This window comes from Ischnura elegans, chromosome 2, assembly GCF_921293095.1.
Source record: "Ischnura elegans chromosome 2, ioIscEleg1.1, whole genome shotgun sequence".
NCBI lineage: Eukaryota > Metazoa > Arthropoda > Insecta > Odonata > Coenagrionidae > Ischnura > Ischnura elegans.
The window spans coordinates 130,771,881-130,916,059 of record NC_060247.1 but is presented as its reverse complement, the minus strand read 5'-3'; positions in this window follow the sequence as shown (position 1 = coordinate 130,916,059).

Sequence of the window (144,179 nt, the reverse complement as noted above, 5' to 3'; positions counted from 1 at the left end):
CGCATATTAAAAATTATATGTTCTCGGAGTATTTGATGGATCAACTGTGATACGAAACAGAACGAGAATTCTGGATCGATATCTAACCCGTGCAAGAGCTGATGGTTTCTTTGGGGCCTGCCTTTCTTTGCTAGATACTTTTTATTAATATGCTTTTGTGCTTTTGTCTTAGGCCATCCTCATTTTAAGACTGGATCTTATATAAATATTACTGTACTTATTTGTTTGTCTATACTCTGCCAATCTTTTTGGAATCAAAAATTTCCATTTAATATTTTTCTCTTCTGATCAACCTGTTGTTCTACAAAGGTAAAAAATACATTAATATTTGACATAATTCCCATAACTGTATCAATTAAAATAAAAATTTAAATGCAATTGTATCGCCAAAATGATGCATGGTTGTGTTGGATACTTAGGTCAGTCAGCGAAACCAATTTATCTTTTAATAAAAAACCTATGAATGCTTGACTTTGTTCATCTTCAGCTTTTATATCAAGATAACATTTTCTTTTGCATAATGCTCATTGCGTATTTCCTTTTTTTCTCAATTAATTTCTTCCTTTATGACTTTCTCCTGAAAATGGCTATTTATTTACTCACGGCTACATATGGTTATCTGAATTGTGTTTGAGGCTCAATACCTATACATCTATTTTCTTATTCGAATACTATTTTCTTTCGCTGGTGATTGATATTCATTTTCTTTTTTTTTTACCCTTATACCTCTGTCCCTAGGCTATAACTAGGTCCCACTTTGGCTTTGACCGCATTCGTAACTTTTTGTATTTTAATTGCTTCCGTAAAATAAAACGACTCCATGGCACCGTTATCGTTGAGAAATTGGAAGTCCTGAGAAAAATTAATTTCTCTAGTTAAACAAAAACCTGCATTTTAGTATCGTACTATTTACGGGGTGGCTTTGACCGGCTTGCCGTTACAGAATTGGATAAAATATCAAGCAGAGAAGAAACAATAGTATTGAGGACAAGAAATAAAATTGATGTAAATGAATAGCGTCGTTTGTAAATGAAACGAGTAAACAGGTTAGCCTAACACTAAGCGACTCATCCATAATTTTCCTCCTAACGCAGCTTTTTGCCATCGGTTATTAAATCAAAATAAAAATGAGATACATTTTTCGATATTACCTTTGAATCTCGCCTCAAATACAAAACAACATCCTCTAAACATTATTAATTCCTTTTTTATAGGATAAACTAAAATTTTGTCGAAGATATTATTATAATAGTTTATGTGATTCATCTTCTTCGTCTTCGTTGAAAGCAGTGTAAAATGTGAAGCAATTATAAATAAAAAAAACGATAAGGATGGAATTTTTTGTTTCAAACATGTTATGCTAGGGCTCTTTGTCTCATATTTTATTTTCTTCGTTTGGTTGATATTTTTTATTTAATGCCTAAATGCTAGACTTAAAAATGAATTTTCGCCTCGTGTCATGAATTTGGAGAATATTATCTCTGCCTAGAAGTCTCATCTGCTTAAGTGTTATTTCATGAAGCAGTTATGATTGGATAGTCGTTAATTACGATTTGATTATTCTTGTCACGATCAATCCATAATGTTTCTTTTGTTTTTTATCCTAGTTCTCCAGTTTCATTCATCTGTTTCGTTCTCTGGCCGTCCTTGTGGATTGAATCTATATCCTATACCCTTACCGTTGGTTCCAGCTAATACCAGGGATTCAGTGTCTCTTTCCCAATTCCCTTTCCTAAAAAAAACTTTAAACCCGTCTGAATTCCTCGGCCCTCATTCTCTCCGTATCACACCCTCGCATGCCCTAACCCACACCTTCCCATTTGCTATATCCTGACTTCTCCCTTCCCCCTTTAAGGTAATTGCAAACCTAAGCAATGCATTAAATAGATCTATTAGAGTCAGAAAACTATTCAAAGTTCCTCAATGTTGAACAACTGTATACCAGTTGTCCACCATTAAATGTATAAGGGTGTGGAATGATATTCCTGACTACATATCGAAAGCTAAAACTATAAATAAATTCAAAATAAAAATGCTTGCGTAACTGAGTAATGAATGTTATGGTGACTGAGCGTGTACCTCTACCGTTCCATCATTTAGTGATTTTTTTTCTTCCTTTCAAAGAACCTACGTTGATTTTATTAGAGGTTTTTGTATGTTTTTTTGTTTATTCTATTGAATTGGCTTGATATTTTCTTGGTTAATTCAGTCATTGTATTTCATTTTATATTATGTTTGTGTTTCAGTGATCCTGTTGTTATAGCAAAGTGACTGACATATATCTCTCGTAGTACCACAGAGCTTGTTCTTTTTCTTTATGCATTGGATGCATTTTCCATAGGCTTTGCCTCAAACAATACATTCGTTTTCTCTTCTATTTCTATTCTATTCCCCTTCACCTCCCCTACTTATTCATTTCACAAGCCTAATCCCCTTAACCCCCTGACCTGGGACCATGAGAAACGACATGTGACCGTACTCCATGGACTTGCTGGGCGTCCTGGTGTTCGGGCCGTGATGGGGTTGCCTAGTTCTCATGGAGGATCGAGGGCCTGATGTGGGAACGGCTTAATAGATTTTCACATCCGTCTCTCTTCTCGGGCAGGCATGGCAATATAAAAGTCATCATCATTTCGGAGATTCGTAGAGAACAATTTTGAGATTGGTTTTACGTACCTCTCCGCTACAGCCTACAATATTTTAGCCTTTTTATATTTTTGTATTTCTTCTCTTTTACATCACAAATAACCTAACTTATTTGAAACTGATTCGGGGCCGTCCTTTACCTTTTCCCATCGATTTTACTTTCGGCGATTATCTTCATCAGACCATCAAGAGTCACCTGTGCCATTCTGCAGCCAACTCTGCTTTCCCAATTTGATCTCACGGTTTGTAGAAGACATCTTTATTCGACGACTCTGCTAAGCATCCCTCATTTTATCTTCATCATTCTTTGATAGAACCACATTTCGAATTCTGTCAATTTTGAATTCTGTGCTACTCTCAATTATTTATATTTACGCATAAATTTCTTACAGAGAGTGAAAAAGACTAACTATTTTAATGCTGCTACTGAACAGTCTTCATGATCTCATTATACATAGTATGACTCTATGAATCCCGTTGCTCGAGGGTGATTCTATAGACCTCGTTTACATGTTCGCAAGAATAAACTTAGGAGACTCATTAAATTTTTATAAGATAGATTTATTATTGCAGTTGTGCACTGCTCTCTTTTTAGTAATTTTTTGGCTCTCGCAACTTCTGCCAAGTCATTTGATGGTCAAGATGGAGAATAGAGGCGAAGACGAGCTGCGGAGTTCTTGATGGAGAAGAAAGGAGTCATATGTTGCCGCGTAAGTTTTGAGATTAGACTGAACGCTTGTTAGGAACCGGTGATCAATACGCTTTGGATAATAATATGACCGAAATTTTACGCGTATAGTGTAGAACTCGTAAAAATAGAAACACTGAAAGAATATTGAAAAATAGGATCCTGTAGCCATAAATACTAGCTGTTTCAACCGGCCTCCATTGGAATATTCCTTCTGAAGAAGAATTCCCAACTGGAGACCCGGAAGGGGAAGTGAACGAAGTTATTTTAGATAAACTTTTATACACTCTTTTTGGGTATTTCTACCCTCAAATTGGTTAACACTAGGGACAAGTAAGACTGGGTGAAGAGAGGCAGACGGCCAGGTCCGTTTCTGTTTATGAGGATAAAGGATTTAAGGAAGTGAAAGTTAAAATTTGGGTTTCCGATAAGGGAGACTGAACTGCTGACGGACGTCGGTAGTGACCAAAAAGGACAATTGACGCATTGAAAACCATACCATTTATTTAGCGACATATTTCGTTTTCATTATGCTAAAAGTTAAATTCTTTGTTGGTTATTGACGTATATAATGAAATGAAACTGTACTGAAAATGGACAGTCAAATGATAGGTGCTCTTGAGCTAGCGGTATTGTGAGCAGAGTTATCGACGGTAGTCACCACAAGATAGTTCGTGCTTGGGGGTTGAGTCCCTGACTACATGCCTGCCTAGAGGTCGTCGATCTTGGTTTTAGAAATAGGGAAAATTTCAAGGATTTACTCCTTCCAGAATAAGAGGGAATGAGGAAGAACTTGGTCGTTTCATGTAATCTTATTTAGCATTCATAAATGTAAAGATCGCAAGGATTCTTAGTGCTAATGCACCAAGTCGTTTTCTTTCCCATTTTTTTTAGTCTGGGCGTCCTCTCGAAAATTGGCTTGAAGTAATTCCTGAGATGAGCTGAGCGAATGGCTTACATGGAGGGAGCGCAGTGTTTCGCGCTGGAAGTGCGCCATTCCTTAATAAAAATAAGCTTTACTCTAGGAGAAAATTTTGTATTAGCGTCCGTCTGAATCTGGATAGGGGTGTATTATTTAACCGAGCGACTTATAGAAGCAAGAAATGGCAAATTTCAAAGTACGTCTCCGAAAAGAGGTACTGCTCCTGATAAGTTTTTATTTGCTTCCCGAGGTTTATAATTTCAATAGACATTTGTAACAAGGGTTTTATAGTTAAATACGATATATTCTGAACCTTAACTATAATCATTAATGAAAGTTTTTTAAATCACACATTATAAATTCTGTTGACTTCAAATATTCTTCTGGCTAATAACAAAATACTTGGGGTGATATTGTTGTAATCAAAAAATAGTACATCGATTGATTAGAGTTTTCTATTTGTAAATGCTATAATGGCATAAAATGTATGCAAAATATTCACTCTTATGATACGAAAACTGTGCTTTGACTTATCTGCTCATTCTAATTGTATCCTAATGTCTTTTTAGGTAAGATGATGCCCTGGTAATAGACTTTTTTCTGCTGTGCAAAGGTGAGTTAATTTTTTTTAATCGTTTTAATGATTCATTAGTCATTCAGAAATAGATATTATGTGAGCTAATAAAATCATCGAAATAGTGCTCTTATTTTTGTCACAGTTTACCGTCAATGAAATGAGAGTCTGCGACACTCCAAGCTCGTGTTGTCATGTAAAGGGTACGATTTGTTACCCCTGTGGCCGACATTGCCTTTATCTGGAAATGAACAGGATATCCTATTTCATACAGCAGTTTGTTTTGCTTCAGCCGTAGCCAGTGTTTCCGCTTGATTAAATGTATTTTCTTGCTTTGACTTATCTTCGTTGTCAAACGATACTTGTTAGATGGCATGATGAAGTTCCATGAGGGTAATATCTCGTGATAATTTGAAGGAATGAAACTCCTCACTGTGAACCACGTGAATGTGCTTTGGAGTAAGTTTTAATGTTATTATCCTATTTTTTTGTAATTCTTAAGGTAGTATGCACACGTTCTATGCTAAAATTCGTATCCAAATAATGATTAGTTCCACAAATTAGGCATTCTAGATTCAATGTTTTTAGAAATTTACCTATTACTCATGTTTCATGAGAAAGGTAACCTTAGAATTGGGAAGGTACTATAGCATTTCAAAATGTAATAATTTGAGAGAATTTATAACATTTGTTTTTCTCTTTTAACAGATAGTTCTTTGTCTAACAAGGTCAAAATTATGGGGAAATAACCCCATACTTCTTATGTATCGTCGAAGTGGTTAATATCTATGATTGTAAAAATTTTCTACGCATATAAAACATTTGTGCATAGTATGAAATCTTTTTTAAGGCAAATAACTGACCTGTCCTAATCAAAGGTTTTGCAGCAATTTTCTTGCATATTTTTTTCATTAGTATCAAGGATTGAGTATTGAGAGGGCTTTCCGAATTAAGGGTGTTTTTTACAAGTACTTTATATTTATCCTCCCTGCGTGCTCATATGCCGAGGCGCTTTTCAACTGAATGCGTATATTTTGCTCTGAAGTTTTCGTTGGTGAGGCTTATGGCAGCCAAAAACGACCCCATTTCCCTTCAATTTCCCCCATCTCATCAGTCACGAATATCTCCAAAGGGCTGCCGGACTCCCGGGTGTGGTTAAAGTTCGTGTCACTCGCATGTGCCGCTGCGATGCCATTATCCTCTGTCCCCCGCCGCCCCTCTCCGCCAATCCCTCTCGTGATACCGTGTGCCACGTTATTGAGGAGAATAAATCCCCTGTCTTCCCCTCCAATCACCGCCTTAAAATTCTCCCGCTGCTTCATAATTCGAAGCCTTTTTGGTTGGCTGGTTTTAGCGGTAGGCAACCGACATCTGAGGGCATTTGCGCCGTACGTAAGGTATATTTGAGAGAAACCCGGCGTCGGCATTAGCCTGCATTTAAATATGTACAAGGAGACCCATCCCATCCGTTGGATGGAGTACTGTATTTGAAATGCCCTCTATAAAGCAACCGAGCAGGGACCAGGTGGTCTCTGAAAAATCACTGCCTCTGCCGGGATATCAACCCGGTCCCATAGGATGGAAAGCCAACACTCTTACCACCACAGAAACCCCAACTCCGCGAAGTAATTTCCTTCTCATTTATTTCATCTTTCGTTTTTCTCTCAATTTTATCCAGAAAACTATTTGATGAAGTAAAGAATCAATACGTTTTGCCTGACGTCATTTTGCATGCCTAATAACCGATTCCTACAATCCGGTGTGAAATCTCCGAGTATACTTTTTTAGAATTAACTTTGACATTCCATTGTACTCTTCATTCCATCTGTCATTACATCTTATTTCCCTGTTAGAGAATTGAGAAGAAAAAATAAAACCCAAGTGGCAGTGTTTTAAATTGGAGATAATCCTCCAACCGAGTCTGGATTAGCTTTTACTTCCCTCATATTTACTGCATAGTATCTTCTTCACTATCTCTTGGATGAATCTCAAAATATGAGCAAGTGATCTTCATCTATTGCCACTTTTTATTTTTACTCTTAATATAATTCCGCATATGTATGCATTAGCAATTTGCTTCACATCCCTGTCAGTACTCACCGAATTGCAAATCGTGACTATCTTTCTATTTTAGTAAAAGAACATACGTGTTTGTATTGTGCAGTTCGTGAACTTCCTAAAAATTACTTATCAAGAAGTTTTTTACTTTCAAAAAACTTTAATTTTCAATTTTCCTTAATTTTACTTTGGCTAAGACAGCAAGTTGGTCAATGAAATCAACAAGAATTAAATTCTTAACAATTTTATCTAAATTTTTGGCTGGCGAACGCATAAAAAAATGAATGATTTGATGTCTGTCGAGAAAGTTATGACTCTTAACTTCGTCAGATGTAATCCATTTAAAATTTTATTTTGTAGATGATCTATTGACCTATACAATCGCTATCTCTTCTTATGTTCTGCCTTTTTTTCAAGAATTGTATCATCAAGTTTCAATTAGGAAAAATTAGGTACCTATGTTTTGGAAGATGTTATTTCTTGAATTCCACCTTTTCAGAGGAACCAAATTATCATTTTATTGTCGATTCAAAGGTGTAAATTTTATTTTGTTTTGCACATTTGTGACAGCCGAGACTGAAATTAGTCATGAACTATATTTCAACCAATATCTATATTTCCTGATTGATTTACATTAGTTAATCGTTGATCACTGCAAATAAATCTCTCTCTAAGGTTCAATCATCTCGATTTGATGAACAACTAGCCGTATTTAGAGAATTTAAGGGTTAGCATCATCTTGAGCCAAAAATCAAGAAGTTTAATGCTAAGTGTAGCAAATAAAGATATTATTATATACCAGTTTCATTTTTGGGTACTACGTTACAAGGCAATTGTTTTTCTTTTCTATTTGCTAAGTGGAGGGAAGCTCTTTCGGTCCGTGCTGGGCTGCAATACCTCACAATAACCTTTTAATCAGCTTCTTCGTCACACGCATTGTTCATGAAAGTCCATAGCACTGTTTTTGATTTACTTTCAGCCCTTTCATTATCCCTCGTACTCGTGATTCATTGACACAGCCCTAGCCTTTTATGAGTTCCCATCGTTTTCGACATCTGAGATATTTCCTTTTGACCTATCTCTTCATTAATCGTCTTCCTCCCTTTCTATTCATCTTCCCATTCGTCAAGTGGACACGTACACTTTGTCACCCAGCTACTTCCCCCCAATCAGTCAGTGCTCTCATCCTCCGGACGCCTCTTATTACACCCTCTCCACCGCCAATTGACTTCTCCTCCCTCAATCTCATCTCTCCACTTTCATCCCCGATCTCTTAATCCTCTCCCTTCTCTTCTTCTTCCCCATCAGCAACGTTTCCAGTCGACAAGAATGATCACAATCTCTCCCGGCGCATTGTATCTTGGAAGGTTACTCAGGATTTTCACCGGGTCAGGTTCTCCATCATGGCCAACGTTTCGATGAGCGAGTCGTCCATCTTGCCCTGATGACGATTGACGACTCGTTCATCGAAACGTCGGCCATGAGGGATAACCTGACCCGGTGCAAATCCCGAGTAACCTTTCACGTTTCCAGTTGACATTTTGACAGCTTACTTCAACTATATCACCTCTTACTTCCTCCTTTACGCTCCGAAACTGGTTTGCTTTGCTTATGAAGGCTTTCGTGATCCCTGGAGCTAGGACGTAAGCATCTTCGGAGGCAAGTTGGGAGAAATATATTTTCTCATAACAAATATTTTATTTTGTTTTGGGAGGGAGTAAAGTTTAATCTGAACGTATAGCATTCCAGATAAAAATTTATTGTATTCTGTTACTAGAGTTTATCCATATTTACTTAAAAGTCGCAGAAATCGGCGTATTTTGAACTTTTAATCGGAAATAATAATGTGATTCTATGGAAAATAAACACATACCGTATACATACAATTTTTTTCCTATCAAAATTTGTTTTTTCTGATATCAACTCCTATTTCTAATTGACTCCGCTCCTGTATTTCCTTCGCACTCTCTTTGTTTGCCTTTAGGCTGTTTCTTACCTCGTCATTTCTCATTTCTCTCGTCCACGACTCTTTTACTGGGGCGGGCCTCCCTCCATCACTATCGGGGGTGTCTCGACCCAGGGATCAGTCGTAAAAGACTTTCTCAGTGCTCACTCAATGTGCCGTGGGGACATCGTATAAGGTGGATGGGAGGGGCAAGCGGACTGTTAGCTTTATTCGGATAAAATTGACACCACTAACCTCCCTATCCCCTATTCCTGTATCACACCCGTATGGCAGGCTGGAGAGAAAATGAAGCCATGAGACAGGGGCCTTCAGGCCGTCGGATGTGGGATTTTGGTGGAAACACTGGTATTTTATGCACTAGTAAATAACTTTTGTCTGCACTAGGACGTACCACATGTAGTGTCTCCAGGGTTATGAATGGAAACTGAGGACTACAATCTTGGATAGAATGAAGTCCCGATCTCTACAACTCAGCGTAACTTAACTTAATATCATCAAGACTCAGAAGTGAAGTATTCCATCAATCACAACTAAGACCCCGCATCAACTGTTAAGCCTATTAAGACACGTTTGATAGTTCAATTTACTACCTATAGACATTACGGCCTTTTCGAGTGCGGATAATTTTATGACTAGTTTGTATTTTTTCTCAACTAATGACAATTCCAATTCGTATAAAGCCATTTAAGTTATTTAGAACCAGTACAAGGTTTTCACGAGTTTTTAACTCCTTAGTTACGTCAAGTTAATTTAAGTTGCTTTAAGCGAGGGTAAGTGCTTGAAAGGTTGGTGTTGCGTTGAGGGGTGATTATCTCAGGGGAGAAAATCTAGATTGAGTGTACCGTCGCTCGATATGAAGTCTTCAGCAATTAAAAGGTGAGGTTCAGGGTGCATCTCACTATATACGAACTCCAGTGTGTGTATGGCGGCATAAGGGTTGATGAAGGGTCGTGTCAGCTGTGACTGATAAAAGCTAATAACGTCGCCTGGTCGACAGGCGTAGCAGACGATGATAATGGTAAGCGCAGGATATCACATGCGCACGAGAGGAGAGCACTGAAGAGTACTGTCCACTGCATTCGAGATTCTCTTATTTTTCTATCGAGTGTGTAAGCCATGAGGATTGCTCGAGGAAGGATATTAAGGTTGGTAAATATGCATATCATTAGAACGATACATGTTGTTGTTCGCAAAACCAGAGTCGACAATCATAATTGTTTAATTTTCATACAATTATAAAGAAACTGGCCTACTCAAGATGTTTTTGTTTATGCATACTTTATAGCATTTGCAGACAATACGTGACACTGTTGTGTTTTTAATGACGAGCTCATAGATCTTAAAAACTTGACTATTCTAGTTTTCTTTCAGAATGAAAAATTTAAATTTTTTATTTTCACTATTTATATCTTTACATAAACATCACATTTCTAGGGAAAAACAATACTCCGTTTCGGAGTCTGAACAATTTTCCAATGAAATGCTTCAATTCTACATTTTAAGAAAGGTTTGCTTCACGGTCTCTTTTTGTAATTGTCTGCAGCATTCGTGTCTCAGAAACGCTGCACAAACATCGCCATAATTGCGGTCTTTTATTTCCGAGTGAGAAAGCGGGGACGTGGAGTTAAATTCGCGTTTTATTGCAACGGCTTTGGAGCACGTGTTTCTCTTCGTTGCGCCACAGGAACGTGGAAGAAAGAATAAAGAACACATTTTCTTGGGATGAATGGAGGGGAGAGTGGTTTCTAAAATTCATGCGATCACGAAAGCTGCTGTAAGCAAATGTGCATAGAATTGGTGACCTCGACTTTTGGTCGGAAATAGGCGATCAAAATCAGACGGCATAGTAATGGCAATGATACATCATACTCCAGACTTTTTTCCGCCTTTTATCACCTTGAACTTTTCAGTTTGAACTCAATAAGCTGGCCTCGGTGGTGAAGGAGTAAGGTCCTTTCCTGCTGAACAGTAGGTCGCTGGTTTGAGTCCCGTCTGGGTTGCTTTCCCCTATCCAGGGCATGGTTGTTTGTACACGTGTAATTTTTAAATTTGTTGAACACCCCGATTTAAAATGGCGAATACCATGTGCTGTATTCGGTGGCACTGCGGTAAATAGAGATAATAAAGATATAGTGCATTTACTGAAGATTGTAAAGTTCTTGCTGACCATATTTCTCTTACAATTAGACTTTTATTTACTCTGATATACCATTGAAGTTAGATATTCAGTTTTAATACAACAGTAATTTCCACTTCTCTTGTATCGAAACTGAATTTTATTACTGCTGATAAATCTAATGATGGATTCATGAAAAATGTTTGCAGTAAGTTTTCGTATGCCCAGATGATGATGGTGATATATTTGAAATATTTTGGAGCCATTTACGGGGTTAAAACCATCTTAGGGAAGCAGTAGACCCACGTGCAGGCGTAGAGGACGATGAGTTGCTCCATAAAAGTGCTCATAGGAGTCGTGTTTTCCATTTGGATTTGCTAGCTGTTCCCATCCCATCGCCTCATCCCTTCAATTTAAAGAAGACCCCATTGCTTCCTCTCAATGCCTTCTCCTAAGGATTTTATTCGAATCCGAAGCGTCTCAACTTGGACGTACGCATTTGTGTTGGTGTGTTTTATGGGTTTGTTCTTCCGTAACTGTTCTTTGAATTGAAAAAGTCCTCCGGCTAATGTTTTGTTCACTCTGCCATTCCTCCATAAAACCTTAACGTGTCCTTTGATTCTCCTACTCTCTTGTCCTCATCGTATCAGTGATTTCTTTGCGAAATTGCTTATTGCTACAGTGCCTTACCCCATAACTCGTAGACGCACATACGATATCCTCCAAAGAGCACGTTCGCCGCGACCTATTCCTGGACGGACTCTTGGTTTACGATTTCCAACGCTTGTAAAGATATAAAGGTTGATAGAACGTGAATTGTTTCATCCACTTCTCATTCTCCACCCCTTACTCTCAGATTTTTCCTTCCCCCGTTTTTAGTGCATTTCTTCTTTCTCTCTTCTCCCACAACTCCTTACAAAAGAGACGAAGAAAGACCCCCATCTGCTCATACTAAGCCCCTACAATTCGCTGTGCAGATTGAGCCAATTAAACATTCATGGGAAGACCATAAGTCGTCTCCTATTCATTAATCCTCCGACAGTCGCGTCACAGTTTGGAACGCTATTAGTCGCGCGGCGTCTCACAGACATCATTTTGGAGTGGTTAAACAAAATGCATGAAATTAGAAATAACATTTTTAACTACAATGAATCATTAATTGAATATTTAATTTCTTGAATGGACAACGAATGTAAGCAAAATAAAGGTACGGATGTTTTTAACAGTAAAAGAGTGAATACTACTTATTTTGACGCTTCTTACAGTTTTTCATTCATCAAAATTATATCATATTGATTAAAATAAAAAATTCGTAGCAATAAGACGCATATCTAAAATTTAGTACCTTAAATTTTTGCGATCTAAGAAGATAAAAGATATATGAGTTTCCTAACTATGACAATACGATGCGGCCAAAGAAAAGGAAATGGCCTGGCATCTTGGTAGATGCCGCGCGACCAGCGAGGGTTAAAATTGCTACTAATTTTCACCGCCGATTTGATATCATTTCCAATTTAAATTGCGGTAGTTCTTTGCTCAAGATTACTATAAATCACGTTTACTGTTGATCAGTGGGGCACTAGAGGAGCTGTGCAATAATTTTCTGTCGACATCATCAGATCCAGTCAATTCGGTCAATTAAAATAAAATGCACTTTATTTACTCTTTAATTTGAACGAATGTTAATAGTTAAACTTAAATAGTTATTTTGCCTAACTTGGTGCGACGGAAAATTTTTATATTATGCTCACTAATCTGCGACGCTTATATTTTTATTGGAATTTGATTTCGTATTGCTATAGAAAGCGAGTATTATTGTGACAGTTAGCGCATTTATGCAGCTAATGGCTTTGCACCGGGGGCCATTTTGAGGAGAAAGTTTCCCATAAAGTTGCTTTCTTCCCAGTTTCTTCGATAAAGCCCCAAGAAAACCTTTTAACATAGCCTTTCATTGGAGATTTCTCCCTTCTCATATTTTTATATAATTTGCAGTTTGAGCCTCGAATTTAATTTCGCATTGGAATCGTGCTGTGAATGCGAATGTCGAAAATTATGCACTTCACTCCATGCGTTTTCCCTAGGATTCTCATAAAATGTATTTTTTTTAGTATCCCTTCCTCAAGAAAAAGTGGAACTCACAGGTACATACTTACGAAATTTGTAGCCTTCCAGTTCCTCTGAAAACGATTTTCTGAGGATAAAACTACTTACAATTTTCCGATCGAAGTACCTCTTTTTCCAACGTGATTCTTTAGGGGTTAACTATTGATCGTATATTACCACTTTCTCCAGAATTATTCTGCTCATACTAAGCCTAAGACATTCTTTTGCAATTTCCTGTTTTATTTATTGCACAGGTACTTCAAACATATCGGAATCTACAATTTCGCGACATCTCAAGGAGGAGAGTTTTATGGGTACATATCAGTTATACAACAGGTTATGTAAATGCATAGCGTAGAGCAAGGGTCTCCAAAATACGGCCCGCGGGCCGAATCCGGCAGGCGCACTCGTTTCAAGTAGCGCGCGATTCTCGCTCGTTTAACTCTGTTAGACGCCGCGAACGCGGGGCGATTCGGAACTTGGAATGTGGCCCTCGTGGCCTAGTAAATTGGAGACCCTTGGCGTAGAGAAATCCAGAGTTTATTGCTTAGAGGGTTTCAACCTGAAATGAATGGCCTCCTTCTTTTCTGGGAGCTCTATGTTCTTTCTATTTAGAATTGAGCTGATATGTGTGATATATTAGAATAATTAAAGTATCAGTTTTTTTTAATCAAAAGGAGTAAGCAAAAACTAAGAACTAATTGACTTCAAAGAAAATTGGAGGACTTTATTGTTAGCACGAATAGAATGTACAATCATAAGGCATATCTGCAACAATCTTCAATCCCTGGCAGCCAAACAAAACAAAACATAAACGAAAAGTTCGCCTGACTCAATGACAGCCAAATTAGTGCAATTTTGGTATCAGCATTCTTTAGTGAAAACTAATATAAATTTTAAATTTTTTTAATCGAATTCTCCACTTTGTTTCTTGAGAAAAAAAGGAAAGAGTATTGGAGAGGTGACGAGAAGAAGGGAAGAAGCAGGTGTGTTCGCTTCTTTCACTCAGCTGCAAACCCCTCCCTACTTCGAGAGGGGTTGAGGTACAGAAGGGAGTGGATCGAGGATAGAGCAGTCGCCGAAGAGATTCGACCAAGAAAGGGGTTGGATATGGTCCCACGGCCTGCCTCTCGTGATGGGAAGAGCGGAGGGTTTGGATTTCGCGAGGGCTTTCGTGGGGGTAGGGATGTGGATGGGATCTGCGCTCGTTTCAGGGCGACGCGTCGGAAGACATCAGTTGGGATTTAAGGCGCAAGGCGGCGGCACTAGTTTCTCCTCCGCTCGTCCTCCTATTCCCAATTCTCTTTCTATCTCACAGTCATTTTTATTAGTACCACTGTGACTCTTAACACACACTTTATTCTTATTTGCACCAATCTCGCAATTTTTCATCTCTTGCCCTTCTCATCCACCCCGAAGTTCCATCTGCTCATCTCCCCATATCCCTCGAAAATTTCCCATATTGGTTCGCGGCACCATTGCTCTTTTGCCACGCTCGCCTCATGTTTTTTCTCGTCTCTCTCTGCCCTCAGCGTACTCGTACTCATTCATTTTCATGGTTATATTTTCCCGTATCATCTAACCCTCTCACTTCCTTGCATGATCATCCCTTATTTCATTCACCAGCTGAACAAAATCTCCAATCCCTTCATTGTCTCCGTTTTTTCTGTATCCAATCACAGTAACAGAATGGGCATCTGAAAATTGGTGGATTTTATGAGAGAGCCCATTTGAATGGAAAGGACTGCACATGTACTGTGATAGTGGTTGGAGTGCCTCTCCTTGTGTATTATGCACTTGTTCGAGCGCTTCTTACAATCTTCGAAAATATTCTCAAACTCGATGAATGGGATAGCCTTTAGCTCTGTCAGCGATTTCTTTTAATGTCATCTAAACTTGTATAACGATGGTCCTTTAATGTCCTTCTTATTGTCAGAAATAGAAAAAAATCGTCTTTCTTTTCTGCATATTCTCTTCTTACGGGAAGTGGTAGGTTTTTTGTGATTGCGTTATCTCAGTAATGAGTGATGAATATTTAACTGAGCCCTTCGGTATGAATATTTCTACCTTCCAAATAAATTGGCATGAGTGAACACCCAGAATGAGAGTTGATTTTATGTAGCGCACATTCAGGATCGCAATTCTTCCTAAGTGGGAGAGCGGACTGATACCCGGCGTGCTCCTAAACTTCGTTGAAGCAAAAGTCGACAGAGAGCTGCACTCTGGATATTTTATCATGTAGCAGCATCCTAATGGCCTCTTGGGACGTCAGTTGGATTTCAATCCAATGAGAGGTAAGTACTCAGACATGTAGAGATAAAAAAAACTTTGAATCGTAAGTGATCTAACACTCACAATGAGCGTCAGTATTTCGACCACAATCTGAAGATGTATCTGAGGCTTAGGCGGAACAATTACGTCGCTACAACCCATGTATTCCCAAATAATTCAATTTTGATCAGCTATTCTTCCTGTATGGTTTCAAACTCGTACACCTCCATAAATAATTTCCATATTTTTTTACAGACTACACCTTCCTCTTGTGAATAAAATTTTTTTACTTGCACAGCATATTATATTTGATTTATTTTCATGTTAACAGTATTTTGCCTGATAAGGACAGAAAGCTTTCGATTTAGTCTAAAAATATATGGTTGCCCAAAACTTATTAATTCATATAGAGGCCCCAAGAGGAAGATACTTAATGCCACTGCAGAAAATCTTTTACCTACTCTCCTTATTCCATGTCTTCTTTATTTTCTCTCTTGCGGTGATCGCGCCCTTGGTACGTATGATGACACACTTGCCTTCATACAAACCGTGCCCTCTGTCGGCCTGCTTGTCCCACTGAGCCTAAATTAGCCTCTGGAAGCTCGAGTTTATTCCTTCCCTTACGCCGCTGTTCGTCATTGACCCAGTTTCGGTGGCTAAGCGGCGTGGGATGTTTGCCTATACGAATGCTGAGACGTGTACGTTACTTGTCCATTTGGGTGGAACCCGTTTCTTACCCCTTGCCGACGATTGCCGACGACCGACGATTTCTGAGCCTGAGATCCAAGTAGGACAGAAAACATTGTCGATGCGTGGTAACTTTGCTCCCAGTGCGAGGCTCATGCTGTTTCCCCGTCACCCGTTGCTCTCACTCCAACCTCCCTCGCGGTATATTTACAGTCCTTTCGACTCTATTTAGCTCCCGCATGAAATTCTCTAATTTTTAGACGCCTATTCTATTATTTCCCCTGCGGTCTTGAAGTTTTGCGAATTAGCATGATGCTCCTTCAAAAACTTTTTGCCTTTGTTTGTTACTTTCTCATTAAATACCTTTTCAATTGATTTCGTTACAAACATTCTCATAAATAGAATGTTCGGAGGAAAATATCATTATACTTCTATGCATATTTTCTCTTTCGATCAACTTACATTCACGCATATCCTCGTCAAGTCATTATTGTGTTCATGATGAAAGGTTCTCTTACATTCAAAATCAACGCTTGCACCTAAAAGAAGAAAGATCTAGCAATATTTATTGCTAATCGGAGAAGGAGGTTGCTATGGATTTTTAGATGCGTGCACGTGGCTTTGAGTATCAATATGAAAGGAAATAGGACATTTAGAAATTTTAGGGCATCAAAATTCCACAAAGAAGAACTCTGAATTATAACAAAAATTTAACAATGTAGAAGTTAAACCAAGTGAGTAATTCAGGCTTCAATTCTAGTGATTCTCTGTGCTACCAGGTTTGCCTATACGAATGCTGAGACGTGAACTTTACTTGTCTATTTGGTTCGGAACTCGTTTCTTACCCTTTGCGGCGACCGGCGATTTCTGAGCCTCAGATCCATGTAGGACGGAAAATATTGTCGAGGAGTGATAACTCATCTTCAAACTACTAAATGTCACTCGAAGCCTAGATAAAATCATTAACCTGATTGTTTTGTATTTAATGCGTGTGGAAAAGGAGAGATGGTTTTAGCTAATATCATGATCATCAGTTAGTAATACATAATTCTGCTATATTTCACCACCTGCTCCATGCACCTCATCCAAGGCCTTCCTCTACCATTCTTCACTTCTCATCTCTCCTATTCTTCTTAGACTCCGTCATCACTCTCACTGAATACTGAATACTGAGATTGAAAATAATTTAAGCTTGTAGAGTTGATTATTCAATGTGCATTTTACAGTCTCACTATGACCCTATATTTCTGGCCTATATACCTGACAACTACAAAGTGATGTTCTTGGCTCAGAACTTCATATATGATGCCAAAGCCTCTCAAATTAAATCAAGTGACATGGCTCGCTGCTTTGCCAAAACGATGATGATGTGTGTGTGTGAGGTGATGAGTGACAACGGTTAGACTTAGAAGTGCATGGACGGGAAGGGGTAGAATATGCAGGTCGTAGTTGGATGCTTGCTGGCGTGGTATTCGGGTGTGAAGGGGTGAGTTTGCAGTGAAGGCCTGGGGTTTACGAAATGAATATTGGGAATTCCTCTCTCCCCTCCTCTCCAACAGCTTCGGTGATCTTAGCACCATTCCGAAGCACCCCATTCCCCTCGCATACCCTCGTACCCTCCCATCTTACACCCTCAATCCCCAGTACTAGCCCAAAATTTATCCGTTCCAGGAATTCCAGCCGGCAAACTGCTCCGACTCTGTATCCCCCCCCTTCCCATTCCAACAATTTCCCTTCTCTTTACCTGTCATCCTGCCTTCTCAACCGACGACGCGTGCCGTACGAACACCCTATCACGGTCACGGATGCTGCGTGAACAGAACAGATACTTTGCATGCAATATATCGTGATTTCAGCCTCTCGCCTCTTTTCGTTATTTTTTATTATTGGGGAAAAGTATCCAAAGGTAGTTTCCGCAGCCGCCATCGATCTGCGAGAAATTCTGTTTCTTTTCTTTTGTCAAATTATTTTCAGCCTGAATACGGACGAGAGAAATAAATTTGACAGTACTCTTTTATCGGCCTGAGTGCTGAAAAATGGAAGACGATGCGGCACGTTTGAAATTCTCACGTCTTGAATTCCTTTAGCATAACGTGATATCAGAAAGTAAACTGATATATATGAGAAATAGTTATTTTACGATGATTTTCATTGTTCTTCCCCGCACTGTATTTAATCTTTTGAGACAATTCTCAAGTGTCAATATTGTGGTCAATTTCATTTAAAGCTGTGCAATTATGGACGTTCTAGTGTGAATTATGACCCTGCGTCTGGATGTTTATTTTATAATTCCTCGAAAAAGACCTGATGTGATTAAAGTCGGACAGCAAGGATAATGATGAAAATGGAAAGATGATTAATTGAAACCCAAGTCTTTTATTCCTACAAAGCTAACCCCTTTTTCAATCAAATGGAACGCTTAAATGGATTCTTATAGATTATCTGTAGTTTTGTTTATTATTTCGACCAGTATTACGTTTTGAAAACTTACAATACTATAATGATTATTCATTTGTTGTATTCCACAACAGTTATTTTCAAAAATACTTGTGGCATACGCATAAGATGCTTATTTCGTAGCTAGAACAGGGACGTACACCTGAGTGAAAATAAGCAGTGGCCTGGCATATAGTCTGAGGCCCTTGCCATTGACCCGCGCCTTCAGTGTTAAAGAGATTCATTAGAGTATTATATTGATCAAATGGTGGGTTATGAATGTCGGCGTAGAGCTCAAATGCTATACAATTAATACTAATACGTACTTAGGTTTCTTGTCTTATTATTTAGGCTTATTTTCTTGTCCCCTACTTCAAATTCATCAAAGGTGCGAACAGAATTATCGTATATACCTATATTATGAGGCATTCAACAAGAGTGGCTGCTATGAAATAATCTTCCCAAAAAAATTCACAGCAGTATGTTAAGCACTGATTTATATTTTGTAATTTATTTTTTATTCGTTTATATTGAAAACATTACGCTTATGTTTGATTATGCTCTTTAATTAATTCCAACCGCTGCGGGCGATTTGGTATTGAATTCAAATATGATTTCTCCCAGCCAGCGTATTTTTGCGGCAGATTTAATTTGAATTTCCTTGAAATTGGCATCACCAATATCCAATAGCATTTATCGGCATTTCTCATGCGAGGAAACCCATGGGGGGAAGAGAAACTCGTGAATATACGCAAGCGACTCCCCTCAAAGGAAAATTTAACCAATATATTGCGGTTGGACCAGAAATCATCACATCAGGTTGCCTTCTCCAATAATTTTAATCTAATTGAATAATTTCCCCATAGTTCCATCATTTATTTATGCCATAGATTCTAGAGGTTTTTGGGTCCTTACATATGTCTCACATATAATATCCCACCAACCCTCGCTGCATACCCTCACCTATTTCTTCGCTCATCCCACTCTACATTTTCAATCCCTTATCTTCGTCTTTATAACGCACTTAATCATCCTTTTGTCTTTCCTTTCTGCATTTCTTCATCACTCAACCTGTGGACGCTTTCTCAGGATGCTTTTTTCTTTAACCATCTTTATGATCTATATACACTTCCTTACGACCTTTATATACTTCCTTACATTTGACGCAGATACATTTTTTCTGTCAATAGTAGATAATTAAGGGTTTTGGTTATTTCTTTTGTTGAATTATGGCGTCAAATCTGCCGTGAGGGCATGCAGGACTTATTTTTATGACGTTACATTATATTTTCCTGTCCTCTACTTCAACTCCACCAAAGGTGAGAACAGAATTATCGTAGCTTCGTGCCTCATGTCATTCAAACTCAAGAACGCCCGACCCCCTCACCTCTCACCCAAATAAACCTCTTACCATCTTAAACTCTACTCCCTTCTTTTAAAGAAATTATCGAGGGAGTTATGGCGATCGGCGTCATATGCAGTTTTTTGTTGATATGTCCCTTTAATTCGCGGCTAATATGGACAAGCTTACCAGGAAATACTTGCAGCCTTCGAGACTTATTGATCATGGCTAGGGTTGGAGATAAATTGATAGACTGGGTGACCACGACGAGATGTACCGTAGAATAGGAGAAGAAATGAATGATGAATGCTCCATCGGAGAACCCGGTGGATGGACCATGTCGTAAGTCACAGGATTTACATGAGAAATATATTAGATGGAAGGAAGGGAGAAGTGTATTTTTAGGGTAAAGCGGAAATATGAACCAGTTCTCTGAAGGCATCATCAGTTTTTAAAGGTAGGAGAAATAATGTCATGGAATACGGTCTTCATCTTTAAATGCGTGTATATGAATGCTTCCATGGACCACATGTTAACTCATAGGTTAAAATATTTGTCTCTTTTATGTCCTTGTTTGATTGCATGATTCGGAAAATATTAGGATCTGCATTTTTTAAAATATCCTCTTGCATCCGTGACAACTAGATTTGTGAAAGTAGCTAAGAGATTGCAATGACCTTTAAGACTCTTCGATAAAATTAAATAATAGTGTACGAACCTTATACCCTATATATGTAAAAATACATTGGTCTAAGTCTTCGTTTACGTTTGTTAGCTCTTCGGCACTGATTAGACAAATGTCTTTCAAATGGGCTCCCTTTGTTTGACCGAGATCTGTTCGCATTTGGTACTCTCTTCATCACTCAGTTACCTGCTTCAGTCACTTACTATCCAAATAGCTGGATCTGATGCATTTTAAATCTCCCAAGAAGACTTCTTGAGAAGTTAAAAAAAACGCTGGTGTTCCCACTAGGGCTCCTCGTTTACAGTGCCAGTTCTGACCTTGTCATATGTGGTTTAATATCTACTTTTTTCATACATTCGCTTAAGTGTGATCGATCTTGCTTATCAAAAAGTGCGCTCTTTTTCCGAGATTTTACTCTTGAAATGGGAATGGAAAAATGTATACCGTGTCCTACACGTTTTATCATGTATTATAACGGACACAGCGTCCAAAGTATCGGAAGACGCTGTTGATATCTGAGGTTTTGGAGCGCACCTTTTCATGTTTTTTACCGCTCTTTCTCTCGCTCATACTTTTTTCCGCCATTTTTTGGAGGCGGGGATATGTTTGGGGAAATGATAATGAGATGAAACTAAATTCGTCCGCGTTCGGAGAGACCTTGGTGGGATTTCTCTTTGTAGTTTCTGCTCGGCGTATTTCCTTACATCCATTCCCTCAAGGTGAATAAAAAATATAACAAACACGTCAAGTTTGTTTTTATAAAAAAGAATAGGAGTGATGAAAATAGAGGTGTGCATCAGGGGGATGTTTTGGTCGCACTGAAAAAAAAACGAAAAAAGAACGGAATCCTTCGTTCAAGCGTCTACCCACCGGAGCAGTCAAGTGAACCAGAACTCTTCCTTTTATGATCCTCTTTTCGCTTCCTTGCAAGCCAGCTTCTCTATTCCATTTATCTTGTCTCTCTTTTGACCGCAGTCTCCATGTTTCTCAACAAGATAGGCGCACGCCCCCTCTCACTTAGCTACGCGAGAGAGGTAACATCTGAGGCGTAAAGCAGACGATGGGCATGAAAAAAAGGGGATCGCCTCTTTGCTCTTTTTCTGTTTTTTCCTCGTTTACCTCTCACGTTTCTTTTGTCTTCCTTTTTATACCTCCTTCTTGCTTTGGACAGCGTTGGAACATCAACCTCCCCTTCCCGCTTCAAAGCATTCGCCCCTTCGACTCCCGTAACACTCTCGTCTCATTTCCAAAACCTTCGAACGCTTACTTACTTAAAAAAAAGCTCTCGTCCGTTTTGTTTTCGTTCGCCACCAATGGCTTGCTTCAATTTCTTTCTTTATATCGTGCTTGCGCCTTTTATTCCTCCTTGGCTGCATCTCTTGTTTTCCGCCTCCTTCAACATCTCCCTCCATGTCTAACATGGTTCGGTAGTGTGAAGTATAATGAAAGGCACAGGGCCAAATCTTATAAAGTTCTTAACCGTTGGTGGAGAGAAATGCGCTATTTCTGATGATAGGTATACTGAATGCCTTTACGCCTATTCGCCCGTAAGTCTTTCGTCACTTCTCATCCACGCAGTCATAACATCTTAGGTTATGATTTAATATCTGCACTTTTCCTGGAAGTATGGTCGTATTTATGTGTCTATCTTTATGACTGGAAAGTTTCACCATGTTAATCCAATGATTTTTACAGCTTTCGATATAACTGTAAAAAATCACTATCTTTTGGATTGGTTGTTCTTTAGTATTTTAGCCTCCAAGATACGCTCACATATTGCTTCTCAAAGGAATTAAAATTCAAATTTCAGAGGCTAAGGGTATTGGAGAAGTAGAAGGGGGTGTGTTAGGCTAGGTCTTAATTCAATTTTGCTCGTTAGAAGAGGAACCTTAATATAAGGAAAGAAGAACCCCTCATCCACACTTCCTTACTCACCACTGCAAGCCTTGGTCGGCCGAGACCATAACAAATTTCCCCTTGGCCCTTTGTGTTGTAGGTATTCTAATTAATTTAAATGATTTTTTACTGAAGCAAACCTGGGACCTACAAAATAAAGGAGTGAATGTTCCCTAATTGAGTGAATTTACTCACATTTCTTCGTAAACGCATATTTTCCATTACTTTACAATTGCATCCCATATCCATCACTTCCCATTCGCTATTTTCATCCCCTTTTTACTTTCTGTTTAAGTTGCTTAAAAAACTATACGAGCCATTAAGAAAATTCATTGTGCATCGCAAGTAAAGAGGAAATAATAAGAAGAGTGGGAGAAAAGGGAAGTCTACTAAAAACGTTAGGGAGGCGACGGAACAACTTAATTGGCCTCATTATCACACATGATGGCCTGATGAAAACAATAGTAAAAGTACAGGTGGAAGGGAAGAAGGGCAAGGGAATTCCCCGAATGAGTTTCATAGAACAGGTTAGAAAGAATGTAAGAAAGAAGAAATACGTCAGTATGAAAAGGCTAGCGGATTGGAGATTGAAGATCTGCCTCAAACCAAGCATAGGATTGTTGACTAATGATGACGATGATTGCAAAATATATCCCGTGTTGAATAAACTAAAAAAAATATTTGGGAAGAGTTACAAAATTTTATCCTCATCTTCAAAGTATCTCATCCTTAGCATTGTATCGAACACAGACTAAGAGCCTCGAAGTCAGGTTGGTAAAGGAGACTAGGGCGCGTGAGGAGCTGTCGTTGCCTCGCCTTTTTATCCAGGCGGTGCCGCGATTAGAAAGAATACTCCCGAACCCTCTCATCTTTCCTACTGCACGTGCCGATTAATTTTCCCTAGGGGTTGGGAGTGCCGATGGCTTTGAAGTCACGAGGTGGGTTCAGTCGTTCATGGAGACGGCCAAGTGTCGAATTTTTTCTAATGGTAATCCTTGGTCTTACCGTATTGTACACGATAAATTGAATTTTCAATTTTTTTACCGCTTTGCTAAGTGAAATGCTGTTGTTGCAACTTGTTTAGTGCTTCCTGACAGATGACAGCATCATATAAAAGCTCATAAATTGCTAATTTTATTCGTTCTAGATCTAATTAACCAGAAAAAAATGAAATTCAGGCCAAAATTAACGGAATATGTCCCAGGAGTGTGGAGATTATGGGACCAACTCAGAGTTAGTTAAGGAAAACTTTATTCCATGAAAAGTTCTAAATGGAAAAAGACCAGTTTACGTGAAATCCTCGTTCAATACGATCTTATAGTGTGGGAGATTCATATCAGTGATTGGTTGATTCTGAAAATACTATTATTTGAAATAGAGCATTAATAACTTACATCGATTAAGTTTAAGATTTTTAATGAGGGAAAGGCTTTAAACAAATCTATTTCACACATGACTTTCATATGTTATCCAATATATTTACTGTTTCGACAATAAAAAGAAAGTTCGAGGTTTCACTATCATTGGCCAAGGTTTTGGCTAATTTTCGCCATTTCCCAACTGTAGCAATCATATTTAATTTGAGGAGATTACTCAGCGCAATGCAATTATTCACGGATCCATCATGTCAGCTGCGATGAGACCCACAGTCACCACCGCGTGTGTCGCCAGTCACGTGCCGTTACTACTCGTCACTGCCCCGCTAAAAACTTGTCATGATCACACCTGACACGAAGCACGCAGTAAATTTTCAGTAAGGAATTTTAAGAATTATGATTTTTTCCTAGCCTAGTTACCTACTATTGAGTCTTATAAATAACAGAGATGAGTAAATAAAAAATCCAGTGTGAACACTGTGATATCGAGTTTACGATGTTTTAAAATTTATTAAACTGCATTGGTTTTAAGGTTTCCTCAGCGGTTAGATGCACCATAACAATGTAACAGCTATTAAACTGTAATTTTTGCCGATATCACTGCCATTTTAGACTCCATCTTTACAAACACCATTTATTTTGTTGTTAGCGGGGAGAAGCATCATCATTTCGAATTATGATTGGGCTATAGCCGTGTTTTGGGGCACAAATTTTGTTTGCAAAAGAAAAAACAATTTCAACCCCAAGGGTCAGATAATTTTTCATTTACGGACACTTTTAAATAATTCAATTGTTTAGCTTACTATGCATGAAGTTTAAAGGGTTTTCTTTTAAAATTCATCACATATAGCTCATCTTTGATGCTTAACGTACGTGCATCGTATATCCTTCACCTTTAATATCATGAACCAGTCTTAAACCTTTCATCAGATTTTATACTTATCGGATTACTGCATTGACGCATGCGATATATTTTACATTTCGTCGAGCGACTTTGATGGCAAGCGGCATGTAGCAAATATTTCACTCCTGGCCCCCCCAAGTAGTGAGGTTTTGGGGAAGCGGGAATTCCTGACTGCAGGAATAATCTTTGCGGAGGAATGCGGAGAGGGATGAGCGCGTTAGCGGTGTCAGTTGGATTTACGGCGTCCATTGAGGCTAGAGGGGCGAGAGCGATGATCAAGAGAAATGCAACAAATCAATTTCGGGAGTAGAGGGGGGGAATTGACATCGACGGTCGTTCCTGGAGGAATTCAATGGAGGCAAAAGAAAAATATTTTCTTCTAAAATTGATGGCGTGTTTGTTGTCACAGATAATATTTTCTATTTTGTCGTTTGCGGGGAGAAACATCATCATTTCTAATTATTATTGTGCTATAGCCGTGTTTTGGGGCACAAATCGGCTAAAATTTTGTTTGCATAAGAAAAAAACAATTTCAACCCAAAGGGTCAGATAATTTTCCATTTGACGATAGCAATGCTTTAATTTGCCGACTTGAAATCACTATGCATAGGGAACGAGTGGGATACTACTTAGAATTTCACATTATTTCGTAATTGGTTACAGAAAATCCAATTAGGATCCATAGTTGTCGTTAAAAGAATTGATGAAGCCAAAACTTTGTTACTTGGCATTCGATCGAAAGAAATTGCTCTCATAGTAATTATTGAACTCAAAATTTGGAATAATGAGATTCGTAGAATCACTTTTGGATTTTTAATGCTAGGATTCGATTGGCCAATATATCATATGGTGCGTCAGTGCAACTGCTGACTGAACTTGATCATATTTTATTTTTTTCATGCTGATATATTGAGGTAGACACTAGGTAATCTCCTACTAAATAAATTGACTATAATGTACTCCAAAATGAGCGCCATGTATACAGTCGATGGTGCGCTATATTCAGTTTGTCATAGTTAGTTAATATTTTTCTTTTTATTGGTAGCTACTTTCTCCCGGGATGGCAATTTTCATCTTAGTAAATACTAATGTCAACCATTAAATTGACAAAAAAATATACAATGTTTCAATCATTTCTTTTAGATATGCATGAACTGGAAAGGTGGGGCCAACCCTAATTCAAAAATAGTGAAAGCAAACGTTTTTTGGGGCTTCTCTGGAACCAAATAATTTCCAATACTACAAACTGGAGAGGGTTGCCGAGCAGACACTGTATTGCTGCGATGGGAGATTGCTTTAAGGGTCGGAAGAGAACGCTTTTCACAGGGCAGCTGTGAAGCGAAAATGTTCGTTCACCCTCACGTGGGGAGATCGCATTCCGGGCGGTGGTCGTAATTCAAAGGGGGTGCGGACACCCATACCAGGGTTCGAACCACTGCAATCAAGGTCCTGCACCCCTGAAAGTCGTTCCGTTGTGTGGTTGGAAATGGCACGCTGTGCAGCCATGTGTCACCAAGCGGCGCCTAATTGCCGCACAGGGCGCCACCCGGCGTCATCTCCTCGCCTTATCACAATCCCTCTCATTTGGGCAGGAATGAGTGTTGGCATTCAGTCGGTGTTGGCATCTAATACTCGGCCATCTATCCTCGTTCTCTAACCCCGAATCCGCAGCTGTCTTCCCTGAATCACTCTTGGATAATTGCTACGATTTTCTGAAAGGGAAGACTTCTATCAACTTCAAAATTGGATAAAAATTCAAATATTTTTTTATTACTTCACTTAATGAAATTAATGATTACCCGTAAATTAGATCTTACCGCTGAGTCTGTAAAACCAATTTAAAGCCTGACCTCTGGCCCACCGTTGACGATAGTAATGTTTTATTTGACGACTTGAGGTCACTATTCAGATGAAATGAGTGAGCTAATATGTAGGCGCTTCAAATTTCGCTTGTTGTAATTGTTTACAGAAAATTGAGCCGGGTTCATTTTCCTAGTAAAAAGAATTGATCGAACCAAAACTAAGGTAAAATTATTACGGAGGCTTCCGCGGTTAGTTATTTGGTGATGGTTTTCCGGGTTTACACCGCGTTGATACATGTTTTGCGGACGACAGTTTCGGGCGCGTTCCAGCTCCCGTCTTCGGGTCCAAATGATTTGCAGATCTGTGATCCTTATTTATTTACAGCTAGTCAGACGGATGTTGATTTTTAATTCCATTGTTGGAAAAGCCGTTTGAAAGATGAGGATAAAGGATAGCCGTCTTCCCTATTGAAGTTCTTAGGGTGACTCGCTATTTCAATCGCCTCCCTTATCAGCCTAGGGAAATATTTATTTTCCCTGGCGATGATTTTCGATTCCTTGAATAGTATGACGTGCCCAGGTTCCGACCATGCATGCTCTGCAACCGCAGAAAGACGAAAATTTTTCTTTTCGGTTGCCTTCAGATGTTCATTTATTCTGCATTTGAGGGATCTAGATGTTTGCCCGATGTATGATAAACCACAGGAACACGTTACTTCATACACTCCTTCATAGATATCTGATGGATGACGATCTTTTTCACTCCGGAGGAGGTCAGAGGTCTTCTTCAAACTTATAAATCGCGTCAGAACGTCATGTTTGGCGAGAACTCTAGCAATTCTTTCCGACGTTCCAGCCACGTATGGCAAGAGAGCATGTGCCTTTGCCTTTTGCTGGTCTTCCTTTTCAATGTCCAAGGCCACATCTCTTTTCTCTTCTTCCCTACGCGCGATTTTTTGAATCAGTACCCGATCGTAGCCATTTTCTTGGAGCGTGGTAAGGAGGTGTTGTTTCTCTCCAGCGAGCGAATCTGTATCCGATATGGAATATGCCCTATGATATAGAGTTTTAATAACTGATGCTTTTTGCCTGGGATGATGGTGTGATTTGCCATTCAAATAGCGATCAGTATGCGTTTCCTTACGATAGACTGAATGTCCCAATGTGCCATCTGATTTCTTCTTGACGAGAACGTCCAAAAAGGGAAGTTGGTTATTTTCTTCCATTTCCATAGTGAACTGGATGGAATTATTTTGGCTATTAAGATGTTCAAGGAATCTTTTCAGTTTATCTTAATCTTTTTGAACATCTTAATAGCCAAAATAATTCCATCCAGTTCACTATGGAAATGGAAGAAAATAACCAACTTCCCTTTTTGGACGTTCTCGTCAAGAAGAAATCAGATGGCACATTGGGACATTCAGTCTATCGTAAGGAAACGCATACTGATCGCTATTTGAATGGCAAATCACACCATCATCCCAGGCAAAAAGCATCAGTTATTAAAACTCTATATCATAGGGCATATTCCATATCGGATACAGATTCGCTCGCTGGAGAGAAACAACACCTCCTTACCACGCTCCAAGAAAATGGCTACGATCGGGTACTGATTCAAAAAATCGCGCGTAGGGAAGAAGAGAAAAGAGATGTGGCCTTGGACATTGAAAAGGAAGACCAGCAAAAGGCAAAGGCACATGCTCTCTTGCCATACGTGGCTGGAACGTCGGAAAGAATTGCTAGAGTTCTCGCCAAACATGACGTTCTGACGCGATTTATAAGTTTGAAGAAGACCTCTGACCTCCTCCGGAGTGAAAAAGATCGTCATCCATCAGATATCTATGAAGGAGTGTATGAAGTAACGTGTTCCTGTGGTTTATCATACATCGGGCAAACATCTAGATCCCTCAAATGCAGAATAAATGAACATCTGAAGGCAACCGAAAAGAAAAATTTTCGTCTTTCTGCGGTTGCAGAGCATGCATGGTCGGAACCTGGGCACGTCATACTATTCAAGGAATCGAAAATCATCGCCAGGGAAAATAAATATTTCCCTAGGCTGATAAGGGAGGCGATTGAAATAGCGAGTCACCCTAAGAACTTCAATAGGGAAGACGGCTATCCTTTATCCTCATCTTTCAAACGGCTTTTCCAACAATGGAATTAAAAATCAACATCCGTCTGACTAGCTGTAAATAAATAAGGATCACAGATCTGCAAATCATTTGGACCCGAAGACGGGAGCTGGAACGCGCCCGAAACTGTCGTCCGCAAAACATGTATCAACGCGGTGTAAACCCGGAAAACCATCACCAAAACTAAGGTACTTGGCTTCATTTCGAAAAAATACTTTCGTAGTTATTATAATAAATTCATAGTATTTATTGGGCACAAAATTTGGAATAATGAGCTTCATAGCATCTCTTTTTGATTTTCAGTGCTGGGATTTGAATGACCAATAAACATGTCTTTCCGGCTAGAGAAGGTTACATCACTATTACAATACTAAGGTTCAGTAAAAATAAAGCAATAAATGCATCGTACAAGACAAATGTCCGACTTTTCGGACACAATTTTCAACTTATCAGGCAATTAGATAGTACCTAGTCATTTTAATGCAATTACATCGGATGCCCTTTTGGTATTAGAACGTTTTCGCAATTGAGGAGTTGCGATACATTGGTATAGACGTGAAAAATATTGCACTGTCTCCATAGGCGATTGACAATTGATCGTTACTATTATTGATTGATGATTTACTGTAATACGTTATCTCGGAAAATGATTTCGCTGCATGAATCATAGCCACTGACAATAGCCCCCTTTTTACTTCATAGGACATAATCACGTGATTTGGCAGGTTATCCGGAAAAAAATTTCGAGTTTTAATTAATTCCTCGCAAATTAATGATTTCCCAAGTTCTTCAGGGTACAATGCCCTCATTACAAATGGCATGTAGTTAATTTCATTGCGAAGAGATTTAATTACGGAAAATCCTCTTCAAACAAATTATCCATAATTTCGTTCATCAGATGAATTAATGTGAATTTTACCATCAAACAGCTTTGGTCCGGAGGAAATTGTCGAGTGAACAATTATAATTCCATAATTAACCCGGTAACGCCTGAATTAAAAAGTTTCTGCGATTTTTGTGGTAATCATATGTTTTAATACGAATGAAATTCTAAGTCATTCAGTGCAAATTTTATTCTTTTATCTCTAATAGTTACCGAGATACAGCCTGGTACCATATGGTACCGCTAGGCGTTTAAGGGTCAAAAAATTGAAATTTGAAAAACTATTCGGAAATCACATTTTTAAGCCAAAAACGTTAAATATTTATTATTTTCCGGAAAATACATTCATTTTCATCCAAAATTACGCTCAAATATCGATAATATTCGATTAATTATTAAATATTATTGTATATAAAATAGAAGTTATGTATAATTGACGTAGAAATCAAGAATAACATGATTTTAGTGTTTCACTCAGTCGTTGCCGCACATGGAAATGAACAAAGCAGTCACTGCATTGCATTTCATGCATTCTGTTCTTATTCTAGTGGTTCAGTTTTCAGTTGCACACCGTCCCCGCTTGGGCTTGGATTTTATTTGTTGGTTGGGCCCGTCGAACCTATCCGGGGCATTGGAAAGAAGATAGGCCTCTGTCAGTTGAATGCAATCTTTGAACCATGAATCAATTACAAATCTATTTCTTTTTGCCAAGTACCCCATTCCAGTCGCACTTCTGGTAAATTGAGCACGTTCTTGATATTTTAGGGGATCCTTGTATCCAGCTGTGATTATACTACTGGCCATCGGAACTCAAGCTGAGTTATGTTTTTTCACGATTTCCGCATCAGCATCCATGCGTTAGGCGTCATTGCATCCAGAATCCAAGTAACAATGGGCCACGAACATTTTCGAACGATCTCTTCATCATCAAAAACGCGTCCTTCCTCCCTATTTTTATACCTTTTGGGTGCTTTACGGCTCTGTCCAGTTTCACTACACTTTTGAAAATTCTCAGACATTTCTTGAGATAAACTCAGCTGACTGTCCACCTTTTCGAACAACAACTTCAAATTCGAGCAAAATTGGCGTCCACTCGTTATTCCATTTTCCTCAGTCAGAAGGAAGGTATTCATACTCTCTTTGCAGCAGCACATCCTATATTATAAGCAGTATGTGTAAGTTATTTCGGTTTTACTAGCACATGAAAGTGTGAAAAGTATCGGAGTGTGATTGAGATACGTTAGACAAAAATTAGGATTACGCTGCTCTTGTCGAAGTGATGCCTGTCGCGTGGTCGTCTCTCGCCGCCAGCCGTCATTGAATTTTCCCCTTAGCAAGCCCCCTTATTCCCCATCATACCCCCTTCCTAATTGAGTACACGGATACTCTTCCTATTCATGTTTTTCTAAATAGGATTCAGGTATGCAATTATACCTCCCACTCCTTGAGCCCTCGTGAGGGTACGAGATTCCGAAAAAATGCGGACAATTTAGGGCCTTATGTTACTTGGATGACGTCCTTATAACAAAAAATTAATTTATGTAAACATTTAATATGCGTTATAACATTTAAATAACGCAAAATTTATAGTATAAATGATGAAAAATAAATTGTTGTAAAATAAATAACTGTTAGAAAACGAAAAAAAAAACTGAAATATTCGTATTTACGCTTTCCGCCAAAACATGGTAGTGCAAGCGCCTAGCGGTACCATATGGTACCACCAAAATGTTTTGCATCACAACATCCCAAATATTTGGCTCACATACAAAAACCATGCTTAATATGAAATATAAATGTTATAACAATCATAATTACATAAAAATATCTTCGTATTATGAGTACATAAGACGCAAGTAAAGAAAATCGAAATGCTTGCACTAAAAATTCCGTTTTTTTCGCATAGCTGAAAATTCTCCATTTTCAAACGGCTCTAAATACGTTAATTTCAGCTATAAAAAAGCAAACTTTTCGGGAAAATGTAAATAAAAGCATTCTTATTATGTTTAAGCTCTCAAAAACCCAAATAAATTACAATAAGTGACAAAAAAGTTACGTTTAGCATTGCGCTACCGGCTGGTACCATATGGTACCGCTAGGCGTTAACGGGTTAAGTGGTCACGCCTATTAAGGTGTAAAAAATTGTTATATGATAACCAGACCGGAAATGAGGGTAATCAATCCCTAATTGGTCTTCGAATCATCACGCAGTCAAGGTAAAAAAATGTTTGTTTTCTATTGAGCATTTTGGGTTTTACTGATTTTCCAGTTACCTTTTTGCAAGTTTTGGTAAGCAAATACGTTTATCACTTATGATGTCATATACAACAATAAAACAATATATGTTGAGTGTTTGATCCTAAAATTATTCGCGGGATTTTATTTTTCAAATTATTTTTCTTTAAACACCCGCCCAATTTAAACAACTTTCAAGTGTCACCATACGGGGATGAGAGCAATAGAGAGCCCCGCAAGGCACGATATTTTAGAAGGATTTACTGAAAACCCGGCATTTAAGAATGAACACTGAGAATTTAAATCCGTTGCCTCCATTTATCTATATGCCTTTATTTTAGAAATTTAAGCGATGAACGTGAAAAAAATTTAATTTTCGTCGTTTCAGTGAAGGAAAATGTGTAAAAGTTGAAAAATTAAAAGCTCACTGAGCAATTACGTACAATATGAAATATTTTGTAAAGATCGTGGCCCGAACGGGTCCATCAGAGAATGTGTCGGTGAAAAACTAAAATTATGGACGAGATTTGTACCCTTTTGTTTTGGTGAGCACGGGTTACAGGATTCTTTGTAGCAATGGTAGGTAACGGGATGTCAGGTCATAGGGTTGAATATGCTGGCACATCTGAGTATGGTTTGGACGAGAAAAGATTAAGAAGAGGTGACCGAGAATGGTCAAACGTCTCGTTAACTATATATTCAGGGGACGAGATTTGACCAGTGATATTTTCTATCCATTCAGGTGTGCCGAGTCTTGGGCCATGCTTCCCTGGCATAATCAATTGTGATTCAAAGTAGCACGTGACTGATGGAAGTACAGATATTCATCCTTCCAGCTAACTCGCATTACCTTTCAATAATTATTAGATTTTGCCTTCTTTGGCCTGCTTTTTCAAAAAGGCCGAGGGAATATTCCTTCGATTGCCTCCTCTTTTCCACTTTCTTCACTCTTCCATTCATCTCCTGTCCTTCGTGGTTGCGCGTTTTATCAGCTTTCATTCAATATGCGTGCGCCGTGTAAGTATACTGCTACCGAGGAAGTTAAGTGATGCGTGCGTTCGGACGTTTAGGATAGATTATTGGGGTGGAGAAAAGGTTTTTTTTGCCATTGTACCCTCAACCCCTCTTGTCCTTTTTTGGCCAGTGGTTTTGTGAGTGCGTATGGTCGAGTTGTCTGTTTGGCTCTATCTACACCTGCAAGAGACAAGTGGGGGAATGGTGTCGTGAATTGGGAATTGCCCCGGGGTAAATGTGATGACTCATTGTTCATTGGTTGGAGTGAAATGGCCGTGAAGGGCGCGGAGTCGAAATCTATTTGCGCGCGTGCCATCGATCATGTCATGAAGTCCGCGAGAAAAATGGGAACTGGCATCATTCTTAAGGCTTTTAGTGGGTGGATGACTCGCTCGCGCAGCCTAGGTGGGGAAATAATGATATTAAACCGAATCTCTCTCTTAAGGGGACTTTCGTACCATAAGATCTATTAAGGAAAAAAATTAAAATTGAGATGCTACCAGAGATGCTTGCCTAAAGTTATCGTGTAGGTATTCGGTACAGAGGTGAAGGTGTGTGCATGTTGAAGTTTGTCCGGTGATGTACTTGGTTGTCAATAAAGCATATGGGAAGATGTCGACAGGAGTGCAGTTGGTTTTGTTACTATTTCATACACCGTGTCAAACTTGAAATTAGAATGCATATATTTGGATTATCTACTAGCCAAAAATGGAATAAAACGGTTTTTTTTACCGTCGACTTTTATTTGTCATGCATCACATTCGACATGGACTTTAAACAACTTTTTATCCATATGAAAATTTTTGCCTGAACTGTGAAATTAGCAGCGACCATGAAAATTAGCTCTCAAGGTCTGTGTAGCGATCAAGTGGACAAAATCTTTCACAGCTATCAGTTACATCCATAGCCCATGCATTAAAACCCCGTTATTTATCTTCGTTAAAAGGGAGAAAAGAGCGAGACACAGAAAAATGACCTCATAGTAGTGGCATAGTGGGGAGGGGACTGTCTTTGAAGTTAATGAATGTGAATCGTATTGAGTATCTCTATGCATCCGAGCCAAGTCGGAAGGAATTGCTCACTCTGAGGCTTCGGAGACTACTTTCGTTGAAATACACTCCCCCCACCCCTTTCCTGAATTATTTACGGTCCAGGAGTTAAATTTCAAATTTTTAACTTGACCACCTCAGCAGCATTTCTTTAGATAAATACACCAACGGATGAAGTTCGCCATGAAAAAATCTTTGACTTAGCCGGGATTCAAATCCGGATCTCCCGATTGCCGTTCAGGTGTGTTAGCCACTTACACCACCAAGCCATTTTCTCAGAGTGACCGTCGGGATGGGTTTTACCGAACAAGATGTTGACGTCACAAGTCCACACTGTGGCACATGTGGCGAGGGTCGTGCTTACTAAGCCACTGTCGGGGTGAATAACACTTATTTTGTCGCTGGTCTGCGACGACGAATTTCAAAGCACTGCAGGAACAAGTTACTTTTAACGCAGTCACGCACACGGGTGCAAAGTTAAATACACCAACGGATGAAGTTTGCCATGAAAAAATAATTGACTTAGCCGAGATTCGAACCCGGATCTCCCGATTGCCGGTCATGTATCAATATCTTGTTCGGTAAAACCCTTCCCGAAGGTTGCTCTGAGAAAATGACTTGGTGTGACTGGTTAACACACCTGCGTGCGCGTGACTGCGCACAAAGTCACTTGTTCCTGCAGTGCTTTGATTTCTTTAGATATTTTATTATCCTCTCTTTTGGCTTTTAAAGATTTTGTATTTTCGTTTAGACATTTTACTAACCCCTTTCAACGTTTTGGCAGAGGTACACAAACATTTTTTCGCCCGATTATGTTATCATTGTGAAATGATTAAACAACCTTGTTGACCAAGCCCACCATGCTTCCCTCCCTCGATACCAAGGGTCGCCGTTTTCCTCAATGAGGCTCCCCAAAACAAACACTACGTATCCATTCCCCTTATCAATCTCCCCTTTCCCTTTCCACTTCTCTTCATCCTGTTTAAAAAATTTTCTTACACCTTTATCGTTTTCCTTCTGACTAACGTTTTTTTACTCATTATTATGATCATTCCCTTCTCAAATGCGGAACCAAAGATATCACGTTATCCATCTCTCATGTAGTTAGTTAACTTTAAAATTTAGCTTGGAATTTACGTTAATACTACTAGCCTATAAAAAGCACTAGTACCTTTTAACCTTTTAGTTAAAAACATATTTGATATATCTTAAACTTCGTGAACTCGAAAATGCTTGCTATGTTGATATAAAAACTTCAGGCAAAAGTTTAGAGTAGGACGTATTGAAATTGACTTTGCCCTTTTTTACGATATTGATAAATTATATTCATACCAAGCGAAGTCAGTATCTCCCTAGATTGTCTTCGTAAATATCTTAAAATTGGATAATTTCAATTTAATTTAATACTGATGATATTAATATGGTGAGGAAGAAAGCGTTTGCCTGAACGTGTAGAACAATTAGATTTCCTGAATGAGAACTTGGAAGGATCAAATGTTACATGATTAAATTACGCATATAATAATTATTACAAATGTGTAAATGGATTTAATCGGGGCCATTTCTAGCAGTTTATATTTTTGTTATATTTTTTTATTTCTCACATATATTAGTTTAATTTTCATCATATCACTAGAGGTTAATTCATTTCTGTAATGCTTATAAAACTGTTTAAAACGCGTTAGTTTTCAATCATCTCCCAATTATGACACAATTACCATCAACTTTCCTTTTAATCTTTTCCTTCTTGCATCAGGCGTAGCATTCAGAATTGAAAATTCACGTGGGGATTGGAAAAATGAGAATATGTTGGAGCATGCGTTGTTCTAAAGCCTTTTTCCCACGAATAAGTGACCTGCAGGGGGCCACGAAGCGTCACGTCTCACAGTAGACTGAAATTTTTTTTAACACAAACAGACAAAAAGTAGATAGATCCGCCGAGTTCCACCAACTGACTTATACCTCGCCTTTCAATGAAGCTCCTACATCGTGAATCTAAAGTAATATTCTGCTCATAGTCGTGACCCCGTATTTTACTTCGTTTTTTCGATCGTGTGATCAACTCCGGTTATGGATGCGTCTGGTAAAATCTTCTTGTGCATCACGCATGGTGCACTCACATGAGTAATTTAACATAGTTCCCTTCTACTTGCGATACGAAATTCCTCTGTTTTCCGCTTTCGTGACATAAATGGAACTCAGTATTTCCTTCTCTGAATTACGAAAGAGTCTAGCAAGTGGAGGTAATTGGATTCGGCGAGAAAACGATATAGGTGATGTGTTGCCAACACTGATGGTGTAGATGTAATCAGCGCCCTTGCAGTCTCACCCAACACCCTTCTTCACTGGTTGCTCTCCTCCTCAATGGTTTGGCGATGATGGGAAATCATTTTTCTTCTTTCCTTCGGTAAGAATTCTTGATGGCTCTAGACAATAGCAGCACATGCTGAGAATGGAATCAGTAACGCCGAATGAATAAATGAAATGGACATCCTATTGCGAGAGGTTGATGAAATATTAACGTCATCGAATACATCTCAATATGTTCCCAGCCTTCTCTTCCGCAGTTTTTGTGCCTTCTAGACCGTCATTCTCCCTGAAGAAATCTTTATTTCTTTTATTATGGCACGCATTGACTCCTGACGCTTCTTTTGAGCGTTCTTGCCCACCGATCCATCACATTTCCGAGTTCCTTATCAATATTTCATTCTTTTCTTCGGCTGTTGACGCAATCGAATCTTTCATTCCAATGGACGTGCCTTCATTCTACTTGTTGAGATTTTCGTGTAGTCGAGCGTTGATATTTTTGTTTATCATCTATATTCATAGTGTTCTACTGTTAGAGGTAAGTGCGCATTGAGCATTATGCAAATTACCTCCGTATATCTCAGGGGAATTATTCCCACGACAGTTGAACAATGTCGAATCATGTTATCATTTTTTTCATTTTTCTTTAGGCTATTATACATTTTAGACTGTTTTATTTTTATTGACCACTTTTTTCTTCATTTTCCATTTTATTTTATGATATTTTTATCAATATTTACCATTTTTCTCACTATTGTCAAGGAAATATAGTCAATTATTCCTGATATATATTCTACTCAAATATTGAAATAATAAAATGAAGGGCAAGTTGATGGTTTTTTTGACTGCTACAAATTTGGAAATTTTAACTGCTACAAGTTGTTTGCCATGGTCATATTTACTGATTAAGCTTTGATATTTATGCAAAAGCATTTGTAATGTATTATATTTACGTCAATGTATAATTCCGACCATTTTAGCTTGATTGACATTTCCTGACCCTGCTTCTTCCATTCAACTTCTTTCCGTTCACTGCTCAATCATTCATCCGCGTCTTCTTAGCCTGCATTGCTATCCAAAAGAATTTATTCCCTCACGCATGGAAGCCTCATGCATTTGCCACAAGGAGCTAGCCATCTCTATTATTGAATTAGTTTTATGCTTTGTAATATTATCATTATTTTCCTTCGGCAATCCGTTCTGTCTTCAGAGAGTTACAAATCTTCCTTCATTGAATTATATTTCGTCTTTTGGACCTTTCCTATCTCCTCCCCCAGCCCTGTGTTTCGTTTTCTCGTTTTTTTCTCTCATCTGCTCATCTTGCCTTTAACCTTGCCTCTCATTTCAACCCCCGCAGTTTTGCCACATACCTCCGAGGATTCTCAAAAATGTGATAGCTTTTTCTCCCTCTCCTTCCACCTCTTTCTCCTCTCAATTACCTTTACGCGCAGGCAACCTTCGACATGGAAATGAGTTTTATTTTATTATTCTTTCCTTAGGGACTAAAGGTTTGTTATTTTTCAAGAAAATAAAAATCAGTCTTTTATACATTTTCTCTGGAAATATGTTTCTTAAATCCTTACCACACGAGGTAGTATCTCATATCGGTTTCAATTTTCAGAGCGTAGAGATCTCATCCTTTTCCTCTTAACAACTTCCTAAGTTTATTATCTGGAATATATAATGTGGAAAAAAATCCGATTTCCTCTTTTTCATATAATGCAACGATTGGATTTAATTCTTTTTTGCCTGCTGAAGATACCTTCTGTAGAAATATTTGCTTCTAAGAGTAAGAATACATACATGTAAATGAATTTTAGATTGAACATGCATGCAATGATTTTTTATCTTGCATTCCATATTTTTTATACATTTGAATTAGAAGCTAGATGCATTCGTAAAAATATATTATGTAAGACATTCTATATTATCTGAAAGCCATATCTATTTTGCTTTTATAGCTGTGCAAGAAGAATCTCGTCAAAATTTATTGCAGTCAAACTTCGTATTGTATTTTTTTCAATATGATTTATATTGATCTACAGCAGAATATTTTTTTGACTCGAAACATGTATGTAAAAGTTTTTGTTTCATATTGCTTTAAGTTTTCCATAACTATGAGGAGAGTGATTGTATTACACAATTTGTGTCATCAGGATAAAAATAGTCTGAGGAACTTCAGGGGATGGATAGTAAGGTGAAATTTCTTTTAAATCTACGGATGAAATACTTTGTCTTCACACGGAATTATCGAGGGCCCCTTTTAGAATTTTGCAACCGCCCACGAAGGTATCATCAGCTCACAACCATCTCTAAAACCAACGCAACCCCAAAAAGGCGTAAATTTACACTCTCCCGCAATTTATTTTATCGCTTCTCTTTTCCCCAATTTTTTCCCTTGTCCCTCTTCTTCTTTATCTTCCGTCACTTTCCTTTTCCCCTTTGCTTCACTTTCCATCTCCTCATTTCCGTTTCCTCTGCACGTTTTACGACACCGTCTCATGACGAACGCTTTCCTAGTCCCCTGCCTTTCACCATTTTTATTTTAATGAAACCTTATCTTCTTATATACGGGAAAGGGAATCTTATTTCCGAGCCCTGTTTACGAGCCTTCATTAAAGAAAGTTTAAGCATCATATTAAAGGCGAGGAGAGGTAGTATTTTTAAGCCCAATATAATGGAATCTGATTCATGAGCACAGGGAAGCAACGGCCATAACTTTTGGCTTCAATCATCACAGAGCTGCGTCGTATATTATGCGGTTCTTAAGCTGGGATTAGGATTTTATTTGCGTTGCATATACAATGTGCCTTAAGCCTAGGAAAATTCATGTCAGAGGCGAGAAAAAATAAAAAAAGGTAAGAAATATTTCAAGTATTGCCGCCTTTTCGTAGAATAAATTTGTTTTTTTTCTGTTATGGAGCTGTATGTGAAAATACATTTTATTTTAGTCTATGAATGAAAAAAAACCCTGTCATTTTACCTGCCTCCGTGTTTGCTTCAAATCCTGCAGGTCAACGACCGAAGGGGATTCAGAGTGGAAATACCTCGGTCGTGCGGATTCTAACGATGAGTTCTTTCCTCTTTCTGCTGTCGCGATTTTTAAATGTATCCTTCGTCATTACATACCTCCATATTTATGCTGCATATCTGTATTATGCCCACAGAATTAAAAATAAACTGGCAGTAGGTCAAATCACTTCATTTTCTGATTATCGTTCAAATATACGTTAAAGCACTAATTTCAGAAGTCAGCATTTGTAAAAAGTTTTTGAAAATAATTGTGAGTTAGTTAAGTTGAAGGGGTTTCGCTCGGAGGAATGTTATTGTTGCGGCGGGAATTTGTGTATGATCATTGAGACGCTGTTTGTATGTTTGCGGTTACTGGTGTTACCCACTCCAAGTTTCAACCGTGAGGTTGGTTTAAAATCAAGTAGCAAACTGTTTGAAATTTATTTTTTGATAATTTGAAGCGCTGAATTTCCCTTACAATTCGAGAGTTTGAACGAGTGATTTGAAGAATAGGTTAATGTATCCAGTTTTTTTAAAATATGCATATTCCGCTCATTATCCTAATATCCGCTTAATCTCTTGATAATTCATCGAAGGGCATATCTTGTATGCTATTTTAGCATTTGAATGCGTTAAAAAGGCGGGTTTCATTAATATTTCGTTATTTTTTCATGTCTTTCTTTAGGTTTTTTGCTAGCTTGTGATTGGATTGACATATATGGTGACGTGTGAGAAGATATAAATATGTAAATTTAGTTCCAAAGAGAAGGTTCAGAAACTGGGGAGGTTCTGTGCACTTCATTGTGCAATAATTCGATTGAATTGAGTTGAAATTCTTTCACCAAAATCTATTCCGTTATATTTCTGCTTTTAATCATTTACTTCCTGAAATTTAACTGTATGTTTCACTTTAAAATTATCAATCCTGTATTTTTCCTCCGAGAGATGCGATGCGTTCGCGCATTTTTTTGAACTCTGTTGCAATTGGTGCTTCAAATGCAGATTGCGACCATTTAAAAATTGATTTTATTTCGTATTTTATCACTGATCCTGCACGAGAAATGAAGTATTAAAAGATATATTACCGGATGCTACATCTGGATGAAAGGTGGAAAACACTTTACGTCGGTTCAACGAAGTACAATACAATTTTTCGATTATATATAGCTAATACCTACTTACTGCTAGACCTGCTGAGTCATTTCAACCGCACGATACTTGATGATATTTTTTCCATTTTTTATTCCACTATATACTGAGGAAAAATGAACCTTGAGAAGGAATTGCTTGTGATTTTACATTAGTATCAGTAAACTTAAAATTAAATTACATGAGCAGATTTTGTCTCTTCTAATGTTCTACCGCGTTGATCTGTACGCATTTATTTTATGCAAATGTTATCTTCTTTCATTATGAAGCTTAAAATTACTTTCTGTAAATTCCTATGAATCGGAAACCATTGAAATTAAGGAAACTAGAAACTACTGAAAGCTCTACTTCCCAACTAATGTTTCGAAGGATCATAGTAGTGGCTTACATAATCACTAAAAATCTATTGCCTAAGCATTCATGTTTGGTATTACGTATTTTTGGTTGTGCAAACAACTTTAACAGCAGTAGATAGGCTTTTGAATACTCAGTGCCTCTAAGGTTTCGCAGCGTTATACCTCTTTTAGCTAATAGCACATATTCCCCGGATAACACATTACATTATTTCAATTTTTCTTTTAGTTCTTAATTAAAATGATATTTATAGAGATAAATATATACTCGTACTCTAATCATAAATTCGTATAATCTCGTACTATAATCTCGATAAATCTCGTACTGTAATCGTAAATCTAATACTCGTGTCTAAATTATGCCACTTCATTGGATATAATTGTCGCTACTTTACCTAGCAAAGCAGATCAATTCTCAAACTTCGGGAGAATCGTCACGGCACTTTTTTATCCAAGCAATTTTGCATTTTTATTTCAGCTAAGGGTTTGTAATGTTCTTTAATTTAATTTATGGTAAAAATAAAAAAACTGACGAAGAATGAATGTCAAATTTGTTATTTAAGGTAATAAATTTGATAGTTAAAATGTTATTCCTCGAGCAAACCCCTGATGTAGTTGAAATGAGATAAATTAAGTATATAAAAAGATTATCAAATATATAAGAGTGATGTATGTAATGTATACATATATTTTGTTGCAGACTGTAGCTTTAATTATTACAGAATTATTTTTTTCTAAATTTTTTCCATGGCATGGATCCAAAAAATCCAGGAGGAAACATAATTAACGAGAGCAAAAGTTTTTGATTGTGTACATTTTAAGAGACCCTTAAAAAAGTTGACGGGAGATTGGGCGATTGCCTCTCTCTGGGCTCATTGTTGATTATTCCGTTATTCCCTTGCTTTAAAATAAATTTATAGTGATACTCATGGAGCGAATTTCGTGCTTAAAGCACCCCTACTCTTTTTTCCCACTCTTTTTTCATTTTGTTTCTGGTGATGGCAAGCTACGTTTTTTCACAAGTCTCTGGAGTCACCAAATTTTCCGGTTGTACGGCAGGCAGAGATCTGTCATAAATATATTTGGTGATTTTTTTGCTGTTGAATTTTCGTATTAAAATAAATGAGACGGATAAAAGAGTGAAACGCAGGTGAAGTGGCAGGGTAGATATTTTGACGGAGAGGCTGAGAAGGGAATAAAAACTCTGAAGCGGACATGAGATGAATGAAAACAGGTTCCCATCCGCGGATATATGAAAAAATCATCTCTTGCGTTGGGAGATGACCGAAACATGATCTGTGGCTAATTGAAAGTATTTGCTTATTAAGTACCTGTTATATCTAGGAAAGTGTACTGAATGTGAGGCTGATTGCAGATCCATAATTTGGGACACCCTCACACCTTCTTCTGCAGTATAGCTTGATTCAATGTTCTTTTTTTAAATTTGAAATAGTTGAAATTGATTTGGAGCAAAAGTTTTTTCAATTTAGGTGCTCAAAGATCTTATAATAATGACATATTCTTTAAAGAAATTGCAAGTGTGCCTCCGATAGCATGTTTAAAATATTCAGTATATATAACTTCCCCAAATAAAATGAGGCTTATGTGTTTTGAAATTGAAACATTTTTATAATCTCAATTTATAGGCATGGCTGTTCTCAGGTTCCCCAATAATTCGGAAATTCACTAAAACTCCTTCGTTTAAGCTGTTGTCGTTTCTTATAATAAGAAAGGGAATTGAAAAACTTTTCAGGTGCTCATGGTAATTCAAATTTTATTTATGAATGTGATGCAATGTTACTGAACTCAGTAAGTATAGTACTCAAAACAGTCAATATCGGTATTTTACGTACATATATTATTATGTATGCCATGTAAATTATGCCATGGTAATTTTACCAGAGAAATTGCTTTCTCTGTTTCGCTTACTCAAGATTTTTCTTAGTAATTTAAAAAATTAAACATTTGATATTCTGTTTTGAAGAAATATGCCTCCTCGCCCGGAAAGTGCTCTTAAAAGTTTTAAAAATATCTTAAAAACTTGAGAAAAAAACAACAAGTTATTTGAATCATATATGATTTGAATAAATGAATTTTTTTGAGCTGTTGTCGCCTCTTAAAATTGGAATGAGAAATTCAAAACATCTCTGGAATAGAAAGAGTTTTTTTAACAGTCATCTATGTATGCTTATTTATATATTTAATCTGAATCAGTGGTCGGGATTAGGTGGAAGTTATGAAGTTTTAAAGGAGCAAGCTGGTGGAAAAAATTGCTCATGTGCCATTAGTATAAGTACCATGTATTGTATATGATTAATAATGAAATGATTTTTTTTCAAAATTCCATAGAAGGCTCATGAATTTGAACTACTTTCATTAATTGCCATCTCCGACGGGCGTAACTCGTTGCCGCGAGAATACCATGAGGTGCATCTAATAAATTATGCACTTAGAGCGTGTCATAATTGGCCCGTGAGTAGGTTATCCTTCTGTTTCCTGCTCTTTTGGGTGTAAAAACCTCCACCTTCTCCTGAACACTCCTTTATATTGCCAATAAAGAGACCCCAAGTGAATATGAAGCCAGTTATATTCGCCACTCTCCCCATCCTTGGCTCAAGACGTTGCTCAGACAGTCAGACAGAATCCCGTCACGTTGCTACGCAACCGTCATACCTCCTACAAAATATCCCTCCCGCCCGCTAACTCCCCAGACCCAGGCACGCGCTAAAGTATTTATCTTTCCTCCTCTATTGTGTTTAGCCCCTCACGCCTAGCTGCAAGAAAAATAGGTGCTACGGGTTCTACCCCCTTTCACTCCCTTGTCGATCCATCTCCATGCAGACAACCAACTCACTTGTCCATTCCTACACCTTTGATTTTCAGCTTCATCCTCCATTGTTGTTGCTCCTATCCCCCTCTCTCTGTTGCACCTCTGGCTCTTCTATTGCCTTGTTTCCTTGGCCGTAGTTTTTTGCACCACCGGATTTGTTCGTTCAAGTTTCCTCTCCAAAAATCATATCCAGCCTTCCCAAAACCATGTCTTCTATTTCTCTTTGAGGATTAAAAATATCTCACTCACTTCGAGGATGTCGCAATATGTCTATTCCCAAAAGAAATAGATTCCATACCACTATGCTCATCGATTCGCAGGTCTTCCTCCGTGAGTGTTTAGTGCTTGTCATTCGAATTTGTAGCCTTGTGATGAGGATATGGCTCAATTACATGTGCCCGCTGGGTGGCCGTTCGTGCACTGAAACGCCATGTGCTCACGTCATCCCTATTAATGGGAAACAATGCATGGCTACAAATTCTTGGTAAATTCGATCTATATTCGTCCGCAACGAGTCTTTTATGACGGGATGGTGGTGGAATGGTGTGATATTCGCGAAACAGATGGTAAGATTAGCATGGCAGTGATGAAGCACTGGGAGAGGTATGCAACCTCAGGGATTTAAAAAGAAGCCGTGGATCCAAACCTCATCCTCTTCCTTTCCTATAAGGTGGCAGACAATGCATGTGTTCATAATTTAATATTAGATTATAATCGGTTCACGCAAATGAGGTGGTTAGTGTCGAGTCAGACATTTATGCTTTTAACACCCCTCTTGCTCATCAAATTTGCCGGCATCGGTGGCAGCGGTGTAAAGTCCTCGCCTGCCAATCCGAAGGTCGCGGGTTCGAGTCCCGCCTGGGTAAGTTACCCCTATCCAGGCCATGGATGTTTGTGATTGTAAAATGTTATCAACCCCGATGTAAAGGCCGAGTAGTGCTGTTTTCGGTGGTGTGTGAAATAAATGAATAAAAATAAAAAACCATGAACGGATCAGTTTCCTATCGGGGTCCTGAATAAGCTTTCATTTACGCTTCATCTGAAACTATTTGTTTATAAAATACTCGTACCTTGCAGGTATGTGACTTAGTGATTCATTTATGACTGATTAGGAGAGAAGATTCAGGTTACTTTCCTTTGGAACGTAACTTCTGTGCTTTTTGGAAATTGCGCGAGGAGCCAAACATTACCGAAAGAATTTCTGAGCTCCTGCCGTGCGCTCATCTCGTCAACTTTTTGTCACCGTTGTAAAAATGGGTATTATATGCAATTCTAATATTTGATATGGCGCGGCGTCGCCTGCTTCTCGTCGCAGCATGCGTATCGACATTTAACAGAATGGGCAGCAAATAAAGACAGCCCCATTGCTTCCGCCCCAGTTCAATTTTCATATTTGATCTTGCATTGTTTCCGCTGACTACGTTGAATTTTTTACACCAATCTAGCTGCTCTTTGCACAGTCTATCAAAATTAGTGTTTTCTGTATTTATCTTTATTTTTTCTCAATTCCCTATTTCATATGCGTCACTGTGTCGTGGATAGGATGCAATATTTTGGATTTGAAACCAACTCCTTCAATATTTGTTTGAGGAATATTATGTATATTTTGACAAAGAGACTGTTATCCAGTCTTCTGCTGCACACGTTCGAAAGGGATCATGTCCACCGAAATGTATGTTTTGCTCTTTTTTACAATGGCCTGTTCTATTTTTAAATGAACGTCGAAGCACTCCAAATTTATTGTGAGATCGTTGTTCATGGCCAGTGCACCAAAAACACAACATTTCCTCTTCACATCTAAAGCTTTTAAATTTCATATGAGATATTTTTCAGTGCTATTATTTAAAAAATTCTTTATTTAACTTTATAAATGCATTATAATACAAAGATAGCACAAGTATATTTCATAAAATAAATTCATGGAAGATAATGATCGTTTTGCAATTTGTCAGAGTTGTTTCTTTTTCCAATACTTTAGGCGGTCCCTGGACTAAAATCAGTTTTTTCGCATCCCTCAGTTCTTGGATGCATTATTTTTTCTGCCTTTTCCATTTCCTCAGCTTGAATACAGCCGACCATGTGCGTACAATTTTCCTGCATGTCCTTCATAGTGGATAGTTCTTCCGGTTTCACGTATTAGCCATCCAATTCCTGCGAATTAGTACTCTGTTTTACTCCCTCAGCTCTCCTCTCAATCATACTATTTACTTGTCTTTGCACAGATAAATAGTTTTCAAGCTATAGATCATTTTTTTAACCACCTAATTTATTTTGTTCGATACCGATAGCCTTCCTTTCCGTTCTTATCTTCCACTGATAACTCGACTGTTGTCTTCATCAGGCGATCATGCCTCGAGATACCACGGATTTTGTTATTCCGTCTTCTTCTAATGATATTAATAAGCTTTCTTCTCTCGTGCTTTTCTTAGGACGTCCTCATTACTTACTTCGTCGATGGATTTGATCCTCATAATACTTCTTCGGCACCAGATTCCGAAAGTTTTCTCCTTTGACTCTCTGTCACTCTCATTGGAGAAGCCTACTCTGAATATAAGTTACGATAAATTGTTTCCTCAATTCTACATTTCCATTGTCCGCTGTGAGAAGAACTCTCTTATATCGGAATACTGCCTTGGCTACGGCTATTCTACTGATGATTTATCACTATCTTCTACTATCGCTAGTTATCCTTATTAATTAATAATAGTCGCCTCTTCCAGGTTTGTCTCTGTTTTTTTTAACGCTAATCCTCACCTCTCGTCTGCTGCATTTCAGTATCATCAGTAAGATAATCACTTAGTGTTAGGCAGTGAGGTATGCCGCATCTACCCAGTATCCTAATTTTATCTCCTGCCCTTCTTTTTTCCCGTTTTGTTCTTTGCTGTATTCTCATGTCTTAATCCCATTCTTAGGCCTTCCGATTTTCATATACCCTTCTTAATTCCCGCAGTTTCATAAGTTATTCTCCTCCCTGCTTAAGTATATCGCCATATAAACGTTTTCATCTTTATCCTGCCATGCCCTCTTTACATGAGTAAGAGCTTTGTAGTTAATTAATTTTTTCACCAACTTCTCTGTTTTAATCCATTTCGAATTTAATTGCATAATATCTTAGTTTATAATGCTAATGAATAAATTGAGATTAAAGGATGATTACACATAATGGACCCTCGAATAACAAGAAACAAGTTTCAGTTCCATTTCTGTCGAGGATATTTTTCTATATTTTTGATTCAAAATCTATATCTGGGGAACGTAAGTAGGAGGGGATGCGATAGAGTGAGACAAAGAGAAATAATCGGGATTCAACTCACACCCCCTGTTGGACGTGACATGAATTTTCCGCTACTTTTCGCAAGAAGTGTAACTGGGGGAAGGAGGGAGGAGCAGCATAGTGTCGTAGAAAAAGTTTGACTGGGAGGGTATGACGTCTTCGCGTTACTGTTATACGATGTAGAAATGGATTAAACGAGTGTCTCACGAAAAAAGTTGTTGAACGTTGAAACGGCACCAAATTACTAATGCGGTACCATCAGGGGTGATTTTCTCTTTTCACCTCCTCCCCATCCTAGCACGCAACCCTTGCAATGATGGATGCTTTGCAAAGTAAAACGTGCCTTGGTTAAATTTGACTTTGTCTTGAAAAGGAAATATAGGGAAAGCGAATATATTTTTATGAGGCGTATCTCGTTATCATTTTAAATTAACCTTGGAGTCATTGATATACGTATATTGATTTAATGCAGTTTCATAGTAGGGAAAGCATATTGTGGAGCCTTAAAAGGAATCATAAAAAGTGCTGTGATAACTTGGATAAAGAAGATAAGGATTAGCATGCCTCATGATAGTGGCTCCAAGGGAGTGTTTTAATGCTATTGAAGCTTACGGAAAGAGGGATCAGATAGAATAAAAATGAGGGAGTATATATTGTATTCTCTAGGCATCACTTTTGGAGCAAAAAATAATATCATAGAAGAAGAATTTTTGCCATCAAAAAGAGAAAACGGGAACATAAAAGTAACAGTCATAGCACTGAAAAAAGAGGGTTACTAGGTTAAGAATATTTTTCATCATCAGTAGTCAACAACCCTAAGATTGGCTTGACGCAGCTCTCCATTCCTCCCTCCTATCCGCTAGCCTTTTCATAGCGACATATTTCTTCTCTTTTACATCCTGTATAACCTGTCCTGTGTAACTCATCCGGGGCCGTCCATTGCCATTCTTCCCTTCCACCTGTCCGTCAACGATTGTCTTCCTCAGTCCATCATGCCTCAAAATGTGGCCAACTAAGTTGTCCCGTCTCCTGCTTAAGCTTTTTAGGAGGCTTCTCTTTTCTTCCGCTCTTATTACCACTTCCTCGTTACCTACACGGTCTATACATTTTATCTTCATCATTCTTCGGTAGCACCACATTTCGAATGCTTCCAATCATGACTTCTCTGTTGCTGTCAACGTCCAAGCCTCGCTTCCATAGGGAAACATACTCCATATTTAGCATCTGAAGAATTTTTTCCTTACTTCCATGATTATACTTTCAGCTGTAAGGAGATAAGAAGATTCTTCTTCTTGTAGAAAGCCCTATTTGCCAGCGCAATATTTTCCTTTCCTATGTTAATGTTTGTGCTAGTCCCCTCTCTTTTGCTGCATACTAATATCTTAGCCTTCTTTGATTGGATTTTTACCTGATATCTAGCCATTGTTATTTTTTTATTCTTGTAAAAATATATTCAAAATTTGTGAGCCTTGAATTAATGGGAACCCTAAGTTTTACTTTACCCTTCGTTGAATAAAGTCATATCTCAATTACTTTCATTTTTGTGCATAAGTGCACAGTTGCATAAGTGCACAGTTGCATAAGTGCATAAATGGAGCTCCTCTGTCGCAAGAGAGGGAAGAAAGTGGGAAAATGAACGTGTGGATTCGCTAAGAGGAGAGGATGAGAGTAGATGGAAAGAAAAATGGGCTGCTTCGGCGGAGAAAGTAGCGCGAATAAAGGGTCAAGGAAATTTAAAAAAATATATAAGCATGGATGGATATACTGGAGGGGTGAGATAATGCGGGCGAGAAATAGGATGGGTGAAAAGGAGAGATTTGAGGCTAGCGAGTAATTACCTTGGGTGAATATGAGGTAAAGGGCGTCGCTAGGGAGACGGAGGGTTAAGCTTGTGGATCAAGTGAGTTAAGGTCTAACGGAGTGTGTCGTTCTGTGATCCGACTTTAGCTTTCCATATTCACGTCATAGTGAGGACAAAAGGAATGTTTAAATGATATACTTTCAGTTCAAACCTTGATTACTGTTTTTTAGTATAGGTCTTGAAGAATCAACTTTAAACATAGTGAATGAAATTCTAATCAATATTGAACATAGAGTTCAAGAAAAAGAAAAATACTCTATTCCAGTTAAAGAGTTATTAAGTGCATATCGTATATTTATGTCGCGAATCATGCCTAACACGTCTAAAAGACCATTGAAAGCACTCCTTAAGTTCCCAGTGCTTAGATTGCGCATTCAGAATTGCGATTACGGCAAGCAGCTTATCTGTTATAAACTCATCAATTGATGCTTGAGATAGCGATTAAAATGAATAATTAACACGGTTTTTTCCTGAGTATTAGTATCATAAAGTAGAACTGGGTTAAATTCCAAATTAACTTATCAGTAAGTTGCCTTCTTCTAAAACCAAACCATCTTTACACGATTCTGGCAATATTTCGGTAATCAGTCATCAGGGTAAGATCTTGTCTCTATTTATGCAGTTTCAGTGTTTCAGCGCCAGGTGTATCCTCGATCTTTGACGATTCCGGTTTATTCAACAGTGATGTTACAAGGAGTATACGCAAAGTACATTAAACCTCAGGGAATTTAAGGGGACCATCGTTCTATTTTGTTATAAACGGGATTTATTTGTATCCATAATAGAGGAGCTCGCCATATTCATCACAGGGTTGCCGGCTAATATTACGTAAATCGCCTTTATTTAAGCAATAGATCCTTAACATTGTTGTCCCACCCTCTCCATTAAAGGGCCGTTCATGGGAAGAATCTTAAGGTGAACAGTAGAATTATGTGGTGAGGGCCACCCGTAAGAATAACACTGATGTGGTAGAAGGACGGTTAAGCAGCAAAGATGGCCGTAGTCTGTTTATGAAAGAGGAAATAATTCAACACAAACACGGAAACACAAAGGGACCAAAGAATGGTTCGAAATAGCAGGGATTTCGTATCATCCGTCCTCATTACATGCGGTGCATTTAATATTGGTGATCATAGGAAAGACTACAGAATCGGGAACTTACCTCGTTATAGGCGGCATTTCGTTATTTGCGTGGTCCTGTTTTTTTTCCTCTATTTGGCGTTTGGGCTCCTGATGGGAATAAAGAGACATGGTGAATGGGTGAGGCCGATTTTTTTCACGGCAGGCGTTGCTTGCTAGTTGTTGCGAGGGAGACTGATGCGGGGAGAAAGGATGATGGGGGAGGGAGAATAGAAGTGGAGGTGGGGAAAGCGGTGAGGGTGGGAATTAACATGGCGGTCACGCGCACGGGGAAAACGTCAGGTTACGAATGGAAGGACGCAGAAGGAAAGGGGACGCAGCTTGATGGTGGAGTGGAGAGAGTGGCAGGTAAGACGCTTGTATCGTAATAAAGGGGAAGGAGGCGGAAGGAAAGGCGGACGGAGAAGAAGAACAGATGAAGGCGGGATAGCGACTGTAGCGCCCAGCACGTGACATGTGATCGGTTTCCAACCCCCCAGAGCGTGCCTTTGAATCATAGATAGAGAGGGAAACAATAATTCTGCTGAAGGTATGTTCCTCCCCAATAAATATTTGATGCGGAAAGAGAGAGTGGAAATATATAAACGCGTGTCATCATCATCAACAGTCATGAATCTTAATTTCGGTTTGACGGTACTACCCTCTCCTTCTATTGGAAAATATTCTATTCTTCTGAACCTTTCTTTTCAGAATTTCTGCACCTAGTCGTAAGGCAGTAAGTGAACCATTTAAAAAGGATTATCGGAGAGGAGGGAGGAAACATTGCGTCTTCCTCAATTGCATTGTAATGTAGAACGGGGTAGCAGAAGTTACATGCACCAATTGTACCATCTATGACGTGATAATCACAGAAAAATTACATTATTCTTCCATAACAATAGGGTGATTTACACACCTGTTGAAAAGGTTTTCCTGGATGCCAACTGGTGTGTAAAATTAGTCAGATAAGTGCAATGTTAGATATTATTGATCAGGCATACAGCAAAAAAGAAATATTACTATCGATTTTTGTGAATGTCTAGCTTTATCTTTGATGAACATTGACTATTTTTAGTCAAGAAAGTCGGAGAAAATGAAGCATTTAAGCTTATTTAACTAATTCGGTGAAAAAGTTCGTAGGTACTAGTTTTTTATGCTCGTCTTCTATGTAATATTGACAAAAAATGCTGCCGAAGGCGTGTTTGAAAATCACGTTATATCCTCAACGGTCCGAAGTAAGTTTTAAAAAATTCTCCCCGAATTAATTTTTATCCACAGCCTTTGTTGACGCGATTCATTATCTTCCGTCTGCGTCGCATGATGGCATGTCTGAGCGAATATCCATTTAAAGTCCCCCTTTCATTGTACCACATGTCCAGACGGCTAATTAGGGTTAACACTGGCTGGGATATAAAAGGCCTCTTGGGCCAATTAGTTTCTATAAACATTGTTATATACAAAAGAAGCCCAAAGACGATGTTGCAAAGTAGTTAATATTCCGAGGCATTTTTCAGAGTCACCGAGCGCTGATCACAGTGCTTCTCGTATCGTTTGTATTCCTCTCAGCTTCAAGTCATCTAATTTATCCTTACGTTCCCCTTATCCTACTCCCTAATACGTGGAAAAACTCGTCTAGAATGCAACGCCACGCTGCGTTTCTCCGGGGTAACTAATGCACCCTCCGGCGCTCATGCATCCTCTGCTTTTTTGTTTCTTTGTTTTGTGCAACAATACCCCTCCACCCTCAGCCCTTTTCTTCTGAAAGAACACTTATCCGTATCTCTTCCATCTGATTACTTCCAAGTATAACTCTGTTTACGCTTTTTTCTCTCTTCTTGATCACCTCCCTGGAGAATAGACTTGGGCTTTCTACACGCCTTGAGTGCAGTTGAGGCCTTCTCTAGTTAGATGGTTTCCTGCAATGTAAATCCGAGGTGCATGCCCTGCAAATCACACGAATTTCTTTCAAAGAATAAAAGCGGTCGTGTGATAAAAGCCTTTTTAACTTTCTTACATATGAAGGTGCTCCTTGTAGTAGGATTCAATAAGGCTTGTCATGAACTTTTCTTTCCCTACCTCGAGTCAATAATCTATTCTTTTCAATTGCAGAGTTATTTTTAATCAGTGCGTGGAAGCGCATTATGGACCGGAAAATATATCATTTTCCCGGTTATATTTAGCTTGTTGTAGAAGCGTTGGCTTATCAACGATATATTTATTCGCCTATCTTGAATTAGAGGCTCACCTATCTCAGTGGGTAAGGGCTTGAGATAATATTTTCGATGGTTTTTACTGCAAAGTGTGTATTAAAGATGTCCTTTTACGACTCATAAAAAGGCCGTTAATTTTTTTTTGCCACGGAAAGCAAAAGAAGTAGGCGTAGAACCAAATAACTCAAAAATTACGTGTCCCTCTATTTTTCAAACTTTTCCACAATCGACAATCATAGAAAATGGAGTGCGAACCCATGACTGAACCCCCGCTTTGCGTAATATCCTACTAGAAGGCCACGTTCAGGGGTGTTTCTCTTGTACGGGGGCAACTTGAGGGGGACACGTGGAATCGACGCGTGTTGCCTGACTCCGTGGGGGTGTTTTCCTTTTTCTTGGGGCAATGGGAGGGAGAGGAGGCTGACAGTTATCGGCAGGACGTGGTAATGAATTTAGAACGAGGGGCGTTCGAAGATTCCTTCGTAACCTCTCACGTCTCTCCTCCGCCCTTCCTCTCTGTTTCCATCTTCGTCCCTTGTTCTAACCTTCTATCTCCTCTGAATCCCTCTAATATCTTCCTACTGCACAACTTCATTCAAGGGATTTCCTTTTCTGTCTATCTGTATCCTAATCCATAAAGATGCCTTCTTTGCAGGACCGTTTACATCAAAACTCATACTTTCGTGACAAAAATACAGTCACAAGCGTAAGTAGTATATCGTCAGCAGTAACTGGCTGCAGTTTGTCACTTTTAACCACTATTTATGCAGGCGATAACGTGTGTCTTCATCTGTTTATCCTCTTACGACCATCCTTTTCCTCTCGTTCAACGTCTGTTTCCAAGTATTTTGCTTCTCTCTGCTTTCTCTTCCATATAAATCCCTTCTTTTCTTGATTCTTGCCTGAAAAATTCTTTAACTCAAAGTTTTATGCTTAGTTACAATAAAAGAAAGTGCATACGCCATACTTGATTTTATAACTTGTCATGAATCGCACTGCAGTTAAGAAAATAAATAGCTTACATAGGTAGTAAGTTTATCTAATAAGAAAATTTATGCCGTTGAGGGCAATTAGGTGAACTAGAAGCTTTTAGCTGATGGAGTAGCTGCCAATAGCTTTACAAAAAATGTAAAGAATAAAGGATCAAAATGTGGTAAAAACTTTCATATGCCTAATTAATGCATACCTTTTTCATTCATTTTTCATTCCACTAGCTTCAGGTCTCGTGAGTGTAAAGACGCAAGATATATACCACCATAAATGTGTTAGAGGGGAAGTAGAAGTTCATGTGAGTCTCATCATCCTCCATTCCTGTCCTTCGTGACTACAACAGGCACCACGCTTTAAAAATGCCGAATACATTTTTGGCTGCTCACACGGAATGGGTACCAAATGCTTATGTAGAATAAAGATTCTCGTGCTATAGTTTCAAAGGCTTCCAATTTTTCATGAACAATTAAGTGCGTTGTCATCATCTCACATTAAAAGATACCATGGCAACATGTGGAAAATTGATCCAATAGTATTATACCCATCGCTTGTATTAATTCTCTAGTTTATCTCATTTCATGTCAAATATATATTGTGGCAACTGTTTATTTTCATAGGTCAGCTCATTTAAAGGAGTGATTTTTAAGTGTCCCATGTTGATTACGTTTCGTGCAAACATGGTTTTTAATTTTAACTATCATATACTTCAGCAATGCTCGATCGGTTTCACTGAGAGGTCTCACGTAGAGGAATAACTTTCATTTACTCAGGAAATTTTCTTCAGTTCATTAGCCAATGATCAGCGTTAGCCGATGTCTTATGGATTTCAGAAAGGCAGTTACGCGAATAACGCGAATATTATCTTTTCTGTGCATTTATATGAGCTATAAATTTCACATCAATGAAAAAGTAGTATTTGTTTTAAAATGTTGAGTCAGAGAAAGTATTCTCAATTTTTTGCGTTATAAGACTTTTTAAAGTTACACAACCCTCCCCGATCCTTCACCTTTTCTATCCTCTCACCCTCTTTCATTCCATTCTTTTATCTTCTTTACTAGGCTTCTGCTTTCACCACCCCTTATCCTACTAATTTGTTTCCCCATTTCATTTCAGTCTCTGCTTCCCCTAGTTCCACCCGCCACCCCCTTCTCCACCCCTCTCTCCTCCCCTTCTTCGCCCTCCATCCGTGGGCGTATCACGTTGACTTATGGGTCCTGGGGGGAGTCTAATGAGTTCGCAGATTAGCATTTCAGGGAGAAGGGCGGCAAACCAAGAGTGGACCGCAATCGTGCCCTGTGTGCGGACACCAGGAGAAGAAATTCGTGCCACTGAGTTTGAGTGCCTCGCAATATGAGAACGTCGTGGAGTTGTGCCCTGTCGCCTCACCCGCACTGCCATAAAGCCACGTGACCCAATAACATTACTCAAAATAAAATGTCATGTTAATGTCTGCGCAGCAGGTATCTTCGCCGCATGAGAAGTCTGACCAAGTGAATAAATATGGAAAGGTGTGGTGTTAGTAGTACAGGTAGAGAGTAGATTGTTAGCAGTAACTTCTATTCTATTCCCGTGAATATTCTTTTATCAAAATATATTGAAATCAATACATTACTCAAAATAAAATTTCACGTTAATATCTCTGCAGTATCTTCGCCGCATGAGAAGTCTGACTAAGTGAATAAATGTGGAAAGGTGTGGTGTTAGTAGTACTGGTAGAGAGTAGATTGCTAGCAGTAACTTGTATTCTATTCCCGTGAATATTCTTTTATCACAATATATTGAAATCATAGTAACGAGGAAGTCCTAAGAAGGGTAGGAGAGAAGAGAAGCCTCATGAAAACCTTAAAAAGAAGACGGAACAACCGTATAGGCCACATCTTGAGACATGATGGCCTGATGAAGACAATCGTCGAAGGACAAGTGGAAGGCAAGAATGGAAAAGGAAGACCCCGAACAAAATATATGGAAATATAAGTAAAGAGAGATGTGAAAGAGAAGAAATACGTAGGTGTGAAAAGATTAGCTGATAGGAGAACTGAGTGGAGAGCTGCGTCAAACCAATCCTAGGATTGTTGGCCAGTAATGATGATGATTGAAATCATCTTGGTGGCATCAGAGTAAAGTCCTCGCCTGCGAAATAAGTGGTCGCGGATTCGAGTCCCACTTGGGTAGATTTCCCCTCCACGGGGCATGGTTATTTGTGTACGTCCAATTGTTTAATTTGTTAAATACTCCGACATAAAATGGCCGATATAATCTGTATTCGGTGGTTTGGGAATAAAATTTAAAAAATCTCACTGTTGCCTAGAATGTTACGTGATATTGCTTGATACGTATCACTTAATTATTAAGTCATTCTTTGACTTTTCATTCTTGTTTCTGCTCCCTTTAGAAATTCATAGGTTTGTTTAAAATTCCTGTTTAACTATATTAATCCTTCTTATTTTGTTATCTTATTGCACTGGGTTTAAGAAGTTGTATCTCAGTTTTTAGATGTTTTCTTCTTAGGGATTTGGTTAGGTGAGAAGCGAGGTTAAAGAATGCTTAGCTTGCGTTCATTTTAGTCTTTGGTAACATTTTCAAGGTGCAAGCGATAAGTGTTGAGGGTGGCCAGTGGTGCGGGAGACATGGGCAGAAAGTCGTTGCTTCCGTCGCCCGATGGGCCAAATGCTTCGGGCTAGCTGCTAATCTTGGTGTTGCTCCGGCGAATGCAGGAAGGAAGAGGTTTTTTTCAGGGATTGAGCCGCACTGCCCTTTTCCGGGGGTGCGTGTTCCAGGGGAGAAAAAATCGCCGGGTGGGAATTAGCCGTGTGTACGGCATCGGCCGATGTTCTGGAGATTTTCGGACTCCCGAAAATCGTTATCTTGTCTGCAAGAGAAGGGAGAATGGAACGGGGCCTCCTTAGGATAATGCCACCGCGATTACTTCTGATCGTACGATGGCCATTTTGCTTCCAAACTCAGGCCACCTATCCCTTCGTCCTGGCCAACAGAACTTGAGTGGGATGGTTCTTCGAAGTTCAAAAGATGTTCACCCCAACATGTGTGCATGCATCATGGTAGTGTGTATTATTTTTCTGGCAAAGTTTATTATTAACCCGGTAACGCCTGAATTTAGAAATTTCTGCGATTTTAGTGGTAATCTTATATTTTAATATCAATGAAATTCTGAGTGATTTGGTGCAAAATTTATTCTTTTGGTACTAATAGTATCGGATATACATTCTGGCACCATATGGAACCGATAGGTGCTTAGGAAATATATTATTTCCGCAAGTTTCGTTCCCATCTTGCTCCTGGGTTCAACCAACTGCGTCTCAGAATCATCACATTTCTACTCTGTTTTGTTTTTCTGTCTAGACTTTCGGAAATAAACGCTGGTGACTTTTCAAATTGTCTTTTCGAAATTGCTTCAGGATGGGTATGAAGTTTCTTGTCATTTGAATCGTTAACTATTTCTGTGCTTTGGCGTAAGGTATTGGTGTGCTTTTGATTTATATGAAAAATAGTTATGGTTCAGGAAATATTTTAACATGTTTTAATTGCCATACACGTAAGAAATTTGATGAAATTAGTAATTTTTTAGAGTTCTTCCCAGTAGCTGATGCTTTGTGTCTATATAAGCTGAAGATGAGTGTCCAAACAATGTTTCAACAACTATTCATATTGAATCTGGAAAGGGAGGTGAAGAATTTTTGGTTCATTGATATCGTATTGCTTATTACGTGGTCGTTACGAAATAATTTCCACTTCGCAACTTATTCATTATCAAATTAAACATTGAATTGAAATAGGAACGGAATTTTTAAAAGACAGTGAAATAGGATGAGAAGTGAAGTTTATTTTTCATTTCGTGAATTTTCCATAATGCAGCCAGAGTCCTTAACTTTTAATAATTTTTTCATGGTAGGCAATATATATTAACTTTTTAATGTATTGATTGTTTTACCAAATAAGTGTTAGCAATAAATTTTAATATCCTAGAAATCCATGCATAGCAGCGTACAAATAAGAAAGCACAGAATACCCCACCAATGCCCCCGTGCAAATGCGAATCCCACAAATGCGTCACGAAATGAGGATAGTGGAAAAATAAGGCGGATATATATATTGAAGGAATCACTAGCCGCAGAAGAAGAATAGGGTGGTATCCTATTATTTTTTTATTGCCTAAATCGAAAGATTATTACTCCTGGAGTACGTATTTCACGCTTTTAGATTTTTCAATGACGATATCTAATTGTCGCGATATTATTAAATGAAAAGTGAAAATTTTCAATCGCGCGAAAACGCGGCGGCTAAGTACGAATGCTGGGAAAAACCCGTGTGACGTCAGTCTGGTTCCCGCTGCCGCATTGCGAGGTGACCTTGGGGCAAGGATGTGTGCGCCGCGGCGATGCAGGCTGCTAGTAGGTTGCAGAGTACCCTGCTAGCTGGTAGCGCTTGGCTTAAATAAGGATTATTAATACCTTATCTAACGAAGGAAACTTTCCGACCATAGGCAGTTTTAATAGGTGATTATCACGAGATGTTTCCCTGAGCTCTGTGCCTCGTGAATGCATTGGTAATCTCAGACGATGTAAAACTTCTATCTACTCGTATAGAAACTAGTTCCCTGTAACGTCATATGGAGTGGCATCGCATAGGCGCCAATCTGGCCTTTTTTAAGTGAGGATAAAATTGACCATTGCCATTCATCTAAACCGGTATTTCTAAAACCAAATAATATGTATATTATGTATACACTAATGGTGGGTAACGAATCGCAATAAATTCCTTTCGTTTTCTTTGATGAAGGAAACTACCCTATTATAACTCTATGTGAATTTGATTTAAAACGTCCAATGATGATGAAATTTGGTTATTTGCATTACTTTTCACTATAATGTTGTCCATTTCTGTGGTACATACTCTGTGAACCTTCTATTTTATGTTTTTTTTTGTTTCATATGGATATCGTTTGTCACGGGCATCTAGGTGATGCTGATAAAATAAAACTCTGTCGAAAAAAGGGCTCTGATTAAGCACAGAAGAAATAATGAAGAGAAGAAAACTTGATAAGGATTTGATACGCCGGAAAGAAATTAGGTGTGTGAAATGGATTTTGGCCCTAGGTTTCAGTAAAAATTTTCCAGTGGTCCTCTGTACGTTAACCGGTCTTAAAAATCATATGGCTCGAAAATTTTCGATGCAGATTGTTGTTTGTTTTCGGACATTTTTGACCTGTACTAGATTGAATTTAGAAGTAAAACGTTAAGAAAATAGTTTAATTTGAAAAATTTTGGGTATTTAGGAAGTAGTTTCTACTCTCAAATATGCCTTTCCGCTAATCTCAAGGTAGTTTATGATGACATTAGGAACGGTTCCGGTGCAGTTGAAATGGCACCTAAAATTGTTCATTATCGCTAGTTTGGCTCATCGTTCTATAATTTTCCTAGGTCTCCTACTTTTTTTCCCCCAGCGTCTGCGTTTCTCCATAATCTTTATTCTCTTGGGAATGATGACTGAAATGAAGTTCACGTGTGGAGTAATTTATTTAGCCTGGATACTTCTTTCTTCATTTCGAAGTAGATTAGATTTATGGATTAGAATGGATTAGACCCATATTTAATGGATCAGTGGACTAAAAGGTGCTAGAACTTCAAGGAATAGAAAGGGGCAACTGCCCCACCCATTGTTACATCTGCGGTATAAATAATGATCGATTCTTCATTTACTTCGAATAAGTTTAAGATTAATCAGTGCTCCAAAATAGTTCATAATGCATGCATTTTTTCATCTTTAGCAGTAAAAAGTTTTTTAATGCATTGTTGTCAACTGAATATTTGTTTCTCTGTCTTTGATTGAGCATTTTATTCACCACCGTAAAGAAAAATGGCACTTTGCATCATCGTCAGTAAGTTTCTGGTAACTTTAGTATTATTCCTAGATTTTAAATCCTTCATTTTAAGTTTAAATTAAATGTAAAATCCTTTTTTGAATTCTGAATCCTTTTTATGGTAAACTAGGTATCTAATTTGTCCACTACTATTGGGCATTTCAAAATGTTTCGGGAATAAGTTATTTTTCAACTGTCAAGCATATGATTCTCATAAATTTCTTGCGAAAAAAATTATTTAAGCAAAATAATAAAAATAACAAAGCTAAATTTGAAGCAACTGTGTCAGCTGCGGTATTGAATGTTAAGGAAAGATCCCTTGCACTGGATACGAAAAGTGTAAGAGATGTGGTATATTTTCCTCACTGATTTCAATTTCATTTCCTAAATCACTTTTACTCCTCTATTCAACTCATCCCCTCAAATGCTTCCGTAGCAAACTTTTTCAAAATATTGGCGTATTGAAATTAAGATGGCTTCATACTCAGGCCTCTGTTACAATCTCCTGAGCTTACACGGTGGTCATGAGTTAAGCACTTGTAAAGAGTTTTCTTTCTATTCCTATGGATAAAATAAAACTCAATTTTGGTATATGAACGCTAATTGCAAGTATGAAAGATCAGAACAAATATGAGGATATAATCAACTTGTGAAGCATTCTTTCATGATGCATAGGTGTTTCTTTTGTTCAAAGCTCTCGCACGCTTCCGCAGCACACTTTTTCAAAGTATCGGCGTATTGAAATTAAGGTGACTTCATGCTCAGACCGGTCTTGTATCCATGTACTTAGTAAAGGACAACCTTGGATAGTAGTCGCACGGACTTGTGTATAAGGAAAAATTTTCACCGTATCCGCAGGAATATTTCACTCATCACTGTGAGTATTTCTTGCTCTCAATTGTAGTACCCGGAGGAGTTTGGGTTATGGATGAGAAATGGGAACAACATAAATTGACTGTTATGCGAGAAAGTGGAAGAGAGTGGCGAAGCATGAAGGACTGGCTGAAGGAGCTATGGTGCGGGCTCCTTAGAATCCATCACTGGCGGTGATGATAATGAAATTAATTAGCTTGATCGATAGTAAATACGAGCGCAAAGGATCGTGAAGATCCATTAGGAAAGAAGAGCTGAGATGGGTGGAGGGGTGGAAAAGAAAACGGATGTAATTAAGGGGTTCGATGAGGCTGCTGTAGAGTCGGAAGGGATGAGGGTGGAAAGGGGATTAGGCAGTAGAATGGAGGAAAGGAGGATTGATTGGGTCGGTACTGAAGAAAGTTGACAGGGTGAGCGATAGAACATAACTGGAGTCGGGAAGAGTTAGGCATTATAAGTACAAATTGCATAAAATCTTCTTTCAAATTAAAGCTATAAGGAAAATATATCCGAAACTTGATATTTGTGGTCGTATTAGGCATTCATCAACAGAAAGAAAAAAAGTTGAGAACCCACCACGGACTAGACTCAGTAATTTTTCTGTAAACTATAAGTACACTCCTACTAGTATAAGAACTCTTCTTAGTAGCTCATTGTAATATTTACAGGTGCAACCAACGACTCGCCTTACTAAATATGTCCTTTTCGATAATGTTCGTTAATTTTGAGTCACGTAAAATTAAAACCGAACACCGCTCATGTTTTTCCTTCCTGTTCATCATTTCTTCTTGCTTAAATTGATATTTTATGTTTCACCGGAACTTAGTACTTCACTCTCGACTTTGTCATTTGAATTTTCCTTGTGAGTTTTTCCTGGAAAATTCTCCACGCTCAACATTGACGTCTGCAATTGTCATGCATTAGCCCTAAAAATATCACCCCACATTCTTATTCTTTCATCCTTATTTCATATCCTTTCATTCTTATTCATAGTTTTCAGTCATATACTTCACATGTTTTCTAGCGCTTCCAAGTCAATAAGGCACTGCTTTAGCTAATTATATCATCATTATCATATATAAATTATTATAGTTCCATTAGAAATACACAACGGAAGTGAAAGTCATCTTGACCGATGGACCCATCACTTGCTTCTACTGTGTTATTTTACCACTCATTATATTTACAACGAGAGGCCCGAGCCTTTTGTTAATTACAATGAGATGTCCAAGCACTTTTTTTCTTGTTTATGGTGAAGTTGATTTTTTTATTACTCTATGTTTTGATCCTCCATGAAATATTTCAAGTTATTTTGAGAAAGTAATTGGAAAAACTGGAAGAACATGTTTTAAAAGTAACAGTGAAAATTTTAATGTAATTTGACAATTATTCGTGTGCAAATGTTTGGATTTTAGTTTTATATTCAGCTATTATCTTTGATTTCGTTTAATATTTTATATTTTATTTATTTTACCACACCTGTGGTATTTTGAATAAAAGAATGATTATAATTTCTTTGGTTAAATTTTAAGTCCTAATTAACCTTTGTTCTCTATATACTCGTGACTCAACTATAAGTGAGACGGCAGAACAAACTTTCTATGGAGGTATATATAATTAGAGATCGTCCCAGAAAACCCAGCCTGACTTATTTCACTTACTACCTATCAACCGGAAGACATAGTTTCGTGAAGTCCCAAATTTTAAACTTGGTCAATATTATTAATATTTTTTTTCTTTAATTAGATAATATTGTGCAGTGATTAATGCATTCTGTAATTGCATCCAAATTAGTTACTTCAAATTTTTCTTGCCTGGTTATAGCATCGGAAGTGATGTGATTATTACGTATATATCCTGATAAATGTCGGCTTTTAGCGAGAATTTCTTTTGACTGATGCCATATAGGCTACGTAGTTGCAGTTGCAAATGTGAAAAACCCTTGCCTTAGAATAGGGTAGTTTCCTTCACCAAGGAAAACGAAGGGCATTGATTGCAATTCGTTACCCACCCTAAGTGTATTCATAATATACAGATTATTTGATTTTTGAAATACCGGTTTAGACGAATGGCAATGGTCAATTTTAACCGCATTTGAAAAAGGCCAGATTGGCACCCATGCGATGCCACTCCATGTGACGTCACAGGGAACTAGTTTCTATACGAGTAGATAGGAGTTTTACATCGTCTGAGGTTACCAATGCATGCATGAGGCATAGATCTCAGGGAAACCTGTCTTAATAATCACCTATTAAAACAGCTTAAGGTCGGAAAGTTTTCTTCGTTTGATAGGGTAATAATAATCCTTATTTAAGCCAAGCGCTACCTGCTAGCAGCCTGCATCGTATCAGCGCTCAAAGCCTCGCCCAAAGGTCACCTCACATCGCGACAGCGGGAACTAGAATGACGTCACACGGAGTTTTCTAGCATTCATACTTAGCCGTCGCGTTTTCGTGCGATTGAAAAATTTCACTTTTCATTTAATAATATCGCGAAAAATAGATATCGTAATTGAAAAATCTATAAGCGTGAAATACGTACCTACTCCAGGAGTAATAATCTTTCGATTTAGGAAATAAAAAAAATAATAGGCAACCGCCCTATTCTTCTTCTGCGGCTAGTGATTCCTTTAATATCTATATCCGCCTTATTTTTCCACTATCCTCATTTCGTGAGGCATTTGTGGGATTCGCATTTGCACGGGGGCATTGGTGGGGTATTCTGTGCTGTGTGTGGGGTCGAAGGAAACTAAATGGAGAAGTCAGCATTGGGTCACGTTGAAGCTAGATTTTTGTTGTAATTTTTGGCGCATTTTAATGTGTTTTCAAAAATTCCCGCAGTGAGGCAATTTGGTGAGACTTTTTTTCGATTTATTCCCAATATTTATGACATAATGTATACGTAAAGTAATACTGAGGCATGGATTTTGATTTATCACATTATCAGGAATATAAATTTCTGTGTGCAGCCCTGGTTATATTTTATTTTCCCATATATTTCAGATCATCAGCAACTTGAGTGTATTAAATAAATTGAGTGACTAAATTAACTTTGTATGTGTAAATGCACGATAAGTCATAACACATTCGTAATCGAACGGAGAATTGTCAATTGTTATATTCGTGGGTGATTTGCTGAAATGACACATGTCCTGGACGGTTTCTTTTCTGTTTTCGGTATGCGTTGGCGTTTTGGTTTCTTCGACTAGGGAAAGAAACCGATTAATTTGAGTTAAAGGGAAAGATTTAACGCTCCCACTTTTACCCCTAGAAATCACCGCATGAAGTTTACATACTAGCGATACGGCCTGAGAAGATTTACGTGACTTTTGTTCATTTGAGAGGTTGGGTTCTCATTTTTTTACCTTAGATAAATGTTGTTGAAGTACAAATTATACATACCTCTGGATAGCAATTATAAGCAAGGATAGTATGCTCTACAATTCATCAAAAATAAGAGGAAAAAGTTTTTAAAAAATATTTCAAAAGAGTGAAGTTACTTATTACGTGCAGTATCTTAAGGAAGTCGTGACTTGAAATTTGAAATGATAATGTCACGAAAGTGATTTCTTGGGTACTGTTATGACCCAAGGCGGCATAAATTCTGTTTAGATAAATAAATGGTTTTAGAGATGGAAAAGACTGCAGAAATGTTTTCACTTTTCAATAACATTGTTTTATACCAATGCAATGGATGGTATGTATGACGAAAAATTTGGTTTCATTACGTTAGATAAGTAGATAGTTATATCTCCATAATTTTATCAATTCCTACATTTGCACACGAAACTTTTCTTGATGAACATTTGCGTAATTGAATAGGTAATATTTGGAATTATAATATACTGTGTATTACAATGGCCTTAAATATACATTTCTCTAACATAATAAGATCTTAGAGTAATAGGTGCATGGTATTTTGTATTCCACTGCAGGCATGCCATTACTTAATGACCATGTTGAATGTCCGAGTGCTGGTTGGGAGAAAGCACGGCATTTTCTTTTGGAGTTTGGTTGGAGAAGGAACGAAGAGGAGAGAAAATGCTATCCGTCGCGTGTTTTGCTCGCCCTGTTTACCAGAAACCTCTTTCGCGGTAATAGGTGCACTTGTTGTGAGAGTGATTCTTTCCTTTATTCATGGAGTGCGAGTCGTGGCCCGGAATAGTGAAAATTTCCATTTATCAGCCGCCGCAACTTCCGCCAGTGTCTGGCTTGGCGGCTTTCTTAAAGGACCGCAAGGGAAACGCCCCCAGAAAATTTTGGAATAAACAGATTTTAGCAAGATCGAACAGTCCTTCTCCGCGGGTGTTTTGCAAGTGTTGCAGAGCCTTTTCGCGGTTTTTAATGGCACATATCGTGATGTCAAATGTAATGTTGCATATACCAGGAGAACGAATGAAAAGATTCATCGATTAATCTGTTGGAAACATGGCGCTTCTTTTTTACGCAAATTTTAGTATTTTCTAGCTTTATTCAGTTATTTTATTGTGAATCAAGGACTTGGGTGCATAAAAAAATAACGTGCAGCCCTTAATCTATGTAATAATCTTCAAGAAGGACACAATTACAAACATACTCATAAAGTGCTAGGAAGAATTAGTTAAAAAATAAGACTGAAGGAAACATTATCGAATCATGAACTTCAGCAATTAACGCACACTGATTTTTAGATACAATTGAATAGTTTCACCAAAGAGGTGGTCTCTTCAGGAATGTCATGATTTGCAGTCACCAGTCCTTTTTTCAATAAATATTTTATGAAAATTTGATAAATTATTTATGTTTTGCTTGAAAAGATTAGGAGAATAGTTTTATTGAATGATTTATGTACTTGGAATTGGGGGAATGAAAGTATTTAATTTATACTTTGTGTTCTGGGGATTACCGGAGAAATATATATTATTGTTTCTAATTGGATTTATATTTTAATCTATATTATTGCATTCGGAGGCTTATTCCTGGCTACGTATTCAGAGTGACTGAGATTTTTTGCCTTTATTAGGAAAAAAATATCGACATCATTTGAATAATAATAATAACAATGACGTCAACACGATATGCATGTACATGTGCTTTAATTAATTCAGAATCAATCCATAGCTGTTCATTGAATACACTCCAGTCTCTAATTTATAGCTGTATTTCTAATCTTCAAATTCAGGCGCAGCAGAATGCGCGATGTGCAGTTGACCTCGGCTGCTCAGCTCAGTGCGTTTAGGTATTTGTTTTCCACCCAATCTCAGAGACACTCAGAGAAACTGTTAACCCTAATTCTCTCTAAACACGTACTTGTGGAGTAATAATAATAATGTCGTTTATTTTCGTAGGCACTGGGGCCCATAAGAACATAAAAGTACAGCTTTCTACATTTCCAACTTGGTAGATAAGTAGAAGTAAAAAAGTAAATAACTATAATTACAGACAAATGCAACCTGTACAGATCGCTAAGAGGATGAAAAAAAACAGTACAATATTTTCAACAAAAAGATAAATAACCGCACTTAGATATAACATACTAGTTACAAGAATTTAAGGTGATAATACGTTATGACAATTATGGCAAACATTTTTTTAAAGAAACCATAACATTAGGATAACACAGTGATTTAGCACAACTCTAAATTTAGTTGACCATTCATTCACATGTGTATCAATAAAAATAACAATAACGATAATAATACGAATTAGGCTAAACATGAATATAAATAAAAGAAATTCAACTTGAGGTTAAGGAGGCATTCTTCAGAAACCCATATGTGCTATGTTTTAACCTATTGATATTTGTACTGCTTCTTATTTGGGCTGGGAGAGAGTTCCATATTCGTGAGGCGGTTAATATGAATGATTTGTTCATATGAGGCGTGCAATGTTTTGGAATATGGAGGTCAATGGTAATGGTAATGGTGGAGTAGTCTATTTAATCTATTCCGTCTCTGCGGGAGAGCAGCGTTTTGACGGAATAGTAAAGATGGATCAAGTAATAGTTTATCGGAAATAATCGAGCTTTGTGTTACCGCACACGACATCCGTGCGATTGACTCTGTCACCTCGGGAAACTCAGAGTGTAAATGGGAAAATAGCAGTTGGTTGGAGATAGGGGTTGATTGGTAGGGGTTTTCTATGTAAAGAGGTTGAAGTATTGGGAAGGGTGGGGTTATTTCCTTGGGGTTGCTCAGTGTGAGTGGCATCAATGCTGATACATTTAGAAATTTTTGCAGAGGTGGAATGGAGGGAAAAAGAGGGGTGGACAATCACAACTTAACTTCCCCGTTTCTAAATTCATATCACTGTTCATACTTAATTTTTTGCAGTTGTAGATGGCCCTATTGAGCTGAAACAAGTAGTGTGTTCAAAATATAAAAAAGTGGAAAAGTGCTTGAGCGTTTCCTTATGATTTTATTGAGATTAACTTAAAACATCAAAAGTACCGGCTGATCGTAGGTTGCTAATGGTTAAAATTGTATTTGTGTCTCTTTGACTTTGTAGACTTTGAAGTTATTAGCTTTTCTTTTGATCATTAAAATTGGCACACACACATTTTATAGTAAAACAGCTTGGGATGACATGAGTAGGTGCTACTCATAACTCCCTTAATCTTTGGGATCTTCCAGTAGCAGAAATATATTTATCGACTCGTAATTTCTCGGAAACGTTCTATCGTAACAGCGTTCTTACAATCTTTTTCAATCTAATTATTCCTTAAGAGGGATTGGCTGAGATTCTTATCTTATCGCCTGTCATGCTCATCGCTTCCTGAGTTCGCATGTCAAGCGGGCTCACAAAATGGCTTTTAGCTTATGCTTGCGATTATATAAGATTTAATAAGCATATTCTCGTACTCTGTATGGGCCATTTGAAATGAGATTTTCCTAAGAAACGGAACTCGAATGCCTTATGTATGAATTTGAAGGGACTCGCTTCTATGTGCGATTAAATTTAGCAAGAAAAAATGTTATTCAAAGGTCGCCGTGCTTGATATTCGGAATTGGTGTAGCATTTCATTATCTATATTATTGTTTATGCATGCTTCCATTACGATATTTTTGGAATGGAAGCATCAGTAAGTTTCCATTTACCTTTTGGGTATTTTTTTAGAAAACATGCTTTATTTGCAATTACTGCGTCTTTGAGTGGATTATTAGTTTGGAGATACCCCATGAAGTTGGCATCGGATAGAATTGAAGTAGTCGTGTTACTATTAGCAAAAGTTGATGATAAATTATATTTCTGCGTTCCAATTCCTTTCAATTCGATACTTTGGCGAATATTTCGTTGTATTAGGGAATAAATTTATATTTTGTCCGAAACGCCCATTTTCACTAATACTTTCCTGTTCATTACTGTGCATTTAATTCAAATAGACATGAATTTGTACATAAATACTGTATTTATTGGGAAATGAATGTTGAATTTTTAAGTTTTTGGGACTATTTATCTATTTTTATGACCTTGATTTTTTTCCAATTCTGATGTCTAATGGTTGGATCCAAATAATGAAGTTTTGTTTTATTATCAGTTTATTGTGACATCTTTCATAGAGTTTACACATTGGTACCAATATTTTGGAGTTGTCATAGTAGCAAACAGTGGTATCATATGTCATGAGTATACCGTACTGCGTGAACCCTTGTTCCTATATCCTTAACAGAGGTAATCTCCGTACTTCCATGAAATAGAATGTACGGCTTTTTTCTTTATATCATGGTATCTTAAACGAAAATGTGGGTAATGGGACCTAAATATCAATATGACAGCGATTCAAGTCAAACAAGGGCAATCATACCTTTTTATACGTATAAAAGTTTTTGCGCTTCATCAATACGCAGTTTTAATGGAAATTTCTTGAGGTTACAACACTAAACGTAGATAGTATAGTTTTAAACCGTATTCAATTAATCCTTTTAATATCATCCGCCTAAGTATTTCCTTTGTTGCCAAGTCCTTTCATGTTTGGGCAAGAACACCCTTCTTAGTAACTTTTGTGTCTGGGGGAGCAGGTGCCCCTATTCCCCTCCCTAAATCCGCCTGTGCACTGCTCTATAGTCTGACTAACTTCAATTTCATTGAAGTCGCGTGTTTTACGTGATAATCGCCCTCATTTATCAGACTGAATTAAGAGGCTTGAGATATATATTTCGATGAATTGGCGTATGAATTTCTGTAATACCCCACCATTGTCATTTACCGGTTTCTGTTGACCGCGTGATACCTGCGCATTCATCAGAGAAAACAGAGGACGAGGGGTGGACGATTTTTCCAGGGAATCCTTCCTCACGTAAAAAGGTCCTCGTTTCTGCGAATGAAGGCAAAGGTGAACAAAAATGACGAAAATGATTAAGGGAGGAAGGGGATGAGAGACGTATTGGCTTAAGTTAGGGTGGGACCGTAGGTCTCTTATTCAGACATCCGTCCCCTGCCGCCCTCAGGGGGTCTTTTAATGCCTCATTTCCCTCCCTTCATCTCCACGCACTTTCCGTGCGTGTGTTGGATGGGTTCTTTAGGAGCCCTTAGTTACGCACGCACTTTGAAACCGCCTCTTTGGTTAAACTTAAAAAAATCTGCACTGTGAAGGCAACATAGTTTCCGCGTTATCAACATTATGATTGCATTTATATTACCGCAATTATTAGTTAAAATAGCTGATTTTGGATCTCTAACCATTAAAAATTATGAATAAAATAATTTAGTATCCATACTCGTTTGAGGTAATATTGTCAAAGATAACTTTTTACTGCTATTCGAGTTTACTGCGGTGCCTTGTGTAATCACTTTAAGTGATTTGAATCCACCTAAAGAGTTTGGGGACATGGGTGTATTGGCAATATGAGCAGCAGAGTTTTTTATTCATCATCAGATCATGTTGTTTTAAAATCCGAACCAACCTGGTGGTTGAATTAGCGAGAGAGTTTTTCTGTGACTCGCTTCACCTAGCAGCATTCATAGCCATGCAATCCTCTTGATTTTTTCTACCTAATAATAATCCCTGGTCTCTTCCATGCTTTATACTGAAAAATATCCATACATATCGCCATTATTACAATCCGGACTTACATTGTTACATCAGGTTATTTCCGGACTCACTATCCCGCTGATCCATGAAGTTATAAAACAATAATACTTTGGTAAATCGTCTCCAACTAAATGAAAACAAAAAAAATTCGGTTATTATATCGCAAAGTCATCAAAGTATGCATGATCACAATTGATTTGCGTGCTTTTTTTCATTACTTACTCCCATTTTAACCTTTCATCGTAATTTTGTTCATATTTATTTTTCATTCTTAATTTTATTTTATTCATTATTTTTTTATTTATTTATTATCACCTTCCCCGTACGTAGTAAATAAGGGCCTTTTAAAAATAGAGTTTCCAACATTAACAAAGTGCAACGCAAACATGACTGTGATGCACAAAAAGAGAGACTTGTTTCAGATATTTTCCACTCTTTATCCTTCTTTTGCGGTTCTTCCTTGAACTCCGCACCAACGAGTGCTTTCTAACTGCCGCCCGACGTCTGCAATACCGCTGGCGGGAGATCCCCTTTGATGACTCATACATTACATTGCCCCCAGGGTCTAGATGAGGGGGACAGCCTTTTGAAAAACCCTCTTCCTATCTAATTCATTGCCCTTCAGTTGCATTCAAACATGGTCTTTGCGTCTTCTGTCGCCGCAAAGTTCCTTCAAGGCATGAGAACGCATTACGCATTTCTTCAATGCTTTTTTAATGTTCGCGAACAAAAATTCCATGGGGTAGATGGAATGAGATTCATGGCTTATCTGGCCTTCTTTGCGATAGCTGCCCCAGTCTTCTTTCATTCACTTCCCCCAATACAATTCACCGCTGATCGATTCCTGGTCTCCGACAGTATGCCTAAAGTATGACGGTCATTTCATCAACCCCCCCACCATTTCATCCCCCAACTGTCCAACTTCCTCCAAACTGCATGGAATATCCCGTGTGGTGAATCTAAGAGGTATTTAATCAAGTAGCTGCTGCTGTGAGGGATCGTTCAGAATTGATCATTTCTTCCTCCAAGCCTATAATTACCCCAATTTAATGAGTGTGCTTTGATAAGCTGATACTTTGTACGGACCTTGGTTGTGTGGTTCATCATTGGCAAGTTGTCATGCGAGTTTGCCTTCAATGCGCCCAGTATGAGAGAATTTGAGGCTGTCCGTAAGTGGATATGATATTGTTTAATGGCATGAATAACTTTGTCCAAGGCATTCCTTTTTAAAATAGTTCGTTCTTGCTCGCTGAAAATTGCCATTAATCACCTAATTTTTTGGCTTTTTATTAAATTATATTTTAATGTAGGATTATTTTACTTTGAATAAGAAGGATCTATGTTTTCCTCAAATTTCATTTTATGCAAGGTGGAATTAAATGTTTACAAAATAATTTTTTAAACTCATGGAGACTCATCAAAGCACTGCAGGAAGAAGTGACTTTGTACGCAGCCAAGCGCACGGGTGCTAAGTTAAATATACCAACGAATGAAGTTCACCATGAAAAAATGTTTTAATATCCCGGCTAAGTCAAATATTTTTTTTTTGGTGAACTTCATCCGTTTTTGTATTTCATGAAGAATAGTTACTTGACATTTTTATCACGTGGTTACCTAAGCAACTCGTATTAGGATACATATTCTAGTTCACATAGATGCGAGTGCAAGGTCTTATTTGTCTCACTTAGCGTAAATGTTTTTAATTAACGTAGATTTAAAGACACTGCTGTGATAAAACAGTCATATTAATGATACCTTATTATCTGAATAGGTTTAAAAATAATGCCTTCATCGGCAACAGGAAGAAAAATAAGCCATGTAGTCTCTTGCAGAATAGGTGAGCTCTTTCTGCCTATTGGGCCTTGCATAACCTGATGCATTAATCTTTCAAATGAGACAATATTCAAAATATATCTTCGAATCTGGCGCTTCTTTTTTCTGGTATAGCGGTAGGAACAGAACGTCCTAATAATGGTTTAGGTGTGTAATTTAGAGAATTTTAAAGCAATAAACGGTTTCCTTCCCGTTTTCTATACCATGCTCATTCTCCCCTCCCTCACCGTAATATGAGGTCTTATCAAGACTAATTACTCCTCTTTCCCCCGCATAACTCATGTCATTTGTTCCTCCTCCTCCTCATCGACCACAATCTCCAGCTGGTACTCCTCCGTGTTTCTGTATAAATACCCTCCCATTTCCTTTCGAAAGCATCTCTTCTTTTGAATAACGTTCAGCCAAAGGGATTTGGACGAAGAGAGGACGAAAAAAGTCGTCCAAAATTTTCCGCCTATCTAATGAGCTTTCTTTTCCTTTCTTCATTTACATGCGAGACAAATTCAACTCACTCCACTCTGTGCCCTCAAAGCCTTTCAAAGGCGTTTCTTTAGGCGCTCATTATAATACTTTCCCTTCGTCTCTCTTCCGCGAATTCTTTTTGGGTACTAGCGGCGACATCTCCGTCAACGAGGAACACCTCAATAGCCTTCACTCTTAAAAAAACAGATAAGATGTTGTGGCTCTTCAGTGGAATATTAATGTTTTTAACGCATAGTTCCAGCCTAATTTATTCTTTGGAAATTATCTCAAAGAATGCCAAAGTTTTTCTTCGTAGGCAAGTAAAAGGACGATATTTCATGAGAAAATTTTCTTTAAGGATTTACATAAGGTTTTTATAGGATAATGAAACACATTTTAATGGAGATCCGCCATTGAATTACTTTCGTAGAAGCGCAATCATTTGTAATATTTATAGTCATTCAATAAGTTTTAGGTACAAACCTCACTTTTTTCTTCTATTGAAGACTGACATTTGAAGCATTTTTTTATGTCAAACATTGGTACATGAGAATAACTTCTCTTTGATGAAATATTTTCAGCATGATTCCGTATGAGCTATTAATATCCAAGTATGACCTCACCTGTACACTTGAAACGTTTACCTCATCAAGACACTGCAAAATATGGCAACATTTCATCAATATTCCTGCGCTCTTGGCGTGATAACTTCATAACAATTGGTTGACTTTTCAAGAACCTCTCTCTCCTTTACCTTTTGGCCTTGCATCGTGCTATATAAAGTTTTCACCTTCCCGTATGCAAATTTTAGGCGACAATCACGCAAATTTAAGGCCGCACTCCTTGATGTATTACTTCATTATCTCGGTTACACAAGCTATTTTTTTCTTATTAGGACAAATTCCTCAACACTCCTCTTTCTAACTCATTTAACTTTATGAACCTATCACAGTATTAATTTCACTCTCAGGACGACGAATTCATTTTAAATGGAGTACTTGTCGGAAACCACTCTACTTATCCCTTCATAATGATTGAGAGTAGCTGAAGTTTTCGTTTTCCTCTCATGAAATTGCAGACGACAACAGAAAATTTATAGCCACACTTCTAACTGTATCAATTGCCTCTTTATCTCAGTTAAACGGGTTTTCATTTTCTTCTTTGAATATTCAGCGAACATAGAGTTATGAAGATATTAAATAGAGGATATTTGCACGAGTGACATGCGTTTCAAAAAGGAAAATGAAAAGGGTTTTCTTTTTCGCCTCTCGCCTGGCCAAACACAGAATACTGATAGCGTGACCCTCGCGCCATGCCTACCTTCCTGCGGCTGTCCCCAGTTCCCCTTCAACGGCAGGGTTCCACATAACATTCAAACGCAATCTTATCCACCACCTCTGCACTTCAACAGTTAAAAATCCCCAAATACCATACCTGTGCGCTTAAAAACCCTTCGCTGAGGCAAACGTTACCATGCGGTATCTTTCATAGGCATCGAAGAGAATCTCAACAGCATTACAAGGAATTTTGCCGTTAATTATTAAAATTTTAGTTCAGATTCATGTGATGATTCACTTGGAATATACTGCCTGCGTGTGGGACCCTTACCAGGTAGGACTAATAGCTGAAATCAATCGAGTACAGCGCAGGGCGGCCAGATTTGCGATGAGTTGTTACGACAAAAAGTGCAGCGTTTCCAGTATGTTACATGAGGTAGGATGAAAATCTTTACAGGAGCGTAGGTCGAAGTATAGTCTTAACTTACTTAGGAAATTCAAATAAGATATTTTCTCAGACGACGTGAATCATATCCTTTGTTTACTATCGTACTTTAGTAGACGTGATCATGAGAATAAAATAAAATAAATAGACTACAAAACAGAGAGATTGAAAATGTCATTCTTCCCTCGCACTATTAAGGATAGCAACGTTGTCTCAATTAAAAGGATCAATGGCGTCGTTCGCTAGGATCACTCATTGCATGTTTTTTTCATAGTTATAACCTTGCATGTATTTGCTCTAGGAATTACTAACCATAAGCAATTTTTTTATGAATAAGCGTGTATATTTTGCTAGTGTGCGTAATATTTCTATGACCGTGCGGTGTGCATGTGGCGGGACTCTTGCATGCTACATGTTGGTGATTTGTCACCCCCTGCCAAACACCCTAGGGATGACAGGGTATTATGTAGAGGTAGATGATGATTCTATAATCACAGACAACAAATAATTTTGTTCCATTTCGTTTTGCTTTAAAAATGGATTCCGCCCATGGCTCAACGAAGAGACGATGCTTCGCTCGTATCATCACGCAGAAGCCTGCCCAAGTACTTGCAACAGAATTGCACATTGCACATTGCACAAGTATTCTACACGGATTTTAAATCATGATGAGATCTGGTGCTTTTCCGACCCGCAAAGTGCATTCAATTCTCGCGGGTTTTCCGCCGTATCAGCTCTTCAACCTCTGCAAGAATTTCGATGGCCAATTCGAGCATTGTCGTCAGGGATAAATTCATTCTTGATAAAAAACACTCACCCGTCGGTAAACTAAATGGAATTTTATGCACAAATAGGCAAGGCTATAATCATAACTGTACTTTTAATTGCATTGAAACTGTATTATTTATAGTTTCATTTCGTTTTAAAAATTACGATTTATGCCATGCAAGTATTTTATCCAGTGCGTTTAAAAGTGCTGCTAACACTAATTGCATTTTAAATAGTGGTTCCCAACGATTGGCTGCTAGCTCTTTATTACAAGACGATAAAAAGTATATGTGACTGGCAATCCTTGTGTAACATTAGTACTACCAGATATTACCCAGCCGAATCCAAGGTTTCCCTTTTAGAATCGCTATTTTTTTCCTATACAAAAAAGAACATTCTTTCGTAATCTTCTTCGTATTGGGCATTGCCGAACTTGGTGTTAATATTTTATGACAATCATAATTCAAATATGGGTTCTTTATCCCTTCACCCCATCTAGCGTAATCAAAGTGCGTTTGCAGTGACTGCTCTGTGTACTAGCTTTGTGAAGATTAACTTTAAGACTATGTGCCGGCTTCATAAATGTATTTTCATGTGGTAACATATAAGTATGCAGCTTGCATTAGGTGCATCAATATTGTAAAAAAAAACTTGGAGGCTTTCATAATGAAAATAAGGATTAATATCAGGTATTTATAAATAATGCAGATCTGGCAGCCTAATTGCCCCCTTAGCAGCCTGTATACGTCATTAACCAGAAATAAGCGATTAAATTCCTGCTTCATATTTTTTCATCTGCGGCTCGTGGTGTAAATTGTCTGCAGAAAGAGAATGAGGATAGATAGTTGCATTGAATCGTGACGAGAAGTTTTACAAGTCTCCGCGTGGCGAATTCTGGGCACGCAATATCTAGCTATAAAAAAGACTATCACGCCAAGAGTCCTTCATGAAGTGATCGCGTTATTTAATGGCGCTCATGTTGAGGTACTGGAAGAACGGTGTGAGAGTTTTTTTTTTTTTGTAACTGTGCAGGTGAATTAGTATCTAGAGGATATATAAGAAATGATTATCAATGATTCCATTTTATAAAAAAAATGTCCCAATGGCCTGTAATATTTTTCACTAATGTGTGGTATTTCATATTTTGTATAATGTTGCGTCTCAAAACATTTTTTTATCAAATCAAGACTCGGGTTTTGCGCCCCAAATACGACGGGGACAGTGGTGGGTCTAGGATAGGGAGAAGGGGGAATGTGTTGGGGGGAGGGTCTAGGGAAGTAACCTTTAGGCAGTAGCGTGGGTTCGTGAGGTTATATAAATTTTGTTTCTTGGAGAAACACTTTAAGGTTGACTCTCCTCTCCTGCGTATTCGACCTCTGAAAAAAATCACCATTTTATTCATTGTAAATTGGGCCATTTTCCAATCCACGTAGTATGCACTCATTCCCTCGTTCCCTTTCCCCCTTGCACCCTGCTCCCTTAGTAATGCTCTACTGGCGCCATAAAGTGTGAACGAAAATAAGGCGAACTATTGACAGCAACTTAATGTGAAGGGCAGGGTAGTGTTAGGACATATGGTGGTTGATTTAAGAGTCAATTTCACCCTGCTTCTCGGTTTGTTTACGTTTGTAATTTAGACTGCTTAGTATTTTTACTTTTTCTAGCACTGATTGGACGCTCTCTCTGCACATAATAAACACAAAATTACCTACAACTCCAGTTCAAAATTTCTGAGTTTTCCATTGCCACCATTTTCATGTCCACTTCCTAGGAGGGCAGTTTAACGAGGGAGCATCCGCGTTCCCTTGTTCACTTACCCTTGGTTACGTTGCGCCTTCGCCGATTGGTTCCACCCTTGCTGTCGTCACATCTGTGAGCTGACGATTGAAAAGTGCACGAAGGGTGAATAATTGCGAATTGGAAAAAGGCCTTAGATACCCCAGGGAGGGGCTATACTCCCCCAGCCCGTCTAGTAAGGGGAGAGAAAGCGATTAAAACTAGCCCTAAAATTTTCAGACTAAGAGCTCTTGGAGATAAGACTTATTAGAGTATTATCGTTTGATTGCGATTTTCTTCTTATGAAAGAGATAGCACGTGTGCTATAATTTTCTCGCATGGCCTGCCATTCTTGCGGCCTTTTTCCTCGGTCTTAAAGTAAAATTTGTTGATCCATAACACACGCTTTTCATCGTGCGGACTTTTCTGCGTGCCCCTCGTTATTTTCGCGGAAAATTTGTATCTAATTAAATGGAAAAAAACTCAATGCCCTGGAAATAATAATGGTGCCAAATTTAATTCTAGGGTAAATATCTATGATTTATGTGTGGATAAATAGTAAAGACCCATCATTTTGGCAATAATAATGGGTGATAATTAATAATAATAAAAATAAATATTTTCTTAGCTCATCATCCAAAATGTCGAAAAGAAAGGAAAAAAAAGGAAAACGTGCGATTAATTGATACATTTTAAAAATAATGGCATACTTTTGAAATTGTTATCTTCGTGTGTTTTCGCGCTGATTGGTTATGTAGGCCAGAGTCGACTAACAAGGTAACCTTCGCTACGTTGATAACCATTCTCCTTTCAACATAGATAAATATCGATGAAATGGATAAGGTCGATGGGACGAGGGACGGTGCAAATTCCGAAACCAATTCTGTAATTTCCCAATCTCAGTCTCCTGCGCTTGTTTGCGAGGAGAGATTGAGTGGGTAGTTGTCCGAGTTAGGGAAAGTGGAAATGTTCCCTCAACACCCCTCCTCCCTAACCGACAAAACGTTGCTGTGACAACAAAATTGGCCGCCCGGTATCCCGCCATTATCAAATGATAGCCGTAACAATTCAAACGGACATCCCACATGCAGTAGAGGCGCTTGTCGTACCTGCTCCCATATTACGGCAAACGTTCCCTTCCTCCCCCCTATCCCTTTCTAAATACGCATGAATATCCCTTCCCTTGTTGGGATGGCGTCCCAATTAAGCCGAAGGAAATGAAGAACCGGCATTGAGTGGATGGGATATTCCAATCGCAGCATATAACGGCCATCTCCAATGTGCCCACCCTGCCATACTCCCTCCAATTCAAACGTGGAATACTCACCCCCATCCCCCAGACACCGCTACGAAGCGTGTCATTCACAACCACCCGAACATTTTCCGGGATCTCAGGTGATGTTGGCTTGAGCGAACCGTCGGTGTTTTTCGATTGGAACTCTATGCTGTTACCCTATCAACAGCGGGCTGTCTGTATTCTAGGTGCGTACTTCCAATACCTATGGGAGCGAAATAAAAGGTCACTCGTTTATTGCTTCTTCATTGCGGCCACTGCTTCGATTATTACCGTAAAAGGCGCAATTTATTGTTTCAGCTGATGCTAGAAGTTATCTTTGAAGCCATATTGAATATTTGTGCACTTAAGTTGGTGTAGACTGTACCCATGATGGTGACATAATGTTCATCGTGTATCCTCATAGTGCGAAAAGGCCTGTTTTTTTCCAGTAATCATTTCCTTTGACGTCAGCTGGAGATCATTGCTGGATAATATGAAACCTGTTGTAGGTACTCATCATTTCTCAACCTTAACATTTTTGCAGTAAATGTTTCAAAATCGGTTTACCAATGCATTATTATCAAATTACAATGCCTATATTTATATATTCTTTTCTATTTATCAGATAGTTATTTAGTTTTCATCTAAAAATACCATGAAGTACATTGTACAATAGATGGTTATCACGATTAAAATATAGTTACACCAGTTCTTAAAAAAATTAGTCTTTTAATATTTTAGAGCTATTTTGGGAACCAATATTGTTAAAATGTGTGAAATGAGCAAGTATACACTAGCTCAAAATGGAATACATATTGTCAGGTGGCTTTGGCTGAATTTTTTTCCTAGGTCCTCTATTTATTAAAGGCCTTGTGTTAATTTTCATCGGGTTGTGGAAATATCACTTCTGTATGCCAATGTTAACGAGCATTAAGTCATTTTATTCCGTTCCTTTCCCTTATATTCTCCTCATAAAACACTCTGTGCCTATAAATATTTACCTCATACCTAAATAGAGCCTCATCATTTGGAAAAACCGTGATACGCCTCTCAAAACCCACGCATGGTCTGCCCAGAAAATATTTGGAGCTCCGAGTATCTACATAATTTCTAAGCGCATAACTAAAGATTTCTCGATGCGGTGAGTAAGGCTTCTGGCTAGCACCGGCACTATAGTATTTGAAGTTGAAGCTAGCAAGTCTATCACGCTGAAGAGTAGGTGTAAATAATACCACAGGATGATTCATCAGCCATTATTTAAAAGTAAATATTGAAACTGAATAATTTCCCCGGGTCACGTAGAAGAGACAACAAAATAGTTGAATATAGTATGAATGATGTAAGCTTAAGAAGTGTAAATAAAAAGAGCATTTTATAAAGCCTCTATACAGCCCATTTTAACCTAATGTTGCTTTTAAATAGTGTCAAAAATGTATACATTTTCAGCTCAATTCAGGTAATATTTAAACTTTGTGCTCTTCTGTGCTGTAAAGTTTAATGGCGAAATATGTTGCAGCCCCAATTATTATGCTTGAGTAGAAAATTTCGCATTTTAAAAATGACAAGTCTTGAAATTTAATTTCTCCCAGAAGTAGTTCTGGGTAAGAGAAGGTTAGAAACAATACATAAGGTACCTTATTTTTATCTCTATATGTTATTATTTTGCTTCCTCTTCATTCCTCTGTCCCTAATTTGCACTCGTCAGTATGATCTCCAAACATCCTCGATTGATATGCTAAACGAAACTGCTTTTAGGCACCACAACTCTGGAAAGGCCTTTCCATCCACCGATCGTGTGTGTTTTAATGGGCGGCTTTGACGGTGGGCAGTAGTTGGCAAATACGAAATGGCCGACGCGTCAAAGGTATGTGCCAACTCCCGTCCCGTCGTATCTCGTCATCCTCAATGGTTCTGACGTATATCCGACCGATGTGCTCTTCACGAATCCCCTGCTTGGCTCAATATCTCACTTTGAGGGCATGGCACCGGCGATAATAGCATCGCTTGCCCATTCCAAGATTGGCGCTCTGCATGTAGCACGCATTATCCATATTCATATCCGTCCATGTTACTAAACCATAGGATTTATTGATGGATGCGTTTTATCAACTTAGGATTTTTGGATCAAATAACTCTCTCTTTAGAGGAATCCTTGCCGAAAATGTGTGCCCTATGAATTATTTACGATGGAAATTTAATTTTTTGAGAAAATTCATCGTTCACCTACTTATTTTCATATGGAATTTTAATACTTTTGAATTACTAAATCGAAAGAGCTGAATAATTATTGCGTATGAATAAAATTATAAAATTATTAAATAATCTTCTTTATTTGTTCACTCTGTTTTGCATAAGTTTCGTTTGCAATTGAAACGTAGATTTTTAAAGCGTCCTGAGATGTCTTGCATCATCCATATCTCGCTTTGCGCGTTAATTACTATAGTAATATTCCGTTCACGCTATCTTCCTTGGCAACGTCAAAATTAGTTTAAACCCCGTCTTACATTTATTTTTGAGTCATATTTTTCTTTTTATTATCACATTATTCTGAGATCATATTTTTCACCTAGTTTTGAAGTTTAGCATGATGACTTTTTTTTATGAAACGGTAAAATCTAAGTCAAATTTGCATAGTGGCTACAATAGAGTGACACTCTCGAAGTGTATAATCATTATTCTTGTATTTTAACGTCATCCGAAGTCATCGTTGCGGTATTCTGTTTTAGTTTCCTTGCGTGCAGTCGTTATTTCTGCCATTCACAGGCTAAATCACGCTCTAGCAGCAGGTAAGACCTTTGAACTCGTGAGCCAAACCTCGTTGGCTTGTCGATAAAGCATTCAATAAGCCCGCTTATCCGCCGTTTCAAAGCGTTACCATCCTCTCATGTTTCCCATCTTCAATCGTTTCCCTCTCTACCTCTGGCGTACACAATAGTGTCCATCGTGATTTATTCCTTAATGCTTCAATTCTCGCGGGCCAGTTCGGCGTACTGATTGACATAAAAAGCCCTTCGTCCTAGTAGGTCCTATCCCGTGAACCTCTGGGAAACATCTTTGACGCCACTTAGCGTCCACTAAAATCATCGATTACCTGTAATATTCTGCTTGCCTATCCCTCGGATGATTGGCTATGCGTAGAAGGTAAAATAGCCAAAGTGACCGAATTCGCAGCTTTTTGCTACTACAAATCTGAGTCAGTCTGCTCAGCATAACCTTTACCTTTATTCTTCAGATCTTACTACTACGATCTTATTCATCAAAATATTTTTATAGAAGATTCTGATGCATATGAAGAGACTCCTTCATGGCCAAGGTGAGCATTGGCTATTTCTCGGGCTTCCACTTGGGTTACAAACAAAGTCGTCGCTAATGTCTCGAAGATTTTATTAGAATCGCAATACGATCAGCATACTTCTGTTTTGAAGATTGATCGTAGTCTTTTGCGGCGTATAGTAACCTTCCACCTTATGATTGTTTTTTTATTCCAATGTACCCAGCACTACTCGCTAAAGTTTTACAATAGTTTGTCTATTCAGAATCCAGCCGATGTTTTTCTTTTGAAATTATACGTAATTGGAGCTTTCAATGCCAGTAGTAGGCATTGAGACAGATATATTTATAATAATTGATTGCTGACAGATGGCTGATTTGTGACCAACCATTGTGGCCCACCTCTTATCGCTCGTTTATGACGTGATTAATCATAAATTTTATGGCTCCTTGTTTTCTGCTATTTACTGAGTATGATGATGAAATTTGAGAAGCATTTGTGGTGAGTGGCTATTAAAAACCATTTCCGCAGTAGTTAGATAACCCGGTTGAGAAACTCAATGTTTTTCCGTACGTATTACTGCCAGTTACTTCAACTAGTTATATGAATTTCTTGTGGAATTCAATTAGCAGTTATTTTTTACATTCCATCAGCAGCTAAGTATAAAGTTGGATATTCCCAATGAATTTCAAACTATTAATTTTATGATAATTTTAATTGATTGAGATGTTTAGGTAATATTTGCTCTGATAAAATTATATGAATTTTGGTTTCCTTGGTGTAAGACATTCCGAGTACACGAGTGCTACGGAGCCATAAACAAGAATAAGCGAAAACCAGTGACGTCATTTTCGTATACCAGGACGCTCGAACGTTTATTTATGCCCGTTTACGGTAGAACCACGTGCCTAAAAATGAATTATGAAATTTATTGCGCGGCTGACTTGAGCCTTTAATTGGAATGTAAACTGTTACACGTATCGTGCCAGAAAGCTCAAATATGTCCCTTAACACCAATTCCTTGACCTATGAAGGCGTCTTTTGCGCATTTAAGGGAAACTTATGTGCATCGAATTCAGTAGCTATTATGTTATCTGAAGTCATTAACTGAAGTCTGAAATAATTGCCATCAAAGTGGCATCTACAAGATTAACTGATACTCATGGTCATCACCAAGAAATGCTTTTTTTCTTTTCCTCGGAACCGTAATATAACGAGACACTTGTCTATAATATTGTGATTCGGGATTTTGTGTAACAAGTGATTGAATTTTCAGCAACATTTTTCATTATATTTAAGCAAAATTCGGCGACATTACGTCATGTTTACATAATCAATAGGCTATATGAAAGAATAAAAGAAGAGTGCAAAGGATTATAATTCAGTATTATCGAAGGGGATTACATAATGCCCCTCGATATGCCTTATAGTGATGATTTCTTAGAGCTAACTTTTTCCGCGTTATGCACGATAAAGGTACATGTAGAAATAATTCTGGCATCGCACCTGGCTCAATTACGCGTATTACTTTTTCAAGGGATTTATCAACGCTAAACGTAATATCTATTATGTTCAAAAGAAGCAACCATGACAATTGTCCAAACCAATGTGTTCACATATTTTTTCTATCTTCAGTTATATCGACTCATTTCCACATATTCGAATAAACTGAGTATAAAACTTTATTTGACATAAATAATATTTAGAAGTGTTTTTGATGCACACGAGACCCATTTATCTCCGGTTCCGAGACGATTAAGTCCAGAAAAATTAAAATATCATAAAAATTACGAAAAAAATGGAAAAAAGATGAAAAAGTAGTTACCTAAAAAATGAAAGGTGATTCGTAGAAACGACGGCTAATACTGAATAGTACGGAATGTAATAGAGCAGCGAGAGGTAATTTGGATCGCCCAAGACGTTCTCGGCTGATTCTATGGGCATTTGAAAACGGGTCGAAGCTGGACGCACGGGTGCGTCCTCCGCTCAGCACAATAGTTTGCGCAGGACGCACCGGTGCGTCCGCCGCTGCGAAAGTGCTACTCCGTTATCTTCATGAACATTACTCTTCCTCACTCCCTCATGTTAACATCCTGTTTCTCTTTCTGTTTCTCATCCATGTCTGTTTCTCTTTCTCCCTCTTGAAATACGATCCGTACTATGTGTTCCTTTTAAATAATTTACCACCACCCTTTTTCCCATTTTCAATCAACTAATATGACCACTAACCGTCTCTCCCTCCGTCTCCTACCGGGATAAAATATCGTGTCCAGTGTTTTTTCGGATCTGTGACCCCTATCTTCCCCCAAAATTTCGATTCTCTTGCTCAATTTACCACTTCGCGACCCATCAAAGGCTTAACTCAGCTTCAAGTCAACCCTCATACCATTCCTGATATTCCTATACCGCTTTTGCTTTCGGTCACATAGCGTGGAACTCCCATCCGTTCACCCATAGATTTCGGGTCTGTAGGGATTTAATCCCGAAAGCATATTACTGCTCAACGTGTTACCACCCTAACCTCGTGTCGTATGGATTCAGATTGGCAATGATTGTCGTTTATGAAGAGGAAATTGACTTCCGATTCGGGGGATGAGGTGACTGATGGTTCATGGGTTTGCGTGAAATATTTCGAATCTGAAGGTCCGCAGTTATCTTAGGATATAGGAGCTAGGAATATCCTTACGACATATTAAGTTTTATGAAAATGGCCAAAAATACTTTCAGTAATAAATATTCATCAAAGTAATTCCTTCGGTTAACAATGTGTTGTTGTCCTAACTTTAAAATATGCCTTCTAACCAGCAACGCTTAAAGCCAATTATGGGGTGACGTGCTGATAAATGTATTCGTATTTTTTATTTCGTAAAAGCGTTACAAGATTTCCTTCGCTCTGACAGTACATCTCTGCAGCATATGATATCTGTATGAATTATTACCTGCCTATATGCAAGAGACGGCCGGTTTGTTTTTAAGACCTATGGGAATGGTCAATAAAGATGATATATCTCTCCTGCGACAAGTGGAATATATTGCAGCAACTCGTCCGTAACAGCATGGCAATAAAGTGTTTATATTCATGCAAATAATCCGTGATTTTTCTGAGCCGACCTTCTTCTTTGTTTTTCCCCATTTCGCTTTAGATCTTCGGGATGGATTGACATAAAACCTCGAATTTAAATGTGCATAAACACGAATTTTTATGACCTCATCTGGTTGGCAATAATATCGAAATGGAGTGTTAATATCATCACACCAAAGAAATGTCATGCTTCCCATTTTTTTAAACTTAATCTTGGTAAGTAATGTGGTAGTTCCAACATCTTGGCATTACAGAATTGACTTTACAGAAAGATACTTGCTTACTTATATAATTCCGAGAGTCGGGTTCGCTTCCCATACCGGGAAAATATTTTTTCTCTGTGGCATTAACTTCTCTTAGCAACTCTTTTTTTCCTTCTGAGTGATGTCTTACAGGCGGTAAAAATTCTAGTCTAATGAAAAATTTGACGAAGACCTGACCTTTATTCTATAGTAATGGCATTGCTTAACACACTACATTCATATTTAATTCTCATGAGGATTAAATATAGACTACGCATTTTTCTATTACGAATACATTTTCATGTAGTTATTTGTTGACAACAAACTGCGCCAGGTATGGTAAAGTATTTATTTTTGATCAGATCCCCTTTTGCATCTTTAAATTTCACTTATCTTTGGTGAAACTATCCCAACTGTTAAACAATACTTAATACGGCAATACCTTATTATTTTTCTCTTAAAATGGAGGTTATCTAGTATTCGCATATCTCGTATTTTTATGTATTGGTTTATTTTTTGGAAAAAAATATTTTCGTTCAAGCATGTGCTCTCAGACCAAGTGAGGACGCGGCAAAATTCGTTCAACAGGACGAGTAAATAGAGGGAGCTAAATGAGTAATCACTCTCTCATACTCAATGGTAGAATTTCGACAGAGGAAGAGATTTCGACTCTCTCAATTTGGAACTATTTCTCTCATTTGCTGGGTGATTGAATTCATTGCTGTGCCGGAGAGTTTTTAATATGATCAGTTTCGGGTGAAATATAGGTCCTTTGTGACATTTTAGAAGTTTTTAAAGAAGAAAGATTTATTTTTCACTGTTACTCTTCGTTTTTTTACGCTATACCGCTTGTATATTTACTTGTTCAAAATATGTGGGAGACCAAAAAATGGAAAACTTGTCTCTGGCAGCTGATTTCGTGACGAGGTCCTCCTGGGTCCACTCACGCACTGAATATCCTCCTCTCGTCATCAAATTTGCTCCAAATGCCCCTTGTTATACCGATAGTGATCTTCTTTTGGCGATTAGAATGAGTTTTCAGTTGGGGATATTTTTTCTTTCCGCGGAATCACTGCCTTAAATCTGTGCTATGTCATCTCGAGAGCTCTACGATCGAATTTGGCAATTCTTTCTTTTTTTGATGTTTTTTGACGTGTCAGGGCCAGCCTTTTTGGTGTATTCTCGGGGATTTTATCGCTCAATGTTTTATCACTCTATATATATATCGTGGAGGTAAACCATGGTCTCCATCGAATTAACTCCAATGACAATTTAGCCCACTTTATGATAGTTTTTAAGGGTAGCTATTCTTCGTCTTTCCCTCGAGTGGGTATTGCTCCTGAAGGGTGAACGTCTACACAAGATGGCCAGCCATTGTGCTATAACTCACTTTAACTCACGAGACGAATAATATCCACTTTAAAAAACCAGGAAATGTTCTGATTTTTTTGAGTTTATATTAGCAAAAGAATAAAATAAGGAAATATAAATAATAGGGACTTTTTAATGAGTAACCCCAAATGTCTGTAATCATTTGTTCGAAAGGTATGTCGGCTTTACATGCCATATTCTATTTTATCATACTTAATTTGCTGTCCTTTGATGGACTGATTAGCCATAATAATGTCAAGTCGAGCGATGAAACATTATCGAGTTTTAAAGACACTGTTGGTTTTAATTTGTCATCTTACTTCTACAAAAATTTTTAAATGTCAAAGCTACTTTTTCTCTCTTTGTTGTGAATCTATTTATTCCTCTTCAACTATACGAATCATGCGATTCCTGTCTCTAAAATCTAAAATTACTATTATTCATTTGGCTTCCTATTTTTGACCGTGTTGTCATAATGTCCTTAGAATTAAGACGAGAAAATTATATTGCTCAGATTTTTGGAGAGAAAATTCCGCTAAATTTATGTCAACGCCAGAAACAAAGAAGTGGTAAAACAATCAGAGAAATATTTACTGCAGTTTAACTGCCCACCATCGCGTATTCTGGCCAAGTCTTTATTAATGAATAGGATGTCTCTGAAATAAATTAAACAATTAATGTCATCAGCAGGTTGCAGGTGAATATTTCAACTGACAACAATTATTAATTCCATTCGTTCTCCACAGAAATAAATAATGACTTTTTTCGTCAAAGTATTTATCACTAGATGAAATACATTTTTTTTGTATAATTACTTTGAGATAAAAACCGAACGTTTTCCCAATTGTTAGGTCAAAAACCTGTCGCAAACATTTATTTACATTAAGAAGTAACCGTCACTTAAGTTTCAACGCAAGGCGCGAGATAAATTATAATGTAGAACAAGGTCACTCTTTCTACTTCCATTAAAAGAATGTTATATATTATAGTATAGATATGAGGGCAAATTATTCGAAGAAGAGATCACGTTTTTACATCGGAAATGACAAATATTAACTCATAGTTTTACCATAGTAGAGTTATCTACTTTAATTTATAACATATGATCTTTATTCGAACCTCAAAACCTCTACATCTCTGTAAATATGTGTAAGCTCATTTTTGATGAGTAGAAATTCAGTATTACAAATGGAAACATTGATTTACCTTTAATTTCCAAAGTCTTTGTTTATTTCTATCATGGCGCGATTGATAGTGAAGAGAATTTCTTTTTTTTTAATAGGCAAATAATTTAAGGTAGAGGTAAAATTGTATCTTTATTAACTCCCAGCGTAGTCGAAGCATGTTTTAAGGAAAGGACTTTTTGAAAAGACTCATACAAACCTAAATTCGAATAATAAATATCAACATTTCGGTTTCTATGCACAGACTAATTTTTTAATGAGAAGATAGTGTGAGGGTAATTAAGCGTCATATGAATTATTAGTGGCAATAGCAATAAGCATCAAGGGATAAAGGTAATTTGGGGTAGATAGACATTGGTCGGAGATCTGATATGGTGCTTTGCGTAGGTAAGAGGGAGAGTCAAAACAGATGCGGCTGTAATATATGGGGAAATATTGACTCAAAGCACAAATGCTTCTCGAAACAATTTATGCTGAGTCATTGAAATTTTTTTATCTATAATTAATTAATACATTCCGAATCCCGTTGATTATTTGAATCCTACAAATTATTCACATTTTAAATACGTTGGTGATGAAAGTAAATGTTTGATTATAATTGTGCCGCTCCAAATATATTTCAGGTTATTTATTTCAGTGTTATTTGCCTCAAGTTATGAAAGAGGGTGTATCGATCGATAGTGTAAACGTTTGTGTTTATGCCTTAATGTTTCATTTTAGTGCTGTGTCAATATCTGTTCGAGAATGCCAAAAAACAGTGATCGCTCTTCAAAATTTCGCGTGAGGACTTAATTATGAAGCTCAAAGTTCTCTCTAGCGGCCTATGCCTTTAAATGCTTAAATTAGATCCCTATTATTTATGAGGTGAGTTTTATTTTGCTCTAAAAAGGTGATACTAGTATACGAGGGGACGTATGAATCCTTCAAAAATGAGATGTCGGCTCATACGGCTGGCTGCGCGGAACTCGAATTGGAAATTCATCTCGTCCACAATCTTGATATGGAATCTATTGTTCGTAGGATGAAAGAGAAAGTCTCGTATCACGTGAGGCAATATTTCAGTCGCAAATGTTCAGAGATATTATCTGAGAAAGAATGGGAATTTTGTTGCCGCCTTTTCCGAAGAGAGACAGAATACAAAATTAGTGAAAGAGGAGGAGGAGGAATGAACATAGAGTCAGACCACCTATTTTAACTCTGTTCTTAAAGCCTGTTTACACCGTACATTAACCCGTATGAGTTAATGTCTGAACGTATGAACGCGCTAATGAACACGAAAATGCACCGTGTGACCACCCAACTTATGCGAATGCATGCACAGAAAATAGAACCTGTTCTAATTTGGTTCATGCATTCGTACATGTTCCGTTCCGGTCCTCAAAAATCATTCATGCAAACAGACTCGAGCGTGTTAATGTATCGTGTAACCAGAAATTTAGGGACTATTTATGCATGTAATGCCTTCATACCTGTCTTATATGAGGACACAAGCGTTTATCACTTGGCAAAGTAGACCTATGTATTGTTTGCCGGAAAAGTCGTCCCGAGCCTTGAAATTACGTACTCCCAATTGCTCTTCTGAAATGGACTGATGTCGGAAAAAAGTGAAGGAATAATAATTAGAGTTAAAGCGAACTTGAAGGAGATGAGTCTCAGATAGCTTGAGGCTGAGGAAAAACCTTAAGGGTTAATGTTGGAAAAAGGTGAATCCAGGCCTTCATCGTTGAAGGAGTCATCATGATTTCCAATTTTTACTGGCTGTAATATTAATAATCCATTGATTTTTTACCCCGCGTATGAAAAAAATCCAGAATTTGGGAAGTTTATCTCTGTAAGACACAAATATTTCCTCTCAGCTACGCAATTTACTTGAAATTTTAAATTCTATTTCTCCTAAAAGTCTCCTTATGGTTTTTTGGATGACTTTTCTGAGCCTCTACTTGTTCGAAATATTTCATTAAGTTTTATGTACATGTTATAGAAAAAGCTTTTGGTTAGTTACTGCTCAATTGAAATGGTCATGAATTCAAAGGCCATGAATCAAAAATATTTTCGGGGTTTTGAGAAAACTTTTAAGGTTTGTCGAAAAAAGTTATCCCTTCAGAGGCACTAGTAATTCTTTCTTCTCCCATGTGAACCATGAGATTTACATACAAAATTCAAGTGAGCGAAGATAGAAGACACAAGTTACTCGGACTGGCTATGGCAAGAAGGTCAGTGGAGTTAGTGCAGGTGAATGTTTGTGCGTGAATGGGATGAAAGGGGGGATTAATCGTTTGCTTTGAGGCGGGAGATACAATTGAAACGGTTTGTGCAGGCAGACAGAGAAGGGATGAGTAAGATATACGTCTAAAGAGTGATTTCTGGAGTTGATGCGAGGCTGCAAATCGCTACCAGCAGCCCCCAACTCGGGCGGAGAAGGGGACTAGGGTGTTGGGAGATGGGTTTGGTGCCGGAGAAGGGGTGTTTTGTCACAAAGTGACGTGATGGTTTATTCGGAGGGGGCATTCAGTGCTTGACAGGGAGCAGCACGTAGGGTGGCGTGAGATAGATGTCGCTGGCGGCGAATAGTCCGTAAGCAGATAGGAGAATGAGGGTGTGGGAATTGAGTGGAAGGAGTCTTACACGGAAAGTGCTCGGCGTGTTGCGTAAGGAAGAGATGGAAGTGTAGCATTTTTCAGAAAAATCATGTTTTGGGATATAGATTAAAACGATTAAAACGTCACATTCAAGTATAAATCGACCTGCTGCATCCTCTTAACTCGTTTTTAGCAATCTGAGGCGAAGAAGAAACATCCTAGTAGCTGCATTGTGTATAGAAATTACCGATTCATTCCTCTTCACTAAAATAAGAAGCTTTTCTGGTGTCAAAATGACAAATTTTCCATTTAAGCATAATTTTTTCTCGCTTATTTATCTGAATGTTGACATTTTTCAATTTTCATGATATGAGATTTAGTCTACTCATGCGAAGCTTAAACTTGTTTGGCCATTATATATTTTTCAGTGTCATGATATATTGTCTGGGGTTCGGAGGAATCCCTTGCTAATCCTAGGAAGAAAATTATGTGTACCTACAATTTTAATTTGCATGAGTACAAAGAAGCGACAAGCGTTGTCAAATAAAAAAAGAGTTACAGACGCGCAGAAGGATGGGAAGAGGTGCTATTCCATCGTCTTGTTGATATGTCAAATTAAGGCAAAAAGCAACTTATTGCGGAATTCCTTCTTTTTACAAAGAGTGCGTAAAATTAGGATCAACCTTCATATATGAATATTTACAGACGAGCTTGCAGTCGAGTGATCTATTCCTTGCAAAGGGACGCAGTGTAGACAAATAGCATATCGTTTTACGAATTTTTCATTCTATTTGAATTTTTATTTAAGTATGAAAATTGATGCGCCTCTGCTTACAATGGTAATGTAAGAAAAAGCTATGTTTTGAGGCATTTTCATTATCTGGGTACTAAAATATTCGATTACTAAGTATTTTTAAATTAAATACAGGTTCTAGTAACTTCAGAGAAATAAAGCTATGCCAAATATATATTGGTCTTTGTTCACTAAAAAATAACCCGTTAGTACACTGTGCAAATGCTCACCTGACATTAAGGGATATTATACCATACTATAGATATGGCTGCCGTCCCTTTATAAATTTTTAACGGAAGTGCACCAGTATAAATATGCAGCACCATCATTTGCTTATAATTTTTTCAGAGCTCAGCGGAGCACATTTTCTGAGAAGGCACGCCCTATCATATATATCACAAGTAAGGCATGAAATTTGTCACGCTTATTGTAAATTGATGTAATAGAAAAAAATCCTTTGATTGTGTCATCCCTGAAGTTTTACAATGGCCATTTAGCTCGAAATTTCGAATAGGTAGGGTTATCATTATTGCAGCTAAAATGAGGGTAAAATTTTAGGCTGACGTTCCCCGGTGATGACATGATTTTTATGGGAACACCCGATTGGAGAGAGCGTTGTGCTACTAATCGCAGTGTCACGTGTTAAATTACGTTTGAAGCTCTCGGATACCCGAAAAGTTATCCTCGGAATGCCAGGTGAACAAGGGAAAGGTAGTGAAACACCAACTCCAATTTTTTTGGTATCACATTCCTGTGGCATATCAGTGTTTCATACTTTATCCTTATTTATGTAAAATAAACTTGGGGTTGGATGACTGACTGATCCTCAAGTCAATATCGTTTAGAGTTGTTTTGGGGAAGATAGGGGTGTAAAGAGAGAGGAGGGGAGGGGATAATGATGACGGATGCATGTGTTGGGGTGATGGAAGGCTGAGATATCCGAGTCGGAAGATAGTGGATGGAGCGCGTCTTTAAAGGGGTGAAACAGGGGGGAGAAAAGTCGGGGCAGGGGGGAGACAAGTCAGTCAGTGCTGGATTACCGACTGGGAAGGGGTCACTCATCCTCTCCTCCGCAATGGATTGACTCGGGGGTGTGGGAGCATAAAGGTGATAGTGTATAAGTTGCTTCATGTAAGAAATATTGTCTAACCTTATTTGCTGGATTTAGCTTAGGAATGTGGATTGATAAATCTGGACTGATTTATTTTTCCCCTTTCGTATTCGCCTCGCATCTGCAGATCCTGTCTTATATTTTATTGGAGACCCTCACCGGGATTTGGATTACTCCCTATCCTACCAATCACCTCTTTGTAAAATTCGGACTCAGGTGCTCAGATTTTGTGGAGGTTTGGGACGAAAAATATAGTGAAGATAATGCGGAAATCTAATATAATTTCGGCTGCTTCTATCCACTTTATAAAAACATCGGAAACTATTTTTATGAGTTACTTTAGTAGATAAAACGATCTCTAACTATATAAGTAGTATTTTTGTGATTTTCTATAATTAAAAGGTATTTTTACTTCTCTTTCCTTGTAAATTGATATGGTTGGAAACATATATGGCCCCGCATGCATGCTCTTACTTGTTTATTTTTCACGTCATAATCCAATGATATCAGCTTGCTGATATTGTGCTTGTTCAGTTCCTGCATAATGTTTAGGAAGAGCTTATGATTAAGTTTAGTAAATTAAAATGATATATCACTTATTTTCATATTGTTTTAAGGCTACATAAAATGCTAAGTAGCTTTTAGGTTCGCTTTGACTTTCCTTGTGCACTGAAAATCATGAAATCAAAAGAATTATTTTATTTATTGTAGTCAAATAGGTAATAATGCTTTGTAAAATCTGAGTAGGTATTTCAAGTATCCACAGAAGAATATATTTTGGAGCATGATGTTGATTAGGATTTGAGGCATATGTTTCTGAGGACTACCCCTAATGTGATTCCGTGGATAGTTTTTTTTAGCTAAAAGCCTAGCTATAAGAGCCATTTCCAAAAATTTACGGGATCTGAATTGATTGATTGAATTTAATTATTATATATCCAGATTCATTTCGGTATGAAAGTGGAAAACAAAATTTATGAGATTCTGATTTTAAGGAATTCTGTACTCTGGATTTTTTGAGTGTTTGAAAAACTTTAATTTCAGGTCTGTTGCAGGGGTAGCTTGTTCTTCCCTAAAATGATGCTAGGACCCGCGTTTTAGGTTAAGCCGAATTCTTTAACGCCGATTCAGTTTTCTCTTTGTGTTAGATGTATGAGTATGAGTCACGACGTTCTACGTATCAGAATTAATTTTTCCACTAAATTCCACCTCATATTGTTATTTTCTTATCTCTAATTCGATTTTATTTGGATAAAACTGTCTTGTTTTCCTACTTTTATTCATCATGTAGTATATTAATTAAGAATGAAAGGAATTTCTTACTAAAACTCGCCAATACTCGCCAAACACAAGTACTCTTCTCCTGTACTCTTAGATGAAATTTTCTGAGGAGTAATAATTCTATTCAAGATACTTCATAGCAATAAAATAGAAATTGAAATATTGTGTTGAGGTATTACCTTAACAATCATTAACCCTAAGCAAACTTTTTTCCGTTCATGTATGCAACAGTAAATTAATGTTTGTATATATTTATGAAGGCTCGGAGGGTTATCCAAGGTTATAATTGTCCGGTGCGATTTATTATTTGAATAATTTTTCCGTTATGTTCAAATTTTGCCGGTCCAAAGCATATTTTGCATGGTTCCGCTAGTGTTGACTGGATATTTGTCATATCCAGCAAATTATCTCTCCATATCTTTTCAGACTAATCTTGAAGAGAAAAATGAACCACTTGTGATCCACTTTTATTCAGTCTCTTCCCCAATACTGAGTCTCAAATCGCCTATAAAACTTCATTTCATCCCGTTTGCTATGATGCTTTATCTTTTCCTCTTGGAAACCACTCTCGCTACCCATCCTTTCACTTCCTCTCCCATTCTCCGGCTTTATGTCTCTTTCAAATTAGCACATACCACCATTCCTCAGGATTATAACTTCCGCATTTATGCCCTGTTCATATATATATCCCGAGACATGGCTTATTACTTCATCATTCCTCTCTCTTTTGCACATGTTTCACTACCGCACCCGCTTTTAATACGGTGACATCAAGCCTCACCCTTTCCTGTTCTTTTTCCGCTTTTGCTGTTTGCCTTGCTCCTTCATTATGCTTCTTCCGCTCTTCACTCAACTACCACTCCTAAATCTTCCTCGAACATTTCCTGTCTTCGTTTTAAACTTGCTTCATATCATACTACCCAAAATTTCGTTCTAATTCACTCATTCCAAGGAAACTGAAACAATCTTAACCATTCCCTCTCATTTCCTCTCTTTCCTTTATTCCCTCATTTGCTTGCTCTGCTATTTCTCATTATTTTAAAGGCATTCCATTTTAAATGCATAAAGAGCTAAAAGCCTTAATTGAGAGATTTTTATGTATAGAAATCGGTTGGCCGTCATTGATACCATATAATATACACTTCTGCGTTGGTCGATTATTTTTACGCATGTCTTGCCAATAAAAGACCATTTCAAATAAAAATATCATCCAGGGTTTCTTTCCTCAATACGATGCAAATAAAAATTACGTTTTAAATCAAAGCATAATGAATTAATTTTAAATGTATAAATCATAAATATTTATAGAAAATTATGACTAAGGGACTTTTCTTTTATCTATCCCATCTCATACCATTAATATTAATCTACATATGAAGCTATAACATGATGATATTTTTGAGGTTTAAAACAAGCACGCTGCAAAACAGGCATTCTTAAAACAGGTTTTGCTTGTGACACACAATAAATCAAGTAAAATTTTCATGCTTAAAAACAAGAAAATATCATATCTATTCGGGCTTAGCGTTCGCAATATTTACTCGTCTTTCGGGGTATATTTTGTGTTCTTCCCTTGATTTCGCCATTGTGAACTTTTTCATTACTCCTCACCCATAGCACATTTGGTTTAGTTGTTTTTTTTTACTTTTCCATTTCATCAGCATATTTCTTTTATAATTTTCCCTCAATCCTTTTCTCTCTACTCCTCTACATCCGTTTCTAGTCACTTTCCATTCCCTTCTTCTCACTGCGGAGCGTGACTCTTCGACTTCCTTCCCGTCTCCGCTTCCATTCGCGCTGTTCCGTTTGCACTCTTCTCCTCTCCCAACTCCCTTATCACCATTTCCCTTGAACCCCACCGGTCCGTGGCCGATCCCTTGAGGAACTCCGCGGTCATTATAAATGTAAAGGGGGGAGGGTGCAGGGGCGGCGGGGGCTTGGATGGCTGCTACGAGACGTTTTCCGGACAGACGTCTTGCGACTAAATTATTAAGGAGGCGGATCGGGGTGTACCTCACAATCATGCCTTCCAAAACTAGCCTTTCCATGCTTTTCCTGTACACAGCCGAACTGGACCTTAACGTGACAACCGTGATCGCCCTCAGTGTCTCAAAAAATCCAACTTTTATGAACCGCGGGAAAAGAGCTCGAGGAAAAAAATTGCTTAAATTTAACATTCCAAACAGTACTTTACGCTGTGTAATTAATTATTTTCCCTTGATTTGTATTATCGACAATTTAGGATTATCATCTGCAAGGTGCTGTCAAAGAGAGAATTTTATTACCAGGAAAATTTTTCAATGCGGGACCAATGCGTTATTATTTCATTCAAATAATTTGCGGGTCTGAATTGAACACGGTATTCGTTACCTCATTAGAACATCAGGACCATGTATTTGGCTAGATTTTGAGACCTAAAATCTGTATAAATGCCCAATAAATGATTAAATTTCTAAGCTATAGCATATAATGTTCTACTACTTGCTAAACGAAAAAAAACTTTTGTTATTACATAGACCAGTTTTTACCGAAATTGCTACATTGCCCTTAAAATATCCGAGTAGAAGAAATTTCTTTTAGGGATCTTCGAATTCATGGTTACTAAGCCAGATTTGATAGTCCTCTTGGTCCTTATGATGTTTTTTTAAGATTATTAACATGGTCAACATGTTCATATTAAAGCAGAAAGCACCCAGAAAACTATGAAGATACTCATCCACAGGCTTAATTTCCTCCCAAAAACCCGACCAATAAATTGGTGTGATGGAAAGGCTCTCATTATGATTAAAAATTCTCAACATTAATCCTCCCCTGAGAGCAGCCAGAATACTGCGACAGTGATGGTGAGCGTTTGGATTTCACAATTAAATGTGTAAGTAATGTGCCTTTCAGATGACGCTCAGTCATTAATATTTCGTCTAAAGCATCTTCATTATATGATAATCCGGTCTATCCGATTTGCAACTAGTCTTCATATTGATGTTAGTTTATTGAAAATAGAAATAGTTTTGAGCCTTCTTACCCCCTATTTGTTAGTCTTAAGTTATTGACATTAGGGTAAATGTTTGTTTATCAAACTTTATAGTTATTTATTTTCGAAGTAGTAGTTTTCCAGAAAATTCTGGAACCGAGCATGGTTATAACTTACGTAGGAATGTTAATTTTCTTGTACCTAAGCCTAATCTTTCTTTATTTAAAAGATCGTTTCTTTATTTGGGGCCCAAGATTTTTAATAAATTACCTTTTTCGATCAAAGAGTTAAAGAGTACCTATAAATAAATTTTGTCAAAAGGACAGATATTGGCTGCTATCCCATGATAATATAAATGTTCTTTTTTGTTGTGTGTGTGAAAACATGCATACTTTTATATATTATTTTATGTTATTTTTATATTTTTTTGAAAGGAGAAAAAAGAAATATATTTTGTTATGCCCGTATATTACACTTTGTTCTTGTTTATTGAAAGTTATTGTCACAAATATGTTTCAAAAGGATAATGTTTCAAAAAAGTATATATACTTTCTTTTGTTTTCTGGCCTGCCTTGCATTTATTTTTAAGATGGTAGCTTCCATGCTGGTTTTTTATTTTAACCATTGAAATTTTCCTAAAGCTCAATTAATTTGTGTTTTTAAAAAAAGGGTACATTCAATGTTGGAGGAATAAATTCATTCATTCATTCATTCATTAAATAGCTCCGGTTTGCTGTCAAAACCACATATAACTCTACTCTTCCTTAACCCACATGGTATTAATGCTTTATAGTTTAGTGTCTCCTGCTTTTCCTCTTCCTTTCTGTCCTTCCCCCTCGAGGGTCGTTAATTCGTGGCCAGGGAGTACCCTTTTCCCATTCCCCCATCTTTTCCTCATACCCTTCTGCCCCATTTCCCTCCCCTCTAACAATTCAGCCCCACTGACATGAGTCCCTCAGAGTTTTTCCTTCCACTTTGAGTGGGAAAACGTGTCGAGAAGATTCTCTTAGACGGAATAATCTCCAGGCCTTCCCCTCTTCCACCCGGCGTTTCTGATGCCACCAAATGCAGGCCAACACCATTCCAAACCTTCGTCCTGGTCGAGACTTGAAGCAACCAACTTCCCCGTCTTTTGCTCTTGCAATCAATGTCCTCTTCCCCAGTTGCCGATCGTTTCCCTCGCCTCAACTTCCGTGCACAATACTTAAAATCCCACGCGACTTTCGTGTTGTTTATTTTTTTCTGCATCACTTATGACTATAGAATCTTTTGTTTTTCCCTCTTTTCGCACTTCGTAATTTTAATAGCCTTTTATTTCCAGAATAAATACATCATGACGGAAACCACAATTGATTTCTTTGAATTATTTTTTTTCTGTGCATGTTTGGAGAAAAAGTGTATGTACACTGAGAATCATTGAATAAATTATTTTGTTCGCAGTTAAATTTCATAACTGTTGAAACTTGGAACCCGAGCCAGAAAAGCTGGACTGAATTGCAAAGAATTTACGAAAATTCATCAGAAATTATTCAAATATTGGTTTTGTAGGTATGTTTTTATAATTGCGAATTTAAATACCACAATAAAATGAAAAAATGCAGTTTTATTTAAAGTATAACCACATAAACTCTATTTCGAGCGCTCTCTCTAGCTGAGAGCAGCATTTTTAGCATTTTTAAAAAAGCCTAGCGGTCACATTTTGGAGAAAACCTTTCCACTGTTCAAAAAATTCAATGAACTATTATTCATGGAGACCTGTCAGATTTATATATTGCGATCAGCTTACAGGATACGTTAAATTTTATCCTATTTTATTCATTTTTAATGGCCCTTCGATTTGGGAGCTCGGTCACAGATTTTATGGTGAGGTAATCGGATCTAATTAATCCACAATTTTGCCGGCGGGTGAGATAGGAATGGATGTCGCTTCACGCCCTTAGCTCGTAATTCACTATTCAATCACGCCCTAAATCCTCCTCGTGGATGGCTTCCTCAGTAACAATGACCGGGTGATCCTGCAGCGCTCCCCGTGTTCGTAAATCCACGGACGGTGTTAGCAGACAGGAACATGGTGGTGACCTATATTTAGGAAGCAGTCGACGGCACCTCCGCCAGCTCAAAGTGAAATCTCCTTCTTTAGCAACTTAAAGTTCTTATTTCCTTATTCCCTCATATTTTGTAAGCATGGAAAATTCGTTATTTTACGAAGTAAATCATTCTCAAGTTATCCGGGATGCCTGTTGAACTTTTCTCAAGGTCGTAAATGCATAGTTTTGGTTTTTGTAAAATTACTAATGGAATTTGGAAGTTTTCTACTTCCGTCAATGTGAATCACCTGGAGTAGGGATGGGCTAAATTCCGCCGTAATCGATTAATCGTATCAAATGATCATCGGTTCCCTAGCAGCGATTCAGCGTAAAAATCAGGAAGGCGTAATCGATTATTTTGAAAATCGGTAAAATTATATGATTTTTTAGTAGGCATCGAATCATATGATTCTACCTATTATGTGAAGGCAACGAATCATTTGATTCTACCGATTATGTGCAGGCAACAAATCATACGATTTTACCGATTCTATGTTGGATAATCGCGAGGATATCATACGATTTTTCGAGACGAATTTTCCCTATCACTAGCAATTCGTATGTACTGCGATATAATTGCTATACAAGAATGTAGCCACCGGTGCCTGATTATCACGCGATTAGAGATATGTTAAAACAACAACTATTGCCGCCGATTTTTTAAAGTGAAGGTCAAGCTTAAATTATCGATTCAACGATTAAATTGACATCCCATAATCGATCACATAATCGAAAAATCGGAACAAAATAATCGATTATCATCGATAATCAATTATTTTCACCCATCACTAGCCTGGAGTACCGTTGCTGCATTCGTAACATTCCATTTTTATATTAATCCCGCTTACCCTTTTTATAATTATCCCTTGTATATAGTCGATGCATGACAGCCCAGTAATTCTATATCACTCATATATATTATGCACACTCTCACAGTTATTCACTTCCTTCGCTTCTTCTCAATCAAACTCATCTACTTTCTGCTTCCTTTCTCGAAATCTCCCTGTCTCCCCTCCCTCTCCCGCCCCTTTCCTATTCTCCACCATCTTCAAACACCCATTTCCTACGTTTTCAACACACCCTCCATGGGTGGAGTCGAACGCGAACTTCTATTTTCAGCAAGGTGGTGATTAACGGGAGCGAGCCTCCGCCTTGTACGGAGAATTATCTGCTAGCGGTGGTGCAATGCATTCTCTGCTCTATCCCGACCAAGGACATCCTACGGCTATCCCCATGACCCTTTTTTACGCCTTCCGATGTCAATCTTAATATTTACCTACCTGGTTTCGTCGAAAAATTTCTTCTTCCCTCACAATCCTATTTATAAACTCACAAATTGCAAAATACTATTGCAAGATACTTATAATCCATTATTTTCTACTTTAAAGCCTTGAGAGTTTATATTCCTAGGTCCAATAAGAGGAATTTAAAATAATCGATTTGTATTGTTTTCTTTACATTGCACTGAATTATATTGGTTTTTGTGAAATTCAAGATATCTTTTTACATTAAATTAATTTTCATTAATTCCTCTTTCGTCTTTCTTTCAACAAAATACGCATATATTATCCATGTGCCTGAGCTGTGTGAGAAAATATTATATACTTAGTAAGTTTAATTTTCCTTATTAAAAACATTCATGGCCAGCATTCACTCGCCATCAATTTTCTCTTGTAAGAACCCATAATGGACGAAAAATCCAAGGATGAAAGACCAGTTAAGGATCCCCTTGAAGGCAAACGATTTTTCACTCGTGTTTATACCTATTAATTATTCTTTAATTCAACATCCAATGACTAATGGGAGTATTCGGTAAAATACTTGAATTATGAATGAGGACATTTTTTACTCTGCTGTAATATAATGCTTCCACAGTTAATTTTTACTCAATAATTGTTTATGGTTATTTCATGATTATTCTACTTTTTATGACTTTTTAAGGAACAAAAATATGCTGCAACGCGGAAAAATTCCTTGGACATCTTTTTGTGTTTTTGTGTGATTGAGTATCAATGGTTGTTCCTCGAAAATACTATATTTTAGCCTAAGCTAATTGTTTAAATTGATTACTTTAGTAATAATACGAGTTTAATTGATATATCAAGTGTTTAGAACATGGTCTTGGAAATGAAAATTTCGAAGTACTAGAGCGCGCAGTGAAGTTGAAAGTGGCGAAAATTACTACGAAACTTGTATATTACGCGACCCTATTGAGCTTTGGCAGAATTTCATACAATTGCTTAAAGTTAGAAGGAATCGGTTTCAAATGCCCTCTTCGGAGGAACAAAGTAAAAATGCAGTTTCATCATGGCGGAGGACGGGAAGTTTCGCTGAATGGGAAGCTCTCAGAAATGGAGACTGTCGTTATTTGATCAGATGGAATGGATTTTCGGACGATTTCTCTCTCGATTTGCTGAAATTGAAATCGCGCCACCTGAAATTAATCCTCCCATCTTTCCCTCATACTAGCATGGCTATTCGTCTGTGAGCGGTACAATGATAGGGATGAGGAGAATGGCGAGGAATCTCGTGTGATTTCATTCGACTCCATTTAAAGGACGAATATGGATGGATTAAAACTCGCCCGGCATTTCTGTTCGCACCAAAGAAGCAAAACTTTAAGAGGATTCTGAAAGCCTTTTGGGAGTCGCTACTAAGGTACTATGTCTTAGCTCACCGTTTATGTCCTAAAAAGGACGATAAGCGAGACGGGATTACAAGTTTGGAAATGAATTTCTCGGAATGAATATGATAAAAATTTCTCGCCCTTTCTTTGCATCTCCTCCCACCAATGCACAGTTACGTTTTTGGTCCAGATGGTGTTGCCATGTGTTAAAAAAAAAGCAATTAGATCATGAGCATCCTAAGTTAGCTGTATAAAAAAGTACAGTAAATCATTCCTGTGCAGCGAGCCAAATTACTAATATTATGAGCTGGAAGAGGTGGTATAGGTGTTTCAATGGTTTCAATTTGTTTTGTGTATTTGCTTGTTACTCTTCAAAAATAAAAATTACAAACATAAGTTAAAAATATGTTCAGCCAAATCAAAATAATCAATGAATCTTGATGGACGAAACATCTTTTTTACTATCTATGTAATCCATTCAACTTCCTTGAAGGAGTCTCCATTGGAATAAAAACTGGAGCTTATCACAGAGTTCCCCAACTCTTGTTTTCTGCCTATAAATTTTTATTTCCTCATCTTTTTTTTTTTAACTAGGTCAATCGAGCCTCCCTCAACATGGGAGGTGGGAAATATCGTCGTCGTAGATTCTTTTATCTTCTTTATTCTCTTTCACTTCTGCATCCCAGTCTATCTATGCATAACGTTGGTATAAAAAAAATGTCAGTACGATGACGATTTCGAAGGATCAGGTTAGTCGCGGATACAAAGCCTGTCCGAGGAAGCTGCTGCATTGGTATCGTTAAGTATTTTATGGCCAGATGGCTTAGATATCATAAATTCGGACGGCACAAGCAACTCGTCTATGGAGCAAGAGGACGGTATCAGTGGATTCTATAGTTGCAGTCCGCAAAGAAAGAAAAGAAAGTCCGTCCGTTGTTAAAAATCGGGATTCGACTGCATATCACTGCAGGGAAATATATACATGGCCGGACATGGCCAGATAAGGTTACGATGCCTCAAAGTCTGAATCCACGTGAAGTGCTTTCAAATGCAAATGCTTCTCGCGGCAGGTGTCGTCCGCAGTCTTTATAGCTGGTCACTCTTTGCAGCTACGCTCTAGATGTGTATGTGTGGGTGAAACAGCGCGAAACGAGTGAGTGGTGAAAAGGGATTAGCTTGTATGCGTGGCTGCGCACTTGAGCGAGGGTGTATTAATTCGTCTGAAGAGGGGAAGGCTCAAATAGGTTGCCACATTTTGCTGCTTTATTCGTGGAGCGTATAGTGGAACTTAGAAAAAATATCAATCGTAATTAGCATCACTAATTTGATGTAATTTCTTTACCTTTCAGTATTTTCCATCAAAATTTGTATCCTGAATCGTTCAAGATTTTGGTAGAAAGCAATCAATGGCCGGTGAGTGACCAATTTTTCAGTGAAAAATAAAGTTATAATTAATATTGGCATCAGTACACGCATATATAAGTTCTGTTCCCATACTTCGAAATCGAAATATTATTCATCACGGTGTTCCCTATGGTCATCATAGCATGCAATAGGTAGTTCAAAATGAATAACAGATTTTTTTCATATTTGTGTTGTAAACAATCCGGTAAAAAGTCGTACCCGGTCAATGGTAAATGTGAAAAAAACTGTAGCGACGCACAACTGTCACTGTCGCTGGAAGGCTCGACTCTTGCTGACATTGAAAAGAAGTGGAAAAAAGTAAAAAATGATGTTTTTGGAGGAGTGAACCTAAAACATAGTAAAAATACCCAATAACGGATTATAATCCATGAATGAAATTCCACTTGCCGAGCGCATGGGCTGTCTTTTGGATACAGGAATGTATTCATACAAAATATTCCTAAAATCGGAAAAAAAATATTTCATTTTTTTATGAATCGTAATGCACCATCGTACTTTTTTCCTTAGACACTAGCGGCCGTATTCATAGATTTCCGCTAAAACACGCTAGTAGGGCGACTAACTTAGTCGGCTACTAAGACCTTTTAGTCGCCTACTAAAATATGGTATTCATGGATTCTATTAAGTGAGCTACTAAGAGCTACTAACTTAGTATGCTACTAGCCAGCTCGGCAGCCGATACTCAGTAGCGATTTGGGTTCAACCCGCTAGGCTACGCTTGACAACACTGCATCTGACTCCTCCGCGGCGCGGAAAATTCGTAATACTATCGGACAAAAGAAATTGATTGAGCAAAATGCATTGAAATTTTTACTTCTTAATGGATAATTCGATGTGATATCGCATCGTAGACATATTTTTTGATTTATGTACACAACAATTATGCAATACCATCGGGAAAGGGTAGATTTATGAGTACTACCGAAGCATTTGTATGTTTGAGATGCAGTTATTGTTGTACAAACGGTCGTGTATTCATTGACCATATACATTGCATATTTTTTGCACTTCCGATATTTGTTTCCATTAGTGTATGCGTGATAAGTATGGAAAAATTTAACTAGCAACGTCAGTATTATACACATTTGTATACGGAAAGCAGAGATACACCTCAATGTCGGAGTAGAAACGAAAAATTTTGCTACGCAGAAATGGATCGTTAAGAAAATAACGTTAAGGTAAATGTGTGAATGATACACATTTATTACGTTACAAACACCTACGTGCGAGCAATTAGTAGATAACGTATGTTTGCAACTCCTAAAATGTTAGTCAAGGAGACAACAATCTGCCTCGCTACATTTAAATATTTCAAATATTGACAGCGTACGGAAATATACTGCAAATAGTTTACTAGAGGTGGTTAATGTAAAAAACAAAGCATAATTAACGTAACATTTTTTACTTATTTATTGCTGATCATATCAAAAATAGCACTACAACGCACACAACATTTCACTTCACATTTCACGAGCTGTCTTTATGACACTTATAATCCGTACATTCCGAAATCAACTGGTTCAATGAAAAACTTGACTCACACTTAATTTAAAACACTATAACGTCGCACTAATAAAGCATGACAATCAGTTTTCCAATCTCTCTGCACACACCAAAAGAATTTGCTCTCGTTGACGTTCGAAAGAATTCTTCACATCTCACTTCCCACTCGTCACTAATGTTTTAGAATCAGTTGCTGTTATTTCACATTACCATTAAGAAGACAATGAAATGAATAGGCTGAAACAAATTTTTAAACCAGAAATTGTAACATCAACTAACTTCCAATCTCACTCTCCACTATCACTCGTAACGTAACCAAAACAAAAACAACAGCGCAACGAAATACGCGAAATGTACACACTAGCGAAAGCTCACGATGAATTGACTAGAATAAGTAATAAAATCAAACACAACTTATAAGCGTACAAAAGAATGAAAATTTATAAGCGTTTGCTTTATCCCTAAAGAACAATTGCTTCAAATATGAAACATACCCCCTTCGCAAAAGCTAGTAGTTACCTTTGATCGAAATGATTAAACCAGTATGGAAGAAATAAATTATTTTGTCGAAGCTCATACACTCACAAATCACTTCACTTGTCGCTTCACTCTTTACTTCATCGTCTCTATGCAATCAATTCACTTTTCAATTAGGGGTGCATTGAATGTACTACAAATTGTGTTCACTTACACTAGAGGCACAAGTTCACTGCAAGCCGTAGCTTCCTCGCAGCTACAAAAAACTTTCAATTCCTGTCAACAATTACACAACATACGTTGCCTGCCTTACTTGAAGAATGGATTCTCGCATTCCATTTTGGCACAAATGCGTAAAAACTCTATAACAGTATACAAATAAAACCGGAGTTCGATCATCCACAACGGTCCGCCATATTTAGTAGCTCCCTTAGACAAGGCCGGAGGGCGACTAAGAACCGGCTACTAAGATATTAGCATACTAAGCTTAGTAGCCCTTACTAATGATCTATGAATACCATTTTGCTAGTATGCTACTACTTAGAACGCTACTTAGGCGTTAGTAGCTTACTAAGGAAACTATGAATACGGCCGTAGAAGTTTAGGGTAAAAGGAAGGACCAGTTGGCATTATTCTATTTTATTTTATATGTTTTTAAAATATCCATGAAGGCGCTTTGGTATTTCAACTATTCGTTAGTACCTTGGAATTCATAGTGCATATTTGGGGATCAATGGCAATACTAATCATGACTGATGTCTCTTCTCTCAGAATATAGTAAGAATATTATGGAAAAAATAGTGAAACTTTTGCCACAAAATTTTCATATTTCAAAAGCTTGTTGCAAAAATCTTGAAAATTATTTAAGTATATCGATACAAAACAAATTGTACCTAAAGCGTTGATGTACACTAGCCTATTCTACAGGCTAGTGTACATCAACAGTACACTAGCCTATTCTAAAAATTGGTAAAAAGAGACACCATTAAGGAGAGCCATCAGTCGAGGTTCTGCATTTAAATGAGTGCCTAGTGTTGAATATACGGCTATCATTCGATCGATCTCTTCCACTCTTCTCATCGTATCTTTACTTTTATAGGCCTACGGGTAATCGATGTTTTGGGAGCGAATAAAAAAATATTGTTTTTTTATATGGTGAAGCATATCTTTGCTGAAAAAAGGCACCTGACCTTTTCGTCTTCATACGTTGAAATATTAATTTACCGTCTTATTTTAATTGATAACTTGAAATAACTGTATTAAATTAGCATAGGAACTATAAGGAAAGCTATTTTTGATAACTTCACCGTCCCTTCGCTCACTCCGTTCATGTAATTTTGCAAAGGTAACAGTTAAAGAATAAAGTTTTCACATGAATATAGCAGGCAGTTAAATACATAAAAAAACGTTGTAAATAACAATTCAAAATAAATTCACTGCATTTGACACTGTGTCTGCATATGCAGCAATTTGGAGACATTGAGCTTGAGACCGCTTGGCATCATCCTGCCAGTAGCTTTTCCTTCATTATCACTTGCAAAGTGCATAGGTGATTTTATTTTCCACCTCCAAGACGAAGGCATTATCTTTAGAAGACGATATCACGTGCCCTGATGGCACTACTCATTTCCTTCATCCAAACTCACTTGCTCCTCCGAGTATTTGATGCCTGTTCGTCTCTCTACGGAAAATCGTAGGAATAACCTTCCTCATCGGGAATTCTTTCCTTCCTCTAGAAACAGCAAGTCATGGCTTCGCTAATAGAGGGCCCCGCCGTTCCAATGACGTTGTGGGATGTTCCTCATCCCCTCCCTTCCATTCCTATCCACTCCCTGGAGGCGTCATCGGGCTCCTTTCGCAGCGGCGCCTTTAATCCTTTTCCTTACTAGTCCTCCCCCTTCCGTGGAGCAGGAGCGAAAAGCGAAGAGGTTACAGACACTTCCCTGGGAGTTTAACACCGCGAGCCAGTCCTGGTGTCTCGCATTGGTCCATATTTTTGGCTGCTGAGGTCATTTATTCACTCCTCCGGGAGAGAGTGGACTCTATGCAATTGAAAGGATTGGGATACTAACAGAAATATTTTCATATCTTTAACGAATAGCTCGATGAAATTATGATATTCCGTAATGATTTTAAAATTCACAAATGATACCGGTATGCATTACCAACGATGGACGAAGCAAGAAAGAAAAAGTCAATAGATTAGCGAGGGATATTTCTATAAGAGGGTTTTCTACAAAAAATCTTGTTACGGCTGAAAATATAAGCAAAGAAGTAGGGAAAAAATTCATCAGATGCTAAATATGGAGTATGTTTCCCTATGGAAGCGAGGCTTGGACGTTGACAACAACATAGAAATCAAGATTGGAAGCATTCAAACTTTGGTGCTACCGAAGAATGATGAAGATAAAATGTATAGACCGTGTAGGTAACGAGGAAGTGGTAAGAAGAGCGGAAGAAAAGAGAAGCTTCCTAAAAAGCTTAAGCAGGAGACGGGACAACTTAGTTGGTCACATTTTGAGGCATGATGGACTGAGGAAGACAATCGTTGACGGACAGGTGGAAGGGAAGAAGGGCAAGGGACGGCCCAAAATGAGCTACTTAGGATAGGTTATATAGGATATAAAAGAGAAGAAATACGTCGCTATGAAACGGCTAGTGAATAGGAGAGAGGAATAGAGAGCTATGTCAAACTAAACACCATTGACAAACAGATGTTTCCAAACAAAGCTAGATGTCTATTCACGCAATTCATGGCATCAAAGACAGGAATATCATTTAGTATTGCAATATTTTTCTCTGGCGAAACACGTGTATACAGTGCCATTATCAAGACCAGGGGGGTGTTTCAGAGTCTCCCTTTCCGAGCGGATCGGGAGACTTGACGCGGATTCTGCGTCACTTACTATCGGCCAGGCAATCCGTGCGTTTCAGACTGGCTTCCTATCGACTCAAGGCCGGCTTTCCTATCGGATAGAAGTCGAGTGGGCTAGAGGTGCCGGAAACTCATTCCCGTGGCGAGTGGAGATATGTTATATTGCTGTTTTTTATTAAGTATTTGGCTATAATAAAATGATACCACTTTATTTCATGAGTGCTGATATATGCGGATATTCTGATAGAGTAATATAAGTGCAAGTGACTTTAATTCTCGTGCAAATTAGGCGATAAATAGGCAGACTGTATCATTGACGGTACAAGTTCGTTTGCGTTGTTATTTGGACGAGTAATTTGGCAAAAAGAACGTGAAACAAGTTGGAATGCATGGCGTAACGACTTACAAATATGCAGGTAGCATAATGCATTGAATACGTGTCCGTGGGTTAGGAAGTATAACAATTTGTATAGTTTGAAATGATTGTGTGTGTGACTTGACATCGTAGTCACATCGAAATTAGACGTGGTTATGTACCTAATTCAGCTGATTACGTGGTACATGGTTTCAGTACATTCCATGTACATTCTAAATATTCATTTTAATATGAAATACTAGTTCAAGCATAACGGGAATAGCCACGATAACAACTATACCGAAGCTCCCTCATACTATCCTTCTATTTATAGGTTACAAATTTCAGCCTTTATGTAACAATTGACGGTGGCGCAGCGGGTTAAGGCAGTATGCAGCGAGGTAAAGGTTATAGGTTCGATTCCCTTTTGCAGCGAATATTTTTTTCTTTGTGGAATTATCGCTCACTGATATATAATTTAGAAGATGTATTTCAAGTTGCATCAGTAGCAACAATTTGTCATTTTCGTACCAAATAAAATGGTGTTATAGAAATAACCGAGAACGTGCAAAACAGATAACAAACTAACAAAATTATATTGCGTTATTTTAACGTACATAACTCGAGCCATTACTATTAATGTACACTATTCAACCTAATGTAATCGCTATATTTTCTTCCAGCGTACCTCCACTTTCACGGAAAATTTTTAAGACGTTTACGGCATATCATGAAGGCCATAACATTATTTATGATGGTCAATATTCATATTTAATTGAGATACTGAATGAAAATATGACAATTTGGTTAAACAATTGAGTAAGTAAACCATATGTTGTTGGAAAAAATTATGGATTTCGTGACTGCCTGTAATTTAGTTCTCAAGAACAATCAACTATGCTCTCACGAGAATGACAGAACAAACTCGTTCAAAATTTTCCTTCATTCCCGTAATTTGCTCAAAACGACAGGGTATTACGTTAAAAAAACTACATACGAACAATTCTAAAATAATTTTACCCGGCAACAACGTCAATTATGTGACAATGTATCAATTAGCACTTATTTATGCCCGTACATACCTTTCGCCTCCCTTGTCAAGTATCAAATCTTGCGGGAGGTTATTTTCGCTGCTCACTTGTCACTTGAAAATTATGACGTTTTCTCGTTTCCCGGAGGAGGATGACTGTTGACGTCATACCAAAAGCGGAACGCTTTCCGATAGTATGTGTGAAACGCACGGAAGACGAGCGTAGGATAGGTTCCCGATCGACTCGGAATGAATCCGTTTCCGACGCCGCCAATCCTACGAGACTCTGAAACACCCCCCAGACTGCCGATGCAAGTCGAGAAGCACATCTCGACTGGTCGTGACACGCCAGCGAGCCAGTCTTTCAAACTCCGCGCCAGGCAGCCGAACACAGAGCCTCGGCAGAAGCCAACTGCTTGGTTGCGCGCGTCCTACACTTATATCTCACGGAAAATAAGTGTCCTCGCGGCCAAAATCGCATATCCTTTTTTCGGGATGTTCCACCAACTAAAATAAATTTTCCGATACGGTAGCCGGTAGGTATTCAAAAACGCTTCCGGATAACATTTTTTCTTCGTGGCCCTCTGAAAAATATTTTATGAAAACATGCGTTAGAAATTTTTTAAATCGACAACATTTCTCCTTTTCCCGCTAAATATTCTTGAAAACAATTGGACTTGTGCTCCGTTAAATAAGCTTTCAAATTCCGCAAGCCGAAATAAAATGTAAGCTTTCTTATCCGAGATATCGAAAAAAAGTGGAAATCGTATTTTCGAGCTAGCCGGTGGACATCTAGTGGGGTGGAAGTGTGGGGAAGTTAGTCCTATTTGATCCCACATCGCATGTCCTAAGTACAGAAAAAATCCCGGAGGGAGGACTTTTCACCCTCTTATTCAGCCATGCCCTTTAAACTTTTCAGTTCTCAACATGAGGATGTGCGAATTGAAATCATGCAGTGCATTTGTATGGTCGACAACTGTGGAAAGGTTTCCATACATTGTTATCCTAATGCAGTAGTCTGTGGACCGCTGCCAAATTAGCGTCCACTATGATGCGCATTTGCTATCGCTTTTGTTCGTCCTGTCAAATGTCCTGCTCCCTCTCGGCCGTTCGGCCGTTTCAATTCAGTTAAAGCATCATGCGCTGGAAGGCCATTGAGTGAATTCCTGCCTCCCTCTCCACCCCGATAGCTTCCAAATGATACCGTCGGAGTGCACTAGAAACTGCTCTTATAGGGTTCGTGATAATCGCCGGTAAAAGTTCCACCGCAAATGGATTCGTGAAGTAATGTGCATCTCTAGGACTGTTATCGTTTCACGAGAATAATGAAACTTTGTTGACGATAAGTGATTATGGTCCCAGAAGCCTCTTGGAGGGAAAACGTCTGCGCGTTCCATTGCTAAAAATTCGAACATATATTTTCATTTATTCGGGTCGATTCCGCAATTTCATTGCTTAAAACCTTAATATTACTATAATTTTTAGCAATCTTTTGAGAAAATTGTTAAATACTATTATTTAATGATATAAAATAAATGTAAAAATTTAAATATTTTGTGGAGGGGAGCACATTGATTAGAGGAGACTTAGGCGGCCTACACAGCCACTGATCGCTACTGATCTACTTAGCACTTACTACTAATCTACTTAGTCCTGGGTTCAAATATTCGGACACCTCAAAGAAAAACCTTCTAACTGTAATTGCTACTTGCCTAGAGAAGCAAACGGATTCTGTTACCTGCTTCTACAGTGCTGCTCATTGGCTTAGTCCGGGTAAGCTCTACCCTCACAAGTCATAAACAACCTTTTGATGGAAGCACTCAGTGAGTGAGTATTCATTATTTATATTCCATACACCGTAATCATTTTCATGTTCTCTAAATATAAGCTTGCAAGCAATGAGAAGACCTTTTTGAAGGCTCTGGTTATGAGACAAGAAATTCATGAGGTTTTCAAAGCAATTACGTATGAATCAAATACCAATCTATACCAACCAAATCATTTTCCCAGTGGATAACTATTTTCCCCTGATATTTTTATCCCAACAGTCACAACACTTAGACCGATTGCTCGCAAACGGACGACGACCTCCTCGTCCTTAGTTCCTTACGGTCGCGCTGATCTTATCGAGGTGTGACGATCATTTTATGGCCTCACAGAGTGTACCTAGTTTCGTTGGCATTACACTAAGATCGGATTATTTAGCAAGATACATTATTTTGAAAAATACCTCGGCCATAAAACTTCGTGATCAGGGTTCTTCTCTCCCAATACCGAGATTTTTCATTATTGCCCCTTTGTGATTACACTGGCTACTTTTATGTAAAGAGATGTTTCAGTATTCTTTTGGTGCCATTCCAACATATTTGTAAATCAATAGTTATTAGCCTTTTCCCAAATATACTAAAATATCACTTCGCGACAGGTATAAATACGTTTCGTTGGTTTCGTCGTTTATCTTCACTCAAAGACTTGATGAGATGATCGGAAGATAATTCGAAACGCATGGAAAACGGTCATGAAGGCTAAATTGGTTTGTTTTTGGAAAATTGCCGGTAACTTTCAAATTAAAAATGCCTTGGATTACTGAAAGGACAGAAATTTTCTGAAAAAAACAGAATGAAATAATTAGGCCACCCCGAAAACTAGTCTTCAAGGTGGGAGTTGTTTTGGGTAAATAAATAGCTTGAATGCTTGTTTTTCACACGGGCCTGTGGCTTAGCACGGGATTAATGTTCATGGGTTCAACTTTTTCTGAGAAATGCTTTGGTAGAAACAATTGAAAGGATACGATAAGATATTCTTGCCCTGGACTTTTCCAAGTGATCACAATTCAAGTATAGCATTCTCTGTACTGCTAAATATTGCATGGCTTCCTTGTATAAGCTTTCGCGGTGTGGTGAATTCAGTAGAGAAATTTACGGGATATGCACCACACCTGTTCATCTTTGTAAACTAAAGTTTCCGGCAATCCAATCTCACTGTGGAGCCGCTCCGAAGGAGCTTGACACTAGCTGTACCGGTGATTCAAACTCACCCCAACCAGCTAGTTGGCACAAATGAAATTTAAACAATAACGCAAGTGTACCGTTGGTACGGTGACATGTTGTTTGTGTGAAGAAGGAAACTGAAAACTATTGATTTGAGAAAGATTTACAAAATATTCAATCGATTATTAAAGAGAAATAAGCAAAAATATAATTTTTGTTCCCAATAGAATTTGAAGTTGCGAAATTCATAACATTTTTTTTTCATCACTTTCATTGGTTTCATTAATGAAAATCAGGCAATAAAAATTGAAACAAAAACAATACTAAATAAAATTATTGTGATAAGAAGAAGGTTCAGACATTCAATATACTCATAAAAATGAACAAATTGAGGCAGTTAAAAATGTGGCAGAAGAAAATGTAGCTGACCTCTTGTAATAAAGAAAAAAAGGAAAATTTCTGGGAAGACGAACCAATTAAAACTCTCTGGGGTCCTATATGGACCAATGAGAAGACGTCCGATTGCCACGGATGTGTATTAAAGGCAGTAGAAACCATCTATCTGCACTTTATCAACCTGGAGAAGTCAACTGCAATGCCGGAAAAACTGACGTCTACAAAGATGGACTCACGCGATGAATATCCCGAAAATATCTTAGATGAATTGCATGGCTTTTTGACTCTTAATCAGTATCAGTTAAAAAATATTGTCTTTGACATTTTTATCCCCATCAAAATATTTTATACTGATTGCCAGCACCTTTATGGCAACCTCCATAGACCCCGGTGCTCTTATCGCGGCACGGTGCTCATTTTATGCCGCCCTGAGTGGGAATCCCTTCCGAGAGGTTTATCCGTCTCGGTGGCCGCGCCGCATTCTGGCTTCTCCCCAAACGCCACTTCTACGCAATAACCGATGGGAATATTATAGCGGATTGTTTTCATGGTGATATTTTGCAAAAAAATGTAAAAAAATCAGATAAAGATAAAGCGTAGTGTTACGGTTACTCTGTTTATTAGTTATTTTGCTTTTGAACTCTTCTGTGCGGCCTTGTTCAAAGATTGAACTGGTGGGATATCTGGGTCAAGAGGTGGTTAAAGCTCATATGACTTTTGGATGGAAATTTATACAATAACTTCTGATTAACCTGGATTGCTAAGAATTTAGATACTGATATTCAGGGTGAGTTCTGAATCTAATGCAATTGAATTTCCTGCGCCGCTTCTATAGATTGGAGTGAGATATAACCACTTGGAGTAGATGGATTAAACGCTAAACTTTACAATGAAACCATTATATATTGTTTTCGATCTAAATGATCGATTCTTTAAAGCGCCATTTTCGGAATCCGTCTTTTCATCTTTCTTGTAATATATAAAATTCTCGTGTCACGGTTTTTTGTTAACAAACTCCTCCAAAACAGCTCCACCGATTCCTATGAAATTTTGTGTGTATGTTCAGTATGACTGAGTATGTGTTGCAAACTATTTTTTATTGTTCTCCAGGGCCTATGAGGCCCTGAAATGGGCCCTGAGTGATTTCCATAAGAAATACATTTAAAGTTCGTTATTAATACCTGCAGACATTTTTCTTTTGCATTTTTAAATTAGTGATAATGGCCACATGAAGTTGAGACATATACTATTGGAAGAAAAAGAAATGCACATTCTTATTCTTGCAATCGTATTTCGTTTTCCACGTGATTTACGGTGAGTTTAGAAAATAAATAACATTTTAAAAAAAGCTGAAATTTTAGCGTTTTTGGCTTAATGTCCCCTTGACGACCGTCTGTTTTGTTTATCTCGTTTGAAGTCTCTTTCTATCACCATAAATTCTGAATGGCATTTTCCAAGGGGATATGTTAGTACCACGAATCCCAATTATTCCGACAGATGTGCCAATTGGATGCAAACGGGTTCAATTACCAATTAGATTGACATTCGCAATGACAAATCTCAAGCCCAAACGATGTCTTTTTGTGGCTTTGAGGCACACCGTGTTCTTCATACGGGCAATTATACGTAGCATGTTCACGCGTGGGTAAACAATCCAGTTTGTTTGTTTTAGCTAATGATAGATTTACTACAAATATCGTACACTCCATTGAACTAAGAGGCTGATGATGTTTTTTTTTTAATAGTCACAATTTGTGACACAGATGTCATTTGAAATTTATTGATTACTAGCAGGTCACCCGGTGTTGCTCGGGAAGTACAGTACCCAGAGAAGGGGGAGACTTGGAAATTGGAATTCATGGTCACACGGCAGGATTTTTAGGTAAAAGAACAAAGCAGGTCTGATGATTTTATACATATATAACAGCAAACAAAGGAAACAAATATTTCTGTAAATCGCGCACGGGATGAACTTACGCATACCTCAGAAAAAAGTTTTGCACCAAGAGTATAAATAGGTAAGAGAAGAATCCTTTTAGTTATGATTTAGCAGACCGTGTCAAGGGTTTTGTCTACCGAGAAGGGGTAGCAACCACAGAAGTTGCATGATGTGACATAACTAATGGTAATGAAATAAGGACGCAAGGGACGCGTCGGACAAAACCAAGAGTAGCACTACGTGATTTGGGAGCATGAGATGCACCTACGTACTAACTATGGTTGACAAACAGACATCCTCCTTTATTATATAAAAGATAATAAAAGAACAATGCGTTAAAAATTAATGTTTACTGTTTTGTATCAACATCAATTTTGTGATCAACATCGTTCACAGCATCTTTTTCTTTGAGTCATACCCCATATCCCCATACACTTGCAAAAGTTAGCTATTTTTTATTTGACCACCAAAATATTTACTAGAAATAATGTATAAGGAAAAACAGCGTTTACCATGTCAGCTAGTATAACTACATATTTTCCTGCAGCTGACTATTTATTTCCTGATTCTCAGATTAAACCCATTTTCAGCTCTTCATGAATCGCAAAGAAGTAAATTTGCGTGTCTAGGGCACGATTCCGGGCCTATTTCCATCGCTGCATTTTTTCTCGCACCGACTGGCTGCTCCCAGTGATGCTGTATTCTGCCCCGCATCAAACAGCTGAGGGAATATTGTGTCGGCTTTCGACCTCTTGCAATGGCAGGACGCGGTATTAAAATATGGACTCCCCAATCGCCGCATCTCGAAGCGAGAAACCCTTTCGCTGTCACATTATATGTTTGTGAGCAGGGTTTAATGAGATTCAATGCACGAATGTGGGATGAGGGAAAACGGAAAGCGACCGTTTGTGATCGCATATAGAAATTTCCGTTGACTTAGTTTTCACTCTGAATTATTAACAAAACTTTATTGTGGATGAAATAAAATTGTCCGAGCGTAAACCACTTAATGCATATTCGATTGTTTCATTGATGAGCGGACCGTGGTCTCGTCCATCACGTCAACTTTGCTCTGTCAATCGCTCTAGGCACAGAATTGGAGAACTAATGCGTTCATTTGATTCTTATATTGTAGATATCTACATATTTCAACCCTATAGAAGGGTATTTAAACTATAATTAATATTGAACCCCACTAAATATTTGAAAATTTGACTAGCTTGTTTTTACCTGAATTATTTCTTTTTATTGGTTCAGTTTAATCTTATAAATATCTATAATAATTACACATTTTTAATATTCTGAAATTAAAGGATTTAGGTGAAATCTCAAGGTGAAGTAGCCCTCATAAATTCTCAGAATATCTCTCAGTCTCTCTAATCAATTCGCGTTATTATAATTCGTTAGAGAACAGAGGATTAACTGAATTTAATCGCGCGTGACGAGGTATTTGCGGCTCTGCACTGGCTGAGAACTGTGGCTGCATGCGGCCGGGATAACTCCGAAGGGCCCTAAAATTTGGGGGGTGTTGCTACTGTTTCTTCAATGAACAGGTGTTACTTGAAACCGTCAGTCTTTCAGTTAAGAAAATAATATGGCTTTCTTAACCGTGATTAACTTAGACATCTTATTAGCCGAGTGAGTTAGAACTCTGAAGAAGAGAAGGATATATTTTTATAAATGACCTACCGATGCATGCTTTATAATATATATCCATCTCTCTTTATACGATAACCGGAATTCCTTTTATGAGGACCAAAATTTGTTCATGAGCTCATAATTGAATATTTAACATTTTTGTTCTGCCTCTTCTCTTTCCGAGTTGAATACTTTGTTTCATTTTAGTTGAGTAATTAAACGTTTAATTAGCGGAAAGTTTACACGCATTAGCATAGTCAATTTACTTTAGGTAACTTGAGTGCTTCACGTGCAGACGACCGACTGTTTTTCCAGTACCTTTCCTCAGCTTTCCATTGTTATCATAATCAAATATAGTCACTAGATGAAATGGTGTTGCTGGTATTGTAGAATTTTTTATCTAAATTTCTTTTACATTTAAGTTTATAATACGGTGGAACAAGGAGATCAATATTTTTAATTTTATATTACTAATGTTGAGGGTAATAGTTGAGGTTTTAAGGATCGTCGCTAAATGGGAAGGGGTACTAGAGTCTGTGACTTCGGGGGTGGCTTGCACGATATTATTGTTCCACCACCAGGAAAACGGCCGAGGAATGCCAGTTGTTTATCAGGAGCCTTTTAATCGGAACCCCCAATCGAGAGACAGTTTCACCGAAGACTTCCAAAGCCTTCCGAAACAATGCAATTAGAGCGACCTTAAACGTCACTCTTTCTTACTTAGTGTGTGGGCATTCTGATTTTCCAACAGACATCTACAAGCCTCTCATACTCTCTATTCTTTTTTACCACAGAAGTTGAGCGGGTAAACCCTTATCTGTACACTTCAGTCCCAGACTGGCCGAAAATCTCACGTTCCTTTTCTCCTTACAGGGAAATCCTGCTTTCTTCTCAAACCACACGCATTATCTCCCACGGTTTGCTTTCTGAAACTTTCTCTTTTCATGAACCTATTCCTCTCCACACTCCCAGCAACGTTTGAGTTATATTCGCTATATCTTTCACATATCAGGCAACTTTTGCCTAAGGCGCAACTTACCCACTACCGTATGTACCCCCTTCTCTATCGTAAACATTAAATCGCTGTTTCCTAGAATGTTCCGCATATTCTTCTCTAGATTACCCTCTTCCTTTCCCACCTCCACCGTGTTCAAAGCGGAATTTCACACCCATAATTTCTCTATAAAAGAGCAGTAATTTTCTTCACTAACATGTACTTTTTAGCTAAGCAGTTACGATGTAGGCTTTTATTCAAACCGATAAATCATGGACGGTGATCCTATCGTCCAATATCATCCTAGTTCATATATATTATCATTAGTTAGAAGTTCATATTTTTTAATAATTTTGAACCGTGATAATAATTCCCAACCACGAATCCTATGCAATTTTATCAAGCTATTTTTTTCTGCTATTTGCATCTTAAATAGTCAATAAAATAAAAAAATTATAAATTTACTTCGTTATTATGAACATTTTTATGTGTAAACCTTTTCGTAATGTCAGATAAGATCAAAATTGTCTCTACTACTTCAAGGTGCTCGTTTCCTACCCCAAGTCGTCACTTCTTTTTACCTCGCAAATACGCCTACCGCCATTTTGTTTTAGAGTTTTTTAGCCACGGGATAGCTTTAATACATGTAGAAGATGTGTCTTTTTACTACCCTCACCTCAAAATCACCCATTAGTTCGCCGTTTGACTCCCAATACTGTTGATAAAATCTTCACGGGGTTATTGCCGGGCTTATATACACCGTTGGGGAGTTCAAGTCGTCTGTGATTGGTCCGTTTTTTAAGGTTCTTTCCTCCTCTCAGCTTACTGATTCTTTTTATCATGGGGTTCCACGATTTGCTGAGGTTGAAACCGGCGTCCTTATTCATTTTATTATTTGCGATTCGTATTTCCCGTGAAGATTTTATCAACAGCATTCGCCGGGAAGGCACCAAATCCTTCCCATTACTGTGTTTTAACATATGGCTGCAAACTTCCCTGTAATATTTCCCTGCCCCTAACTTTAATGATTGATTATGGTATTGATTAAAAAATCCCCTAAATTAAAAAAGGCTTTCTATCTTGCGTTAAGGCCATTTTACGCTGATTTATTTCTTTATTGAGGAACGTTGACGTTTCAAGGTTTAAAAATTTGTCACGCTCAGTAGTGCAAGTGTCAGACCCTAAAATCCATTCTATAATTGCGATTTTTGTTTTCAAATATTCTTTCTCTAGTGTATCTGCTTGAGTCTGTGTGAATACATTTTAATCACTGGTATATTATATTAGCCGCCTCTATCCGAACGGTTTGAAGGGATTTATTTTCAATAAAGTAAGTATTATTATAGAAAACTTTACTCTTTATTCATTCTATTATCGCTAGCCATCGTGAAGTTCATTTTACTGTTGTCCCGGGAAATGCTACATTTTGATATGAATTTGGCCAAAAACATTTTTTTGGGTACATTTTTGTTTATTAGCCCTTTTAGAGCCGCCTAATTGACTCAATTTAATACTTGTTTATGCCCAAACAATGCGATTATTCTTTCCCGAGCTCAACCTGACCCCAATCCATCCATGTCTACATTGTACTTTGATCCCCGGAAAATTTCCCTAAAGTGAAGGGATAGTATTCGGCGGTTGAGGCATTATTGAATGACGTTCGATGAGTCCCAGGCCAGACTGCGCGACAGCTGCTCACAGATTACAAGGCCTCCGCATTCTATCTCGGCGAGAAAAATTCACCATTGCATTCTTCTTTTCGACTTTCCGTTCAGTAGGAAACACTAGAATCTTGAAATCTTTCCGTGGTGTGTCACATAGACGCCGAAGTAATGTTCCGGAACTCTACTTGCGAGGAACTTCGATGCATTTTCTGAGCAATTTTAGTCCCACCTCCCAGCCAAAGATTGACGCATTGGGGAAATAAATGTCATCCGCGCGTCAGCTTTACTTCGGGAACTTGAAATTGCGCATTGCTGCCGTATTGCGTCACCGCATTATGCCTGGAATCCGTCTACCTCAACTAAACGTCCGTTCATTGCTAGTGCTTACTGCGATTTGCGTCGTATGTAAGGTAGAATTCCAATTTTTCTCTCGATAAGCCTAAAATGGATGTCATTATAAGGCATTTATGGTGGAAAATTACTGGTATTACCTATTAGAATTATCAATTATTCACATTTTCAAGGGAAGTTATGCCTTGAATTGAACCACTCTACGACGAAAAACTGAGTAATCTTCCTAAAAAAAATGAATTTTGACGCCACTCACCGATATATTTATCGTTTTGCAGAATGAAAATGTTAAAAACACGTGGTTCCCGAATTGATTGCTTTATTTTGATTTTCCTCCCACTTGTTAATCTTAAAATTGTCTCTCACGCCGAGTTACATATCTATAGAATATGCTGTAATTAGCGTTAGTTATATATAGTATAACATGTTAATTTTGAATTCTCACTCGTTAGTGCTACAGTAGTTATTTTTTTGGTAATAAATTGGAGGACTAAGCAACTTTCGTGGTAAAATCTTGTAGAAATTATAAGAGTAAAGGGAAATAGTGCCTTATGTGCAGTCCCTTAAGAAAACGTCGGACGTTGTCTCAAGATATTAACAGAATGTTTATTTAGAAGTGAAAATTTTTTTTGAATTCTTGCTATAGCATACTTTTTATCGCTCTGGTTGCGCAGGGTACGAGTTTATAGCATAAATCAGAGGGCTTTGTATGTCTATGATTTTTGTTGAGCAACTTTATTTTTATCTATAATTCCCATGAGAGATTACGGCGTACAAATCAACAGAGTAGGAGCGTATATTGGTAAACATTAATAAGAATATCTGAGGCAAATTTTTAGTTCTCCAATCGTCAAATTCTGTCGTCAATATTCATCTTGTAGTTTCTATCCTTCTTTTTGCTTACTAATGCCTAAATTCTATGTGAATTAGGCAAATGGCAATTCCTAGTTTATTATTATATGACGAACACAGTAGGATAGATATTACTTTATACTATTCACCTTCCAAAAATACTTTTAATCCATTATGACCTTCAATAAATAATATGCGTCATGTATAAATTTAACAAAACATTTCTGTAGCAACATAGTTAATTTCTGATGAAATGCCATGATATTATAAAATCCCTTGCTTGTTTTTATCAAAGATTAAATGTGGAGATAATTTATAGAATCATTATGACAACGTAATTCAAGAAACACACGCGTCTTTTCTTAGGCAAAGTTCGTGATGTAGCGTTAGTCCTTGTCACGAGTAATTGGTTAAAAAATTTATCAGATTTTCCATTAGGTGGCAAAAATGGAAGCAATCTGTGAATTCGACATTGAATATTTAATTCGTATGAATCAGTGTGTTGAGTGTGACTTCAGCGTTATCTATAGTCGCGAGTTATACGGTACCATTTACGTTTCTATGGTTCTCTTGGTACCATTCGCGTTCAGCAACATATTCTGCCTATCTCATTAGCATATGGAAATTGAATATAAATTGTGATGATGAAAATTCGTAGATTTGAGTTTATGCATAGTAAAAACTTTCTATGAAGAATTTTGTGCCAATAATTTCTGTATAGTTGGAAAAAAACAAACATCCTTCACGCAGCCTTCGTAAAATGCAAATATTTTGTGCTTGTAAATCGAAGGACCAAATTTCAGGTTATGTGAAAATATATGAAAACTTTTGCAGCATTTATTTTTCTGTGTCTTACGTTACTGACTTAAATAATAATGATGAAGATGACATCAATTTTTACATTGTATACTTAACATTTAAAACAGACCATCAACACCATCAAATCATTTAATCCACAAATGTAAAAATATATTTTCTCGAAAGAGATTTAAATAAATTAGCAAACAAATTTGTCTTGATACGTTGCCGTAGCACCTTCGTTTCTACCTCAGGATTGGTCTCAATCATTTCAAACATTTTATTCTTACGTAATAGCCCACGTTTTCACCTACTAATTTAGTTTATTTCATTCCTTCATTTCAGACACGAGATCAATAGTGTCTGATTTAGCGAATCATTCACCACATCACTCCCTGATTCGCCGCTTTCGCCTTATTTTTATGGCACATGGCAACGAGGGAACGGACCGTAAAACGCCCAAGAATGCAGTTGGCTGATGAATGTAATTCATCTGCGCGATTTCCATACCGATTTGTACTGAATTTGAGATGGAATTAATTGAGATAGAATCAATTTGAAATTCGGAACAGGCGAGGCGACTCCTGCGTGTGGGCGATTGTTGATCGTCAACGACAACCCGTAGTAATCATCGTAGAGAAGATGAAGAATCATCCTTCCCTGGGAAATAGTCAATGATAGTGCAACAATGATGCTGCTGCTTTCAATAAAGTCCGCACTTGTGCCTCTGGTTCTGCTGATAGACAGAAGATTAGTTTAAACTGGAGTGCTTTATCAGCCTCTTTAAAAGTGGACGTGCATTCTGGAGACTGGGACTTGAAAGCCGCTAAACGATGAGGCTACTTACGCACCAAATGAAGAAGACAGTTGATTCTCCCTAGCCTAATCCCCGCACCGTATATTCGTGTTTTGGAGGGTTTACGCTCAGCTTTCTCTCTATCTTCCCGCATGCAGCTGGGCACTATTATACGGCGTGACGCTGCGACGTAAGGTTTCGCTGGTTGTTAGCATCACTGAAATTCTTTGAATTTTCTCACCGATTTTACTAGCTCGAGGCTTGAGAGAATTGCCAAGTTGTCATCGATATACCACATTTTCATATCATTCTGTTTGTCGCTGACGACTAAGGCATGTATTATTAATAATTATTGAATATTATTGATTGATTCCTGTAATTATTTCGCTCCAAATGTATATTATTGTTTTCTTGCAAATTCTCTCACCAAACTTTGGCAATAGTATATTTGCTTAAGGGCTTGAATTTGAAAAATAATACATATGAAAAGAAGTTCTACTACCGAAACTTGAAGCCCTTAATAATTTAAATCAATATAATGCCGACCATCTCCAGTATATTGAAGGCAATATTAGTATTATTGTCTTCCGCTTAGGAAAAATGAATAATAGTGCTAATTGTTATTATAACTACTATGGCAAAAATCGTTATAAGTTGACCATAAAGTCGGGTGATAACATAAAACGCTTTAATTTTTCTCTTTCGAGGTACTTGGTAGTGTTTGCGCTTTCCTCTACCTTCCACATTCTATTCTCACTCCATGTTATTAAAGACGAGGACAAGTCCAAATGCTTTCCGCTTCGGTAAAAAAGTTCATTGAGATGTGGTGCAAGGTCATAATCACCATTACTGCTCTATCAATCGAACTGTCGTAAAATTATTTGAAGTTTTGGAAAGAGGAAGAGCCTTGTTAAAACCTTAAGATAAAGATTGAATCTATTGTTGGCTACACTTTGAGATATAATGGCCTGGTGAAAGCAATCGTCAAGGGAAGAGTGGGGGGGGGAAAGGGGAGCGGAATATCTCGAATAAAATATGCATAAAAGGTAATGAAGGGTTTGAAAGGGAAGAAATACTCGTATGAGAGAAGTTTAGGTGAAATGAGAATTGAGTTGAGAGCCGCGACAAACCAATCAAAGGATTTTTAACCAGTAATAATTATAATGGTGCTGCAATCTGTAACTCGATAAACTTGAGTACTAGTAATCAGGAGTTTTAATTTTTTCTAAGCGAAAAAACCATCAATATTCCTTATCAATAGCCTACATTGTCCAATCCCGTTCATCCGGTGGATAAAAATTTATTTTCTCTTTCGTAATAAATTTATTTATTACATTTGGACCCTTTCGTCATTTTTTCAAATTTTACTTAAATGAAAGGTTTTTATTGACTTAAATGTCATTCTTTCCCTATTTATCATAGGAAGGAAAGAATTTTACATTATATCAAAGGCTTTCTTAGCAATAAGACAATGATTATCTCCTTTCATTCTCAAAGGATGGAAAGATACTCCAACGCGATGGGACTTGAGCGAATTTTTTATCGCCTCTCTCCTCTGTCGCGATGCCCGCCGGACATCAATTATGCTGTAGGCTGAGAAATACTTAGTAGACCCCTTGTGTCTGCGCTGTAACTATGGGTTGCGGTTATGCTGCGGTTCGGGACGCGCTGTTTTTTTGTTATGTATTGTACCGCAGTCTACTAGCTAATAATTGATGGTGAGAGTAACCTCCTCGACGGCCATGCGTGGTTCGCACCCTTCCCGGTCCCTTGGTCTCCATTCGCCATAACATTCATACAAGCAGTACAAATTGTAAAGCTGTGCCTCGTCCAGCCCCATTTTTAATCATTTAATTTAACTTCGTTAGTTTTTTCTTTCTTCGATTGTGTTTGCTTGCATGTTGACGTATGTTTTGCTAGGTTTATGTTTTAGATTTTTAATTTATATTTAAACGAACGTCTCAATGTGTTGTTGAAAAAAGAAAGGGATTTAGAAAAAGAAAGCTCTATGAGAGCAGACGTGTAATAAAGAGGGGCAGTTTCTAATCGATATTTCAAGGAATTTTATATTTTTGAGTGATCCCGACGTTACAGGGTATTTGGGGACATAAAAATCGAGACTGTCATTTGCTATTATTCTGCGAGTGCCAAAATTCCGGTGTTGATAGTAAGCCAAAAGATATGGATGGGCGATCTTCTTTCGGGAAAGAACGTCGTTTATAAAAAACATTGGAGTAGTCTAATAGGGGACACCCAACTTAATTTTTTGAATGAAACTTTCATTTACCTCTTCAGAAAACCAAAAATATAGAACTTATATTTTCAAAACGCAATAAAAAACTACATCTATCGCAAACCCCCGGAAGTCTTTGATTTTTTATGAAATACGGAAACGTGTTTTATAATTATCAAGTACTCGTAGCTTAAATAGTTAATATACTACTGTGCTATAAATTGTTGATAGCAAGAAGGTAATATCATAGCGTATTATCTCTCCCTGGCTCAGCGTAATACTAGCGTCACCGAGCAATTATATTAAATGAGTAGGTTCTTGTATTTACTTTGAGAAGTTATCCAATGACTTAATTGTTGCATATAATATCGGTGTGTTAATGTCCATCCAAATCGTTGCCCTGTATTGGCAGAGATAATGAAACCTATTTGAAAAAGGGTTGAAATTTACGTTATATTATATAAAATTACGTTAAAGTCTTGGACTTCATATTATTTCGTTACATTAAACATAAAGATGCCATGGATCCAAATTGAAATTCCTAGCCCCACTATGTTTGCTGATAAAACTTTCTTTGCCATTTTATGTCTATACAGCAGATGAAACATCTCGAAGCATTGAAGGGCGGAGGGTAATTATAGCTGAAAAAATTTACAATGTTAAGCTGCATAATGTTAATATTTCAGTCACTTGATTGAATACGTTACCAATAATAGCATTAATTCTTTAAAATGTGGTTGGGTAGAGGAATACAGCTTTATTGGCTAACATAAAAGTATCTCATAACTCTTAAGTGGTGACAGACTGTTGATTAATACTCAACATGGCTCTTGAAAGTGCGGATATGAGGATAGGATATCATAGAGATTTATCGAAATGATTTTATCTTGGTTAGTGAGCTGCCAGCATAAATCTCTGCCTAAAGAGCTCCATTAACCTATATTTACCATGTTAGACGCATATTGCTGTGCTGCTAAACCACTGATATCAATGAGATGAACACATGACGGGCTCAAATTCGGAGGTGATACATAAGATGAATAGACACGCTTATAAGTTGGTGAATAGGTATCATTTATTCAACTCTATGGCTTGGTGAAATAACATCCCCTGATTTCATGCAGTACTTAGAGAAATAATACACTTGTTTAATGTTATGATGTGAAATATGATCTATGTATAGTCACCATTGAAGAAGAAAGTCACTAGAAAAATGAAATGAAATTCCTAAATGCCTATTTCATAGATGCTGTACTTGTATCCGTAACACAGCTATATGTTTAATAAGGGACTTTGGCGTTGAGTATCTTCATAAATTTCCCTCCCTACTAAAGTATTTAAGTTAGTACTGCTGTGAAACCTGTTCGGAGCTAATGGAAGACTCAATGGTAATGAGCACTGAAATTAGTATAAAGTCTTATCTCCTAAATAGCACTTAATTCTTCAACTATAATAAAAAGAATCCTGAAATTTAGTATTTTCGTCTCAAGAATTCTGATTCCGAACTTTAAGGTAATAAGAAATATCTAAAAGAGTTATGAAAAAAGGGAACAGAAAAGCTGATTTCAATGGCTGAATTCCGGAGACTCCATCTTCAACTACCCCTCATTAGGTTCCTTTTGAAACACCCGAGTGCTAATTGTTTACTTTTATTTTCGGCGAATACCCTTTATCTTAAATATTCATGTAATCATCCCTTCCATTCAAAATTTTAATTCTCTCTTCCGGCAAATTTAATCCCCTTTTTTGGCCGCGACGTGAGGCAAATGCTTTCAATGGCCAACCAATATTTGGGGTTGTTCTCGGTTGATGACGTCTTGAAGAGAGTAAAGCTAATGAATTGGCTCCATCCTCCGTCGCAGCACAATGGGATACTCAAAGCCCATTAATAAGTTCCAACAGGAATGATTCTGACTCCTGGACCAGTGATGTGGCGCTGAAATTTGGAGGTTCTTTCTCAAATTGCTTCGTCTCGTATGTATTTACTTTGCATTGCGTCGCATTCCCCTTTCATATGAGAGGCAATGGAATATTCATGTAACTGTCACCGAAATGGGGACTCTCACTATGTAGTAATGGGTATTGCACTTAGTATAACTGTCATTAGTGAAAGACACCTGTTCTTTTTATCGGCTGGGCTTGTACAGTTCTAACTTTTTTCGAAAAGCAAGATTTATCGTAAGTTGCTGGTAATGTCTAAGAATATTCATATGTTTGGGATGAATATATATATATTTAAATTGTCCAAATGTCATCTATGCGGAATAGAGTCAGTCCAGAGCTTTTGACCACCTATTTTTAATTCACCTATTGCGGCTTTGCTCGAGAAAAATGCTCCAATATTTTCTACTTTAAAAGGTTAGCCCTAATTTCATCCCTGCATTCTTAACGAAAAAAACTAGTGATAAGAGCTAATATTCATGGAAATTGTGATCAAGTTATGGACACTAGTTTTAAAATAAGGGCCGCGGCGAGAGTCTCACCTGGGTCGAGAGTCCTGACGAGAGTCGAGAAGTCTCGCCCTCCGAGGTTTCTCGACACCCGTCGACACTCCCGCGCAAGGCGAGAATTTCCGATGAATACCGCAATCAGTCGATGACAAGAGTTTGCTCAGGTATCCCTTACGAATTTTATGGATTTATTCACATTATAAAACTATTTTATTTAATGATTTACCCTCTGCATCCAATTTTTTAAAGAGTGTTCATGATGCTAATAGAGTTCCCAATGCGGGGTTTAGAAAAAAGAATTTCCTTTTCCTGACCTCAATATTGGACATAAAATTTGAATCTTGTAGTGTAGGTCTTTAAATTGAAATGTAAATTTTTGCCGACGTTTCCGTTTATTTACGAACCATTATCAGGGCGTTAAATGAAATTGATCATATAATATGGGTACATATGCATGCGAAAGGTTTTCATTAATGTTTCCTATTATGTTAACATAATAAAAATGAAACATTCAACTTTAAATTAACAAAATTGAAGAGATCATAGTCTAATTCCATAGAATATTATATCTTTTTGCAATGTTTATTTATGGTAACTATAAGGTTCATGGTTACCTGTCAACTTTTGTTAATTAAATAATAAAATATGCTTAAGTTGTCAAAGTCGATCTTATATTACAACTATTTTTAGTTTTCGAACTGTATTAGATGTCTTAAAAATAATCTTTTTGCTAAATTATTTTAAATGTCAAAAATATAAATAGTTTTATTTTTTCGGGGAGCGGGGAGTCTCATCCCGACAATGCCGAGAAATGAAATTCTCGTCTCGGCCGCCGAGACTCTCGGGTGGTCGAGATTCTCTCACAGCCCTATTGCTAATGCGGCCTTTCCTCAAGATTTTTGTCTGTTTTTGTGTGTGGCCGCGTGTTTGAAGGAGATGGAGCGTCCCAAGGCGGCTGCATGGTGACACCTCGGGTCTGTTGCTTGCTTTCTCGTGGTTTCAGAAGGAAGTGATGGAGGAGCCGTGGGGCAGATTTTCAAAATTTGGGGGGGTGTATTTAGGCAAGGGGAAGTGGTGGAGGAGCAGTTTAGCCCCGGGCGAACCCGCCCCAGGCCCGTCGCGAGACGTCTGCGGTGGCGCGTGCGGATCTCTCAAGCGGAATTAATGAATGGATAATTATTATGCGAGCAAGTGGAGTTGTGGCGAATTCTACCTCCCCCCTCACATCCACTCCTCCTCCTCCGCTCCTTACCACCCAATTTACCCTTTCCCTTCCAGGAACTTTTCGAGAGCGAAGGAAAATACGTTTTCCACGGGTAAGGAAAATTTCCAATTTTTTTTTTTTTACATTTTGTATTTCGATAACTTCTCCTTCTTTAAATTAGCTCCGATTCATGAATCTAGATTTATTTTTAAAGTTTGGTGTCTGTAATTTTTTAGCGCTTTGGTTAACGTCCATATACTTGCTATATATGTTTCAATGCTGAATGCACACAATGAGTAGTTTTTATGCATTCATTTTCACTGCCTCATTATATGAACTCCCATTTTTTTCATCTATTTCACCATGCTTCATACCAAATATTGATTTTCTCCTAAAATATTCTCTCGAATGAATTGCCTTATGTGTTCTTTACATCTTTTTATAGATGTGTACGTTCAAACTTGCTAAATCGTTCAGTGACTTCCCATTTAACACTTTTATTTTAAAGCTAAAGGTTTTACCCTTGTAAAAAATATGCAATTTTCATCCTCTATTTTATGCAAGTTGAACTAGTTCTTCAGTTATGAATTATTAACCATGTATCAGATGATGGTGTGCATTGAAAAATTCCCTGTTGTTTTTTCTCTGTCAGTCCTCCAACAATCTCTACACTTTTATGACCTTATCCGCACACATATCCTCGTCGAATCTTCAAATGTAAACGACCAATCTTTCATGCTTAAGGTATGAATATTGTAGGTAGTTACCATGCAGATGTGAGAAGTGACTGTAAGAATTCGACATGATGGATAAATCTCCTATGCTTACAGTTAAAAAAAATACATCATCTATACTTTATAATAGTTCGCACAATCATTAAATTATTTTTACAAATGCAAAACCGCGCTGCTAATGAACCTAACTGTAAAAAAGAAACACTTGAAAAGAAACTTCCCATAAAACACTTTAAAACTTTTGCCCTTTACTCTGTACGCCCGCCTACCTTTCTTCATCCTGCACTCGATCTATTTTTCTCTCACATTCACACCTCGTAGTCCTCCACTTTCTCATCTTCAGGGTTTTTCGGCGATTCTTAACTTTTTTTAGCAGAACGTTGCTCCATAATAAAGCCGCGTCTCTATAGTAGCTCCCCTTTCATATTCCGAGAATGCTCTGCTCTCGCCCATGGGCTGCTCTTCACTCCTTTCTCGTCTAAAATTTCTGCGTGCCTGCTTTTGCCTTTTTTTTGTTTTCTTTTTATTTCTTCTATTAAAGGTCCATTTAGGGATATATTTCGGCTACCCTTAAAGCCATCGAAAGGCATCGCTAATTCATTTCATTTTCTCATTGCTTATTTCTTTTACCCGAGAGAAAATGTTCGAGTATTACAACTTAATGCAAACATTTAGGAGTCACGCATATGCTAGCCGTGCTACAGATATTTTTCGTTACATAATTTTCATGTTTTCTTATCGTTTGAATGTAAGTCATCTGATCGTAGAATGGTCACGAGTGCTTCCAAGCTTGTTATTTTTTACCTTTCCATATGACTGCTTTAACCAGATATTCTACCAGTATATTTTTAGTTTCTGAATCAATTATCAAATCGGGCGTATTGTCCTTCTTAGCCTAACAAATTGTGATTTTGGCATTGAAAAGCTTACCTCTAGAGAAATATTATCATTAGAAGTTACGGATATTTTTTCCTCCTAAAAAAGAAGAGTCCCCTTTACTTAGACCGTAAAACGGAGAGGTATAGAGCAAGATCAACGTTAATGGCCATTTAAGAATCTAAATGAGGAAGCAAATAGTCATGAGACAGGAATAATCGACAATTATAAAACCATACTCCTCTTTACATCTGATTTAACAGTAAATTCGAGTTATTATTTACAAATAATACAGCAATAATCAACCCTCAAACGCTAGTTGTATTCAGATCGGTTCCATTTCAGGAATCATTGAAAATATTATGATGATATGTTATAATTTACTATCTAGAACATATTTTGGTGCTCCTATTTTTTTACTTTCGCCTATAGCTAAAGAAACTTTGGTGCATTGTGAACTATAGTGGAATTTATGGCCAAAGGCATTCGGAGGCATGCTCGTATCCTTAGGTAAGCATTTTCGGCAAATTGCCCGTGGTAACCTTTGCAAGAGACTGAGAGGATGCCTTATTTAGTAAAGCCTTTCTAAAAGCAGCCACTTATTCCTTGATCAAGGGATCTATCAGATTATCTTTTAATTCTGATGGCTACGGCTAAGGCTATATCATGACAGATATGTGGTCGAAATAAGATTATCTTTGACGTCGTAATAGCATGTCCGGCGGACAAAATCAATAATGCTTATGAAGAAGGGTTTCCAAGATGAAACGCCTAAAATTACTTTATATAGAGAAGATTTCCAAGCTTTATAGTTGGCTCCATTTTGTGCCTCCATAGGCAAGCAGGAATTATAAAAAAGGGTTGGAAGCACGAAAGGAATCCCTAATTCATTGCATTTTCTCGTTACTTATTTCTTTTACCCAATAGAAAATATATTACATTTTAATGCAAAAATTTAAGATGCACGCACATGCTAGGCGTACTACAGATAAATTTCATGTATGAACTTTTCATGTTCTTTATCGTGTGAATGTAAGTTATTTGATCATAGAATAGTAATACCATTGCAAAAATTTATTTACGCTGCCTCGTCCATCCTTATCATACGTCAATTTCTCTACAAATCTCAAGTTCTGCTAATTTTGGCTAATTCAGCTCTCACGGTTAAACCTGCCATATATAAGTATGGAGAAAGTTCTATGGTTGACTTGTTTCAGTCAGCCTGTTCCATATTTATCCATATTTTCATTCGTGTTCTGGTATGCATTTACACATTATGAGATTTATGAATCCGTTTGAAAATATGGACGGAAGTAACTCTAATCTGGAAAATATGACCGTAATTAAGTTCCTTTGCTGTTATACTGCTTTCAAGATGTCAAACTTATTTCTCGAAATGTAATAACTGTCGATTTTGAGCTCTTTCCTTCATAGCGTGCGAAGGTGCGTAGAATTTTCCTTAATATTATGTTTAACCAATGTACATAGTACAACCCCTTAAAACGGTAGTGGTACAGCACGGGGCGCTAGACTATGAGATTATCTGCGAAAAAAAGTTATTGGCAGAGACAGCGAATTCGAAGCTTAGCTTTATCAAAGGAGCTTCGACATTAAGAAAGAGAAAGACAAATTCAACAGAGATGTTTGCGTAAAATTAAACCTCACTATCACAGGATTATAAAAGAAACTATGCACTCCAACCTCCTTTATTCCTACACTATGTACCCCCTCCCCATTTGCAGCTAAGGGCTCGTATCCTATATTCTACCACATAATTTATATACCACATCGTCATTCCCGGTGTACCCATCTCTATGACCTTAAATCATTACACCAACCGCGAATCACATGAGAATTTTTTCCTGATCTTTTCGCAATTTTTCGATCCTCCCTCTTTATTTTTTGCTTTAGCGGAAATCACTGTGATAAGATTTACAATGAAACATTTTACTGATCACTGCCGCGTTCATTGTCACGCTGATCAGCTGTTTTTCGGATGAAAGCTTTTAAACTTTGAAATTTTTTTAAATCTCTGTACTAACAGAATTCCAACTAGGAATAAGTATTTCGCTTGATTCCATGAGTGCAGGAGACCTGTTTCTAATAAAACGTTCGCTTTAAATTCTTACCCATAAGAATCACTTATTTCATCCACATTGTCGTTTTTGGCGTCTGGCAGCAGGAATAACTTAGCATTTCCCTCGACTTTTTTTCATTTCTAGCCATTCTGTTAGTTTTTATTCATTTCATAATATTTCTTGGAGTTTGGGTCAATGTAAAACAAGTTATAGCCAACGTTTCGATTTATTTTAAATCATCCTCAGAGCTATGAAAGAAAAAACATGAACAATATAAAATACAAAGATGACAACGATATACAATATTTTTACATAAAAATGTTACGATCGCGTTTTTTATACAGTTATATAATTTAAAGTATACACATATATAATATAACATATACAAACGTATATAGCAAATAAACATATATATAAATAATAACATAATAGAATACACAAAAAATTTTGGCATTATATTAGTTAGTTTTTATTGTCTTTACGTTTCTATCAGCTTTTGTGTGAATGGGCTGCGGCTCTTAAGTTCCCCTCCTGTATGTGGATTCTATTCACCTCGGCGCATTTTCACGCCTTTGGGTGTGAGGGATGAACAAGTAGGCGCCGGGACTTGATTCGGATGTTGCAAATGAGTGCTAGCGCGAAGAGTTTGCCTCGGAGGCTATCAAAGCAGGCGGAAGAAGAGGTCGGCTGAAGAGGGCAAAGGTCGAGGAGCGAGTGCCTTGCACGTAGAATTCGGCACTGCAGTGCCTCAGCCTGTGCAGAATGAAAGGTTGCTTGAGGTCAAGGGGCCAACAAAGCGCGTACTGACGACACGCGTCGAGATAATTACTTTTTCGTCTTGCACCCTCCCAGCAAAATTCGAAACCTTAAAAGGTTTTCCTTTCTTCACCTACAGTAATTTAGTTGCTATATTTTACCTCCGGATTTTTTTACAGCCTCGTGACGATTTACTCGAGTATAATGGCACCTAAATATATTCTTTGCTATTTTCCCCGTTTTGAAAAACATGTCTTATATAGCGAAGAATAGCGAAGAATAGTGGTCAGTGAACGAATTTGTAGGCATTTGGGTAGATATGAATAGCTTCTTTAAGCAAGCGTGCTGACCTGACGAATGATATCAAAGGTATAGCTTGTGCATAAATCTAAAATCTAAGTTTTCAACAAAGATATTTTTCGTGAATTTCATTATCAACCCAGCGGATTGACATTTCACAAGCTTTTTTTCACTTATCTGAAAAAATAGTAGTACTGCAGGTCTTCCTTTAAATAATTCAAAATTTCAGGTTTTTTCGGAATCGAAAATCAATGGTGTCATCCAGTAACTTAACCATTGTTGATTGAACAGATATACATCCTCTGAAATGTGGCTATTGAGGTGCGACTCCTAAATGAGTGAAGAAATTGCGCCATGAAATATCTTTCATTGCAGAAAATCTAATATCTTCTTATCTAGGTTTTGCAAAGTCACATTTTGGAGAACATTATACTTAATTTTATCCGAAGCAATTGGTCTCGTAATAACGAGATTCGTATGCATTGTGGTTCTTCAGTTGCGTTTTTATTTTAACTCTGTCCGCACCTTTATGTTGCCTGCTTAGGTATTTTGTGCACTTTTTAGTGGCTGAAATGATTTAAGTTATACCATTTTATTCTAATTTACAGAAGAAACAAAATTTTTATTATATATTTACTTGAAAGAATATTGTAGAGTTCGGAACTGGGGACAGTGTTTTTATTTCTGAATCTTGCGTGGTGATATTAAATTGTATCCATATTTTTTTTCAATCGTATGGTTCCCTCCTACGTTTGCATTTGGAAAAGCAGTAGATAATTAGCTGAGCGCACCAAGCTGTAGCATCCCCTGCTTTGCTTGGGAACGGTGCTGGCAGTCAATTCCTTCCATTCCGAAGAGCTGAATTCCCGTATTTAAATTTAATGTCAACTAATGACCGAACAAATTGGTTTTATCTCGACTGATCAGAGGATAGGTAACCAACCAACCAACCAACCAATTTCTCTCTTCAATGAGGCGCTTTTGGCAGTTGTAATTTTAAAATGGAAGAACTGATTTATTCCGTTAAATTGAATTGTGTTGAAATTGGGCTTTTTTATCCTTGTGCTATCGTTTTAGTCGGTATTGAAATTTAAGATTCAAAAACTGCATGAATAATATTAATTGTTTCATTTTTAACTTTGGCTTGCTTTGAGTAAATGCTTTCCTTTTTCCAGGGATTGTGTGTGCAAGTTGAGTCGAAGAGTCATTGGTGACTGCGAGGTAAGTGTATTTTTGATATTAAGTATAAGTGCGATTTATAGTTGATCTGTTTACTAATTTATCATATCCCATTTTTTTAATCGTTTATTTGCATCCCGTGTCGTTAGTATTTGTGTAATTCCCTTTTGAGGTATTTTTTACTGAGGAAAAAATAATATTAGTAACCAAACTACTTATAATCATATTAGATAGCACATCCGTGCCCGCAATAATCTTTTTATATATTTTTTTTGCGAAGAAATGAAACATTTCCCAGCTTTAAATTCTGAACCTGAGTTCAGAAAGCAATGTATTTTCGACCAGAAATAAGATGACTGTGTCAAGAAATTAAAATTCAAATGGATTAAGAGCGTTACACAGGAAGCCATGGGTTGAATTTAAAATAATTTTAATATGTTAGAAATGGCAATTTTTTAATGCGTAAGTATGGAAATTGGATTTCATTTTTCGTTAAATTAGCATTCAAAACACCACGTTGTCAATTGTAATATTTTTTTAGATTCATGCTTTATACTTATATTTCTGAATAAGGTTTAAAATGAAAATCGCAGATACTCAGCATCAATTAATTCATAATAATTATGAATGAAAATATAACTCAGCAGACCACGAAAGAGGATGCCGAAATCCTTTAACCAGTCCTGCGGAAAACCAAACGATAAACGAATTTATCATTTAATTAGGAAACTCATTTTTTGCCAACTTATCGGCGTGGTTTCGTCGCAGGTGTACAGCGCAAAGAAGGGTTAGGATCCCCCCGCGCTTAACTTTTAAGGGTGGGTCCCCTAGCTCCTAAACACGGGGCTTGAAATCTGGATTTGTAGCGAGAATGAGAATGCGGTTTCGATGGTTTCAGGCAAGCAAGTGTTGTGATATGTGGAAAGAGAAAAAGGAAGGTAATTAGGGAGAGGGTATGGAGAGCACAGGGACCATAGGGGTAAAAGGAACGGAAAGCATTCAGGGGATTGAAGGGGAATATTGCTAATAATTTATTTCCCAACTATCGAAAAAAAAGTGTAATTTAATGCATAGCGTTAGCTATTAAACATTAGCATCTGAACCTATCAGTCTTATTTACCTTTGTGACTAATGGATACCGTAATTTTGGAAATAATAATAGTTTCATTTTATCATCCCCTGCATAAGAAGCTTGTCTTTAGCGTATCGCAGAAAGTGAGTTAAAATTAATGCAAAAACTATAAATGTTCATGCCTCTCAAGTGCTTCAGCTATACAGACTGTCCCAACGGTCGTGTGTCATTTTTGACCTGTAACTTTAGTAACTTTCCATAGAGCAATGTTCATGAAAATTGGCACACTTGTGGGGAAAGGACCTAAGTTTTGTTGAGTGTAAGCAAAATTTTACAATTTTGACCTTTTGACCTCACAAATTGGGTCCAAACCAAAAATTTGAATTTGCCTTATGGGGTTTCAATGTTAAAAAAATCGAGATAGAAAAATGTCTGAATTTCATTGACCAAGATGTCAATTCTTAGGGCTTCGGACCCGAAAAACCCGAAAATAACACTTTTATTTACGAAAATTCAACCGTTGACCCAGCAAGGTCACCATCAAGGTCATAAGGGTGGCAAAAAGAATAGCATACCGACAAAGGTGTCGATCTATGGGTTTTATAGGGTGCCCAAGTCATTGGTATTGTCCAAATACCCATATTATTCACTAATTGACCTCCGAGGGTCACAATGGGGGTCAAAGGCCATAGAGTTAAACGTCGGGCCATCATGACAACCAACGTGTCAAACCATAGGTTTTGAAGGGTGCCAAAGTCGGTTAGGCAGTTCATAGATCCGTATTGTTGGTTTTTTGGCCTCAGAGGGTCTTATTGGGGGTCAAAGGTCATAGAGTTAAACGTCGGGCCATCATGGCAACCAAAGTGTCAAACCATAGGTTTTGAAGGGTGCCAAAGTCGGTTAGGCAGTTCATAGATCCGTATAGTTGTTTTTTTGGACCTCATAGGGTCACAATGGAGGTCAAAGGTCATAGAGTTAAACTCCGGGCCATCATGACAACCAAAGCGTCAAAACATAGGTTTTGTAGGGTGCCAAAGTCGGTTAGGCAGTTCATAGATCCGTATTGTTGGTTTTTTGACCTCCGAGGGTCACAATGGGGGTCAAAGGTCATAGAGTTAAACGTCGGGCCATCATGACAGCCAAAGTGTGCAACCATGGTTTTAAAGGGTGCCCAAGTCAGTGTTGCAGTTCGTAGATACATATTGTCTATTTATTTTACCATCGAGGGTCATAATGGGTGTTAAAGGTCATAGATGTATGTTTTGAAATAATAGGAAAACTAATTTCCCCAACTAAAGGCTTTGAAGAGTTACCAAGTGAGTGGTGTAGTACACATATCCACTGCCTTTTCCGACAAGCCTCCCTTGCCCTCTTAGTTTCACGCCGTTGTTGATTATTTATTTCCCTAGACATCCTTTTTCCCGACTCTCTGTCCACATTCTTCCACTACATCTCTCTTCAAAGAAGGTCCTAAAGAGGTCTAACGCCACATAGGACTTTCTTTATAACTGCGCAGAAATCCCATTGGTTTTAAAGATTAACAAGCAAATAGCAAAACCCATTTATGCCGCTTTTCATTTAAGTATGTATTAGACCTCCATTGGTAACGCTCAAGCTAAGGGTTGCGAGTTTTTCCCATGAAAGTCCTAAAAATATGTTAAATAAGTAGTTAAGAAAAAATCGCAGTTTGACTGTTTCACAATTCCCCATGCCTGTCCCTCGTCCTGCAAACATTACTGGCTGCAAATTTATCAGGACCTCACTTCACATTCAAACTTACAAATTGGTTGGGTATTCTCTGCTTTGATGAGATTTTTGAACACCCAACAATCTCATCAAAGCAGAGACATGCAGTTGTGGCTACGTCTTGGCCTTTCCATTAAGATGCTTATGCCGCTGAGCACTATTGTCCGCGCAGCGTCTACTGGACAATTCCAGGTGTGCGATATAAGAAAATTTAAATATTCTAAACTTGAAGCCCTAGAAAGTTTAATGCTGCGGCTTCGAGAAGAAGAGCATGCAAGATCAAAACCATTTCTGCAATTGGATGGTTGACTAGCACAATGAAAACTTCATGTTCACATTTCAGTTTATAATCCTATTAATTTTCTCGTTTTATGATATTTCTCTTTAACGGTTAAATATTTATCACATTGCATAATACAATCAAAATAAAAGCTGGATTTATCCAGCTTTTATGTTTTACCTTATGGTTTCGGACATAGCCAATATCTTTTTAAACGGAGTTTTGTCTTTCACTTTGAGCTGCAAATCAAAAGGATGTTTATAGAAATAAATGATCAACTGCGGCGTCAAGTTAGATGGCATAGGAAGCCTGCCGTTAAATACTGCGAGGAATTGGAAATATTTTGAAAGGAAGGGGAGGTAAGCGCATTGCATATTTTCTCTATGACCTTTAACCCCCATTATGAATTTCGGAGATCAAAAATATCTGTTATGCGGAACTATGAACTGCAAAACTGACTTGGGCACCCTTTAAAACCATGGTTGCACACTTTGGCTGTCATGATGGCCCGACGTTTAACTCTATGACATTTGACCCCCATTGTGACCCTCGGAGGTCAAAAAACCAACAATACGGATCTATGAACTGCCTAACCGACTTTGGCACCCTTCAAAACCTATGGTTTGACACGTTGGTTGTCATGATGGCCCGACGTTTAACTCTATGGCCTTTGACCCCCATTGTGACCCTCGGAGGTCAATTTGTGAATAATATGGGTATTTGGACAATACCAATGACTTGGACATCCTATAAAACCCATAGATCGACACCTTTGTCGGTATGCTATTCTTTTTGCCACCCTTATGACCTTGATGGTGACCTTGCTGGGTCAACGGTTGAATTTTCGTAAATAAAAGTGTTATTTTCGGGTTTTTCGGGTCCGAAGCCCTAAGAATTGACATCTTGGTCAATGAAATTCAGACATTTTTCTATCTCGATTTTTTTAACATTGAAACCCCATAAGGCAAATTCAAATTTTTGGTTTGGACCCAATTTGTGAGGTCAAAAGGTCAAAATTGTAAAATTTTGCTTACACTCAACAAAACTTAGGTCCTTTCCCCACAAGTGTGCCAATTTTCATGAACATTGCTCTATGGAAAGTTACTAAAATTACAGGTCAAAAATGACACACGACCCTTGGGACAGTCTGTATTTTATAAGTAGCTACATTTCTACCCATATAAGTCAAAATGTCAAAAGTTTTAGCAAAATGTCAAAATAGGAAATATGGAGATAGATGCCTAGACCTTCTGTAGGGAAATTATTTAGCCTTTGCAATGAACAGGTGCCATTATCTACAATCGAATATGATAACGTTTTATGTGCGTACGTTCATCCCGTATTAGCCAGTTTAGCTAACAACTAATTCGTTTACTAAATCAAAATAAAGCGAGAAGCTATTGGAGTCTACTTTTTCTAAAAAATACTAGGATTATAACTTTTTCGTCTTTCTTGAAGACTTTTCGGCTCATTTTTCTATTATTCTCTTTTTCTCCCACGCATTCTTTGAACGTTTTCCTCAATTTTACCGCAACTCAATCCCACCCTGTAGTGTTGGTGCTGTTACGTCCTCCCACGCTTCCCCTCATTTAAGCCTGCCTCGTGTCTTTTGTTTCCTCCCCACCCTCTTTCTCCATTTCCTGAGCATTATTCATCCTTTCCCTGCCAACTCCAGGGCCACCCTCTAATCTCCTCCACTCCTCTTTTCGGAACCCCTTCATTGTCTGCTTTCCTCGCACCCTACCCTATCTCTCCTCTCCAATACTCCTTTCTCTATCGCTTCTTCTTTTTCGCTCCTTGGATTTCTCTCTTAACCCTATCCTGTATTTCCTTCGTAAGTGACCAGTCGTTTGGACTTCTCTTCCAAAAAAGCATCTCAAAGCAACAGGGCTATTTGCTTAAGGAAATAAGTTAGCCTAACGTTCTTATATAATATATTTATTAATTTTCGATGACAAATCATTGATCTTATTGTTTGAAAGTCAATTATTGTGTGTCTGTGAATGTTTTATGCCTCTCAAAATTGATATTGGTAAATTGTCCCTGCAATATAGAACATGTAAATAATAGGGGTCAGTGATGTTACCCGACAAGCCAAAAGTCGTTAGATCGAATGACCTTCCAGAATGGGAGGCAATCACAATTCAACCAGCATTCAGGTAGTAGGTTTGAAATATAGCACTGCTAGAGACCAACTATTATTTCAAATAACTGGTGATATTGACATTAAATTTGACGAACGTTTTGCCAAATTTTCTCCTATTAGCAATGGATATCTTTCATGAATGATCTACCATGTTCAAGAGAAATGCTGTCATTGCAAGAGCCTGCATTTTCTCTGTATAGCGTGAATCTCGTAACAAACACTTGAAAGGAGCAGATGAGGTAGTGCTAGACAATCGATTTCCCAAAAAAATTACAAATGTCCCCTTTACACTGCTGTATTTTCCTCTTTTTATATAAGCGGCCCCTATTCCTAAAACTTCAAAGTATATTCAGCGGTATACGAGAGAAGTGAGACCAGTTTTGCCACCCATTAGTTCTAAACTTCCTGTTGGCACCCGATTGGCCTGCATTAAGCTCCATCAATTTTGTAGTGAAGCAAATTCCGTTGGTCGGCATGCAAGCTACGGCATTTGAAAGTAGGGTCCTTCTCCAGGGGGTCATTTTCTTAGAGTTTCAGGGTCTTTTGAAAGATCAGGAGTTTCCAAGAAGAGGCGCTTTTGGGGAGGGTATATCATGGAAAATTATGTTGTGGTGTGAGGAATCTGCACTCTCTTTAGAGAGTTCTCCCTTTCTTCTGTTGCGCCTCATTCCATGACTCCCTCTCTTCCCTACAACACTGGACCCTGGCTCGTTTGTGACCCCTGCCCCCTTTGCGAGGCCGGCCACAAATTAGACAGCTTCTCTCCTCGTTAAAGATTTAGGAGATCACTAGCATCCACTACTGATGGTCACCATACTGTTTACGTTGGCTGTTTGGCGCCTCCTATTATATTCTCCTCTTGCTTCGCCGCGCTATGACAGACCTCCAAAACTACTACTGCTGCCCTGTCTTCAAAGACTGGTCTTCTCTTAATCATTGATTTTTACCCCTCCTCTTCTCCTTGATTCTTCTTCTTCTTTCCACATTATCCTTACCGTAATTCACCATTTCTTTACAAAAGTTCATAATTATTTCGATTATACTCGATATAGTATCTTAGTTTTGATATCCTTATTTATTGGCAATCAATTTTAGTTGCCAGTGACAAACTCATGTCTATAGACCGTAAGTCTGTATGGGCGCTAGTGACACGGGCAAAGCGACAAAATTTACCGAAATCCGTAAAAAACCGAAAATGGTACTCGCATCCTAAAAAACAACCAAAATTCAAAAATAAGAAATTGTGATCTATAAGAGTTATTATCTGACGGTTAGTTCATTATGTAATCAAATATTAGCTTAAAGCTCTATTGCGTGCCTGTGGTGTCAGACGAACGTATAACTTGATAGGTATTACCGGGAAATCCTAGCCATTACACTTTTTATTATTTTTTTAAGGGTGGTTAATCTTCTTGATTAATAATCTCATTATTTTCGTGTGCGTTATATTACTGAAACTTAGAGCAAATAGCTACATAGAGTTTAGTAACATTCCTAACACTTGTACCAAAAATTGAAAAAGTGATTTTTAAAGGGGTAGTTAACTTTATGAGGAAATTTAGCTGTCAGAATCTCATATATAACAATTATCGATGGTTGTCACTAATCTCATTATCACTCCATGCAGTAGATACAAGAATTGAGAGGAAAAAGTGTGCACGTACTCTTTTGTTAATTACTTAATGTAATAAATTCATTTTTTTCATATACTCTCTTCATATTCACTGGATCCTACATGTCCTACATTCTGTGAACCTATATTAACAGTTATTTCAAAAACATTCAGTCCAACTTCTGTGTTATACTTAGTAAGACGTATTACTCTCTTTTACCGGTTTCTTTTGGGATGTATTTTCTGTTTCACACTCACTTCATTATCTCAAAAATTCTGGGCATATAGTTAATACCTCTTTGTATATTTAATTCAATATAAAATATGGAACTTTTATCCTCGGATTTTCTCGGAAATTATATTTCTTACTGCAGGAACCGATACGTGTTTAAAAAAATCTCCAATACCCATAAGATATTAAAATTATTATATAAATTTTACGCAATCGTTAAACCTCAAAAAATGCATAAAACGTCCCGTTTAGCGGCAGCGATGCATTATCTTAATCCTAGCTTATCGGATTACCAACTTTATTCACAGCGAAGACATGATCCTCCATTCTTTTGGTTGGCCATTCCATATTATGACCAACATTCAGATATCTCGCCACTTTTTTTATCCTTGTGTCTCTGAAAATAACTAAATGATTACTATGCGTCTTATCCTACGGTCTGATTTTGAGAATGCAATCTCAATGTTTTTATCTTTCACAGTTTTCGTTCATTTATATAATATTTTATATGATATTGTCTTCATCACAGATCAGCACTATTTCATTGTTACTCTCTCTTGACTTATGTATTCTTAGTTTAATGTGTGGTAAGTAATAAAAAAAATCATAATGGTCCTGAAAAACGACAAAGAAAACAAAAACAAATGAATGGAAAATTCAACCACTTTCTGTGCGCTACTTCATTTAATTCTCCACGGGAACGGTGGAGGCGATTCCTAAAGAGAAAGAATACTGCGGTCGCCCGCGCTATTTTAGTAATTGACGCCTTCATCCTCCGCAGTAATTAATGTACCATTCTGAGTGCAGTCTTGATTATAAAGGATTTAATTGGGCTATTCTGAGATTTATATCTCTTCTTGAGTTCTTCAGCCTGAATCGTTGTCTTTTTATTTCTCCTCGCTGGAGACGCCTTCATGAGCGTTTTCTTGGGCTCGGAGAATCTTTGCCAAAGTGTTCAAAAGTTCTCCTTTCCTGAAAATCAATGCTGCACTGTCACGAGCAAGATTTTCACTTTTTCCTAGGCATCGAGATAGAGGTCTGGGATTTTTGACGTATCGATCGCCCTCTCAATCTTCCAGTCAATGATATTGGCATGAATTTCCTTTAAACGTCAGCGTGTGAAATCGAAGAGGTAAGTTTGATAAAGCTCGGCAATCCTATTTGAGTAGTGCAAGAGAGTTGTCATCTTGAACTTACTTATTCCTCCCTGAAATGGATTATATAATTCTTTCTGTGCATATGAGTGACACGCAAAACATTTTCATTCCTGGAGTTAAAAACAAAGCTGAGGTTTGTATTATCACTCCGAATGCATTCTAGGAAGCTATTTCTGATATTGGTAGTTACTGCTTTGTGGTGTTAAAATGTATATATATAGTGCATGCGTTTTATTCTTTTAAAATAATGCTGGGATAAAGTTTCGGGGACAGTTGCAGAACTATTTTTAAGGAAAATCTGAATATTTGAATGAGGGTGTATGATTCTACAATTTTTCTCTTCCTTTTTGTGGCAACAAATGATTTAATAGCCGTGTTCAGAGAAAATATACTCTATTTCATGTACCTTGAGAGAGAAAACCTTTTAGTTGGACAAAGAGATAGTGATAGATGAAGTCAATCGATATTTCCCTGGATTCCATTTCCCTAGCTATATGACTCTTTGTTGTGTCCTTTCCCTCACAGCGCGCAGTAACAATGGTTATCACAACTTGTAGTGTGATAATTCGTGAGGCTGAGCTAATTTATATTTTTGGAAATAATCATGTATTTTTAAATCATTGTAATTGATTTGATTTTAATGTTCCTCTCGCCAGCTTTTGGAAGAAATTGCATGAGGAATCGAATATTCCAATTGTTGTCGCTAGTGTATTTTTTATTTACGCCTATAATGATATGATAAATTTAGCGCTTTTTCAAACGCAGTTTTGCGTCCTCTTTTATGTCCTTAATTTGATATATTTATAGTTGTCATCAATTTTTGGACCTTATTACGCAAGGAATTATGTCTTATCTTTTGCTCCACCACTCTTCTGGTATAATTCAATCTCATTTTTTAGATTTCTTACATTTAAATTCCCGATAAATGGATTAAATATTTTGACAAGATATTTTATACATAGATCCAGTAATGTTGTCTACCAATTTGAATGCAACCAGTTAGCACTTCTTAGCTAGCTTAGTATTCTTGCATTTATATCTCTCTCGGCTATTTTTCCATCTTCAGCCAGGCAGGCCGTAAAAACTCCGACCACTTTGCATGGGCAAAAGGAGCTAACGATAGAGATGTGCCTCAAATATTCCATTACGGATGAGGAATATTCAGCAGACATGGTATGCAAACTTTCCGAGAATTTTAAGTGGCTCGCAGCCGCCTTCAGACATTCGCCCAATTCGAACGCTTGCATGCGCACTCGAATAACGAAGCCAGGGGTGAAGAATCAACGGAATACCCAAGTGCCTTGAAAGAACGCGGGAAACATGGCTACCCCTATCAGTTACCTTCTCTTTTTATTTTTTTGTATCTCCGTCGAGAGAGATGGAAAATCTACAACTGAGTTCCAATCATCCGTCCTTTTTTAAAGCATTATCAGCACACGAAGAGAAATGCACTTTCAGGCTCATCCATTGTTCACTAGTTTGTATGAAATATTTTACCACTAAAACATTTTTTGGCTTTGCCACAAATCGACAGTAGTTCTTGCAATTATTCACGACCAATTTCTCCAAATACAATAACCAAATGCGAAGTAAGTTCTTTATTTTAACTGCGGTGTTATTTGGTACGTTCGAAGGTATGGGTTTGATGGAGGAAATCTATCAATATTAGACTCATAATTTGGCTTTATGACTTTATGAGTGTTCATGCTGATCCATGCTTGGTGTGTATTTATATGCATTACTTCGTAATAATTTATTTTAGTCATAGAATACGCATTCTTTTGTTTTTATATCAAGTGAATCGCTCCTATTTTCATATTTTATTTCATATTTTGGACCTATTAATCTCATGCATTGCCAAAATGATACCTTGAGTCAAGTCATGTTGATGCAATCTAAATTAAGCTAATGGTCTACTAGGAACTTATTATCCTTGGCATTAACCCACTAATGCCCAGATCTTTTTTTCTTTTCGAAAATACTTTTTAAGTGATTTTAATTTCATTAACACCCATCCTAAGTTATTGGAAAAATAATGAAAAAATTCTAATAATATTATTTAAATAAATATAGGGTGAGTCGTTAACGACCCATTGGGCACAACCCCTATTACGATGTACGTACATAGTATCGAGAGTTTTTTTTGGGGCATTTCAATTTACTTAACTTTTATAATGGTTTTCACTGACAATTCTACCAATTAATAGAGTTGAATGAATTACATATGTAAATATCTAACTTTTTAAAAAATCATTGTTTTTTTATAATTATACATGACGTATAACAAAAGGCGTAACTCCGATATATTAGGGAAAAGATTTTATTAGCGAACATTTGGGTCAGAACAATATCATTTTAAATTTAACAAATTATAATAGCAATTGATATTTGTTACATTTTTGGTGCTAAAACATTACAAAATTGGTGTTAATAGATTTATAGTCGTGTGTGATAGTTAGAAAAGCATGTACTATGAAGCGGTACCCCGCATCTTCGGCATGCCCTGACAGTTTTGCTGCGGCAAACTGCACATCGGCGCATTGGTTGCCCAGTAATAATCAAATGACCACCGTGATGTAACCGGGCTGGCTTCCCTACTTTCTCCGCAGAACTTGTTGGACCAGGAAGTTTAGGCTCAGTACCATACTTTTGAAGAATGCTCTGGACTACTTGCCTCCTAAATGATAAGCCATCGAAAACTCTGCCATGGCTTTTACTTAGAACCCATACATTGATCATGGCCACATCCAACAACCAAAATACAATAGGGATATACCATTTCTTCCCTCTTATTGCAATTCTATATTCAGCTATAAAACTATCTAGTAGGTCCACACCCCCCATGTTTTGGTTATATTGATCAATTAAATGTGGTTGTGGTACACTAATTTTCCCTTTTTTTGACACCGAATATCTAGTAACTTGATGGATTGGGTGAATACCGTGAGCATTAGACATAACATTCACGAGATTATTATCCTTCCATGCAACTGCAACTATATTTTCCACTTTGTTAATTCGTGCCTCAAATTTTCCCCTCTCACATTTTTCCATATCTTTTTTACTAGGCAAGGGGCAGCGATCAATTCTATTTGATCTGACAGTACCGCTTCCCAATATGCCGCGTGATGCTAATGCCGACAAAAGCTTTGTACTGGTAAAAAAATTGTCAAAATAGAAAAAGAAATTCACCTCAGGAAAATTTTCCTTGACGACATCTGCTTTCTTTAGGACAACGGACTCCCCAAGCCCTACATTAGGTGGTCGCATTTCCCCTGCCTGTTTTCCCTGGTATAAATCCACGTCAAGGCAGTATCCCTGACGTTCGGCAGCTACCCAAGCTTTAAAACCAAAACGTATTGGTTTTCCCCTAATGTATTGTTTGCACCCATGCCTTCCGAAATAAGGAATCATGGACTCGTCAACTGATACATGCCTCTCATCTGGAGCGTTTTCAATGAATGATTTATTCAACTTGTTTAGGAAAGTTCTCACTTTAGCCATTTTGTCGCCAGGAATTATAGCGTCATTTTTGCATACATGTAGAAATCTTAAAATCTCCTCGAATCGGTTTCTCCTCATTGAATGCACAACTAATAAATTCCGCACATCATCTGCACTCTCCCAATACATGCGTCGGCGGGGAAGCGGGACATAACCAGTCAAATATAGAACACCAATGAAACAGTACATCTCTTCAACTGTTAGTTGAAAATTCGGAAAATTCTTTGAAACAGCGTTTTCAACCGTTAATTTCACGATCTCAGTTATTAGTTCCACGCTAATAAATGCTTCCCAAAAATGAATAGGGTATGAATCATCCGTAAATTGGGCAGAGTTTTTATGATTCATATCTACGGAAACATCAGAGACAGGGGATATATCTCTGTGTTCCCAGTTCGTGTGAACAATTTCAACTCTGCCACGTGCCGTACGGTGGCCTTTTCTTCTAGTCTTACACTGTCTTGAATGTTTTGATGTACTTGCAGTATTTGTTGAACTTGTACTTGGGGTGGGTATCTGGAGTGATGTAATATCACCTTCATCTCCCTCGTCGTCCTGAGGTAGGGAAATGATAAGATCTGCCTTGGCCTGAAGTTGGCGACGAGATAGTCGATCGGGATCACAGCATTCCTCGGCACCAGAGTCACCCTCTGATTCAACTCCATCAACAGGAGCCTCAATATAAATGTCAGCCCCAGTATCCGGGATTTCGTTTGGATCACTCGTCTCCAGCGCTTCTAATATTTCCGCAACAGTCATGCCTTGTAATCTTTAGATGGAAATATGAAATAATAGGTAATGCTGTGGTGATAATATAAATACTCAAAATAGAGATGAATTTTGAATTAAAATGTATATGATATATTATTTTCAATTTTAAATGCAAGGAGAATATTACTAATTTCAACTAATTATTATTCTTTGAGTACTCACAAGGTTTTCCGGTAAGTCATTCCCTTGCCATCCATGCATCTAGCCGCCGTCTACTGTTCCGAATGGTTTGCTTACCGCGTAAGAAATGCCCTCCACATTATGTTCCTCAGACACAGCGAAGTATGTATACCCATGGCGCCTCGTCCCAGTGGCGGATACAGAAAAAACTCAAGGGGGGGGGCGCAACATATCTTGAGTTGTCTTTACTTTTATCGTAATAAAAGATGATCAAGTCGCGGGCAAAGTATATGAAAATTTTATTTAAAGTGATTATAAACATGTAAAAGACAATGTCATCTTATGATATAAAAAAGTTACAATTGTGGTTTTGCAATGTTCGGCAATACAAGTGGACCCGCAAGGGGGGGGGCGCGCGCCCCCTGCGCCCCCCATCTGTATCCGCCACTGCCTCGTCCACCAACGTCTCGGTCACCCGGCGCTCACCCGGGCGCCTTTTTCGTGTGTCAATCCAGACGGGGGCCAGGCATCGGGAGCATACACTCCTCCGCGCCTGTC